The 144,179-nt window shown below is 35.6% G+C and overlaps 3 protein-coding genes across 5 annotated transcripts; 2 read left to right on the top strand and 1 right to left on the bottom strand.

Annotated features, from left to right (window-relative positions):
- Positions 1 to 9,546: 9,546 nt before the first annotated feature.
- LOC142350809 (caspase A-like) lies at positions 9,547 to 17,718 on the top strand. The gene is made up of 2 exons (XM_075402764.1): positions 9,547 to 10,421; positions 17,064 to 17,718. The coding sequence occupies exons 1-2, from the start codon at positions 9,618 to 9,620 to the stop codon at positions 17,628 to 17,630; spliced, it is 1,371 nt and encodes a 456-aa protein (XP_075258879.1). The 5' UTR covers positions 9,547 to 9,617; the 3' UTR covers positions 17,631 to 17,718.
- Positions 17,719 to 18,703: 985 nt separating this feature from the next.
- On the top strand, positions 18,704 to 20,498 carry LOC142350335 (reticulon-3-like). The gene has a single exon (XM_075402168.1). It carries the CDS (start codon positions 18,708 to 18,710, stop codon positions 19,587 to 19,589), a length of 882 nt encoding a protein of 293 aa, XP_075258283.1. The 5' UTR covers positions 18,704 to 18,707; the 3' UTR covers positions 19,590 to 20,498.
- A 24,752-nt stretch (positions 20,499 to 45,250) lies between these two features.
- On the bottom strand, positions 45,251 to 132,940 carry LOC142350334 (uncharacterized). Of its 3 annotated transcripts, XM_075402166.1 has the most exons (17): positions 132,621 to 132,940; positions 126,379 to 126,455; positions 125,686 to 125,845; positions 123,615 to 123,670; positions 109,818 to 110,030; positions 94,772 to 95,431; positions 90,898 to 91,105; positions 90,429 to 90,584; positions 84,257 to 84,334; positions 81,470 to 81,559; positions 79,746 to 80,005; positions 79,183 to 79,284; positions 77,604 to 77,740; positions 76,982 to 77,132; positions 76,258 to 76,401; positions 67,144 to 67,513; positions 46,618 to 46,690 (listed from the first exon to the last, which is right to left on the bottom strand). In XM_075402166.1, the coding sequence occupies exons 1-16, from the start codon at positions 132,898 to 132,900 to the stop codon at positions 67,430 to 67,432; spliced, it is 2,856 nt and encodes a 951-aa protein (XP_075258281.1). In that variant the 5' UTR covers positions 132,901 to 132,940; the 3' UTR covers positions 46,618 to 46,690; positions 67,144 to 67,429. The 3 variants fall into 3 exon arrangements, with proteins under 3 accessions (XP_075258280.1, XP_075258282.1, XP_075258281.1); XM_075402165.1 differs by lacking the exon at positions 67,144 to 67,513 and having other exon boundaries at positions 45,251 to 46,690; positions 109,818 to 110,027; positions 132,621 to 132,937; XM_075402167.1 differs by lacking the exon at positions 67,144 to 67,513 and having other exon boundaries at positions 45,251 to 46,690; positions 132,621 to 132,936.
- Between the last annotated feature and the right edge of the window lie 11,239 nt (positions 132,941 to 144,179).

Here is a 144,179-nt window from a genome sequence, read left to right as displayed (position 1 = left end):
GAACAAATCTCAATAACAGCGTTGATGGACAAGGGAAATCTCAATAACAGCGTTGATGGACAAGGGAGGCTCAAATGGATAATTTTTGTTTTGAATTCTTTAACTCCATTTGTGTTTTCTTCCACTTTCCACTGTCACTCACGAACTTCGACAACCGTATTCTAATCCCTGCAGATGTTCTCCGATCATTATCTCGTTCCCGTCTCTTCAACCTGTTCGGGACAACTGTATCCTAATCCCACTTCGACAACTGTATCCTAATCCCTGCAGTTATTGTGTTCGATCATTATCTTGTTTGTTCCCGTCTCTTCAACCCTTCGATAATAGTGGTTTTCCTTAATGATAGGGACAAAAGTGAAAATAGCAACCCATTGCCTCGAACACTTGCAATAAGCGTAGAAGCTATTAACAAAATAACTTCGAATTTTTTTGAGTTTGTGACTGAACTGCGACTGGATTTTACATTGTGGACGCGTGCTTTGCAAGTAACCCTTTACCTGCTGTGCAAAAAACTTCTCATTTCTTTTTGGATGAGGTTTTGCAGTGTCCTCGTTGAACTCCCACTTCGTATGCAGTCCCTTTGGCATTTCCTTTGTCATTGAAAATGGATAAAATTGACTTTCACCAATGCCTACAATAGACTTGTACGCGTTTTCGGACCCTCTACTTTTCGTTTCCCCCAACTTTTGCATATCGCGTGAAGATAATCGAGGGTCCTGTCAAACATTTTCGAATGTAGATGTAGTCTTTATCTTTCGCAGAATTGAAAGAAAGCTGCAGCTGTTGACGAATGAAGAATGTTAATACATAGGTACATCCTTTTACACCCAACTCACTGCTGCTGACCTTGATACTTTGTGCATTTCCCACCTCAATCGATTCTCTTTTTCTTTTAAATGTAGACTTTGTGTCATCACATCACTAAACCCGGTAAATAATCTATGCGTGCGTCCCAGTTGTCTTAATTTAATCTAGCCATAAGAACTTCGGTCCGACTGCCAACTAAAGGACCTTCTTTATCAGTAGGAGGCGCCTTTAACTGTTCCAAAATCCTTAACATTTATTTGTTGAACTGATCTTTCAGAACTTGCTCTTGCTTTCGAAAGGTGCGTAGTGGTGATATTTTCCCTCAGAATTACATCGAAACACAGAATTCAATTTCATATCTTAAATTGATTTTCGGGAAATTTGTTTGTTACAGATCTGTTGTATATGTGACAGGTTGCGCTTCTGACCAACGATTACTTATGATTATCTTTCTTCTGTCTCGATTCGGGACTGTTTGTGGTCGAGCTTTCATACGCGGCTGTGGTAGAATCAACGATTATGCGTTCTCAATATCAAATGAATACAGATCAGTACTGATTTCAACATTACAAGATTGCAAATCTGTGCCAGTGAAAACTACAATTTACTCAACTTCTCTTTTAGGATTGTTTTATTTATACAAGAGTAACCCAAACTATAACACTTTTGTAACGCAATTACGAGCGGCTTCTTGTAATTTGTCAGAAGTCGGGGAACCAATCAGATCGCCGAAAAGCGAACGACATGTGAACAAACTTTGCGCTGATGAAAGGTTGAACAAATTACGTCATTTATCATTTGTGTTTTTCTCGATTCTTTGGCTCGATAACGTTTCATCAAAACTGAAAACATACGAAGCCAGCTGCAAATACTTGAAAGTTGGATGGTTTGATTTGGTGAATGAAAAGAGAATTATTGACTTTGGAATTGCAGGTCGTTGGAGGAATTTGGACATGTATATGGTAGACTATGACATTAATGAGAATGAATGGAGAGATTGTAATAGCTGACATAAATTAATTGGTTATAATTAATTTTGCCAAATTTATGCAAGACTTGATCAGTTTTGAGTGATATTTCTTCGTCCTGAGTTATGGTTTTGATCATCATTGCTTCAAAAGACGAATGCCCCTCCCCCCCCCCCTGTATACCCCTCTAGAAGGGGTCGAGGAAACAGCCCCTACGGCAAATAACCCCCAGTCTTATTCTTATAGGAAACAGCCCCCGCGGAAATAAACCCCAATTTTTTTGGGTTTGATAACTTGTTCCGTTGTGATAGTTTCATAACCAATCACACGAGCCGCTAAAGCATGACCGCGACCTAAATGCGCTATATAAACAGCTGTGTAGCAGTCAAGTGCTGTTTATTTTCGTGGGTTTTGTACAACCTAAAATTGTGTGGGTTTTCCGAAACCGCCATTAAAACCACTGATTAGAAATTTAACCTCCTGTCGTACAATTAATTAAAGTAATTGCAGAAGCGCTTAATTTCGTAGCCTGCTTTTGAAGGTATGATGGGAAATATCAACACTTCTAAATGTGCATATTCTAAAAAATGGTCTTAAGTGGTAGTGAAAGATCAAAAGAGGCAGCCTTTAGCTAACAATATAATACTGCCCAACAGTGCAATGAGAATGAAACTAACTGTCTCTAGAGTGCTGACTAATGTATTCTATATTACTCATTAGAAGCCGACGCAATGAGCTTGCAAAATCCTTATAGAGCATATCAAAATGCATGTCAAAGTATTTTGGAAGTGAAAATTGTAAGTTATTGGCTCCTTAAATTGCATCAAAGGTAATCAATTAATTAGGCAACTCTCAACGTCAGTTCATCATTAAGCAATGATTCTTTCTGCCAATTTGGTATTCTTCGGTTAGGGCTGGCAAAGCTTGCACTTGTAATCCCGCCATGATAATTTTTTTGTATAGAAAGGTTTTCTGAGGTTTTAACTTGCTGCTGGTGATAGTGTAGTTAAATTACGCCCCTAAGTTGAATATTCCTTTGAAAAAAAATGTGCTGTTGACATTTAAGTCGTTTTGTGAAACTTGTAACGAAGCACTAAATTTTTGCAGTTAGGTGTTGAAAAGAAGCGTAAAAATTTGAATAGGAATTGCTGCTGAAATGGTTGTATGTCGAAAGTGGTTGAACTGGGTACAAAATGATTCGTGACGCATATCTTGCAATCGATTAAGCTAACAATTTTGTTCAACCTAACTGTTCTAAATTTTTAATAGACTCACAGTGATAGCTGGGGCTATTATTGGCCTTCTCTTGGTTTTTATTAGGACTCGAAGAGGAGTATTGGTTTTCTTAAGGTTTTTTTTTTACCGGAAGTGCTATTCTTTCAGACGATGCTATGACCTAAAAGTGAAAGTGAGTAAAATTGCCGTGTGAACTAATTTTTTCTGAGCGAGAGAAGTTTTTTGATCATGCGCTGCGTTTAGTGAATGACTTTTTGACTTTGAAAAGTAGTTGTTTTTGACTGAATGGCACATATGGATAAGTTTTTAGCCGTTTTTTCGTCTTAGTGGCCCAGTGTTTTTGCTTTTAATTTGTTTTTTTTTGTAGAAATAGTTTTTATTCGATGCTATATTGAAACCTCTGAAATTAATACCACAGTGTTTTGTAGAGCCTGAAAATGCATTCAAAGTTCAAAATTGGCACATATTCTTTTTTAGTTAATCTTGGGCTTTTTTTATAATTTCTTCATTTTTGGATCTTTCAACCGTCTTTTTTGTCAAAAATCAGTTGATATGGCAACTTCCCTTTGATAATTCATATACTCAACGCCTCTTTCTACCTCGATGTAATTTTGTTTTAAATTGTACATATGCTAATCCGATTTGTTTTTTTTTCAATTTTCTGTTTTTTTTTGTATTTTGGTTTTAATTACTAGAAATAGCATTTTTACATGAGGGACTTTAATTTGGTTTCAATGAAAATTCAATCATTTTTTGGCGTTAAGTTTTTGAAAATCAGTTTCATATAATTTCATAAATGCAGTCTCAAATTTCTTGACATTTTTTGCAAAATGTTTCATTGTTTCGTATGTTTGAATTCTGCCTTTTCTTTCTTTGTTCTCTTCAGGAGGATGGATCTCTGTCTCGGATGATTTGTTGTCTTTTCCATGTTTCGAATGCTGAACAATAAAATGTATTCGTTTTTCTTGATTTTTTGATTTTTAACCTCCAAAAATCAAGAATTGGTCCTTTTGTTACGGTGTTCCTTACATTGTGTCCATATTCTTCACATTCTAGTTTGTATCACTCTAGTTTTGTCCTGGCACCTAAACTTGTTTTTGTTATATTGATTTTTTCAGTTGTTAAAAAAATTGAATGATTTCAGCTTTTTCCTAGTTTTTCGTCATTTCTTTGGTTTGCAATTGATTTCATTCAACATAAGGCAGTACTGAGAGTTTGCTTGGATAACTTTTCCTTAACTTCCACTAATTAGTATCTATTGCATTTTTCTTCTGGCCCTAGTATTGTTTTTAAAAACTATTTTTTAGCTTTTGAATTTTATTCTGATGCTTATGTCTTTCCTATGGTTAATTTAATTTTTGAATTAGTTTGAAATCATGTCTCGAATGTATACAACAAGGAAGAAGTATGAGTTGTTTTTGTCTTAATTGCAGAGATTAGAAATCTAACTGGAGGGGTTTTCATGATTCTTTAATTTGAGCATTCGTTTTTTAAAATTATAACTTAGCATCTAACTGGAGCGGTTTTCATGATTCTTTAATTTGAGCATTCTTTTTTAAAAATTATAACTTAGCTCTAAGATTTTTATCTGCCGTTTGCTTTCGTGATTTTGAGATTTTTTCAGCCTATCAGTATTTTGACCATCCTAATTAATTAGGACTTTCTAAACGTTACCAAACGTTTTCCATAATCTAAATTTTTGCATCATTTTGTTTCTCTTGATGACGGTGGTTTAAATTTCACCAATGTTTAGATCAGACCTGAGGAGGCAGTGAGTTATTGGTTTATTTCAAAAGGTAATGGCTTCAGCTGCATTTACAGTTTTTCGTAAAGTTTTGACGCTTCGAGTCGCTTCCGGAATTCTTCCGGCTATGTTTTTTTTTCGGCGTTGCGATTTCTTTTTACGACCATATGACGTTACAACCACTTCAAATCTGCTTTTTCATTCGTTCATTCAATATCAATTGAATTGCGTGCGTGAGGTCATTTTTCACTCTTAGTGGAGGGAGTTGTTTTTGTTCATTCGCGTGATTAATTTTTTGGTCACACTTGACTTACCTCACTCACAAAAATGACTTCCTCACTTTGAAATTGACTTTTATTTACTTTAATTCAAAAAGATAAGGGCAAATGGGTGTGTGTCACTTTAAATGAAGGTTATTAGAGGACAGCTAATAGAGGCAGCAGAAATTTATAGAGGTTTTTAATCAAAATATAACATATCAGTCTTCAATGAAAAGACGAATTTTCTTGGTCTGTCTTTTTACTGTTTTTTTAGACTGAAGATCTACGAAGCTATTGCGGCTATTTTCTGGCAAGTGCCCGTTTCACCAAAACTGTTGAGGCGGTGTAAATTCGTTGCGCGAATGGCAGTCTGGGTCGTCTTGAGCAAACCCCTACCACTTTTTGACCCTCCCCCACAACACTACTTTCACTATTTGTCTCGCGCCTACCTCAGTCATTGATGCTAGTGGTCTTAAGCTTAATCTGGCTACTAATAATGCAAACCCCTCACTGTTGGTTTGAGAGCAATTCGTCCGACGCTAGTCGGTTATGTTCACTCATGCAATTTAATGATTGATGTTTAATTTGTATGCTTGTCCTTATCAAGCTTCAAGTGGAATTCGGCCGATTATCTCAGTTTGGCAGTTTTGGAATTTTTGAAAGTTTGATTTATGTCTGAGTTGTGATTTTTTTCTGAAAGGAAGCTCGTGTATCTTTCGCCCTCATTTTCTCAAGTAGCTCATTTTCTCAGCCATCTCAGATGCATCCGTGTGTTTATCTTAATTTATCGAGTTTAGTTTGTTTGAATTTGAAATATCACCAAATGTTTGTGCCAGCTTGTAATTTACTCTGTCGTAAGTTAAGATATTTTGTTTCAAAAACATTAACACCAAAATGTTTCAATTTTTTTGAAAAACAACTTCTGTTTTCTGAAATTTGGCCTTGTCTTTATATGGCTGCGAAAGCTAGAAAGTTAGATTCTGTCAGCTTGTAGTATTGCTGTTCAATAAAATGGCAGTTATTTGATGGTAATAAATAGTTCAGATTTTGTTTTTAGTTGTTGGGTTTTTACAAAACTGAGGTGTATAAAAAATGAAACTTAGGTGCTTTTGTTCGCAGATAAGGTGTTGTTTGGTTTTAGCCCTCAACGATTATCTCATAAACTAGAATATAACTATTTAAAAACATTATTTCGACTTAATAGTTTTCTTGAAAAGGTTAGAGATTTTAAGCAAAACTGAGTCTGTATTTTTGTTTTCACATCAACGTTCTTTTTGACAAATGCCACGATTTTCAAAAGAATTTTCAGCTTACGATACATTGAATAACAAAACAGAAGAATGCATAATTATTTTGTACTTCCTAAGGATTTCTCTAATAGTACGTTTACCTTGATCTACGCTCAAGGTATGTTAGGTGGGAGTCTTCATTGTTCCGTGAGGTTGATCACACAGAAGAAATCGTGAGCATTAAATTAGGGTTGGAGTGTTTTTAAGGTCGGCTGATGTCAGATTTTTTCTGTTTCTCTGAATGACTAGACATGACAAAAGAATAGAAATTTTATTTTTAAAAGGCAAAACTAAAAACGAAGCTCTGGCTTAACGTTTTTCCCTAGATTTTTTGAAGTTATATCAGTGATTTTGGTAAACTGTTTTGGAAATAGTTGCTTGTTCGGTCGTCATCCTTTTATCAAATGTCCAAATGCAGTCAGCAAGCTTAATTAACAGCTCTCAACGGCCGAATCCAACCGCTCGCCGGTAGTTTAGAGCCATTCGCCCGACGTTAGTCGTTAATGTTATGTTTCGTTTGTATATATATAGTGATAATTGAGCTCAATATGTTCTTCATTTCCAAATTTCTTTCGTTGAATCAACCTTGAGGTTTTTTGGAGATGTAACGAGCTCATTGTCAGAAGTTTAATTGAACAATTTTTTGAAGCTTTTTGTCAATTTGATCTCATATTCATTCGACACTTTCGAAAGACGTTTCCGAAAAAATCCAACTTGATTGTTAGTTGAACTTTTTTTCGGGAGCACTGTTTACGGATGCTTAAGAACTACAAACCGGATTTTGCATTGATATTGCGCAGGGCTAAATAATATTTTCGTGTCATATAATTTTTGTAAGAGGACAGAAGAAAACTTTTTACAGCCAGTTTTTAAATCTAAATTTGCTTCCCATATTTTAGAACAAGGATATTTGAAACAGCTGGGTACCATTTGTGTGCATTTGAACTTCGTATGCGACTGGAAAATACAAAAGTTTTTCTAAGATATTGTAGGTGAAACTCAGTCGAAGATCTTTTTAACTTGCTTTGAAAGCTGTTAAAATCCAACGCATATTTTGTTTTATTCAAATTTGATTTAGTTGATCTCATACAACGTTTTTATCAATTATTTTACTGTTGGTTTTTTATGCAATATATCAGCTACAATTTTTGTCTGACCAACAATTTTCATGACTTTTATTTTGAAAAATGGAATAAACTGGATAATACCGCGGCATTTAAGTCTGAACAGTTTTCTTAGAACCTCAATGGACTCTACTGAAACTGCTGATGAGACCTGGATTCTATAATGTAAACTACTCATTGTTAATAGCAATTAAAAAAACATTGTTAATTCCTTTGAGTATGAAGTATAAAATACAGAACTCAGTTTAAAGGCAATGTAGTGTTAAGAAGTATAAATGAAGCAAACGTCACATATTGTGAAAGTTTAAAATTGTATTAAATTTACAATGTGTTAAAATATCGATAAATTAAGAGATGAATTATAATTGAGAAAATTTTTAAAAAATGCTAATTCTAGAATTAATATTTTCGAGAAAAGAGAAAATTTTAAAAAATGCTAATCCTCCAATTAACATTTCATAAAAGACTAAACGACGCCCTAAAACTATGTCAAATTAAGATTGAACGTGAAAGATTTGAGATTAGAATTCAATTCAGAAACCGTTGGGTCTTTTAGAAACTCATTCCAGAAATGATTTTTTATTGTAGTTTTGAGAGCCTGCTTTTTAGGGATATTCCGCCTCAAGGTGAGAGGCAAATCGTAATACCAGTCAATTGCCTTTTTTGAAAAACGGTTTTGCATTATATTAGTTTTTTGGTTTGCTCTAAATGACAGCTTGTTTGTACGGTCATTCATTTTAGCACTTAGGGTGGCTAACTTGAGTTCATCGAAGGCTGGTAGATCTGCTTTTAGAAGCTTCATAAAATATATAATAACCCGATACTTTATGAGGTATTCTACTGGTAAGATTTTGTGTTTGATCTTGAGATCAGTGGTCCCGTCAGATTTGGTTCTATTGAAACTTGCCTTTAATCCCCAGTTCAGTTATTTATTTAGAGTAACTCGAAGTGATTTTTTAAGACCTGAGAACAACAACAATTGGGTAATACCAGATGACTTAAAACAAGAGCGTTCAGTAAAGCAGATCTAGTTTTTTCTGGAAATATATTTTTGATGGCGTAAATGTCCTTAATGCCAACAGCCATTTTTCTTAGTAGATTTTTTATTTCTTCATCGAAAGAAAGATTACAGTCAATATGAACTCCAAAATATTTCACAACTTTTTTCTTGAGAACTGTACATCCGTTAACAACTATTTCTTCGATTTTGTTCCTTTTAGGGGCTCCAAAAATAATGAATTCGGTTTCGCTTTCATTTACATTTAACTCATTTTTCCTGAAAAAGAGAATGAGTTTAGCAATACTTTTTTCAAGATGTAACTTTGATTCAGAAATTGTTTTTCCACCTCAAAAGATAAAAGTATCATCAGCGTACTGGATTATATTAGAATTCACATCAGTATCATTCATATCATTTACATAAATGTTGAAAAGCTGTGGGCCTAGCACAGTACCTTGTGGTACTCCACGGTTAAGTGCTATCCAATTTGATTCATACTTCAAGAATTTGACTTTTTGAACTTGGTTTTCTAGATAAGGTTTTAGAATTGTATTTGCATGTTCACTAAAACCTAAAAGTCTAAGTAGGATGTGATATCGAATCAAAAGCTTTTGATAGGTCTAAAAAAAGCTCCTCTTTCAGTGCAATATAAAAGAGCATCTGTAATTGACACTTTTTTGCTGTATCCAAACTGTGTTGTTGCAAGTAACTTATTCTTCTCTAAATAAGCTAATATTTGATCTCGAAGAAGGATTTCGAAAATTTTAGCTAGAGCTCCAGTAAGCGAATTTGGTCGATAATTTATCGGATCTTCAGGATCATCTTTCTTGAAAAGAGGCAACACGTGGGCACGCTTAAGGTCGTTAGGAAAGCGTTGTTCAGTTAAGAATTGGTTAAACAAAGAAACAGAGAGGTTCAGCTATGTGTTCTCTTGCATCTTTTAAAGCCCAAGCTGGAATGAGTGATGGACCCAACGGTTTTTTAACATTTAAATTGTTGAGTATATCAAATATCTCCTTGTTTGTCGTATACCTGAATATAAATTTGTTACTGTGGCGTGCCGCATTATTACAGAACTGATACTGTTCTTTTTTACCTGTTGTTTCAGTTTTTTCATGTGGAAGCTGTTGTTTCAGTTTTTCTGTTGTTTCAGTTTTTTCATGTGGAAGCCGAGTTCTATCGTGCCAATATGACTGAAAAATTACCCACAGACGTGATCAGAGTTTACATAAACTCGCTACTATTCCTAGATTCTAAAATCCTGATGATCAATTTATACAGTAAAGAAATTATCACTTTAGCCGAGAAAAATATCGTAAGTGGTGTATCGAATAGCAGTGTTGAACAAATGGACAAATTATTAACCCTTTTGCTTCAAAAGTTCGATGCTTTCCAGAAAATTAACGACAGAAAAAGTTACATGAACATGTTCGCAGCTTTACTGAAATGCATAGCCGAAAATTTGCTAATGCCTCAATTGGCCGAACGGATGTTAAATTTCCAACAAACGGGTAAAGGCGAAGGAATTAAAACCCTAGCCGAAGCTCGTGCAAGTTTGGGCTCATTTGATTTGAGCTCTCTCGATTTCTTCGTAAGCAGTGACGAAACGGATGCTATTGATTTTAATTTTATTGATTCTGAACATTTGAAATTGTTCCACTATTATCCCATTAATTTATCACGGACTGAGAATAAAAGTGGTTACGTGTTGATTATTGACATCCGCGATTATTCCGGCTTTTTGAAAATAACAAGAACTTCTAAAGACGCCGAGTTGATTAAATCGACGTTTGAAAGTTTAAACTACAAAGTTGAGGTGGAAACGGACCTTTCGGCTTCAGCATTTGCGGGCGTAATTGAACGACATTTGAAGAGTTGCGAGTTAGCAAAATACAGCAGTTTTACTTTATTTGTAATGGCGTTTGGTGATGAAAATGATTTGGTTTGCGGAGTAGACGGCCATTCTGTCAGTTTGTCGTTTATCAAAAGAAAGGTACGATTTTTGGGTTTGATTTTTGTCGGAAAACTTGTTTTTGGAGTAGTGATTGATCTATGAAATAAAATGTTCATAATATTAACATGACAATTCAAGAACTCAAATTGGGACTCGAATTTTAACAGGTTGCCTAATAAGAGCAAATATGAGTACTTCAAGACTATTTTTTAATAAATGAGAATAGACAAAAATTACGAGAATTCTTGAAACCTTCAGAACGTGATTGGTTAAGCGTCGGCTGAAAAACTTTGCTCAGTTCCAGTACATTATCTCCATTTTTGGCAGGTTTAACAAAATTTACAAGTAATACAGCATTTAGCAAATGAAGAACAAAAGTTCTAACAAATAAATTAGCAAGAAAATATCTAGATTTCTAAGATTTGTTTTGATTTTTTGTTCCAGCCTTCAAATTGGAGGTTTTGATCTTCATGCTACCCTGGTTCTTTTATGAAGTCAATTTTGGCCGAGCGGTATCTTTTACAGAGCAAAAGGGCTACCATTGAAAAGATCTTTCAAAACAGAATCCATTCCCGAAGAGATTTTTTAAAAAATTTTCAATATCTCAAGGAAAAAAGATATAGGGCAATTAACATTATTTACCTTTTCACGTCGCCTGATTGTTGACTAGCGTTCTGATTTTGAAGAAAATTGTTGTTTAGTCTACAAGACAACTTGTGCTTTATCTCTATAAGTGTGCTTGAATATTTTTTTTGTTATCGAAAAAAGATTAGATTAATTATATAAAAAAATATATTTCTTGATGGTGAAGTTAATCTAATGTATTTGATAGATTCGCACCGAATTTGTTTTAATTACGAGGTATGTTTTAGAATTTCATCCGTGGTCAACATGGACTGCATCCATTCATAACGCGATAGAAAATTGCAACCTCAAAACAGCGTTTTTTTTAGAAAAGAAGGGAAAGTGTGTTGAATTAATGTAAAACCCTCTAATGTAAAGAGGTGAAAATTTTGTCTAACCTTTAATACGACACGTTGTGCTTTTTCATAAAAAGTTTAACTAGGCAAAGCATCTGAATGAATGACATTTGTGTGACTGAGTTTGCTCGCCTGTAAATTTTCGCAGAACTGATCGATAAATGGAATACAAATTTCAGTATCTTATGTCCAAGAGAGTGCTATGAGATATCCATAAGTTGCACGTCCTCAAAAATAATATTCTCTGATAGTACTGAGGAACAGTGTACAATTAATATGCCAGTTTAGGTTTTGACATTAGATGATAAAAAAACTCAAATTGTTTATATGGCAAAGTGATTGCGGTAGTTTTCTTTCGATCAAGATACAACTATTAATCGTTTTCTGTGTAGATATGAAGAAACGTAATCTGACCTGTGATTGATAGGAAGACAGAAAACACGATCATTTTCTCAGTTTGATATTTCAATATATTTTCAAGAATACCCGGAAATTAGGTGTTGGCTTGTTTTTACTGTAAAATTTGGAAGTAAGTGATTTACAAGAATTTTTCCTCCATGTTTCTTAGCTTTCGTTTTATTTGACGTTACTTTTAGAAATTGAACCCTGTGATTACAAATGTATTGTTCAGTTACTTTAAAAAAGCTAAACACTTCTATTGTAAGACCTTTCTATTGGATTACCTAAAATACAGCAGAAATCATCTTACAATCAATAGCTTGACAATAAACTGCATAGTACCGGGTAAAATTTTATCATCTCAATGATGTAGTGTTTAAAGCTAAGTATTACAAGGAGGCTCGGTAATGTGCGTACGCACCTAAGGTTCCGACCCCGCTCATCCACTTTCTTGACTTAATTGGCTACCAAATGATGAAGAGATAGAAAACTTTCAAAAACATACATATCGTTCAGTAAGCAACCAATGGAATACAAAAATGCCCCGCTAGAGGGCCGATGAACGTGATTGATAGTATGGCTACTAGAAAGGACCATGATAAATATCAAACAACAAACATTATTTACGACCAAAACTCTATGTCTATAATAAAAAAATAACTAAATCAAATTCGCATCAGATAAAACCTAAACGAAGCAATTTAACTTCAGTAGATAAGATATGGAACCTGTCCTCAATGCGACTGGTTAAAAAGTCGTCAAAAAAGAGCAAAGGTGCGAAATTCAAAAATAGGATTCTTTCTGAAAACAATTATCTTCACCGTTATTAATGTCGTTAGATATCAACTGAAATCCCTGAATTGTTCATTTATAACTCCATAGAAAGCAATTGAGACATGTGATGATCCAATGTTGAATTGTGCAAAATTTCAAGGCCAATGGTACCTACGATTATTGTTATAAATTAAAAAGAAAACAAAAATCCCATAAGATGTTCATATATTAAAAAAAAATCTCAAATATTTTCTTAGATCTCGTAGTAACAGTGGTAAGAAAGCCAAGAAACAATTGGTTTGAAGCTAAAACCGTTTTGGAGATTAAATTATAGCTCAATGGAAACGGGTTATGACCTGTGTTTACAGAGACAGAGCTACAAGTCGACCGAAAAACTATTTAAAAAAAATGAAGCTCAAAAATTAAGTGTTTTTGAAAACAAATATTTTCAATAGTCATAACAGACCTAAGGTTTCAACAAACAGCGATGCATTGGGTTGCAATACATCGGGAGGCGAATTGGGCCTGTTATTAATGAGACTAAGTCCCGACCTCACAAAATAATAAATATATAAAAAAACCAAAACATCAAACAATTTTACGAGATCACACTGTTCAAGGCACTATGATTATAAGAGGTTACCTGCAAGAACTGTAAACCGTCACTTTCTCTTCATGTAAACATCAGAAAGTCCTCCTTATAAAAGGACTACGTAGACATGACAACAGAAAGAAACCCAAAACGTATAGAACCCAGAACAGTATAGAAATATCAAAAACTTTTTTATGAAATTAACTGTCGAAGCAGTCAGTCACAACGTATAACCAAGCGTAAAGAAAATGTTTGAATCAACAAAAATAGTTGAGACTCCTAATTAGCGAGATGGAGTTACATGGTTACGAAAATGAATGCAAAAAGGGATATATTTTGAAAAATTCTTTTTTAAAAAATTTAATTCGAAAGTCATTACAACGAACAGCTATAAACTGATATCTTCAACAAGGTTCAGTTATACGCCATGGGGAAGTAAATGAGACATATCGTTCTCAGTTATATGGCGTACAACAGCAAAAAGAAAGAAACAGAGGCAAAAACAAAAAACCATGAAATTTTGCGACATAACTGTCTCAGCTCAAAAAGCAAAAACTAAATAACCTAAACAATTAAAATATCCAGATACCCCCTTTTCCAACAATTTGCACTTTCTATTCTATGTTTTTCTTCAACTGGACCTGTCAGTAATGTGATAATTCGAAAGGAACCAAAATGATTTAAAATAGGCAATTATGCTCAAAAAGGAAAAAAATGAAAACGCCTAGTATCAAAACAAAGAGATCATTAGTTGGACATAAAACCGTTACGGATTTTAATTTATAACTCACAGGAAATTGGTTTCTGCCTGTTTTTACTTTGACTGCGCACGATTTTGAGAGATAAGATAAAATAGTGTTCAAAAATTTGCCCGTATTTTCTTGAAACAATTATATTCAAAGTCATAACACATTAGATAACAACCGAAATTTTCTCGGTTCATATATACCTCCTAAAATATAACTGGTGTTTTACTGGTGATAATAAGTCATTGGGCTACAAAAAATTTAACAAATGAAAGCAAAACTGGAGAAGTTCATGAAATTTTTACGAAAAAAATTGATCAGAGCCATAAAACCATGAGCTCAACTTTGAAACCGTAATATAACCTTGTTTGGCCTCGTTTTTTGTAATTTTGAACTGTCATTAATTGAGCACTGATTTAAAATTCTTGTTATTAATTTGCATAAAAAACATTTTTATAGCTGAAATATTTTGAAGAAAAGTCGCCCCATTAAAATCTAAAAAAAATTTTTATCTTAGGGAACCATGGTGAGATCAAGATCAGCCCAGATATTGCTGCGCGTCTAACAAAATACTCATTTGTTCAAATCGTTGTGAATTAGATACATTTGCTCAAAAAATTTTTCATTTTGTCAAAAATAAAATTGAATTTTATAAAATTATCGAGTTTAAATTTGCAAAAACTGGCAAAATTATAATTCCAGCGGTCTCTCAAAGTCAGCAGGAGTACAACTAGCTTGTTTGTCAGCTCAAAAAGAGTATGGCCGCAGTTTTAAGGCATCTACTTCCAGAAAATTTAAAGCAACTGGGCTAAAAAAAACAAATCTGTTCCCGTTTTTGACGAAAAGTCAGAATTTTGAAAAATTTAGCATAAATTCTAGCCAAAAAACTCGGATCGAAAAATTCAGCAAACCTTCATTATCTTTAGAGATAAAATATATAACACTACAGTTAACAATTTAAACATATTTTAACATACGAAAATTTGGTCAAAATTGACGAAAATTGGTCATAAATGTGAATAAAAACAGCTGAAATCCGTTTAATATTCACAAAACTTCAAAACCTCGATAACTCCTTATAAAAAGCATAAATTGAAAAAATCGTTTGAATTCATATTCTAAGCTGGACGGGCTTTCTAGTGATACCACTCACAACTCTCTACGATTAATTTATCGATCGGCCAAAATTGTCTGAACAAAAAAAACCAGCTCAGTATAGTCCCTCCCCCACTAAAGTGGGTCGGAACAAAAAATTGAAACATTAGATTGAATACTCCGTTTCACAACATACGGCTATGTGAAATTTCTTCCGAGTCATTTTTTGTGGATAAGTTGTTAGTACTGGGCTAAAAAAAAACAAATCTGGTCCCGTTTTTGACGAAAAAAAGTCAGAATTTTGAAAAATTTAGCATAAATTCTAGCCAAAAAACTCGGATCGAAAAATTCAGCAAACCTTCATTATCTTTAGAGATAAAATATATAACACTACAGTTAACAATTTTAACATATTTTAACATACGAAAATTTGGTCAAAATTGACGAAAATTGGTCATAAATGTGAATAAAAACAGCTGAAATTCGTTTAATATTCACAAAACTTCAAAACCTGTCTGAACAAAAAAAATTGTCTGAACAAAAAAAAACCAGCTGAGTATAGTCCCTCCCCCACTAAAGTGGGTCGGAACAAAAAATTGAAACATTACATTGAATACTCCGTTTCACAACATACGGCTATGTGAAATTACTTCCGAGTCATTTTTTGTGGATAAGTTGTTAACCTTCTTTTTAAGGAACTTTGTTCTTTTTCAAACAGTATGCGTAATTAAATTAACTTTATTGAATGAAAAATTTAAGTGAGTTGAAATGTCTCAACTGGGAAGAGCTCAAACGTATTCAATAATCCAAAAGTTTTCCGGTTGGTATAAACATTTGGTTTTTCTTTCAAGGTTCAGCTATTATAATATTCTTTGATGCAGATGCAACAATTTTTTAATTCATTTTTTCTGTTTTAATTCAAATTGTGATAGCTATTTGCTTAAATCGTTGAGTTTTCATCAAGTGGAGTCTCAAATTTTTACTAACACTAATGACTTATATTTTCTCGTTGTTAATTTTATTTTTTTTTATGTGGAATGCGAAATTAAAATCAGCAACAAAGTGATCAGACTAAGTACGTTACATAAATATGTAAGTGAATGTGTTAATTGTTTGAATGAAAGCTTTCAGCCTCAGTTTTTAAATATAACATGAAATCAGTTGGAATTTCACGCGCAGAAACGCATTACGAATCATCCTTTTTTGATTTATATTTGAAAAAAGAAGTAGCAAAAATAATGCGTCCACAAAATTGTGATAAAGTTGATAAAAAGTCAACTGAAGCTACTCAAAAACGAAATAATTCTTATTAAGGGCTCTCCTGCAGCTTTTAAATTTTAATTTTGAAATTAGGGGTCTTTTTTGAGCTCTGTTTCTTTTTTGTTGGGATATATCAGTAAATGAGAAACTTCACAAATTTATTATTATTGTTGGTCAATATGCAGCTAATTGTTTTACTGAATGACAAAATTAAAATGAAAAAAGTTGATAAAGGTTCAAGACAAAATTTGTGCTGATTGTTCTGACAAGTCTTGGAAAATTTGTTTAAATCTTAGACTGCTTGTTTGGGATGTGTACCTGATATTCTACTGAAACAATCATTTTAGGAAGTCTTTTTCTTAATTTCCAAACGTTGAAAAAAAGTTGTCTCAATGGTTGTAGATAAAAGTGGCGGGAACACAGCTTTATCCGATCAACAAAGTCTAGTCGAAAACGAAGTAATTTGTAAATAGTGTCACAACAGCATTGTGTGTCTTATTATTGGACTGCACGCAGGTTCAGTTTAACTTCCGGCCACTTCTTGAGCTCAATTTATTGTTTGTTAGAATATACCACCAGTAAATGAGAAGCTTTGCAAATTGTAAGTCATCGTGGCAGAAATTTGACCAAAATATTGAGTTCTAGCCCCCGGCAATGTACTTAAATAGTTTGTTTTAAATAATACTTCTTTTAATTAACATAAATTACTGAATAATACGTTAAAAATAAGCGACATAGTGATTGTACATATTAGCAGCCACTCAACATCACACTGTTCTCTGCCAGACCCTAAGTTAAGATAGATAAGTTGAAGTCGAAATTTGTGCTGTTTCAGGTGCAAGATTTCACGTATCTGAACGGCTGTCCAAAACTATTTTTCTTCCTGTCTGCTCGAGGTGTTCGACCAGAACTGAAATTGGACATCAACGAATCAGCCATTTTATCCGCAAATGATGATTCAGTTTTCACTGACGATCGACGAAATTCGAGCAAAGCGGAAATTTCGGAACCTAAAAACTCAGAAAATGTTAATTCAAAAGGGGATTGTGTTTCGCAGTCTCAAAATTTACAAGGCATTTCAATGCAGGGTTCGACACTTGACCGCTCCGACTCCGTTCCAAAAAGCTCAGATTGCTTTGTATGCTATGCATGTCAACGAAATTGCACAGTGTTTGGCCTGAAAGAAAAAGGGTCCTGGTTCGCTAATATATTCTGTGGCTTGCTTTTGGAACATTCTAGAAGAATGCATTTGTTGGACTTGATAACCGAAGTGTCCTTTTACATGTCTTCAATGAAGTTGACATCTGGCAATGAAAGTGATGATGTGAACAGATTTGGGCAATTGCCTGAAGTTATTAGCACATTGAGGAAAAGGTTCTATTTTGTACATCCAGATTTGTAATTTTGTATTATAAATGATGCTTCTCTATCTGGCTGAGATTAAACATTTCAAGCTTAAATTTAATAAATAATTTTGTAGGTTTTTGAAATCTTTGTCAGACCAGATTCCTGATTTATGACACTCGCTTTCGCTATTAAAAAGGTTTTGCAGTTCGAAATTTGACCATTAAATAGATTTTAAAGTTTTGCTGGGATTGAGGTCAAGTGCTCTTTGTCTCATTTGATCTCAAGTCAAATTTAAGGCGATTTCTTATTGATCCTAACAGAATTTTTGCGGACTGTTGCAGATTGAAGATCATATTTTTCGTGTCACGCAAATAGTTTTTCATCAAAATAGTCTGTGAAGTTCAAATTGGATTTCAAATTTCACCACGCAATAACACGAAAAGCGCAAGTAGTACATGACAGCGTTATGTAGCCGATACAGGGGGTTGGGGGCACACAGTTGAAAATGATTTTTAAAAAATTTGAAAATGATCGCAAGTAACTCTAGGCACCTAATAACTTTGGGGATCTTTTCCGTAATTTTCGAAGAGATGATGTCATATACTGCTAGAGCAGCCTGATGCAAACTTTTATTTGCGTATGAGCACAGCACATAGTTAAAGTGGTCTAGTACTTCAGTTTTCAGCTATCCATTTTTATGTCCAATTTGGCATTCATTGCGGGATGCGTTGCTGAAGTAACATGATTAAGCTAATCGAGCTAACGAAGACGCTAAGTTACATTCAATTTTCAAATAATTCTGTACGCTAAGCAATTTTCGTAACCATTCTTGTCAAGAAGCGATTGTTGCCTATTATAGTGCACAGATTCACATGACTAATAAGTTTGGTAACAATTTGGATTATTTTTAAATCCACGGACAAGATGAAAGATGCAGCTTCGATAATCTTTCTCTCCTTAATCCTGATCTGCTCTGTCAGATTTTATTGATCCCCGATTACGGTTTAATTTTAATTAGCCAGTCCTACAGGCGTTTTTTAAAATCAAATATTGATGAAAGATTCAATTCAAAGGGTAAGGAAACAAGTAGCTGTTCCACAAAATGAATAGGACCATTTTTTCAGATTTCAAAATGGCTGACTTCATGGAAGGACCTCCGGAAATAGTGGGAGGATGCAGTGAGGATGAAAGCTTAGACACTGTGGGACAATTTGGAGACACCTTCGAAGACAAATTCAATCGTCGAGAGGAAACCAATCATGTGCCGAATGGTGACGTAACTCCTGTTAAGGAATCAACTGAGGAGGAAAAAGTGGAAACTGACGTTCAGCCGATCAAAGTGAGAGATATGCTGGCACAGTACAAAATTCCAGAATCAGTCTTATCCTTGATTTTCTGGGAAGATGTAAAAATGTCTCTGATGGTGTTTCTGATCACGACCACCTTGCTCATATCTTTGAACACAATGTCATTTATATCAGTGTTTGCTTATTTCAACTTGCTCCTTTTGGTTTCGGTGTGGAGTCTTAAAATCTACACTTCAGTTCAGGCCACGTTGAACAGCAAACCAATTGAGCATCCGTTGCAAAAATGGTTGGACTATGACATCAGTATAACCCAGGACAAGGTATCACAATTTTCGGAGAAAGCTGGACCAGTTTTGGAATCCGGTTTGAGATACGCGCGAAGAATCATCATGTTCGAAAATTCGGTCCGAACTTTGAAAGTAGTTGTCATTATGTACATGCTCACTTATCTGGGAGCCATTATGAATTTCTTGACGCTCGTTTTTCTGGCATTTATTGGGGCGTTTACTGGACCTTTTATTTATGAAATGAAGCAGCAAGAGATTAACGCATTTTTGCGTATGACTGTTGCAAAAGTGTACCAGATTGCGAATGAAACGTGGGCAAAACTGCAGCCCAAAGTGAAGGACTTTTATGAGAAACTCCCGCCTGTTGTGAAAAACCCACTATCCAAGTTTCTGGGCTGTCAGTCGGCGAAAGTTGAGTGAAGCATTCCATGTTGAAGTGTTTTAATCTGAACAGGATATCAACTACATAATCGGGTTACAAGGCTTTCGGAAATCAGTAGATCAGAAGTACGAAAAAAGAACTATTTTTTGACAAACTTTTTGTAAACAGAGAAATTGGCCATTTAAATCAGTGGTGAAGCAGAACTGAAAACCTGTAATTTTGGTTAATATTTATTTGTTTTTTTAACTATTAGGATTTTTTGTCTCATTGGTTGCAATATTTGTGATGATTTTGATTCCCGGGGACCATTCGGGTTTCAAGGGCGTACAGAATTTTTTAAAAGCTAATGCGATTCGTATTTTTATGAAGTAAAATGGAAGCCGTGATTATAATGTCCGGATGAAAGTCGACGTTATAATGTTCGGGATTATTTCGGGACATATATTGCTCCAATTGCATTTATTTTCACTCAAATGTAAACATTCAATTTGTTTCATCCATGATGCATTAGCATTTGTGTGAAGTTTAAAGTCAGTCAGGTATTAAGGTATTAATCACTTTGACATTGCAGTGACTGTAGAGAGTGATATAATGGATCGTTTCCTTTTCCTCCTGTAGAATGCTATCTATAATTGATTTATAGAATATATATTGTGGCTAAGTTATGAGACTATTCAAATCATAAGTGGAGTCCGGTGCATTAGTTTGTTCACACTGTTTAATGAGAGCAAATATTTGGGGGAAGGGCCGGAAACAGTTCGGATAGAGCACTGGTGCAATGAATGCAAACTACAGTTGAAAAAAAAAATTTGAAATATTCTGTAATCTGCTAAGAGGCATAGAAATAAGACATCACAGATTTGGGTTCATTACTTTTAAAATATATTTCATTAATTTAACAAAAACGGCCAATCTTGAGGAGCAGAAGTTAGATAATTTTGTGTTGATTTCGTTTTCTTGAGGCTGATATTATTCTGCAATGTTTAAGAGTGCATTGATGGATCTCTTTTCCCCTGTTACTCTTGAAACAGGTTGATGTTTCTCCTTTGAAATGTGAGTCGGCTATGCAAAAAATGTATCCTGGGTTGCAAGAACATTATTATTTAAATCTGCACAATCTACAATCAATCTAGGTCATACCAAAATCGAACGATACTGGTGGGAAATATCACGTTTATTGCTTAATTTCAATTTAATTCTGTTAGGGCGGAGAACAGGCCTTTTAAGCTGCTCGGGGGGGGGGGGGGGTGTTAAGAGTCAAAGATTCAAAGTAAAAAGTTCAAGAAATATTAGAACATTGTTTCGCTAAATTAAATAGACTGAAAATTAGGAAGCGTAAACGAATCGTTGAACAAGAAATGGAAATAATATTTCTAAGGATTAATTATTTCAAGGATAAAAAGTGTATAATTTAATGTCAATTAGTGTTCTTCCGGGAAAAATAGCGCACTGCTAGGTTTATTCTGCTGCGCAATGAATTAATGAATAGTACCACACGCTTGTTATTATTGCCGTTGAGTAGTTATAATACTCTGATCGGAGTCGAGTTGTTGAATAACTTGGAGAGGACGATAAAAACTGTGTGGTAATGTTTTTAATCAACTCTCGTTGCGATTACAACAGTTGCATAACTTCTGCTAAACTGCAGTTGATTAGTCTTTTCCGCAGTTGATAAACTGCAGTAAATCAACTAATAAACTGCAGTTGATTAGTCTTTTCCGCTACTTTTTTCTCGCTATTCTTCTTATGGCCGATATGGCGAGAAAAGCATGCAGGAAAAAGATAGTCTACTAAAGGATAAGCAATCCCAAAGCGGAGTCTCAACACGGTTTTAGACGGGTAGTATTCATAAATGTTATTTTATCGGTAAGTTTTGCAACTGTTGTTATCGCAACGAGAGTTGATTAAAGCAAAGCCGCAAAAACTCAGCATTGAGAATGAGGGGGAGTGGGGTAAAGGAGACTCTGTTTAAAAACTGAACAATCTTTATACTCTTGTGTGCCTTCCCTCTTTCATCATGATTGACTGCCGATGAATATTTGATGTATTAAAGCCATAATAGAGATTAAAATGTGTGCTTATCTTCTCCATTGTGTTCATTGGCTGTTTCTTCCCCCTTTTTTAATATCAGAGTAATTGAATGTTGTGCCTGCGGCTTTTTACAAATCGAGCGACAAGGAAGTTTGAGATTGGGACGGGGGCAGTGATGTCATCAATGCAGATGACAATTCTCGTTTAATACAAATCAAATTCTCCAACAAAAGCAACAAAAAATCTATGGAAAGTTTTGCAGCCATACCATGTAACGAAATTTTCGGTTTCATGTGTGGAGCAGTACAGGGGTGCCAAGAAATGCAATGGGTACTTTGGTTTGGACACAATCGACTGTATGAGAAGTTGGCAGCAGTAAAACTGGGTGATTATGGGGGAAATCTTTTAAATAACTAGCTCTAAAAGTGTTTATTAATGAAAGCGTTCACCTTTCAGAGCAGCAAGCATTAAATGGTATGTCGTTTGCAAATAACATCTTGATTACATTGACCTTAGTTTTTCACTGAATTAACATTTCAAAAACGGGAAGTAGGCTTTCAAAAACGGGAAGCAGGCTTTTCAAAAACGTGAAGCAAACGTTTAAGACAAACTTTTACTTTTTAGCATCGTAGAGAAAAAGAAACGTCAGTCTAGCTCTCCGGGCATTCTTTTGGTTCCTTCACAATTAATCAAAAGTTTCAAAGAAAAAATCGATTGGCGAACAGTTTTGGGCAATTTTCAATGTAAATATTTAAACTTGCAAACCTGAATTGCAATTTCACTAATTGCAAACCAAAAAATAAGTTATCTGAGCACAAATGTCTTCAAAAAAAAAGAAACACTTATTGAAAACCTGCCTTACTTCTTTCTGTTTACCCCGCTTATTTAACGCCGCATAACTTAAGCAGATATCAGTTATCCCTCTATCATTTCATGCCGCAAATTAGCAGTCGACACAGCGTGTTTTCTCAAATTGGATAAATTAATCCCATGCTTAGTTGATGATTTCATATCAAGTCTCTCGGGCAGCTATGGCATGGCCATCGCCCGCGAGGCATGACCAAGTGGTTAGTTTTCTATGTTAATAGAACCAATTATATTAAGGCTGAAAAGCGGGGTTAAATGATGGAAGTTTGAAATGCTGTGGGGTTAGACAAATAGGAACGCAGCAGCGAGACGCCATTGAATGCACTCGTTTCTTTTGTTTTTCCTTTTACCAAAAAGTAACTTTAAATTGATGATGCGCAGTTCACAAGAGTTTGATTTAGTGAAACCAACGAACTCAAAATTCAACAGCTTCAGAGTTTGTATGAGAAATAAAAATTTGAGGGAAAATTTTTGAAAATATCTCATCTGTTTTAGATTTTTTTGAAAAATGACGTAAAATAAACTGAATTGTTTTGCAGAGCCTAAAATGAGACAGCTGTGTTCCACTTTTCCATTTCTGAACTAATTATAAGTTAAAATTGATGACATTTTTACTGTTACGTTGAACAGCTCAACAAAAAACATTGGGTGCTCTTGTTTCTTAGGGTTGAAATGTGTCCAATTTGATTGCGTAGATTGGTTTTTATGTAAAATAGTGCACTAGCTGATGGTCTCAAGTTTCTAAGCTTTTTCAATTCATGTCCGATAAGTATTTCTGCTGCCAGTGCAATTTGTGATGTACACTATGCATTTACCTTTACTTTTCTGCAGACAACGAAATTTAAGTTTAGTTTAAGGAACTGATGTTTTGCATTTTGTGCTAATTGACCGTATTCACCTGGTTTTCAGACTTTCGAATGCTAGTATTCCCTGATTAATTCCAATTTTTAATCAAAAATGAGTAGTTTTTTAGTGAAAAGTGCGCATAAATCTGTTCCTCAATCTAGAATAATAACTTTGATATTTTCAACAAAATTTCACATGTACTGCAAGATTAGAGTGCTCAAATAATTTCTCTTGAGCTGCTTAAGATGGGATGGAAAAATCTATACTCAGGAATGGCAACGAATAAAAAAAAAATGCCATCTCTTCTTTCAAATCATTTCTGTCTTTAGATAAGATTCTTGTAATAAATGAAGGATCTCAATCAGGGGTCTGACAAGATTATTAAGCCAAATAGTATCTGCCTCAAAAGTTTATTTTGCAATGATATATAACGTAAGTAGTTTGCCGCAATTGTAAAATAGTCCTTAAAAGTCAACAGGAACAAGAAGCTTTTTCTATGTTTCACAGCCACGCTAATATTTTTGAGCTCAAAAACGAAATTGAAAACAAATCTCAAGCAAATAAACAGTTGTGTTTATAGGTTTTGCTCTACAATGCAGGTAGCGTCACAATCTCTTTTAAGATCTGCTTCAAAAAGCTAACTGCTATCTGTGATATGCGAGTGTGATGTAGGCATTTGAATAAACTGCGTCCATTTCAAAACTTTAAAGTTCTCAAATGTGTACCCTTAAGGTGAAACTATAGAACTGAAAAATGGTCCCAAATTTAAAATTTTGAGAGAACATTGATCTATTTCTGCTCCATTTGAAATACAGCTCTCTGAAAATATTAGGATAGCGTCTTCAAAAGACGCAATTTAGATTTTCAGTAATGTTGATACCTTATTCAAAGGATTTGACAACCTATAGCAAATTCTGTTGAAATTTGGTGGGCAATTGCTAGATCCTTAATAAATGATGATCCCCTTGTTGAATTTTTTATCAAACAAAAAATGACAAAGGACGCAAAACACTTCTTTGCACACAAAATTAACTTCTAAGCAGACGCTGACTCAATTTACTGTTTGCATAATAACAGTAAATCCTGAGGAATTCTGGCTGTAACCATAACTTTTAACAACCATATCCTGATGGATACGGTTATTAGGATTGCGTTTGTTAGAACAATTGGCATGAGATTATTCAATTGTCATTCTAAATAAGCGTTTCTAGAATGATGGCTTACTGGGAAAAGTTTCCGCTATTTAATATCATTTGTGGACGTATTATCTTAGCAATCCGATAAAAATGATGTTCTTTGAGCAGAGGAAATCAGAATTTCAAAAGTATAGCTCCTTCACTGGGGGTTTCAAGTTAAAGCAAATTTACTTTTTTGCATTTTCTGTAAAAAAATGAAGATTCCCAAGACTTATAGTCCGTATTTTAAAATGATATATTATGTTCAATTTTGGTAAGCAAATGCAAGTTTTTTTGCACTAATGTAAATTTTGAAGACGTTTCTTTCTTTTTTTTTTAAAAACACTATGATTAATGCAAATAGTGCTGCTTGTCTGTTTTGTCGTGCGAACTCAATAAAAAAAATAAGAAAGTAAATTTTCCGTGTATGCTTCTCAATGAAAACTTATTGTTGATAATAAAACCAAAATGCTTGTTCAGTTTTTCATTTTTTTTTTCTCGAAAAAACTACTCCTAAAATGACTTTAGAAAACAGTTATACAAAAATAGAGAATTTATTTTTGGAAGACGCTCCTCTTTTTTCACGAATTTTGTGCGATACAAAAACAACCAACAGGGTTCAAGAAGAGAACAGAAGAAAATATTCTTAAAACATGATTAAAACGCAAAAGTGCTGCTTGTCTATTTTGTCGTGCGATAGAAACAAATATAAAAAACTACAAAATGCTGCGCACATGGCCAATCTAAGCTTTTTTTAGTGATTTCGTAGTGACTTTTTTTATTGTTTTCTCCAACTTAATGAAAAAAGTACTTAAAAATGATTTCAATAAGCAATCCCTACATGCTAAAGTGAAATTTATGGACAAACAAAACTTTCGCTTTAAAAATGTGAAATCTAAATTTGGAAAAAGATAACTTTTTATGTTTTTTTCATCAATGTTACTTGTCTGTTTTAGCGACGTGGAATTAATTTTCAATTAGCTCTAAATCATTCAACTTGACTTACGTGAAATTTTTTAGCCAAGAGGAATATATCACGAGCCGTTTGATCACGATTGTGGACTTGGAAGTTAAATTTTTGCATCGCTATCCACGGAATATTTTAGCAATTAACTAGAGTAACGTCTGTTAACACGAACTTGTTGACGGTCACAAAAGCAAATCTTAAAATTATTTCAATTTGTTTTCATGTACGGTGAAATTTCTATGATCACACTAGGTGAAAAGGTTTTTTATTGCAATTTATTATATAAGAAAGGATTAAATCTGGAGAACAAATCACATTTTCTGGTCTTTGTTGTTAGTCGAATTGTCAAACTAGATTCCAAGTCAATTTTGTAGAACATTAATAATATTTCCAAAAGTAAACTATTGAGTTCGTTAACAGTTAGACGGAAACATTGGGTTGCCCCTCTTTTGGTCTTTTGGGAACCGGTGATTTATCTTAAATGGCAGTAAGTTCGATGATTTTTAATCTGAAAATCCAGCATCTAAAAGGAGCAAAGCATTTTTGTTCCGACCCCACTTGTGGGGGGAGGAACTATATACTCAAATGGGTTTTGTTCCGTGGATTTTGGCTGACCGATATATTCATCGTAGAGAAATGTGCATGGTATCATTAAAAAGCTCGTCCAGCGTAGAATTCGAAATTAAAAAGATTTTTTTGAATTTCGTTTTTTTCGAGGAGTTATCGAGGTTTAAAGTTTCATGTGAACACTGCATATTTGGTTCACTTTTGTTCACTTTTACCGTAATTTTCGTTCGAATTAACGTTTTTTCTACGAAAAATTTAATTCAAAACTAGATTTCACGCCAAAAAGTAAATCAATTTTAGGTTTTTAATAGACGAAAGGAGATAATAAATACTAGTTCTAGTCTTAGAGGGAAGTTTAATATATAAAAAAATCGAATTAGGTTTGGGAGCTCTTTTTTTTTAGAAAATTTTGCAATTTTTTTGTTTTTTCAGTCACCTAGAGACTACTAGACACTTTTAATATCGAAGTTCCGTTAATGACAAACCTTTTTTACGATCAAATGAAGCCCAATGAACAGAAAATCTGTTTCAAAGAGATCGCTCATGTTTTTTTTGGATTCGTACCTCAAATTTCGTAATTTCAAATGAAATTTTGATTTATTTTTTGAGGTTTTACTAAAGTTTTATAATCCTATGGCATAAACTTGTTGACTAAAGGTGCAATAGATTTGCTAATGAGCATTAAGTGAACCTATTTAGAGCTGTGAGTGGACAGCTAATGGCTGTTAAGACTTTGAAAATAAATTTTCGAATTTTTTTCTTAAAAATGGAAAATCATACTTATTTTTGTGAACTGTAAGTTCATCTCAGTAAAAACAGGATTGAACTCCTTCATACCACTGCAACATAAGTTAATCTCATTGGAGGCTTTATCAAATTTTTCAAATTTCAAAGATTTCAAATTTTTTAAAAAATTTTTTGGACATTTCGTTTTATTGGTTTATTTTGAAATCTTATCAGGTCATCCTAATATTGATGGCTACATCTTCCTTTAGTGAAGACGTCCAAAGGATCATAGATAAAACTTTCTGAGACAAAAATTTGGTTTAAATGGCTTCAACACTTTCTTCTCCCATTTTTCTAATGAAATTTTGGTTTTTGCCTGTATTTGTTGTTTTTTTTTCATAGTCATAAGACATATTTTGATGTCTTATTGATTACCTAGGCATGATGAACATCCTTGTATTCACATCGTGGCATTTTTTTCTACATCAGCAACAATTTATCTAGTTAGCGGTTTTGTCTTCTAACTATTGTTTCTTTGACTTCGGTGCACGAGTTTTCATAATTTTTATAATTTTTGGATTTTGTTTAGTAATTTTGGTTCCTTTTGAAATCGTATTACATTATCCTAATGTTTATAGCTCCCATTGGCTTAGTGAAGACGTTTAATGGATCGTTGAAAAAGTTTTCAGAGAAAAAAGCTTATGGTTTAAATAGCTTCGACACTTTCTTCTCTCAATTTTCTACCGAACTTTTGGATTTTGCCTGTTTTTGTTGTTTTCATAGTCAATGACTTGTTGTAACGTCTTATTGATAAATTTTGAATGACAAACATCCTAGTCGTCACATCATCTAGGCATAATTTAGCGTATTAAATGCCTTCAAACTTTTCAGTTTTTTTTGTTCTTTTCGTCAACTTATTCTCGTCATTGAGATGTCCACTCCAATTCCTTGAATTTCAAAAAACAACTTGTCTACTAATATTATGTCGTAACTGATGTTTTGTTTGGTGGACATTATTTGTTTTCATAAAAAAATATTGTGAGTGGAGTATTTGTGTTCCTTTTTTTCTCTTCTTTTAGCTTATTCAGGTAATAACAGATCCCAATGATTTTCAGATGTGGCCCAAATGAACGAACTTCTTTTCTCTTTCAGTTTAATTTTAGCTGAATGAGTTTAAATGTAAACTGAAATAAAAATAAATAAAATTCAGATAATAGCTAATGATTTTAATGGCTTCAATAATTTATGTTCTTGTTCGTAATTTTTTGAGATTTTCTGCGTCTTTGTGTAAATTGTTCATTTTTTTGAGATTTTCTGCGTATTTAGTTTATTCCTATGGTTTAGTCTCAGCAAAGACAGGTCCCAGGTTTCATATTGACTTTTTGGTAAATTTATCAAGAATTATTTTGTTAAAAAGCTAAAGATTTTTTTAGACTTTTGAAATTATTTGGTTTAAGAAATGTTGATTGATCTTTGACTTTAACCTCATTTTTTCTCTATGTCAATTTTTTACCTAATCTCATTATAAAAAACATACATCTGCTGTATAGTTAGCAAAAACTAAATTTGTGGAGTTAAGGTTTTATCTGATTGCATTTTGACGTTGTTACTAGGTGCTTTTAAAATTATATATTTGGTTTCTGCCGTGAAAATTTTGTTTTTGCATATTTTGTTGTTTGCTGTATTCTCTCGTAGTCTTTTTATTGGTAGATCTCGTGAGCGCTGTAATGAGAAATGGCATTATGTAATTCAATTTGTAGTTAGGTTTTGTAGCATTTTTTTTAAATTCAAACATCTTTTTTTGTTATCTCTTCATTTGGTTGACAATTAAGTCAAAAATGTAGATGAGCTCGGGTCGGAACATCATGTGCGAACGCACATTAACGAGCCGCCTTGTCTTACTCTGTTCCCACATTCTTCAGAAGTTCTAATGGATTGGAAGAAAACGCTGCTAAGTCTGAGCTTTTCCGAAATGGTTTAACTAATTAAGATCAGCGCCAAAAAGTGTGGAAATTTACCTGTTGGAAGTTTATATCACATTCACTACAGTTCAGTTTTCACTTCGTAATTCAAGCCACTTCTGACCAAGACGCTCACAAACAGACACATCAAAGTTTGCATATATATTTTTTATGTAGACAGTCGCTAAAAATTTTCGTAATTGAACTAACAAAGAAGTAAAATTGAGTTTGAAGCCATTCAATAACTGTAGCGTTTTCTTCGGAATCAGCAAAACCACTACCAAAAAAATAAGGCCGACTAGCGTTTTTTTGTCCAAATGTTTTTGAGAATTGCTGACTTCTAACACAAAGCAACATACCTCAAATGTGCAAGTTAAAAGAAATCTTTTGGGATACCTATGGGAAAACCAAACAGAAGAAGCATCGACTAAATTATTTTCATTTGTGCAATTTTTCGTTCAAAAACTAGAAAAAATAAACCCAAAAAAGAGGGTAAAATGACTTTTAAGCAAAGTTTATAAGTACATCCACAAAACTAATACAAATAAGCCAAATATTACAAAACATAAAAGAATTAAAAATCAACCCGAAAAAAAAACAATTTAAAGCTGAAATTGGCCGAAAACTCACTTCTGCGGTTTCCACCTCCCAGCAATGGCATGAAATTATTTCATTATTAGACCAGTCTAAAGACTGCACTGTAAACTAATGGTTTTGGTATTCACATGTTTATCTTTTTTTTTCAAAAATCTCATAACTTTCAACAAACAGCAAAAAATCATCACTTGAGTGTAAAAAAACGTTGGGGATATGATCAATAGCAGTCTCAATGTTTACTTCGCAAATAGAAATTGTTGGATTATCGTTGAGCCTGCCTTTGAGTAAAGGAACGCAAACGTAATTCAGCCCGCCGGTCGTTTTAAGACTGCTGAGCTCTATCTAGTTGATCACTTCGTTTATACTGAAATGAAAAAAGATATAAAAAGGTGAAAGATTCACATTTCATACCTTATTCAGAGCACTGTAAATTGGAGAGTTTAACACAACTTTTTCATAAAGAGATTGCCAAAAAAGAGCTCAAGAAAAATATTAGGATACGTTTGCTTATCAATGAGCTACGTTTGCTTTTTGAATTCAGATTCAAAGTAATTATGACCAATAGAGTAGTTGAACAACGGTGGTAAAACTTAGTTCCAGTTTTATATTTAACATTCAGGTGTTCAATTACTCAAAGAACGTTCCTATTACGGTATTTTTTCCACCTGCATGGAAAGGTATGAAATGACGCAATCCAACAGAGAGATTGCATTGAACTTCTTCATTGAACTGCGTATTAGACTGGCATGCAAATGAAGTGACGAAGAAACTATGATTCAATTGAAAGGTTAGAAAATCTAATAACGGCTGAAAACATGCGTTTGAGTTCACCTCCTGTTCCAAATTTTTGTTGTTGATCATAACGGGGAAGAATAGCAAAATTGATGCCAATTTATTTGATATCTTCCAATTATGATTGCGTCTACTTCTTGCTTGCACAATTTGTGAAAGAAGTGTTTTTGCTCATTTTTGAGTTGTATAGTGATATTTTGGCGTCACCGACTTTGCTGGTGTCCATATTTTGATGAGTAATTACTAAACTAAAGAGTAAACTAATCTTTTTAAAATTAGCTCATCGCCAATTTGACCACCTGTCAAATTATTTGCATTAGATTGTAAATGTTATTTAGTAAGTTATATTCCCTAATACCATAACCAAAAAAGAAGCCTATAAAAACAAATTAAAAAGAAATTTCGTTCCACTTAAAAAATAATTGTCGGAAAAAATTTCTGGGAACGATCGAAAGTGGTACGTTTGTTATTTCTGTAGAGACGCTAACACCCACCAAAGGAGAAACCGATTTTTTATATAGCTTTGAGAGGTCAATCGTTTAGTATTATTTTCTTTTAACTCTCGTTGGAATTATAGCTTTTGCATAACTTAAGCCACTGTAAAGCTTACTAGAGGCCTTTTCTCTCTTTTTCTTGCCAATCATATATTAAGTGCAACAGTGGCGAGAAGAGAGATGGAAGAAAAGCAGCTTTTGAGGTGTTTTTCTGCTGGTAACACACTCTGAAGAATGGATATTAACGAAGCTTGATAAAATTTTGTAAAATAAGCGTCGAGTCATCAAATTTCTATAAAGTTGCACATGAGATAAATGACCTACCACTTGCATAGTCTATTACTAATAATGCCCCTAATGTCCTTATTAAAACTCCTCTACCAAAATTTAGATGATGGCAATTGATGTCGAGATAGTAGGAAAACCTCGGGAGAAAATTTTGCCATACTCTATAATTTGTACGAAATTCTTACTGAAGTTTATTTCAGATTTTACTTTTCAGTTCCATGTAGGTTAGCCTTCTTGATTGCTTTATCTGTAAGAAGATTCATTGAAAGATTACAAATATTTTTTTTAAGAATAATTTTCAAAATTGAACATTTAAATTTTGAAATTACTAATAATTGCAAAATGATATTTTTTTTGCAACAACATACAAATTTTTAAACACAAAATTACAAATATTTGCAGAAGGATATTCTTTTGTATTAACATAAAAATTTTCAAATTTTGTAATTTTCCGCATTTTTTCTAAAATTTTGATGTTGCTTTTAAGAAACAGTATGCAGAATCCTTAAAATAACATATTCTTCAAACAAAAAAATATATAGTAAATTATTAATATAAATGAACCAATACTTTTATGAACATTTATGACAATGGTTTACTAAATATTTTTTTACTATTTAAAAAAAATGCGGAAAAATAAAAAATTCCCATAGTTTGTATGTTCTTACAAAAAAACATCCTGGTGCATATATTTGCAACTTTGTTATTAAATTCTGATAAATTTGAATTATAATTTTTCACCGTGTGTGGTTGCTCTTAGCCATAATACTGTGTTCACTTGTATCAATGTATCCAATTTTTTGCTAACTCTTTTTAAGCCGGTTGGCAATCTGCCCTGTTCTTTGTGACTAGACAACTTGACTTTTCACTCCAGAAAAGGATAAAAGGAACAAGTTCTTTAAACGTCGAATTTCATACTCACGAGATTCAATTTCCATTTTTTCCTGTTCATTGAATTTATATAATCTGAGTCAGAGTAAATAATGCTAACTTCTTTATTGATTTTTTTATCGGGGTTTTGGTACAAAATAAGACACCGTTGAAATCCTAATATCAACATTCTAGCGACTTTTGATTTTCATAACAGAAATTGTCCACAATGCCATTAGGGATCATGTTATGTTTCATAAGGAAGTTTGTTAGCAGGTGACATTTACTCACAGTTAACTTCATTGTTACGTAATTAAACCCATTCGTAGTTAGTTAGTTGTAAAAGAAAAAACTCTTAACTCCATTTTTCACAAACTCTTGCTTCACTCTGAATTTGAGTGATAAAACGCAAATTTAGTTTACCCTGTCCCTTATTTTAGAGCTGCCGAGCTCTATCTAGTTTTCCAACTTGTTTATACCGAAATAAAAAATAATAAAAAGTTCGCGTTTCATATAGTCAGGGCACTGAAATTGGAGCTCAACACAACGTTTTTATAATGTTAACAGAATACTACCAGAGCTCGCAAAATTAGAGTGTTTGATTGGATATTTTTTTGATGAAATTTGAATATTTGATCTAAAAACCTTTTGCTGTTCTTTGAACCTCAATATTATGTAAAAACCTTTTCCAATGACTTTTTCTCCTAAATTTTGAGACCAGGAGAGCGGTTGAAATAAACTTAGTATCAAATGTTTGGCATTTTTGTATTTACTGTAGGATATTTAGAAATTCATAAAGAGACTATTCCGATATTAATCAAGATTATCGGAAGAACATCTTTTTGATAGAAATGAATATATTGAAAAAATTAGAACTACTGCAAGCACGTTTCCAAATAACTTTTGCTACCTTTTTTGCCCTCAACGCGAAATTCAACGGATGAGGAATAAGTTCTCCAAAGATACTTCTTTCGACAAGTTGTGACCACTGGGACTTTTTCGTAGATGAAGAGTTTCTATCCCCGAGTGAGAAGATTACAAATAGTTTGCATTTCTGATACTGGATCATGCTGTGTCCTCCCTAAGTTATATAATAACGACTTTCGTGATACTCGTTAGAAATATTTAGAACTTTTTTGTTGGAGGTCAGAACAACAGCAGCGATGAACAAAAATAATCTAGATATAACTTACTGAGCTACCGTAACCATAAACTGACTAACTAATAGCTCTCAAAACACGGGAAATTTATATTAGAGGGAAGTAGCTCAGAAATTTAAATAGGCTGTGGCGGCTGAGCCTATTAACTCAATTACCAAATTGAATAGCGCTTCAAGGCCATTTCAAGCCTTAAAGCTAGAATAGCATAAGCGAAATTTAATGCTACATTCTATCGAAGCCATAGAGATTTGTTCACTTTGTTCAACATTTATATTCAGTGACTATTATTAGTACGTAATCATCATACATGAAGTGAAACTAAAACTCAAACTCGAACTACGCTATTATTGTCACGTATTCAAGTGTTCACAATCACACAAATTGAGCTAAACGGAGCAAGAGATACCCAACTTGACATGTACGGCAGTATAAATAGAGATTGAAAAACTACCAAAAATTAGTAGAAACTCGTTAATTTTGTCTTATTAAAGTGAGATACAGTGCGTATTGAAGCACACTTTCTTGAGCGGTAATTTACTTGTTATTGTGTCTTGTTTCTGTAGATCATATTAGTGATTGTACAATTTTAACTTTACTTTGAATTGTTAAAAGAGAATTAACTTTGATTTTCTCAATACTTTCCTTCTGAGGAACGAAGTTCCTAAGTAAGAAAAACTTTGTGCAAAGCACATAGTCAGTTGCTCTTACTGGTTTTACCGAAGCCTAGCATAGTTTTGAAATTGGTGTTATTGAGGCCAATTGAGAAACAAAAAACTTTCAATAAATTAACACAGAATATTCAGTTCTGAGCTGAAATTTGTTGTGTTATTTCTCAAAGATCATTTAACCAATCGAGTTCGTTTCTTTTTTGTTTGGTCACTTGTATGACAGTGTTGTGCACTGCCAAGTTTGCTCAAATTTGAATCTTTACTTACAGAGTTATTCAACATTGAAGCTTTCGCCCATATATTAAGATTGGGCATAAAATATAAAAGGTAGCCCCACCAACGCAGTTTACCCAACGTTGTTTATTTTTAAATCAGATAGTAGGCCTACCTAACGTTCATAACCCTGCAAAATTTTATCTCACTAGCATTTGTGGTTAAGGAGATATTATCGAAATACCTCCAATTCTAATTTGAGACTAATTGGTTATCCGAAATTTTGGATTTTTGCTTAATTGAAGCGAAGCCATTTGTTATTCGGCTTTGCTGAACAATTAGTTATTTGAAGTTATTGAGTATCAAGTAATGCAACGGCATTCTAGATTATAGCGGAGAATACAGTTCAAAAAAAATAACTGCAAAAACCCAATATCCGGACAGATTAGAAACCGCTGAAACGAACTGGGCGGTGTAAAGTTTTCCTTGACTTTGATAGGAGAGCAGCCGTTACATAAGCAACAATCATTATTTCAGTAAAAGAGGATATTAGATCTCCAAAAAATCAAGCAGAAAAATTCGCCAAAGAAGTTATTGAATGTCCCAGATCAAAAGCATAAAAACAGTCACGTTAAAATTTTGCATAAAAAGACTAGTTTAAAATAATTGCTACAAACTTCGTTCGAGAGCCAATAAAAAACCAAATAAGAAGTTTTCAGCAAATCCTCACAACCATAGAAATAGTTAAATGTCTGGAGGATTTTCCATGTAAAGCTTCGCTATTACTCAGAATAAAAATTCTACGTAAAAACATTTTTTAAGTAAAAAACATTGCGTAAAAATTTTTTTACAACGTTATGCTTTAATTTTCTAATGAAAGACGTACTATTGTTTTTACCTGTCTGTTCTTGGGATTAACAAGAACAATTAAATTTTGAATCACAAAAGAGTGCTCTTAGCGCTTTTGTTATTACACTCCTGGAACAAATCAAATCAGGGAAATTAGAAATGACAAATTTTAGCGTCCATCTTTTTGAAGCAAAAGTTTAAAGGCGAAGGTTCAAAAATTGTAGTTTTTTGCGGTTGAAAAATTTCAGAGACAAAAAAACCAGGCCTAATTTCAATTTTAATGCAATTTCGATACTGATTCGCTAATAGCGAACAAATTGAAGCCGCATTTTGTGAAACTGTTAGGTTAACGGTATTCTGATTGCCTTAGCACAAGGGAACCTTAATTAGCTGCCACTGATTGACACCTGTGAATCCATGTAAAATTCAACATTCGACAGTTAAAAGACTTTGCTTTTTCGTAGCTGTTTTTTGTTAATGAAAAGCCTGTATAATTGAATAGTTAAATTGAACCACAACCACTATTTCTTAAAGTAATTTTATACAATATGGTTTGCGAAAACAGATGATTTTTGAGCTCCTTGTGACTTTTAAATTAAATCCTGACTATTTTATATGATCAGGCATTAAGAGAAACTGATCAGCTCTATTGTTTGTAGATTGACGAAGTAGTTGTTTGTATTGTGTCTATTTTTCACCCTGATTATACCCAAAACGAAAAAAAACAAGAGATTCGCAATTCATATATTCAGGGCGCTGAAACTGAAGCTTAACACAATATTTTTATACTGTCAACAGGATCCTACCAGACCTCGCGAAAATAGAGTGTTTGATGTGATATTTTTCTCGACGAAATCTGAATACTTGATCTAAAAACGTCTTGTTCTTCTATGAATATCACTAGTATCTGAATATCTTTTCTAGGTTCAATGACCTTTTCTCTTAAACTTTGAGACCAGGAAAGCAGTTGAAAAAAAATTAGTATTAAATGCTTGGCTTTTTGTGCTTATTGTAGGATATTTAGAATTTCGTAAAGAAACTATTACGATATTAATTAAGATTATATTTTGATAGAAATGAATCTAAAAAACCAGAAATTTTGCAAGCACGTTTTCAAAATAAATTTTGCTAACTTTTTTTGCACTCATCGCGAAATTCAACAGATGACGATTATATTCTCAAAAGTTATACATCTTTCGACAAGTGGTAACCACTGGGACTTTTTCGTAGATTAAGAGTTTCTATCCCTGAGTGAGAAGATTACAAATAGTTTGCATTTTTGATACTGGATCATGCTGTGTCCTCCCTAAGTTATATAATAACGACTTTCGTGATACTCGTTAGAAATATTTAGAACTTTTTTGTTGGAGGTCAGAACAACAGCAGCGATGAACAAAAATAATCTAGATATAACTTACTGAGCTACCGTAATCAAAAACCGACTAACCAATATCTCTCAAAAAACAGACGGGCAGTTTAAATTAGAGGGATGTAGTTTAGAAATTTTTATTAGCAACAATCTCTATTTCAGAAAGAGCGTATTAGATCACTAAGAAATCATGCATTAAGAATTCGCCCAAGATGTCACTGAATGTTGTAGAACAAAATTATGAAAACAGTCAAGTTAAATTAAAGGTAAAGTTAAAACAGTCAAATTTGCTTAAAAAATGTTAAAAATAATTGCTACAATCTTGGTTCGAGATCAAATAAAAACCAAAAAACAACTCAGCAAAATCTCACAACCATAGAAAAAGTTAAGAGGTCTCGAGGAACTTCCATATTAAGCTTCGCTTTTACTCAGAAGAAATTGAGTACGTAAAAAATTTTGTACATGGGTCAATTTTTAAAAAGTTGTGTTTTTATTTTCTAATGAAAGACGTACTTTTGCTCTCACTTTGCTTCTCTTTGGATTAACAAGAACAATTAAATTGGTCTGTTTTTCGAATCACAAAATAGTGCTCTTAGCGCTTTTTTTGTTGCACTCCTGGAACAATTCAAATTAGAAAAATTCGAAATGACAAAAATTAGCGTTCATCTATTTGAAGCAAAATCTTAAGGGCGAAAGCTCAAAAATTGTGGTTTTTAGCGGTTAAAACTTTCAGAGGCGATAAAAACCTGTCTTGATTTCATTTTTGGATGGAGATTCGATTATGAATGGCTATCAGCGAACAAATTGAACCCCATTTTGTGAAGCTGTTAGGTTAACGGTTTTCCGATTGCCTTAGGACAATGAAAACTTGGTTAGATGCTATTTATTAACAATTGGGAATCGTTGTAAAATTTAACTTTCGACAGTTAAAAGACTTTGCCCTTTCGTAGCTGCTTTTTTTGTTAATGAAAACCATATTTAACTGAATAGTTAAATTGAACCACAAACACTATTTCTTAAAGCAGTCTTATACAGTATGATTTTAAAAAAACTAGAAGATTTTTGAGTTCCTTGAGACCTTTAGAATTAAATCCTCACTATTTTTTGTAATCAGGCGTTAGGAGAAACTGATCAGCTCTATTGTTTGTAGATTGATGAAATAATTGTTTGTGGTGTAACTAGTTTTTTACCTTGTTTATACACAAAATGAAAAAAAACAAAAGATTCGCTGTTCATACATTCAGGGCACTGAAATTGAAGTTTAACACAATATTTTTATACTGTCAAAAGGATACTACCAGAGCTCGCGGCAACAGAGTGATTTTCTCGACGAAATGTGAATACTTGATCTAAATACTTCTTTCTTGAATCTCATTTTTATCTGAAAATCTTTTCTTGGTTCAATAACTTTTTCTCTAACTTTGAGACCAGGAAAGCGGTTGAAAAAATATAAATAACAATTTTTGGCATTTTTATATTTACTGTATGCTGTTCAGAAATTCGTAGAGAGACTATTATGATATTTTTCAGGATTAACGGAAAAAAGATCTTTTTGATAGAAGTGAAAATATACAAAAATATAATTATTGCAATCACGTTTCCAAATATTTTTTGGCTAACTATTTTTGCACACAACACGAAATTCAACGGATGAGGAAAATATATCTCGAAGGAGTGATACATATTTTGAGAAACGGTTACCACTGGTACTATTTCGTAGACGAAGACGCATATTTATCCCTGAGTGAGAAGATGAAAATGGCTTGCATCTCTATCACTGGATCATGTTGTTCCCCCCTTAGTTATATATTAATGACTTTCGTGATACTCGTTAGAAATATTTAGAACAACTTTTTTGTTGGAGGTCAGAGCAACAGCAGCGACGAACAAAAATAATATAGATATTACTTACTGAGCTACCGTAACCAAAAACCGACTAACCAATATCTCTCAAAAGACAGACGGGCAATTTAAATTAGAGGGATGTAGCTTAGAAAATTATATTAGCAACAATCTCTATTTCAGAAAGAGCATATTAGATTACTACGAAATCATGCATGAAGAATTTGCCCAAGATGTCACTGAATGTTCTAGAGCAAAAGCATAAAAACAGTCACGTTAAAAATTTGCTTAAAAAACACGTTTAAAATAATTGCTACAAACTTGGTTCCTGAGCAAAAAAAAAACAAAAAAAAGAACTTCTCAGCAAATCCTCATAACCATAGAAAAAATTAAAAGGTCTCGAGGAGCTTCCATATTAAGCTCTGCTATTACTCAGAAGAAAATGAGTATGTATAAAAGTTTTGTACATTCGTCAATTTTTGAAACGTTATGCTTTTATTTTCTAATGAAAGACGTACTTTTGCTCTCACTTTGCTGTTCTTTGGATTAACAAGAGCAATTAAACTGTTCTGTTTTTTGAATCACAAAATAGTGCTCTGAGCGCTTTTATTGTTGCACTCCTGGAACAATTGAAATTAGAAAAATTCGAAATGACAAAATTTAGCGTCCATCTATTTGAAGCAAAATCTTAAGGGCGAAGGTTCACAAATTGTGGTTTTTAGCGGTTAAAACTTCCAAAGGCGAAAAAAACCTGTCTTCATTTCATTTTTTCTCGATTCCCTTAGCGCAAGGGAACCTTGGTTAGATGCTTTTGGTTGACCCTTGTGAATCCTTGTAAAATTGAACATCCGACAGTTAAGACTAGGGCTTTTTATAGCGGCTTTTTTCCTTACTGAAAAGCCTGTTCAATTGATTAGTTTAATTTCTTGAAGTAGTTCCATACTATATGGTTTGCAACAATAGAATCTTTTTGAGTTCCGTGTGACTTAAATACTGAAATCGTGACTATTTTTTGTAAGCAGGCCTTAAGTGGAACTGATCAGCTGTATTGTTTGTAGGTTGACGAAACGGTTGTTTGTGGTGTTTTCAAAATCGTTTGGTTCTTCAGCAATGACAACAAACAGCTCCATGAGAAAAAAATAATGAGAAAATCATCAATCGGCATAAGTCGCGAATTGCTCTCAAACGATTGGCGAGGCAAAGAACTTACAAGGTGGCATAGGCCAGATTAATGGTGCCTTTTATGGTGTTAAAACGTTTGACTAGGGAGGTGTTCGAGCCCGAGGCCTCCCATATAAGAGGCGGAGACATTAACCAATTTAGATCTTTTACAAAACTGGACATCAGCGTAACTGAAAATCTAATAACGCTAACTTTGAACTTTTTTTTCTTAACTTACATGTAACATACAAGGAAACCAGTTTCGTTCCATTTTTTTATAAAGAGACATGACTCGAGTTTTCGGCCTGTTTGAATGTCTCTCAAGCGCTGATTATACCAATGCATTGTGTCGTCTTCTGAATTTCTGCTGGGCTCAACAGTGAGGGGACTCTGTTGCCCAGAAGATCGATCAAATAAAATAAACCAAAGGTTTTGAATTAAAGCCAGCGTTACTTTGTTACTCTGCGATTTCCCCTCTTCCACTCTTGTAAGCTGTTTCAAATTAGATTGCCTTGAAATAAGTTAATTCACAATGGGGCTCGTAATATCAATTCTAGTTATATGGATAACGAATGTAAGACAATTACTTGCACATCAATGGAAAGGACAAACTCAAAGACAATTTATAATAGTAAATAAAATAATAATAACGATATCCGTGGTTCACTTCCCAAATGAACTAAATCAAAACCGCTCACAGTATCCCAACTGGTCTTGCAATTACAAACTTCCAAAGTTCAATCTAACTCTAAATCTGTTTAAAGTTTAGTCCCACTAAATCAAAGCTTTCTGTCGCTTATGCTGAAAACTCTGTGTTCAAACTTCAGAATTCTCACAGAATTCTCCAACATCTCTCTCTCTCTCTGCCAAAATTTCTTTGTGTCACTTCAATTTATACTCAACCAATACTCTCTTATCTTAAGCAAACAAACCTTAATCTCTTAAGTAAACATTGCAACTTACACTTGCAATCTGTCACATTCTGTAGGAGGGCTTTGTTTGCTATGCAAACAAACCAATATCAAATTACGCTCTGTCATTCAACTGCTACCAACCATTGTTCGACTTTCTCCTTATCTTAATTAAACGACTTTTGGACTCTTATGTAAACAAATCCACTCCACTTTATCTCATCTTAATTAAATACACTCTTGGAACTTAAGTAAACCCCGTAAGTCATTCTGACTGATTGATACATCCTCAGGAGGAGTTCCCTTCACTAAACAAACAGATTAACGTCAAAGTCCGCGGTCTTTATTGCTCTTATTTGCGCACACAAATTTGGCGCCAAGTCAATTTCGTCGCTTTTGTTATTCAAAGACTATTGGTCTCCATGAGTAAATATACCACTATTTCATGCTCGCTAAAGCTAAAATAATGGCTTGGTATGCTTTTCCCAGCTTTCCGTGCAATTCCCTATACAAAAAATAGTCAGAAACCAAAATTTCCCAAAAACCCAAAAATTTGATCTCTAGAGGTCAATTAGGGGTCAATAGTCAAGAATGAAGGGTCACTTTGGTAAAAATAACCATTGGCGCGGAAAATCCTACCATAGTTACACCTACCCACCAATTTTTATCATATAACTTCTAATAGAACACGAGCAATGACCGCGCACACTTTTCATCGACCTCCCGGATGATCCCAAGTTTCACAACCTAATAACTCGCGAAATAGTGGTCAAAACGTCTTCGGGTAAAGTTTTCTAGTAACTATAAGGTAACACCAACTTGCCTGCCAAGTTTCATGACCAACGGATTAGCCATTGCGAGTCGTTTGCAATTTGAAAATTTTTAACGAGTCCTGGGTGCCGAAACCCGAAAAATCCGAGTTCGTTAAAATTGACCGGGGTGGTTAATTTTTGTCACTAACTGTCTCAGGTTATCATATTAATACCATTTCAAAGTCATTTGGCCGCTCAAAAAGGCCAACTTCCGGTTTTCGGCACTCGGGTTGTCCCGAAGCACCGACTCCCGTCGGAATCTGGGAATGAAAATATCACCAATCAAAAGCCCTTGAAAAGTTACACTAACCCTCCAAAAAATCATAGGGCTACTACCAATATTCAACGAGTAATTCAAATTTTACGCTCCGCAGCACGGGCGTGCGCTAGTTCCATGCAGGTTGGTGTGGGGTCAAATCCGACCTCAAAATCGGATTCCCCGTACCCATATTAGTCTATCCCCCAAATTTCAGGTCAATCCGATTTCAACTTTTAGAGAAATTACTATTTCAATTTCAGTGTTAACTATTTTTAGTGAAAACTGCCTATTCTTATTTCAAAATGCTAATAAATTTCTCCCACAACTTCCTAAACCCTTCCCATGATCATGTGCTACATTACTCTGGACTTAATACCCATTGCAACCCTTAGTTACTCTTATATCATACTCGAACATTCATTTTTTTCGCTCAAAATATCGAAAACATTCAAATCACACCACTTCCGGTGCTAATAACTTGGAGTTGGGTGGTCGGATTGGCCCGAAAGGTATACCAGCCTGAGAGGACCATTGGGTGTACATGCCAATAAAATTTGGTAAACGTCCGCTTAATATAACCTCCATGGGGGGGGGGAAGAAAGATCCGCTTGGTGGTATTTCGAAAAACTGATAAATTGCCTTTTTATTAACTCTAAATCAACAAAACTCTACTTAAATAACTCAGATCAAAAAAGTGTAACCGGCCGCGCATCCCTATTATATATGGACAATCATCAGGGGAACATCCCCACAAATTTTCAGATTCCAATGAAGAATATAACTTAGATCTGAGGTGTACCAGGTTTTGGTGGGTGCCAATAATTTTGCAAATTCTAAATCGCACTTTCATTTAGTTCAAATTGAATTTCCAACTTTGATCAAAGTATCTAGTTCACTTTAAATGTTCGCTCTCTAACTTCTAAATTTAAATCCCTCATTTCGACTTTGGCCTGATGCAAATACAGCTTTGCTAATTAATCAAAATATATCGACAGCTCAATATGCTTTTGTTCATTAATTTGTTTGTTTAAGATAAATCACTCAACTCCCCTCTCTGGCGCCTTCGAAATAATAAGCCTTTAATAACAGAAAGCTAAAATCAAATACCTAACTTAACTGAATTAACTTGACCTAAATTCTCTAACTTACAATATCTGGCTACAACAACTTCTATTGAGTTTATTCTTATGCTTGCTACACATTGTACTTTTAATTCAGCATTTGGAAACTCATAAATTAATCTAATCTAACGACTCAAAAACACGCGCTATGTACGTACGGTCATTGCTCACAATCGGTTTAATCTCGGCAGTAGACATAATCTTCAAAAGTGTGCAACTTAAATCACTAAAAAATTTAAGCGTGAAAAAAATATTCAAGAAGTGAATCGAAAGAAAATTGTCAAACAAAAATTTTTCCTAAAAAAGACACGTTTACAATAATTGCTTGAAACACCGTTCGAGAGCAAATACCTTTGTTATGGGCAAAGTAAATGTACTGGCAATAGAAGTATAAATGATGACGTCCCTTAGATTCATATGTGTTATTAGGTACAATTTAAGTTTCGTAAATACCGCAGCGATATGTCAGAAGTTCATTGTGCGTTTTTGACCAAAATTCTGCAGTCACTCGATTCAGAGTCTACAGGTCTCGGGTACATAGGCGTATGGAGAAGAGACCAGGCATAATCATAGCAGTCAGGGTATAATTCTCATTTTTAGATTATCAGTTGTGCAATCCAATGAAGAATGGCAATTTTTGTTGATAAAAAACTCCAATGAAGTCCCATATAGCAGCAGAACAATATTTTCAATATTTGTTACCATTTAATGCTTCGTTAAAACGTACAGGTAGAGCCTAGTAAAGCTCTAAGAGAGATGCTCAACTAAATCCCTCATCTTTGTCCACTTTATCCTGTTTCGTTCAACAAAGAGTCAAATCACCAAAAAGCTGTATATTCTAGAAAAACGGTGGGGCAAAAATTTTTGCAGAACAGACTAACACTCGGCTACAATAATTGCTTCACTCGAGAACACTTAAATATTACCGATGTATCAGCTTCAGTGCTACAGCCGAGAGCGACCTAAAGATCCAAAACTCAAAATGAGCCTCTCTCCACTTTCAATAGCTATTTGAAACTCATCTTTTCAGATAAAAATCCGCTGTCTGCTTCCTTTTTCTTCAGTCGGAAGTGTGCCAGGGTGACAGCAATGCCCGAACTAGCTGAAAAATAACCTCACCCAATTAGAGGGCAGCCTTGAAAATTTAATCTATATGCAATATTCTTTAAAATGTATTGGCTACAGCCATAGTTTGTATTAAATATTTGGATAGCTGCGATAGCAACACGCTATTCAAACGCAAATTGCGGAGTCTCAATTTTCCCCAGTATAAGATTTCTCTTTTTTCGATTGCACTCAAAGTTTTTTCTCTAATGATGACAAATTATTGCGAACAAACTTTGCAGCTAAGAAACTTTGAAATAAAAAAGAATTAGCTAAAACTAAAAGTGAATTTGCTTTTCCTTCAATTAATAATAAACTACAAAATACAATTTGGACATCGCCATACATCAAATGCAAGAAACGCTCACTGGGTCATTTCGAACATAATTAGAAGAATAATCAGTAATGAGGCATTGAATAGCATAGAAAGAATCTTTCCGACATTACTTCAAACTTTCTCAATAGCCGTGTAAAAAGCATTGACATTTATGACATCGACAAACAGCGCCCGCCTTATTTGCACCTCAACGAAATGTTCTGTAAATTGCTCCACAATAAGAGGGTAATTAATAGGTTTCCAGTCAACATATAGATTAGCACAGCATAGATTAAGGTACTAAAGCTTACAGAACTTGACTTTGAAATTTTAGCCGCAACAGAATTTCGCGGAGCAAATTCACGGAAGATCATGGTTGTTAACAACCGTATTTATTGGGGAGGCATTCTAACTTAAAGTCATTTTAAGACCACGCCCAAAAGGGCGAATTAGAAAATTTCTGTACTCAGTGTACTTTTCTGTATTTTCTATCCAAAAAACGACCAAGATCTTCACTGTTTGTTGTCCACGAAAGCGTCAAAAACTGGATTCAATTTGGATTTCAACAGGTGGGAAAATTGCCGAATTGAGTGGATGATTGGCTGATTCTTGAGAGGAGGGAACGAATTGGGGCGGGGTTGCTTTTAGTGTTGATAAAATTGCACTGGGGGGTTATGATACAATTTGAAGAGATGAAAACACGAAACGAGATACGTTTTTGGACGTCAATAACAATGGAACAAAATGCCAGTGAACTGAATTTGATGAAATTAATAATGACGGCCATTCGCAACAATGATAACTAATATTTAAAATTAATTAGAATATAAATTTTGCTTTTGATTAACCTTTACACGATTTAAATAGTTAACAGATTATAACTTCTGGTGGTCACGTATTAGTTACCAGAACAGTACACCATAATGTGGACTAATTTCACGCGTTTGAGATCGCGATAGCAAACATTGACACTTTTGAAGATTGAAGGCAAAATAATAATGAGACGGAAGTACCAGTTATATAGCACTTGGTAATATATTAGGTAACATGTGATATCAGCAAAACGTTACCCTCGAACCCCCCCCCCCCCCTTTAATAGGCAACAACGCCAAATCACTCATTTGTTTGAAAAATATATGCTTCTGAGAACTGAAAGGTGAGCATCAACCCCCCTTCCCGCCCCATTATTGAGAATGGCAGCCGTGAATGCAAGATTAGTGAGAAATACTTTCAACCAAGAGTACTTATTTTTGTTGGGGAGGGCGCTTTCTTAAAGTCGGACTTGGGGTGGTCAAGGTCTTTTCACTTATAGGTGGGGAATTAGTGAATCATTTTTTCATTTTTGAACTTCATTACCGCGTAGAAAACATAGCAATAGTTAAATTGACAACTCTGTTGAAATAGACAAGTGTATAGATGAAATAACTGACACAGAGAGAAAAGAGAAATCATTCTAGAACTTTCTAGACAAGAAATGTAGTGAAAATCTTTTTATAAAAAGAAGCACCAATTCAGGATTCTTAAAATCAACAATTTATCGGTAAACATTTATTAGCCAGAAACCGTATCACGTAACTATGCGAGTGGCATTTTGAACAAATTCAATACAACCAACATCAAATGTCGCGAAAAACAACAAAAAATTGTCGAACCCTTTTTTTTCAAATATTTTAAGATCTTCTGAAACCAAAATTTTGCAATTTGCACCGTTCGAACCCGGAATTGGCTTCAAACAATGTCCCCGAATTTTGTAACATTACCCAATAATAGAAAATACCACTCGATTCGCAGTTCCCTGAATCTATCGCAAGAAAACTTTCAGAGAACAATAAATAGCTGATACTATGAAACAATATACAAGAACTTGCTTGTATTTTAACGGTTTAAAAAGAGCAGACTGTTTGATTTCATTCGGTTGGTTTGTAGAAAAATAGAATTTTGATCACTCACAATTTTAGGTATGAACAGATAGAGAACATGTGATTGAACAGCACGGGATGGATGGTTCATGATAGCGAGATAATAATTATTATACACGAATAAATAAAAGAATCAGATTTAGCAAAAATGTAATATGTCGTAACAAATACAGACGAATAATTAAGCAATGGATTTTGTATTTAAAGGCATTTATCATATAAGCGGTTCTGGGCTGAGAGATGATCCGATGATAACCATATCATTGACATCTGCGTTTTGATTTGAAACGAACAAAGAACTTTTCCGAGACATCCGAGGGTAATATTTTTGGGATGGAGAGGAGGTGAGGGGGTGGTTCTATGATCTGTTGATTATGATCAGGTTACAACCTGATGAACAATAAAGAGCCGTAATTTTAATAAACAATGGGATATCTACTAGTGAGAGCTCTTAGAATTTTAATCTTAAATTATCTCCTTAGCGTTGCAAATTTAACATTTGGAAGTTAATTTTTATTTCAATTTTCTACTCAAGTCCTCGGCTTTGGTTATCCAGGCCAGTCTCTTTTGCCTGAACTCTAATGAACATTTTCACAACTTGGAGTCAGTTCAAACTGTCAAACGTCTCACATAGCAGAAACAACATTTCTACTTATTTGTTTGGTTAAATTTCAGAAGACCGTGATAGGGTTAGTTAACACCACCAACACATGCACTCACGGTTAAACTCCATGCTCGATTTCGATTTGGTGTTAGAATGACCGCTTCGATATTCCTCTCCGGCATGTTAATCTATCGTTCTCAGGAGTTCAGTGATCCCAGACATCTGAATAAGTTTTGGTTAAATGTTACACTTGCTCATACATTCGTATCAACAAGTCTGTAAATGACCGAAGTTATCGAGGTAATTTTTTTTACCATAATCGACGACCATCCGCACTCTGTCTTCGATCCATGCATATACTACAGTAAGAATGAACGTTTCTGTGATCGGATTAAATATTCGGTTCCATCCCTTGGAGCTGAGATCCCTTCTTGAAATTTTCCTCAAAAAATGCGCTAATTGCTTTCTGTTGTGGTATGTAACACAAAATAATGATTTTTAAATTAAAATTGGCCGTTTTGTACAATGATCGATTCTCCACCAATCAGATCAAATCGCAGTTATCATCTTCTTGCGCCAATTGTCTCTTTAGCCGCCATGATTAAAGGAGTTAGACTTTTGAGTGATTTGCACTTGCGGAGAAATTCGTGCTAAAACACAAACCGTTCATTATTAGTAGTTCATATTCAAAACTGGTTAAACTTGAAGTGTTAGAAAATGCAAACTAAAATGAGAAACAACCGATAAACGTCGGATTAACTGCTTTCCAATGACCACCAAGGTCGCGTGAACTTATTTGAAAAATAGACGACTTAATCTTCAATCCGAACTCGTTACCAGACCCTAGAAAGCTATGGTTAGACTTCTCTTCGTTTAATTTCTTCGCTCGTAGCTCGTTCATTCAAACCGGTTAATTTTTGCCTCATTTGAAACAGTCATACGCCCCGTAGAAAATAAGTTTTTTGTAGTATTGAAAATTTTCTTTTAGTTTTGCAAAAGTTTTATGCGCAGAAAATTTCAATAGTTTGTCACAGAAAATATGAGTTTCACGCTGTAATAGTGTTAAACGACATTTGTGTGAAAGCTGCAACCAGGATTGCGTTCCAATCAACGCAAAATCATGTAGAAACGACAAAGTTGACCGTTCATTAGACAGTGCAAGATTTTCCATTAAACCATGAAAATATGCCCCCAAAAGCGTTTCCCAGTAGCTTCAGCAAACCATACATTAAAACCCACTAAAGCTCTCAGAGAACTGCTCAGAAACTCAACGCCCTCGGGCTTCACCAGTTAACGGAAAGAACTTAAATTGCCCAAGCGAGTGAAAGGATGTTAAAAAGCACAAATTTTACATTTATAAAATCGGCAGAAAAAACGTTTTCGACTCAAAGAGTCTTGCAATATATCTCAGAATATCAAAGAAATAACAAGAAATTAAGTACCTAATAAAACTATAGAAAGTGTTTTTTTTTAAAATGCCAACACAATTGGCATTCGTTGGAGTTGTCAGTGGCCGTGGGTTTGGGGGGCTGGTGGACCCTGGTTCAGTTTGAAGGGGTAGTTAGGTATCAGGGGGACGTAGATGGATTTGGGGCGAGGGGGTAGTTTGATAGGTGTGGGAGGGTACAAATTACTATATACTAGTACAAATTACTATATACTAGTAACTAGTGTATTCTAGTGTTTTAAAGTCCAACGCTCAAACACGGAAGTCAACGGTCTAAAACAGAACTGAATGACCCAAAACGAAGCTAAAAAGCCATAGAAACCCAATACTTCTCTTCGAGTCGTAAAAAATACGTAGTCACTGCTTCAAAAATTGTACGAGAGCAATTTAAAACCTTTTTTTTTTTGAAAACTTCTGACATTCAGAAAATTGTTCCCTACCATGGCTTACAAAAGCTCTAACAAGTCTGCAAAAAAAACAATCAGCGACTTTACCAGTTAATTCCATTTTTCAAAGTCAACTTTAATCGCTCAAGCGACTAAAAGAATGGTTCAGCTAAAAGGTCAAAACGATCAAGCATTAAAAAAAAAGATGCACATGTTTATATGCACATGTAACTGAGTCGAACTTATATCGAGAGCAATTTAAAAGCATTTGCAAACTGATGACTTTCAGAAAACTTCTCAATGATTGCATCTTGACATTTAAATTTTTCATTCGAGACCAACCTGGCAGTTTTGGATTAAATTGCTTAAAGATTGATATTGTTATCTCTTTGAGTAGCCGATGGTTGCTGCAAATTTTGTTGGAAAGCAATTAGTTAAACAAACCAACTAACGTCAGAAGAATTGCGCTCAAAAGAAAGGCGGGGCAAACTGATCTTGAGGAATTAGAGCTTAAATAATTTGCTGGGTGCAAACTAGATAACGATCTAAGAACTTTATCACTAAATTATACCGGATTTGGTTTTTCCTCGCTTACAATCGCCTTTATGTTAGTAACTTACTTAATTTTGGAATAAGAGGAACTTAAATTGTGCAAAAGGTTAAAGGTGAATCGTGAAAAAAATCACTCGAGAAGTTGAATTGCTCAAGCGAGCGAATGTCTTAAAATATTAAGGCTGAAACGGTCAAAAGAAAATTTTGCCGGCAAAATTCCGGAAAAAAGCCGCGATAGACGCTTGTGACCTTCCATGGAATTGAAACAACCAAAGAAATAGTATAAACAGATTTACCACCAGTCCTTTAATAGACCCTAGAGCTTTTGCAAAATTAATATTCGAAATCAAAAACTCAACTCTAATAATCAAGAATTACGGCATAAACGTTTGGCGCTTCTTAGATGCACTACTTAGATTGATCTTTAACTAGTAAATGTTCTTAAAATTTAAAGTTCATAAAGTGAGTTCAGAAGTCAATTTTTAGTGAGGCAAGTCACGCAATTGACCTAAAGGCAGAACAAATGACGTCACAAACACAAATTTTAACTGCAAAGCAGTAGAAGTCACTGAAATGGAAAAAGTCGATGGTCGCAAGAATAATCGATGGAGACGACAAAATTTAAAAAAAAAACGATGTCCCAAATAATAGCCGCAACGCTTTGCGGCTATTAATAAAGACATACGTTTACAATTATTGCTTTGAACTTCGTTTGAGAGCATTAATAAAAATAGAAGGCAACTTGCCTGAGATTAGGCGTACTGACTGATGTTGGGCTTGAAACAGCCACAATTTCATTAGATTCGATAAATATAGTGAATTCAGCCTTTAAATAGGAAGACAAAAGGTTTAGTATCAACACCAGTTAGCAGTAAAAACTAAGGAACTATAATTTGATGCACTAAGTCAAGTCTTCGAACATTAATTCTTAGTGCCTAGACTTTATTGTTTTTCAATTGTTTTGATTTCGCTTTCTAGCGCTGAACGTATTTAAGTAAATTGGCTGAAAAAAACTACATTTCATTCAATGGAAACAGTGGGTGACGTAAATCAGTAATCAAACGTAAAAGTCGTGACTTGTGTAAAATGAAAAACGGATCGAAGGGTAAAACGATATAAAACGGAGAAACCTAAATAATAGTCTTCGAATGAGAGGCTGGCGGCGGCGGTTAACCAAACAACGTTGAACAACAAGCTTGATAGCATAATTTAATCGAAAGGTTAAAACCTAATTTGCCCGATTAAGAACTTTTAAGGGCGGAAAACTTTCCAACTAGAACCCACGGTGTCCAAATGACACATATGTTGACCACTACACTTAACCATCTTCTAAGCACTCTGTGCGTACGTACAAGTAATACCCTCCCTTGAAATATTTCGAAAGAGCACGATTGAGATCATGCCAATTTCACGCAGTCGAGCGAAAAAATCACTAGAGAAGTCAAACCATTTCTGCGAGGGACAAAATGTGCACGCTAACATTTTTAACAAAGAACCCCATGTTCACTATAGTTTCTTCTCATTCCATTCGAGAGCAATTAATTTGTTTGTCAATACGTAATCAAACGTAAAAGTCGTGACTTGTGTAAAATGAAAAACGGATCGAAGGGTAAAACGATATAAAACGGAGAAAGCCTAAACAATAGTCTTCGAAAGAGAGGCTGGCGGCGGCGGTTAACCAACCAACGTTGAACAACAAGCTGCATAGCATAATTTAATCGAAAGGTTAAAACCTAATTTGCCCAATTAAGAACTTTTAAGGGCGGAAAACTTTCCAACTAGAACCCACGGTGTCCAAATGACACATATGTTGACCACTACACTTAACCATCTTTTAAGCACTCTGTGCGTACGTACCCTTCTTTGAAATATTTCGAAAGAGCACGACTGAGATCATGCAAATTCCACGCAGTCGAGAGAAAAAATCACGAGAAGTCCATTTATGCGAGGGACAAAATGTTCACGCTAACATTTTTAACAAAGAACCGCATGTTCACTATAGTTTCTTCTCGTTCCATTCGAGAGCTCTTGATTTGTTTGTCAATACATAAGAAGCTTGCGGACACAATTAAATAGCCGACAAAAATAATAATAAAATGACGTTTCCATATATATATTTTTTTTAATACCTATCTGTAAAGAATGGAGGAAGCTCTTGATCGTGCGAATGGAAGATCAACAACCTTTTTGTTCGTGATTGACGCCAACAATTTGCTCGATGAAACAAATCGAAGAGTCTCTATTCCAGGATTCAACCTCTGATGCAAATCTTATGCAAAAACAGATCACAATAAAAATTTCCAAAACCTCAAAAAATTGATTAATTCTACTAAGAAACAAACTCACTGGTTGACGATAATTTGAGATTATATATCCCAGAGCTGCAAAAGGAATACAGCAAATTCAAAGAAAAATTAAATCTTCATTAGCAGTAACTAGTTTTAATCGCGTTTACGAACTACATCATCAAGGATTCAGCGTTCTAATGCAGCCACAATCAGTGAGGATAGAACTTTAGATCGGAGTTGCCTATAAACAAGTACAATGACTTAAATTAAAAAAACTAGAAATACATTTTGACGTTTTTGCTTGTTAGCGGCAAACGGCTGCTAATTGAGCTCAACGGCTTAGATCTCATGCGAGCATCCTAGATCTGATACCCATCTAATGAGAGCAGTTTAGATCAAAGGTCGAGCCAACGGTGAAACGTCAATCGGAAAACCAAAATGCTCGAGATGAAAAATTATGTAAAACATACCCGGCAGATTGCCGGAAAATAGCCGCCGGTGATTCCCATAACTCTATTGTGATTGAAAGAAAAGAAAATATCAACAAAAATTGATATTTGTATAAAAACATTTTTAAGTGCGATTTATTTTGATGTCATTTCGTAATTGAACATACTCCTGTCTCTCAGTAAGAGGCTACAGGGTCTAGTATCAATACCGATAAGCATTATAGATAGTAACTAAAACTTATGAGAACAAAGTTCAAGTACCGAGCATCTAAAAATGGGCTTTATGGGTTTATCCCGTTTATATTTCTGACTTTGATTTTTTTATACTGACTCTCTTCATTTTGAAATGCTTTGCTGAGCAGCTGCTGTTTAAAAGGACTTTGAGCAGAATGACAGAAGAGTGAAACTAGCCTAGAGAAGTCAAAAAGACTTCACGCAAAGTGTCGAAAAAGCGGCAACATGGGTAAAGCGAAAAAACAGATCGACGAAGTTAAAAAACATAGCAGGACAGGTCCTGAAATACAATCTCAGTAATTGAATGAAAGACAGACCTAATGAACATGACCAGCAGATCAATTGCACAATCCCAGCCAACAAGACAAAATCTCAAAAGTTGAGCAACTAAAAGAATCAAACAAACTAACCAAAAAAACGATCATTGCTAAAACCCTTGAAGCTTTTAACTTGAAGGTCATATATGACTCATTTCAAAATACTCATGAACTTACGCATAAACCTTGAAAGAGATGAATCTGCCACTAAAATAGATAAACTGGACAAATATGACAAATGCATCAAGAAACTGAGAAGAGAACAGAAACTAAGAAAATTTCCAAAAATAGGGCTATAAAAAGGTCAAAACATTTTTTGACTCTGCAGTTGTGTTTTTTAAACCGTCTCCAACATTCAAAAAGTTTCGTTGGCCAGTAAAGATAGTAAACTAAGAGAATGACAAAAAAATCGAAAAATTTGAAAACCGAAAATTTTAAATTGGAAGCTTTATTTAAAAAATTCCCTACAATTGAGAAATTAAAAAATAGGAAACTATTTTTTGGCCCTAGAAACTATTTAGTATAACATACTAGCAAACCCTATATGAGGTTCCCTGGCCGCTGAATAAAAATTTCAGAAATTGAAAATTGCAACTTTATCAAAAAATTGGAAAAAGATATTGAAATGTTGAATACCATTCCATGGCAAAAAAATATTTTCAGTAAACTGTTAGCAAACCCTAGATGAGGTTTCTTGCCTCCTGAGGCTGGAGAACATGAATAATGAAAATAAATGTCAGAAAATTTGAATAAAAAACCAAGTTTGATTAAAAAATTGGTAAAATTCATGAAGTTAAAAGGTTTAAAACCACTTCATTACCACTAAAAACTATGCAATAACCTATTATTAAACCCCAGAGGAGCTTTTTTGACATCAAAGTCTGAAACAACTCAAAAAATGACAAAAATTTTCAATCAATTTGAAAAAATTAGTACAAATTACCGTACTTATGTTTGGAGTGGCAACAGATATAGCGCTTAAAGTCACCGTAAAAAGCAATTACGTCTTGCAAAGGACCTTTATCAGCTATAATAAACCTCAATTTCAGACTGGTCTAACAAAAAATCCACAAAAAACGACAAAGTGTGCTAAAAATTTCATTATTTTAGGCTCAAAAACTCCCAAAAATGACCTTTTAACCTTGAATTACGGCCTTCCCAGGAGCTTCACCACTCTGAGTACTTGAGGGACTACTAAACGCCGGCCTCTAATGAAACTTGATGCCCGCTGAGCTTTACCTGTTTATCACGTTTTGAAAGCTCAAAGTCATGAGAACAGGTGTGAAAACATCTTACAAAAATAAAAAAAGACAGAGCACCAATACAATCCAATTCTTGGATTGTAAAAAACATAGCAGGACAAGTCCGGACGTAGGACAAGTCCGGACGTACAATTCAAAGAATTTTCATTGACTAAACAGAAAACCAGACCTAGAACGGAGTATGAAGGGATTGGGAAAACCATTTAGAAAAATATCTGATCCAAAAAATCGAAGAAACAGTAAAAATCAAAGTGAAATTGCCGCATGTGAACAACAAACCACTAGCGAGAAAGCGAATTTTTGTTCAAACACCATTTTCTCACTACTTTAATTTTAGAGCGAAAAAAATTCACGCCGCAAAACCACTCGCTTTTTCGCTCCATTTCCTGTTTCGGCGTGACCAAAATCACCACTCCAATTTGACTTCAAAAATCATGAAAATGTGTGAACAGATCTTAAAAAAAAAAGACAGCGCCCCAATACAATTCAAATTCTTTGAATTGTAAAAAACCAAGAGCACCACAATATAGCTACGCTCAGCTTACAGCTTCGCAGCTATAAAAAGACCTAAAGAACTGAATTAATGGCCACACAACTTTGCCTCAGAGTAGCTATCTATACTTTGGTCACGTAGTTCTTGGTCGTGATTTGATGAGCTACATAGTTATTTACGTTCAACCTATTATGCGCGTAATAATGTCAAACTTCTGAAAAAATTCCTTCCACAGTCAGCTTCATTTCCCTTGGTTCATCAACATCAGTCATAAGTGAATTCAATGTATAGATTTTTTCTGTGTTGAGAAAAAAAATCAGTGCAAGTTTTTGAAACATAGAACGTTCTATTCAACCGACCATGGATTTTATTTTTGAAAAATAGAGTGTTAATCCTTAGTAAGGTTAAAAGGGTTTTCAAAATATCGTTATTAATAAACCTTGCAGCTCAATGCTTTCTCCAAAGCGAATTAACATCATCCTATTTGCTCAACAACATCAATCCCAGTTAGCAACTCTTATGCTGTTTCTACAACTCGAAATACGACTTTGTTTGCTCATAAAATTTGCTTTAGTATTTATATTGGAAACAAAGCATTTTGTAATTGCAAACAGAATGACACAAAACAATGACATTGTTGCCAAAGCCAGTTATCAATCATCACCTGACGTCACAATTTGTCAGTACAATAACTAATCTCTACGAACGTAGTTTCTTCCTTCTTTTGTTTAGCTGTCTGCTATAATAAAAACTGAGGCTGGATTGTTGAGTTAGATTCCAAAAGAAACTGAAAAGAAATTGTTTTTAGCGACCGAATTTGGCGCTAACCTAAATTTAAAATGATGCAACAAAATAACAAAAAATCACGAAGCTGACTACAATTGAAGAAGGGAGAGTCAAAAAAAGATTAAGTCGGTTGTCCAATATTCGCTTTGGAAAACAGCTCTGATAGAATTTTTGTTCCCATTCGAAATATGGAGACACTTATTCCAAACCTGAGCTGCAAAAAAAATAAAAGCAAACCTTTAAAAACCTAATAATGAACAAAAAAATTATCTTTCATCAAATGTGCAGATTTGGTCAACAAAGAGAGATGAAATAATTGAAATGTATCAAGACGCTAAATTTTCTGCTTCATGAGGCACCACATGACGAGACAACACTGCCTTTTGGTTTTCTCTCGGTTCAGTATATGTGTATACAAAAAGTGTAAAAATAAATACATTTTTTGTTTGTCTGTTCCGAAAACAATTTATTATTATTATTATTATTATTATGAGCCTAAGACAGATTACCATCTAAGCGGACTAATTTCGAGTTTTCCTCTCATTCAATTCAACTGCAATTGCTCGACATCTTCATCAAAAAGCATCACAACTCGCAAATACGAAGACACAGAGAACCTGGTCGAAAAATGTCATAGTTCAAATTTGATGACTGGCAACAAACAAAGAACGCATGTGTTTAATGTCATCATTAAAGATGTAAAATAGCAACGGTTGTTGGGGTTAACTTTCATGTTTTGTAAACTTAAGACTGCATTTGGAAGTTTGATGAACATTGTCAAATGTTCTTGCGTAAACAATGATCAAATCAAATAGCTTTTTATGACGTAATAAAGTCATAATTATAACTAATCATACAGTGATAAATTGAATACAAAATCCTACAACTTCTAGTTGAAACCTAAAAGCGACTAACGTCTGAGCAGTTGGTGCTCAAACAACTAATTAAATGATTTGAATTTCCGCACTCAAATCATACTGTGGTATAAATAGACAGAAACAGTCTAGACTAGCGACAAAAACCAGTTACGAGTGATTATCGCCGGTATTTTTGTCCCTTTAACAAATTTCTAAAATGATAAATAATTTCCGTCAATATATTAGAGATGTTGTTGTTCAAATAAGTGTTGGTATGAGCCCTTTTCAAGCCTAGTTGACTAGATCAGTAGAGAAATCGGCCTGTCTGCTTGAATAGTTTACATTTGGTCCATTCCGCCGCTGAGCTGCCCTTTTCAACACGAAATATAATTCTGCACTTGAATGTCGACACCTGCGATATCCGTTTCCGGTTGCCATTTACAAAAGCTTCTCATAAAACATCAATAGAGAAAAGTTTGCTAAATATAGATGTTAGGATAATTTTTTCATAAAAGTTTCAGAATGAAAAAAAAAAACACCTTATCGAGTTGAGTGAGGATTTTCGGCGCTCATCGAGTATTAGATGTTCCAGAGTAAGGATGTTTATCAAATAAATATTGAAAAAGTATTAACAGTACAAAATGATAATACATAAAACTTATTGGACTGAAGTCGAGCGAATAGCCCTTGACAGGCGCGTAAAAACTAGTTAAAAAGTCGAAGACTATATGAACATAGACTGACTGCGCTAATGTAATGTGACTAACCCTCAGAAAATCAGTGCTTGTAAAGAAGATTCAATCAGATTTGGAGTCAAAAATAGTCCTTAATGGATTAGAAACCAGGTGATCGTGAACCAAGCAGGTCTCATTCACCAGTTGCGAGATGAAAATTTGCAGCTAATTTTAAAATTTTGAATATTGAAATTAATTCATTCCTGTACATTATTGGTAGACCAAAACATAACCGCTAACGTCAGGCGAATTTTTCTCAAACGACCGGCGAGCGGTTGGCTTTGTGAGTAGTTAGCCACGGTATAGTGAGGCTAACTTCATTTTAATTGAAGGGGCGTGAGGTGAGCGCGGGGAAGGGGTTGATGAGCCACGGTATAGTGAGGCTAACTTCATTTTAATTGAAGGGGCGTGAGGTGAGCGCGGGGAAGGGGTTGATGGGGGGGCAACAGTATGTGAGGGCAACGGTGGGGGTCTTTGGCTGCACGGGCCCTTACGGCCTGAACGATAAGCAGGCGTGTGGAATAGGGTGGGGGGCTGATGTGGGGGAGGGGGTGTTGTGTCTGTGTGTATGTGTGTGTGTGGTGTGTGTGTGTGTGGGGGGGGGGGGGGGTCAACTTCTAAGAACCGCCCTTCACACCAAAAGTATAAATCTCCAAAACAGTTTCTGTGAATTGCATAATTGGAGACTGGTGAGCTGAAGGGCTCTATTAGCCTAAGAGAACTTAATACCCGCTGGAAGCTACCTGTTTATCTCGTTTTGAGGACGAGAAATCAAATGGGTCAGACGAAAAATCAGTCACGCGAAAAATTGCATGAAAAAGGACCAACAGGACTAAAATAATTGCTAAAAATTTCGTTCGCGAGCAATTAAACAGATCCTATACAAGTAATTTCCTTTTTAAATGATGTAAATAACTCGAAATAAATACCAAAGCTATTGCTTTAACCAATTTAAGTTTCAACTTAAAAGACTTTTCACGAGAACATGGAGGGAAGTAAAAAAAGGACAGTCTAGAAATCAAACTGTTTTTAACTTAATTCCAGTGAAAAAATTCACGAATTTGCAGATTAACTAGTGTCTGCATCAATCATTTGAAGCAATACACCAGAAATTATTTTCGAACATGTAAAATGAACACTTAAACTTTACCTTTTGGAAGAAACATGCAGAACAACAGTTATCATATTGATTTCATAGATAAGCATGAAAAATAAGTTTTTATTTTGCATACCTTTCAGTGCCAAGTATTTATAGTAAAGCGCAGTAAAGCTTAAGCTTCATTGGCTTCATCCTTTTACCTCCTTCTCCTCCTCGTCCTCGCTCTTTTTAATCCCGGAAGGTACGGAACGCACCCTGCGGCTACCCTTCCTGTCCCGCCTCCGGTTACTCAGAGTAAAATGGACAAAAACACAGCCATTACTCAATCATAGGGAAATGATAATAGCCAAAACAGATTTGTACGATTAGAATAGTTCACCTCTAGCAGTTTTCAATATTTTATGATGTTAGTAAAAGACGTAAACAGACTTCACGTAACGAAGATCACGGCAAATTATATATACACAAAAAATGCGTCAATAATTTGCATGATGAGGCATGCATCAGGAATTCATGCGCTCAATACAAATCGGACCAGAAAAGGTAAAGCAAGATGTGCAGAAAATTAGCGAATTCGTTGTAATACAACATTTCCTAATTTTAGATCGAATTTCAGAGACATCGTATGACATCGAATGAGCTATCACTACAATTCACAATTGGCTGAAAATTGATCAAGGAATTCAAAATTTCTCTTTGACTCGTATAAACCACTAAAATTTTCAAATTCTTTTCTTGGTTTTGATACTTCTTGGTCTTCAAAAGAAATTTTGTAATATTGGCGAAAAAAACAAAAGTTGCGAGTATCAATGTTATTTATTTGAAAAAATAGGGTCGGGGCAGGGGTTGAGCCACTCATCTGAGGATCAAAAATTGCACTACAAGCAAGATTGCACGACGCAGGGGTAATCTTGATGCAATTTGCAACGGAGCTGGATGCATGCTTTTTATGCAATGTTAAGCCGTTTCAGCTGCCAAAGGATTGGCATTCCTTTCAATTTTTAGAAGAAAACTCGCATTCAAACATTTCAGTAGTAAGAAGGTTGAAACAGAAGCCTGTTGCCTTAGACCTTAAAAGTTTTTCACACAGTTCAGAAAATTTACCTGTAAATTTGTCATTTGCTCCAATTACAATATTACAATACTATAAATTCAGTTTTTACTTGCTCCAAAATTTAGTGATCTCTGGCCAGAGCAAAACTTAGTTAAAAACATAAGTGACTCACGTCGGAAAAATTGCTCTCGAACAACTAGTAGGAGCTCAAATCTATTAATGTCTGCTTCAGTCGGTGTGGGAAGGGGTAGTAAATAAAGTCACTAAGGGGGGTTTCAAATGACGTCATTAAAGGTTATTAAATACCACTATACCTTCTATTTAAATTTTAGAAAATACACCATTTTTGGTGCATATTTATTTGACTTTTAGTAGTGAACTGCCACCACTTGAGTTTATAGCTGCTCACACTCGTGAATGAGAGAAAAATAGATCAGGCAGAACGAAAGAAATAAAGGGCGCAATTAATACTCGAAAAGTCTATACAGTAAAGCAAAAATTTTGCATTAACAGCCAGGTAGCTAGTTGGTGGGAGAGGCATGGTGGGTGGGTCCGGGTGTAAGCGGGAGGGGGATTGACAGGTAGTTGGTTGATCTGTAGATTGGATAGGTAGGAGGGACTTGAAGGAGATTAACAAAATTCTCAAATTGACCTTTTCACTTTGATTATCAGCAGTTCCTAATTACTACACGCTACAAACTAAGCTACTGTTAAAATCTTATCTTCGAAAACAGAAGTTGACGTTTAAACAGAGGTAAATGGTCGAAAAGCAAGAAATCAAAATTCAGGTTAAGAACATTTGCTTCGATTAAAGAACCCTGTATAAAACCTATACCCCTCTTCAAGTCGTAAAAAGACCAACACATTTACAATAATTGCTCGAAAATTCTTTCGAGATCAATTAAATAACAATTACATGGCATTGCTCCGGACCAAATTCTGCACACTTACAACTCATAATGTTCAATGCGATTGATAAAATTATTTTTTAAAAAGACGGAAAAGGCGAAATTTCAATCCTTATCAGCTGAAAAGTTGTTGTTCTTCTCAAAGCAATGCAAAATAAGTCATTAAGCAAGCTAGTATTGATAAACAGAGAAAAAATCTGAAACGCCATGGCAATTTTCAACAATACTTTTACCGATGCCGAAGCACCGCGACAATGGAGTCGGCCACAATAATCCTGTGGTATTTAAGCAAATTCAAAATTCCGTGAAAGCTGATTGCGTTTACTAAAGAAAAAACGTGAGAGTTCTCTTGTTCGGAAGATGAGATTTCAACTGAATACTATTAATATATGTATGGTAAATCAGGCAAATTTAAAGGCCGCAATTCTCAAAAAAACTATAGTCGATAAAAGTAAAAAAAAAAACAAGAAAGGTTTTTGCGAAATCGTCAAAAAATGCAAGAAGTTTGAAACTCCAATTTAACAAGGTAGCTTTTGTGCCAGCAAAAACTTATCATTGTCCATTTGTATTGCACTAATTTCTTTGTGATCTATTAAGTCAACAAGCACATGCGTTAACAGGTATCGTCAAGCGATCTATCACTGATGCTTATTCAAGTCTTGAAAAAAAAATTATGACAATACCTGAATCAAAATCTAATTAGTTGTGGAGGGCCGGCAGTTTTTGTTCAAACAGACAACTTTTCTAAAAATCCTCTAGTAAGAGCACCGAGAAACCAATATGGGTTTTTGTATGGTTAACAAAACTGAGCAATCTGCTGGTCAATTTATGGAAGTCATGAATTATTCAATCGACTAGCATCCAAATAAATTATTCGGATGAATGGAAGACATATTGTTTTTTGCGGCGCTCAGCGTACCCATGAACGTTTTGTGCTATTTTAGCAAACTCAAAGCTTCGTGAAAGCTGATAGTGTTTACTTGAGAAAAAAAATAGCTAGTGTTCTTTTGTTCAGATGAGAGATGTTAACTGATTATTATTAATATCTGGTACTCAAACTACTGCATTAACAACTTAAAACGACACCTTCAACTTTGAATCCTTGAAACTCAATTCTTTCATTTTGATGGTATAAAAAGTTATTTCGTTAAGTCCCAACAATCGGAATCAATGTTAACCGGCAATTTCTTTCAAAGACGGTATAAATTAGGATCACCAATGTTATAGGTTAACGATAGCTATTCCAGCAAATCATATGAACCTAGTGAACGAATACCACTACAATCCCATACACAAATTGACAGCCGTGGACCCATTGGCTTTTCGGTGAGCATTGGTGACTTTTGTTAGAAATAGCAGAACATATTTGCTCAAGATCACTAGTGATTAGTTAAGTTTTCAGTATTATAAAAATAGCATTTTAACAGTCACGCCCCAATGCGTAACGAAGAGAAACGATGGAATTGACAAACATTTCTGATGCAATAATACGAATGTGCAATAAAAAATAGACAGATATTCCATAAATGTCTGCATCACCACTTAAAGTTCTAAACTGTTACTAAATTGGAGCAATTCAGAATCACATTAGTGACAGGCTAAGAAAAATGTGCTCGTTAGATAAACTAAATCCATCTGACAAAGATTGCGTCAAGGGACCCTCCTAAGAGCAATCTCAACAATCTCCCCCTTTTAAAAAGGATATACTAAGAGCATTTTCTTGGCTTAATTATGTATAACAAAAACATAGAACTGTAATTAGACAATGAACTTAAAAACTGATCTTGTTTAGCTAAAAAAAACTTTGCATTTAGAAATTAAATCAGGCCCTTTATCAGACAAATTTAAGTAGAGCAATTGTCAAGAAAATTTATAGCTGCCAAAACGTAAAAAAAAGTCAAAGACGATTTTTTTGGAATTGTCAAAAAAAGAAAAAAGCATGAAAACTACAGTTCGCCAAGGCAGTTTTTCTGCCGGTAGAAACTTATCATTGTAAACTTAGAATCCATTGATTCCTTTGTGGTCTAACAAATCAAACATAACCGACTAACGTCGGGCGAATTGCTCTCAAACGACCGGCGAGCGGTTGGCTTCGTCAGTGGCTAGCCGCGGTTTAGTGAGGCTAGCTTTAGATTAATTGAAGGGGCGTAAGGTGAACGCAGCGGGATTGAACCGCAGCGCGGGTGCAAAAATGGATTGGGGGGATTGATGTGGGGGCGAAGGGTGGGCGGGGTGTGGGACAAATGTCGAAGAACCACCCTTCACACCATAAGTATGTCTCCAACACAGTTTCTGTTAATAGCATACTTGAAAACTAGTGGGCTGAACGGCTCTAGACAACTTATGCAAACTGGGATCTACCTCTTTATTCCGTTTCTGAAGGCGAAATTCAAATGGGTCACACAAAAAATCGGCCAAGACAAAAATTGCATAAAAGAGACAAACAGGATTAATATATTTGCTACAAATTGCTTTTGAGAGCAATTAACAATGATTTCACAAAAAGTGCCTGTTAAGTCATTCATGACGAAAAAACATTTCTACTAACATAGCCGGCAGACTGCCGGAATAACTGCGAAAGAATAGACCTGCGTGCCATATAATAGAGATAAACAGATACAGATCTGAACTGAAAAAAAAATTGACGCCACTAAAAAACGACGTAAACATTCAGCGATAAATTAATTAAGCTTGTTGAAATTCATTCCGCAGAAACCTTTTAACAGGGACCTTTACTGCACATATGAGTTCCTTTGACCTTAAACTAATTCAAATTAAACTTAAGTTTTAAAGTGCAAAAGTCAATTTATTGAGTGAGGTAAGTCACGTATGATCAAAACCTAATCACGCAAACAACTTCTGCTAGAGAGAGAGAGAGAGAGATTGAGTGAGAAATGACGTCACGCGCGCAAAAGCAGTTAGTGAGAGGAAGAAGTCATTCAGAAAATTTGACTTTTTCAGCTTTGCTATGTGAACAAATGTAAAACGGAAGAGCGTCAGACGACGAAACAAAAAAAAAACCAAGAGCACCGCAATATAGCTACGCTCAGCTTACAGCTTCGCAGCTATAATAACTCATTGTTAATGAGGATCAGAGATGATGACATTACGCCACATAACAGCAGCTGAAGTGCGGCATCAACAAAGAGAGAAAGAGTGAGCGAGAGAGATAAAAAAGTGAACGACAAAGAGAAGGAAAGAAACCCTAACCGATAGAGAGAGAACGAGAGAAAGGACTATTTTCCATGATGGGATTCGACTCCGCAACTTCTACTTTTTTAGCCTTGTTAGTAAATAAGTCATATAGAAAAAAACTGAAAAAGGCAAAATTAAAAAGTTTCCAACATCGCAATTAAAAAAAATTCAGAGCCATTTTTTTGTCGCAAAAGTTTGGCCAAGTGACCCATCTCCGAGACTTGAAAATTTTCCTAGGCCAGTAATGGTCATTAAACTCAGCAAAGAACAAAAAATATTGACAAATTTTGGAAACAATTACAAATTTTAATAAAACTTTGCTAAAATTCAAGTTATTATCCTCAGGACCATTTCGTTGTCTCAAGAGACTAACCAGTATGCCCGTTTTAAGCCCGAAATAGTTTCACTGGCTCATAAAGATCCATACACTTGGAACACAAAAAATTTCAAAACTTTGCAAAAAATTTTAAATTCTATTTAAAAATATTTAAAACTAGAGTCATAAAAAACATTGATCACCATCCCATTAATTCTGGAAAATATGCAGCAGCTTATTATCAAACCTTGGAGGAGGTCCCAGACCCCTTGGTGCCAGAAAAATTCGCAAACATGAAAAAATTGCAAATATTTAAAAAAAATTGCTGAAATTTGTAATATTAAAATCTTGAAAAACATTCCATTACATCAATAAACTATGCAGTAATATATTATCAACCCTGGAGGAAGTTCCAAGGCTTTTGAGTCTAAAGAAACCTAAAAAATGACAAAAAATTTTGAAAAACATAATAAAATTGCAAGTTTTATTTTTAAAAAAATCTAAAAATTGTGATATTAAAAAGTTGAAATTAATCCATGACCAAAAATAATCTTCCTGTAACTCATTATCAAACCCTACGGAGGTTTTTAGACCCTGAGGCTCAAAAAACCTGAATAATGACTATAAATGTCAAAAAATGGCAAAAATTGTCAAGAAAATTTGTGATGTTAAAATCTTGCAAGACATTCCATTACATCTAGAGATTATAGTTAACCTATTTTCAAACCCTAGAGGAAGCAACCTAGAAAACGGCGAAACTAAAAAAAAACTTGAAAAAAGGCAAGTTTTATCAAAAAATTGCTAAAATTTGTGACATTAAAAGTTTGAAAAACTGTTCCATGGCCACTAAAAATTTGTCAGCAACTTATTATCAAACCCCATAGGATATTTTCTGGCCCCTGGTTCTGGAGAGACGTGAATACGGAAAATGTAAACAATTAAAATTACAAGTTTTGTCAAAAAAATGCTAAAATTTGTGCTGTTAAAATCATTCCATTACCACTAGAAATTATGCAGTAACCTATTATTTAAAACCTAGGGGAGTTTCCTTGACACCTAGGGCTGCTAAAAATCAAAGAAATGTCAAAAATTTTCAAAAAACTTGAAAATTGCAAAATAATATAAATTTGCGTGTTTTAGCAGTTGTTCGTCAGTAGCTAGAAACGGGGGGGGGTGCACCGAAGGCAGATTGGGGGGGGGGGCAGCGCAGCAGTGGGGGGGGGGGGGTTGGGCAAGTGGCCGGGGGGGGGGGAGGGGGTGGGTCAACAGTGCAAGGGTCTTCAACCTCCCTTCACAACATAAGTATAAGTCTCCAAAACAGTATTTGAGCTGAAACAGAGCTGAAGGGCTTAGAGGGCGCTACCTGTTTATCCCGTTTTTGAGGACGAAAAGTCAAAAACGTCAGAGGAAAAATTAGTCAAGCGAAAAATCGCATAAATAAAGACCGACAGGACTAATATAATTGCTACAAAATTCGTTTGAGAGCAATTAAAAAGTACATGCGCTAACAGGTATCCACAAGCCATCTATCACTAATGTTTATTCATGTCTTGGAGAAAATTATGACAGAGCTGCAAAATATGATTGATCGTGGAGGACTCGCAGTTTCTGTTCAAACTGACAAGTTGTCTCTTTCATAAGCCAAACCATCATTCAGAAGCCCCCGAGAAACCAATATGCATTTTTGGTATAGTGAACAAAGTTATCAATCTGCTATCCGATTTATGGAAATTGCCATGCATGGTTCAATCGATTGCCATCGAAAAACATATACGACTAACGTCAAAAGAATTGCTCTCAAAGACTAGTGGGAGCTCGGGTCGCTTGTAGTATGCTTCAGTAGGGGGAGTTCTAAAATCACTAAGGAGAGCAACTGCTGTCTAAAAACATTTTTAACAGAATGAGAGAAGAGTGAAACTATCCTATAGAAGTCAAAAAACTTCACGCAAAATGTTGAACAAGCTGTGAACTAAGGTAAAGCGGAAAAATTTCATTCGACGAAGTAAAAAAAATAGGAGCGCTATAATAGCCGTCTGAGAAGCTGAGGCGGCTATTAATCACGCAAAACGAACAAGTTAAGGGCGTGAAAGTCTCTCGAAAAGTAAAAACGGTCAAGCAAAAACTTTGCATAAAAGAGACCAAAATCGTTTGGATGAACGGAAGACATTCTGTTCTCTGCAGCGCTCACGGTACCAACACAATACTGTTAACCGTTTGCTCAAGTTTAGGGAGCCAAACACGGCACATCATACAACTGGAACGTCAAGAAGGCTAAAAAAGAAGACGTGGATTGTCATCCAAATGCTCCACTAAGAACGACTTAAAACCTTCCTGGCGTTCTTCATTGAGGACAAAAAACCAAACGGTCAGACTAAAAATTTATAGTACAAAAAATCGCATAGAAAAGACCAGCAGGAATACTATAATTGCTACTAAAACTTTTTTGAGAGCAAAAAACGTAAAAATACGTCGGATGAATTGCTCTTAAACGACAGTAAATTTTATTTATGGGGGGCGTCATTTAGAATTGTTTCGAGGGTGCGAAAAAACTGGCCCCGCAGTTGCTCGAGGCTCAGACCTTCAGGACGACGGTCTACCATCGTAACCACTATCTTCAATAGCTTTGATTCCTTTTCGCTAACAATCGCTTTTGTATTAGCAACAAACTATTTCAGAAAGAGGGCAGCTTAGACAACTCTCAAGCGTAAAAAGTCTCGCAAGATGTCAAAGAAAGTTCTGGAACAAGCGCAAAAACGTTCAAGCAAAAACTTTGCATAAAAAAGACACACATTTACAATAATAACTTGAAACTGTTCGAGAGCAACTGTTCAATAACTGTTTAAAACATAAACTGACAAACGTTGGAAGAACTGCTCTTGAACGACAGGCGAGGCAATTTAATTCAGGGGCTGTAGCCTACATCAATTTTTCTATATGGGTGCAAAAAACCTCGCCCCCACCGGGATTCGAACCACTTACTTTACTTCGGAGCAATAGAGATCACTCAAAATGAAGAACGAAAGCGTGAAAAATTCACCTGAGAAGTCAAAGAATGTTCTAGAAAAAAAGCGCAAAATGGTCAAGCGAAAAATTTACATAAAAAAGACACGAACGTTTACAATAATTGCTATGAACTTCGTTAGAGCAGTTAATAATATCTATTTACAAAACACTCAATTCTACCCATTTGGCCATTATGCAAACTGATCGTTTTATTAAATGAAGGGGATTGTTAAAGATAAAACCACTAAATTCGGACGAAATGCTCTGGGATGACAAAGAGGGCAGCTTAGACAACTCTCAAGCGTAAAAAGTCTCGCAAGATGTCAAAGAAAGTTCTGGAACAAGCGCAAAAACGTTCAAGCAAAAACTTTGCATAAAAAAGACACACATTTACAATAATAACTTGAAACTGTTCGAGAGCAACTGTTCAATAACTGTTTAAAACATAAACTGACAAACGTTGGAAGAACTGCTCTTGAACGACAGGCGAGGCAATTTAATTCAGGGGCTGTAGCCTACATCAATTTTTCTATATGGGTGCAAAAAACCTCGCCCCCACCGGGATTCGAACCACTTACTTTACTTCGGAGCAATAGAGATCACTCAAAATGAAGAACGAAAGCGTGAAAAATTCACCTGAGAAGTCAAAGAATGTTCTAGAAAAAAAGCGCAAAATGGTCAAGCGAAAAATTTACATAAAAAAGACACGAACGTTTACAATAATTGCTATGAACTTCGTTAGAGCAGTTAATAATATCTATTTACAAAACACTCAATTCTACCCATTTGGCCATTATGCAAACTGATCGTTTTATTAAATGAAGGGGATTGTTAAAGATAAAACCACTAAATTCGGACGAAATGCTCTGGGATGACAAGCGGGCCAATTCAGAGAGGGGTGGGGGGTTAATCTCAAAAAATGAACAATTTTTTGCAATATCATTTATGGATGCAAAAAATTCCGACTTCAGAAATGGCGTTGGTCTTTTGACAAGAAACTGAGGAGCCCTTAACAATCACTAAGTCACCGGCTTTCGAACAGCTTGAGCGGAAGCACTATTTATATCCTTGTTTAAAATGAATGAGAGCAATTTAGATCACGAAAAAATCAAGCGTGAAAAGTCTATCGAGAAGTCAAATCGCTCAAGCGAGCCAAAGAATCAATATCGCAAAAACGGTCACGCAAAAAATGTGCATAAAAATACACCCACGTTTACAATAATAACGAATTTGTTCCGAGAGCAGTTTTAATTTATTACCCAGAACAGCATATCGCTCAATCTAAGTGGTTCTTTTTGAGCATGTTATTGTTTCTTTTATAGTGAAAATTATCCGACAGAATTTGAAATAAACTACGAAAGCCTGAAGCTGCTAACATCTGCTTGTTTAGATTGAACATCCTATCACATTATTAATGCATCACGTTACCTAGAAAACCGGTTAGGAAGTGGTTAATATGTTAGATGCAAAATTAATCTAGTGCAAACACGTTCCCATATCGAATGACAGGAATTACACGAAAATTGATCAAACCCTTACCTCGATTTACGGTGGGCAATGAACACACGCGATCACCAATTCATCAATATAACACTTCACATTATTTAACCTTGTCACCATGGGGCTGTTATACTTCAATTTAAAACACGGGTAATAATCTCAACTCAAACGCAGGTGTTAAAATACCCAGAACCGAACACTCAAAATGATCATTTCCAAGTACCTGGACATTTTGGGCGTGTCTTACACATTTAGAGGTCTTCACGTCTTCCAAATTTGACAAGGATTTTCATATTTTCATCAGCCTCGCTTTTAATATTCTGAAGAGGTAGTAAGATTTTAAAGTTTTGATGGTTAGAAACGAGATATTTGTGTCTTCGAATTTTGTCTAGGCGCCATATTTCTTCATAACAACAAAAGTTTAATGAAATACGGCAAGAACGTGACAGCGTGTACAGTTTGATTAGTTGATTGTCTGGGCGGATTGTTTGTTTGTTATTTTTGGTGTGCTATCTATGGGCTGCGATCTCCTTCGCAATGATGATGAGAGGTCGAAGACTCTTCAAGGGTTTAGACATTGTAATAAAGGGGTGCTGAAAGAGAACATGAGCGCATACAATATTGAACAAACTACAATTTAGTCGGACAATTTTTTTGAAAAACTTAGCCGGCAGATTGCCGGAATAGCTGCGAAAGAATAGACTTGCCTGCCGTATGATTGAGATAGAAACAGATACAGATATAAGTTGAAAAAGTTATCGACGCCGCTCAAACAGCTATGTAAAAAAATTAAACGATAAATTAACAAAACTTGTTAAAATTTATTGCGCAGAAGTCTTTTCATTAGGGACCCTTATTACACATAAGAGTTCCTTTGACCTTAAACCAATTCAAAAACAAACCCGTCAGATTGCCGGAAAATAACCACCGTTGATTCCAATAAGCATGATTGGAATTGAAAGAATAGAAATTATTGAAAAAAAAAAGATTTTTGTACAAAAACATTTTTTAAGTCCGATTTATTTTGATGGCATTTCGTCGTTGAACATACTTCTGTTTCTCAGAGAGAAGCTACAGGGGCTACTATCAATATCAATAAGCAATAGAGATAGTAACTAAGACTTATAGGAACGAAGTCCAAATAGCGAGCATCTAAAATTCGGCTTTATGGGTTTATCCCGTTTCTATTTCTGACTTAAATGTTTTATACTGACTCTGTTCATTGTGAATAGATTTGCTGAGCAACTGATGTTGAAAATCACTTTTAGCAGAATGAGAGAAGAGAGAAACTAGCCTAGAGAAGTCAAAAAGCTTTCACGCAAATTGATGAAAAAGCGGCAAAATGAGGTAAAGCGAAATATTTTTTTGTTCGACGAAGTAAAAAAAACATAGCAGGACAGATTCTGAAATACAATTCAAAGAATTGAATGAAAAATTTAGAAGTACTACCTGACCAGCAGATCACGTGAACAATGCCAGCGAAAACAAACAAAATCATCTCCAAAAAACTGAGAAATTAAAACAATCAAAAAAACTGAACAAAAATATATTCATTGCTAAACTCTAGAAGCTTTTACCCCTAAGGCAAAATTTGATCTCTTTAATTATACCTACTCCAAAAATATGTTCAAAACAAATGTTTGTTTCTGAAATCGGTCCAGTATTATATCCGCAATAACTGAAAGAAATTCATTGGCCCTTGAAGATCGATTAACTCGAAAATGACCGAAAAAACAAAAAAAAAGAAATCAATTGCAAATTTTAATGAAATGTTACGGAAAAACTTGATATTAAAATCTTCTGAATCGTTTCTGTGTATCTAGAGGCTATTATACGCCATCCCGTAACCCAATTCCAAGCCTTCAAAAATTCATGGGCTCAAAGACCGATAGGCAATGTAGAAATAAATGTAAAATGTAGAAAACCATTCACAATGTAAAATGTAGAAAACCATTCACTTGCCCCCTAGGAAATATTTGATAACATACTATCAAACCTATGATGAGGTTAGCTGGCTACTTAGGTGAGAAAAACTGACTAAAAGACATATTTTGGAAAAACTTAAAAAAATGCAAATTTTATCAAGAAATTTATAACATTCGAAAGGTTAAATTGTTGAAAACAAATCCATTGAAACTAAAAACCATACAGTAACTTTCATCAGACCGTGGAAAAGGTTCTTTGGTACTTGAGAATGGACAAATACGATAAACTGACAAAAACTTTAGAAAACCTTGAAAAAAATTGCAAATTTTATCAAAAATGTGCTAAATTTTGAGACAGTAAAATGTTGAAAACCAATCCGTTGGTACTAGAAACTATGCAGTGCCCTATTGTCAAACCTCAAAGGAGATTCCTTGCCCCCTGAATCTGGAGAAACTCAAAAAATTTTCAAAAAACTTGAAAATTGCAAAAATTAGTATCATTTTGCGTGTTTGTTGTAATACCAAAACATACAGCCCATAAAATAGTCATAAAAATAAATTTGTCTCGAAAAAGTCCTTCGTCAACTTTTAAAAACTTCAACCCAAGACTAATCAAACAAAAAACGAAAAAACTCATAAAAATCATGAAAAATTGCAGCATTTTGAGCCCAAAAACTACTAAAAACGACCTTTTAACCTTCAATTAAGGCCATCCCAGCAATTGTACCACTCTAAGCACTTGAATGACTAGTAAAGCCCTCTTTGGGCCTCTAATGAAACTTAATGCCAGCTGGGCTTTACCTGTTTATCCCGTTTTGAAAGATCAAAGTCATTGAAAAATGTGTGAACACATCTTAAAAAAAAAGGCCCAATACAATTCAAATTCCTTGAACTCTAAAAAAATAGAAGCGCTATAATAGCCGGCTGAGAAGATGAGGGCGGCTATTAATAAACTTAAATTTTGAAGTGCAAAAGTCATTTTATTGAGTGAGGTAAGTCACTTACCATCAAAATCTTCTCACGCAAAAAACTTTTGCTAGAGAGAGTGAGAACTGACGTCTCGAGCGCAAAAGCAGTTCAGGAGAGGAAGAAGTCATTCAGAAAAATTGAATTTAGCTTTGAGGTGAGAACAAAACGAAAAAAGAGGGTCAGACGGCGAAACAAAAAACATAGCCGGACACGTCCTGACGTACAATTCAAAGAATTTTCATTGACTAAACAAAAAACTAGACCTCGAACGAACTACGAGTAAATTGGGAAAACCAATTCTATAAAAATCAGATAAAATAAAAAAAATCAATGTCAAAATGCCGCATGTGAACAAAAAACCACTAGCAAGAAATTGAAAATTAGTTCAAACAAAAAACTACGCCTAGAATGAACCATGAATGAATTCGGAAAACCATTTTGAAAATCCGATCCAAAAAGTCGCTAAAAAAGTAAAAATCAAAGTGACATTGCCGCATGTGAACAAAAAAACCACTAGCGAAAAGGCGATTTTTCGTTGAAACACCGTTTTCTCACTCTGCTTTAAAATTAGATTGAAAATTCACGCCGCAAAATCACTCGCTTTTTCGCTCCACTTCCTATTTCGGCGTAACCAAAATCACTACTCCAATTTGATTCAAAAATCATGGAAATGTGTGAACAGATCATTAAAAAAAGACAGCGCCCCAATAAAAATCAAATTCTTTGAATTGTAAAAACAAAGCCGGCAGATTGCTGGAATAGCTGCGAAAGAATAGACCTGCGTGCCATATAATAGAGATAGAAACAGATACAGATCTAAATTGAAAAAATTGCCGCCGCTCAAAAAAATAGGTAAAAAACATTCAGCGATAAAAAAATAAAGCTTGTTAAAATTCTTTCCTCAAAAGCCTCTTATTAGGGACCTTTACTGCACATAAGAGTTCCTTTGACCTTAAACAAATTCAAATTAAACTTAAGTTTTAAAGTGCAAAAGTCATTTTATTGAGTGAGGTAAGTCACATATGATCAAAATCTAATAACGCAAATAAACTAGAAACTTTTGCTAAAGCGAGTGAGAAATAACGTCACGCGCGCAAATGCCGTTAGTGAGAGGAAGAAGTCATTCAGAAAATTTGACTTTTCCAGCTTTGCATTGTGAACAAATGTAAAACGAAGAAAGAGCGTCAGACGACGAAACAAAAAACATACGCAGCAGATTGCCGGAAAATAAAAACCGTTGATTCCAATAAGCGTGATTGGGATTGAGAGAATAGAAGATATTGGAAAAACGAAGATTTTTGTACAAAAACATTTTTTAAGGCCGATTTATTTTGATGGCATTTCGTAGTTGAACATAACGTACTTCTGTTTCCTAGAGAGAGGCTACAGGGGCTACTATTAATACCAATAAGCATTAGAGATGGTAACTAAGACTTATAGGAACGACGTTCAAATAGCGGGCATCTAAAATTGGGCTTTATGGGTTTATCCCGTTTCTACCTCTGACTTCAATTTTTTATACTGACTCTGTTCATTTTGAATTGCTTTGCTGAGCAACTGATGTTCAAAATCACTTTTAGCAGAATGAGAAAAGAGAGAAACTAGCCTAGAGAAGTCAAAAAGAGCGCAAAAGCAGTTCAGGAGATGAAGAAGTCATTCAGAAAAATTGACTTTAGCTTTGAGGTGAGAACAAAACGAAAAAAGAGGGTCAGACGGCGAAACAAAAAACATAGCCGGACACGTCCTGACGTACAATTCAAAGAATTTTCATTGACTAAACAAAAAACTAGACCTCGAACGAACTACGAGTAAATTGGGAAAACCATTTCTATAAAAATCAGATAAACTAAAAAAAATCAATGTCAAAATGCCGCATGTGAACAAAAAACCACTAGCAAGAAATTGAAAATTAGTTCAAACAAAAAAACTACGCCTAGAATGAACCATGAATGGATTCGGAAAACCATTTTAAAAATCCGATCCAAAAAGTCGCTAAAAAAGTAAAAATCAAAGTGACATTGCCGCATGTGAACAAAAAAACCACTAGCGAAAAAGCGATTTTTTGTTGAAACACCGTTTTCTCACTCTGCTTTAAAATTAGATTGAAAATTCACGCCGCAAAATCACTCGCTTTTTCGCTCCACTTCCTATTTCGGCGTAACCAAAATCACTACTCCAATTTGACTCAAAAATCATGGATTGAGAGAATAGAAGATATTGGAAAAACAAAGATTTTTGTTTAAAAACATTTTTTTAAGGCCGATTTATTTTGATGGCATTTCGTAGTTGAACATAACGTACTTCTGTTTCTTAGAGAGAGGCTACAGGGGCTACTATTAATACCAATAAGCATTAGAGATGGTAACTAAGACTTATAGGAACGACGTTCAAATAGCGGGCAACTAAAATTGGGCTTTATGGGTTTATCCCGTTTCCAGCTCTTACTTCAATTTCTTATACTGACTCTGTTCATTTTGAATTGCTTTGCTGAGCAACTGATGTTCAAAATCACTTTTAGCAGAATGAGAGAAGAGAGAAACTAGCCTAGAGAAGTCAAAAAGAGCGCAAAAGCAGTTCAGGAGAGGAAGAAGTCATTCAGAAAAATTGACTTTAGCTTTGAGGTGAGAACAAAACGAAAAAAGAGGGTCAGACGGCGAAACAAAAAACATAGCCGGACACGTCCTGACGTACAATTCAAAGAATTTTCATTGACTAAACAAAAAACTAGACCTCGAACGAACTACGAGTAAATTGGGAAAGCCATTTCTATAAAAATCAGATAAACTAAAAAAAATCAATGTCAAAATGCCGCATGTGAACAAAAAACCACTAGCAAGAAATTGAAAATTAGTTCAAACAAAAAACTACGCCTAGAATGAATCATGAATGGATTCGGAAAACCATTTTAAAAATCCGATCCAAAAAGTCGCTAAAAAAGTAAAAATCAAAGTGACATTGCCGCATGTGAACAAAAAAACCACTAGCGAAAAGGCGATTTTTTGTTGAAACAACGTTTTCTCAATCTGCTTTAAAATTAGATTGAAAATTCACGCCGCAAAATCACTCGCTTTTTCGCTCCACTTCCTATTTCGGCGTAACCAAAATCACTACTCCAATTTGACTCAAAAATCATGGAAATGTGTGAACAGATAATTAAAAAAAGACAGCGCCCCAATAAAATTCAAATTCTTTGAATTGTAAAAACATAGCCGGCAGATTGCTGGAATAGCTGCGAAAGAATAGACCTGCGTGCCATGTAATAGAGATAGAAACAGATACAGATCTAAATTGAAAAAATTGCCGCCGCTCAAAAAACTAGGCAAAAAAACATTCAGCGATAAAAAAATAAAGCTTGTTAAAATTCTTTCCTCAAAAGCCTCTTATTAGGGACCTTTACTGCACATAAGAGTTCCTTTGACCTTAAACAAATTCAAATTAAACTTAAGTTTTAAAGTGCAAAAGTCATTTTATTGAGTGAGGTAAGTCACATATGATCAAAATCTAATAACGCAAATAAACTAGAAACTTTTGCTAAAGCGAGTGAGAAATGACGTCACGCGCGCAAATGCCGTTAGTGAGAGGAAGAAGTCATTCAGAAAATTTGACTTTTCCAGCTTTGCATTGTGAACAAATGTAAAACGAAAAAAGAGCGTCAGACGACGAAACAAAAAACATACGCAGCAGATTGCCGGAAAATAACCACCGTTGATTCCAATAAGCATGATTGGGATTGAGAGAATAGAAGATATTGGAAAAACAAGGATTTTTGTACAAAAACATTTTTTAAGGCCGATTTATTTTGATGGCATTTCGTAGTTGAACATAACGTACTTCTGTTTCCTAGAGAGAGGCTACAGGGGCTACTATTAATACCAATAAGCATTAGAGATGGTAACTAAGACTTATAGGAACGACGTTCAAATAGCGGGCATCTAAAATTGGGCTTTATGGGTTTATCCCGTTTCTACCTCTGACTTCAATTTTTTATACTGACTCTGTTCATTTTGAATTGCTTTGCTGAGCAACTGAGGTTCAAAATCACTTTTAGCAGAATGAGAGAAGAGAGAAACTAGCCTAGAGAAGTCAAAAAGAGCGCAAAAGCAGTTCAGGAGAGGAAGAAGTCATTCAGAAAAATTGACTTTAGCTTTGAGGTGAGAACAAAACGAAAAAAGAGGGTCAGACGGCGAAACAAAAAACATAGCCGGACACGTCTTGACGTACAATTCAAAGAATTTTCATTGACTAAACAAAAAACTAGACCTCGAACGAACTACGAGTAAATTGGGAAAACCATTTCTATAAAAATCAGATAAACTAAAAAAAATCAATGTCAAAATGCCGCATGTGAACAAAAAACCACTAGCAAGAAATTGAAAATTAGTTCAAACAAAAAACTACGCCTAGAATGAACCATGAATGGATTCGGAAAACCATTTTAAAAATCCGATCCAAAAAGTCGCTTAAAAAGTAAAAATCAAAGTGACATTGCCGCATGTGAACAAAAAAAACCACTAGCGAAAAAGCGATTTTTTGTTGAAACACCGTTTTCTCACTCTGCTTTAAAATTAGATTGAAAATTCACGCCGCAAAATCACTCGCTTTTTCGCTCCACTTCCTATTTCGGCGTAACCAAAATCACTACTCCAATTTGACTCAAAAATCATGGATTGAGAGAATAGAAGATATTGGAAAAACAAAGATTTTTGTTTAAAAACATTTTTTAAGGCCGATTTATTTTGATGGCATTTCGTAGTTGAACATAACGTACTTCTGTTTCCTAGAGAGAGGCTACAGGGGCTACTATTAATACCAATAAGCATTAGAGATGGTAACTAAGACTTATAGGAACGACGTTCAAATAGCGGTCATCTAAAATTGGGCTTTATGGGTTTATCCCGTTTCTACTTCTGACTTCAATTTTTTACACTGACTCTGTTCATTTTGAATTGCTTTGCTGAGCAACTGATGTTGAAAATCACTTTTAGCAGAATGAGAGAAGAGAGAAACTAGCCTAGAGAAGTCAAAAAGAGCGCAAAAGCAGTTCAGGAGAGGAAGAAGTCATTCAGAAAAATTGACTTTAGCTTTGAGGTGAGAACAAAACGAAAAAAGAGGGTCAGACGGCGAAACAAAAAACATAGCCGGACACGTCCTGACGTACAATTCAAAGAATTTTCATTGACTAAACAAAAAACTAGACCTCGAACGAACTACGAGTAAATTGGGAAAACCATTTCTATAAAAATCAGATAAACTAAAAAAAATCAATGTCAAAATGCCGCATGTGAACAAAAAACCACTAGCAAGAAATTGAAAATTAGTTCAAACAAAAAACTACGCCTAGAATGAACCATGAATGGATTCGGAAAACCATTTTAAAAATCCGATCCAAAAAGTCGCTAAAAAAGTAAAAATCAAAGTGACATTGCCGCATGTGAACAAAAAAACCACTAGCGAAAAGGCGATTTTTTGTTGAAACACCGTTTTCTCACTCTGCTTTAAAATTAGATTGAAAATTCACGCCGCAAAATCACTCGCTTTTTCGCTCCACTTCCTATTTCGGCGTAACCAAAATCACTACTCCAATTTGACTCAAAAATCATGGATTGAGAGAATAGAAGATATTGGAAAAACAAAGATTTTTGTTTAAAAACATTTTTTAAGGCCGATTTATTTTGATGGCATTTCGTAGTTGATCATAACGTACTTCTGTTTCTTAGAGAGAGGCTACAGGGGCTACTATTAATACCAATAAGCATTAGAGATGGTAACTAAGACTTATAGGAACGACGTTCAAATAGCGGGCATCTAAAATTGGGCTTTATGGGTTTATCCCGTTTCTACCTCTTACTTCAATTTTTTATACTGACTCTGTTCATTTTGAATTGCTTTGCTGAGCAACTGATGTTCAAAATCACTTTTAGCAGAATGAGAGAAGAGAGAAACTAGCCTAGAGAAGTCAAAAAGATATCACGCAAAATGTTGAAAAAGCGGCAAAATGAGGTAAAGCGGAACATTTTTTTATTCGACGAAGTAATAATAGCCTGCTTTAATAGCCGGCTGAGAAGATGAGGGCGGCTATTAAAAAAAACCAAGAGTACCGCAATATAGCTTCGCTCAGCTTACAGCTATAAAAAACCAAGAGCACCGCAATATAGCTCCGCTCCGCTTACAGCTTCGCAGCTATAAACAACCAAGTGTGCCTTCCGTTTCAGAGGTCTTCAAGTTTCTTTTCTGTATATATTAGCATTGTATTGTTAGCGCGTTATAATCTTTCACTAGGAATATCAACGCTTATTGGAAAACTTATATCTAAGCACAGTCATATCCTAAAAGTTAAATCGATTACTTCTGTCTCGTTGAAGAAAAAATACTATGTCTATCAACAAACATCTATCGACGAAAGATCTATCGTTCTTTTCTGATCTTTTTTGGGTGTCTCTTACCTTGAGAAGCTCATCGGCGGTGGGCCTTTTGTCTACTTCAATTTCGAGACAACTTGAGAGGAAGGAGAGGAACTCTTTAGAGGCTCTCTTCTCACTCTCCTCAGACAGCCTGGGAGTGCCCTGGTTTATGATGAGGTACAGGGCCTAAAATAAAACATTTCATTGGCACAAGCCCACAACAATCAGTTACAATCGCTAATGTTGGTTTTGAAGATACTGTTACCAAACAATTATATATTTTTAACACACGATCCCATCTAAATGCTTGAAACTTTTAGGTGCCGACATTTTCTTAACATTCCACAATAAGCAAGAGGCGAGCGCTACCATAGACAACTAACTGTCATATTGCAACAAAAAGCAATTGAGCTCAATAGGAAGTAGCGATTGAGGTACGATAGAATTAAAACATCTGTCAGTCTGTTTGAATATATCCACAATTTTCAACTTGGTATTGAAACAGGCAAAAAAGAACCGGAGAAAAGTCACCATTTAAGCATCTCGCCGAGCTAAAATACGTCATCCTTCAATATTTAATTCTACAAAGTTTACCGTGAGAAATGTCCAAAAAGCGCTCTTCAAGAAAAAAATTTAATCAGCACTTCTAGTGAGATGCTGAGATTTCCTGCAGCATAATGCTTGGTTAAAACTATTTGGCTATAATCGTCCTACATGCTAACTGTTATCTTAAAAACAGCAACTGGTTAAAAAAAACTTTGAATACCTTGATTGGGGTCTCGTTGAGGTATGGGGGCTCACCCTCGAGCATCTCAATGGCCATAATACCAAGTGACCAGATGTCCACCTTGGGTCCATAGGGCTGCTTGTTGATCACCTCTGGTGCCATCCAGTAAGGAGTGCCAACCATCGTTGACCTGGACATATTTTTACCATTTTCACTAATAAAGTACCACTGTACCACTTTTACAACTGTATTTTTTGGGAGTCACTATTAGAAAGTAAACTCAAAGCGCATCAATTTCCGATATGGATCGTCAATTTTCAACACTTGCTTGAAGAACAATATTTCGGAAGTATGGAGGCAAATTATGGTTGTTCATTTTTGAATTTGCTTAATTGTTTGAACTAAGTATAGGCTCTATCTAGCACAACTAATATTAAATTGTACAATTTTTGAAGTTCTTTACCAATCTGTTCATGGATGTCTGCACTAAATAAGTTCTACAGAGGACGCTTGAAATCTTTCGAAGCTTAAAAACGTGCCATATGACCTTGTATGATAACTTTTGTATGATTCTCAACCCCAATTAATGGCAAATCCTTCTCAAAAGGCAGGGGCAGAAGTAAATTATTATTATTGTCAGAAGCCAACTGATAGCACATGCCTCTTTCCGTTCTCAGGACTGATTTGAGCACAGAATCCGAAGTCTGTTAGCTTCACTTGACCATCCATTCCAAGCAGAATGTTGTCACTCTTGATATCTCTGTGGATCACGTTGTTAGCATGTAAGAACTTCAGGGCCTATGAAAAAGAAATGACATGCATTAATACCTATTTTTCTATTCAGTCTGTCTTTTAAGCTAGCATTTTAACTATCTTAGATCAACGTCGTTGTTAAGACTTTGAAGCTGACTACAATTTCATTTAACTAGCGAAGTCGTTGAAGCTAAGCCCGTTGAGCACTTAAATTCTTTAAAATTTTCAGGGAAACCAAGTACAGACCCATAGAAAATCATGTTTTCATGACTTTGCAATTGAACAAAATTCAGACGTACAAAAATCCCTAAGATTAAGACGATTAAAAAACGACATCAAATCAGCTCCCCCCCCCCCCCCGATTAAGATGTCAATTTTCATGTGTGATAATGAGTATTTCGCACTTTTAATAGTTTGAATATCCTCCTGAGAGGTGCGACTATCCACTGCAATTTAATTAGGAGCTCTTATTTAATAAGGAGCGACTAACCATCTGTGATCAATATCTAAAACATAGCCGTCAGATTGCCGAAATAGCTGCGAAAGAATAGACCTGCGTGCCATATAATAGAGATAGAAACAGAGATAGATCGAAATTGAAAAAAAAAATCGACGCCGCTCAAAAAGCTAGGTAAAAACATTCAGCGATAATTTAATAAAGCTTGTTAAAATTCATCCCACAGAAGTCTCTTATTAGGGACCTTTACGGCACATATGAATTCATTTGACCTTAAAAAATTCAAATTAAACTTAAGTTTTAAAGTGCAAAAGTCATTTTATTGAGTGAGGTAAGTCACTTGTGATCAAAATCTAATCACGCAAAACACTTTTGCAAAAGCGAGTGAGAAATGACGTCACGCGCGTTAGTGAGAGGAAAAAGTCATTCAGAAAATTTGACTTTTTCAGCTTTGCTGTGTGCACAAATGTAAAACGAAAAAAGAGCGTCAGACGATGAAACAAAAAAAAACATAGCAGGACAATTCCTGACGTACATTTCAAAGAATTTTCATTGACTAAACAGAAAACTAGACCTGGAAGAGACTATGAATGATTTGGGAAAACCATTTAGAAAAATATACAAGATCGAAAAAACAGTCAAAATCAAAGTGAAATTGCCGCATGTGAACAACAAAAAACCACAGCGAATTTTTGTTCGAACACCGTTTTTTCACTCTACTTTAAATTTAGAGCGAAAAAATTTCACGCCGCAAAAACCACTCGAGTTTTCGCTCCACTTCCTGTTTCGACGTGACCAAAATCACTACTCCAATTTGACTTCAAAAATCATAAAAATATGTGAACAGATCTTAAAAAGACATCGCCCCAAATTCATTGAATTGTAAAAAAAACCAACAGCCCCGCAATATAGCTGCGCTCAGCTTAAAGCTTCGCAGCTATAAAAAATAATGATCACAGACGGTTATATACTACCCTGGGGTCGTAGCAGATCAAATCGCATTACGGATTAGCAAACAAGTGAGCCTCACCTGAAGGACTTCTCTGCACACAGCGGCTATTTGGCCTTCATCCATCATTGTTTCTGTCACCACATCTGTCAAACTTCCGCCAGGCAAGAACTCCATCACCACCTGCCCGCATAAAATGCCCAATTCTAACCGGACCATTTATAATGGATTTCGTGCAGGAGCAATCGTAAAAGCCACCCTTGTCAATATCTACATGGCATTACGTCTCCAAATGGCCAGAAATTATGGATCAAAAGGAAATTGAGTGGAGGTCAAAAATCCATCAATATATTACAACAAACACTTGGGATTTTCACATCAACCCCCCCCCCCCCCAAATATATATATATATATATATATATATATATATATTTTATATATATATATATATATATATATTTTATATATATATATATATATATATATATATATATATATATATAGCTGTAATGATGTAAGTAGGTTCCAGAAAATTTCAATGCAAGCTCAATTCAAAAACATTGGTGAGACGCTTGCGTTTAAACTATTAGATCAGGAATTCTGAGTCAGAAAAGCCTTCAAAAAATCGAAAATTTGCAACTCACCCATAATTCCTCTTGGTGTTCGCCGACTAAATAACTGTCCAAATAATTCACAATGTTGTTATCTTTGTTCTCCTTCATTACGATGATCTCATTGACGATCAACTCCTTCTTGGGTTGATTGGCCAGTGTCATCTGTTTGATGGCCACTGTCGCTTTGCTCTGTATGTCCATGGCTGTAAACACTACCCCACTGGCACCTTGTCCGATCTTCTTGAAACTGACATAGCGACGTTTCGGGTCTCCCGGGTTGCACACTTCCTCTGTTCAAATACAATATTGCTGTCATCAAAATCATTGCACAAGAAACACGAATTCGATGATTTGCGAAGATGGCAACAATTTACGGCATAACACAGTACCCAATGCCAGTATACCCTATGCGACAAAATACCCAAAATATACCCAATATTTTATCCTAATGTTGAAACTACCAGAACAATTATTTGGCATAATATTTAGCTAGTGCATTATTGGCCAAGCATCGCAGGCCATGCCATGTCTCAACGACCCGAGGGACTTGATATGAAACTATCACAACCGAACATGGGATTAAATTATCAGCCTAATTAAGGGAAAAACATGCTTGTAATACTGAGTGCTAATTTGTAACCGGCTTACTGAACAAAAGAACCAAAGGGAATAAATTGGGTAGAATAGCGTTTGGTATATTGTCATGTAATCACTTTGCGGCTCTAAAAAACATAACCGACTAAACGTCGGAAGAATTGCTCTTGAACGACTAGTGGGAGCTCTAATCAATTGCAGCCTGCTTCAGTCGGGGGGGGGGGGGGGAGGGGTAGCCTAAATGGGACTAAGAAGTTCAATATTGGGCTTCAATAACCACATTAGAGGTTAACATATACCACTATTAAGATTTAAAGTAAAAAAAATGACGCCAGTTTCGGCGCACTTTTTATTTGACTTTTAGTATTAAATTGCCGCCAACTGAGTTCAGCTGCTTGAAATTGTGATTGAGAGAGAATTTTAGATCACGCGAAATGCAAAAAGTCAAGGGCGTAAAAGTCACTCGAAAATTCAAAACCGTCAAGCGAAAAATTTTGCATAAAAAAAAGACACACACGTTTACAATAATTGCTATGAACTGCGTTCAAGAGCAATTAATCAGTTATGATGGCGGATCTGTTCTGTGTTGCATCGATACACCCTCACAAATGCTATTCTATATTCTTACACATGGCAACATGCTATATAACAACGCATAGTTTGCGACTGGGATCATAGATTGCGACTTGACGGTAAGGCAGGGGCGATGCTTAATGGTTAGTTAAGAACACTTGTACGACTTTGTTAACCGCTATCAGAGCAGAATTATGATAGCTTTTCACTCAACCTCATAAAAACAAATTCTGGTTCAAGGAAAAGGCAATAGGTGTCAACTTGATAAAAATTCTCAAGAGCAAATGAAGTTCAGATTTGCTTTGATAACTTTTTGCTAAATATCTTATGCGATATTACGATTCATGTTAATTCTAATTTTTAACACCTCCCCTCCCGGTACGCTATACATTTACCAGTTACAGAGCAAGTACACTTATATAGAATATAGTAAATCATCATGTAAAAATATGGCATGGGTTTGGGGGTGCAAATAATATGCAAATTGAAATAGAGTTTCTGAAGCGAAACCGACTAACGTCGGACAAATTGCTCGAACTTCAGGTGGACGTAGGTCTCCTTTGAGAGCAAAAAAATTCACGACTTACTCAATTTGCTCATGATTTGCTCGTCTGACATTTTCTGCCTTCTAGGCCTCCTAGTTAACTGTTGTTGCTGACCTCCAGATGAAGAACCTCCTGAAACACAATAGCAGAAATGTTCATTTTCACTTCAAAATTTAAAAAATCTTGTAATAAGAAATCATCATATCAGGAGTCTATAACTATGGCTCAATTGGTGGTCAAAAAATTGTCGATCATTTTTCATTGCAGTCTAATATGAAAATTATTGTTTCCATTTTTTTTGCCAAATGAGACAAAAATGGAGCGAGTATTCTCTGATGGGAGCCAAAGACACATGTATTGAGTTCTATAGCTGTCCATATCTAATGTGTGCATAGATATCATCCATGAAAAGCTAAAAACTATCGAAAAATTGCAACGAAAAAATTTGGACATTTTAAATGTATTTTCTCAACTATTCGTCATGGACAAAAGGAAACTCAACAAGGCCAAGCATTCCGCTGGCCATAAAGTCCCGGTAATTATTTCTACCAGAGACAATGTAATGTTCAATAAGCTTAGAGAAAAAATCTTACTTAGAAGCAACAAGTCACGGATAAAAATTCAACAAGGACACTCGGTAATTTACGTAATGATCCAACGTTCTTGGCTAAAATATCTGCCAAATCAAGAAGATATAGGAATAATTCATCAATTAAAAAGCAAATAACGCTTTGTAATTCAAAATTTGATGTATTTTCAGATTAGGAGAGACATATATACCAGTGAGGTTAATACCAATCTGCTTGTTTTGTCTTTAAGTAGAATGAACGAAAATTAAAATGAGCAGTATTTTTCACATTTAGTTGAAAAAAAATTATTAAAACAATTTGTTGAGCACAAAAAAGAATTGGTCATTAAAAAATAAACCTAATTTCGACAAACAAAAACGAGATTCTGAACTCATCTTCTATCCTATTTTCAAACCAACTTCAAACATTAAGGTCCTTCAAGAAAAATCTTAATGATTAAACAGCTTGGTTAAACCCTATTTATTTTAATTGAATTTCGTACACACAATTAAGACTTATTAAGTGCGCTCGAAAAATCTAACAACCGATTGATTAAAAAAACAATAAGCATCCGGCAAAAATGACATCAAAAACTCAAATTCCAAACTCACCAGCAGAGTGTTAAAATTCAACAAAAAATTCGCTTTATAACGTCTTGGAGCGTCAACCCATGGTGGTAACAAATCAATGGAACACAACCGACTAACGTCGGAGCAAATTGCTTTCAGCTAGCTTTAGCTTAATTGAAGGATGTGAGGTGCCCGCAGCGGGGGGGTATTGTGGGGGTGTCAACCTCTAAGAACCGCTCTTCACACCATAAGTATAAGTCACCAAAACAGTTTCTGTGAATCGCATACTTAGAGACTAGTGAGATGAAAAGATCTAAGAGCACTTAATGCCCGCTGGGCGCTACCTGTTATCCCGTTTCTAAGGACGAAAAGTCAAATGCGTCAGACGAAAAATCGGTCCAGCGAAAAATTCGAAAAAAGAAGACCACAGGACTATTATAATTGCTGAAAACTTCGTTTGAGAGCAATTAAAAACCCTAATGTCAAAATAACGAAAACAAATACACGGTTAAAGAAACCGCTATATAAATATAATATCACTATTATAAAGAAACTAATATATAATTATAATATCGCTACGCTTTCAAACTGTCAAAGGGATCATTCGTCAATAAAGCTAAGTGCCAAGACATCAAACAACAACTACGAGTGAAACTAAAAAACCAATCACAAATATTTTATGAAAACGCATGGAAACAAAGTTATAAAAAATTATTGACTGTCCATTAATACATTCAAGCAATAGCATGCACAATTAGAATACATACCTCAGCTTTCAGAGCAATTGTAGAAAATAAAAAAAACAGCGGAAACAGCAGCCAAATTCCAGCACGTGACAAAAATTCTTTATAATTCCAAAAATTTCTTCAAAAAAGCAATTTATTCAAAAGCAATTTACGCTGTAAAACAGCTCATTCATTTCCCATTCCTACTTTAGCGTTACCACAAATGGCTTCCTTAAGTTGACGTCTCATTGAAAAGTCAAAATGATGTGCAGACCCTAAAATGTAACAGACTAACGTTCAGCGAATTGCTTTCAACCAAGTGGCAAGCGGTTGGTCTCGACAGTAGCTATCTAATATTAGCAAAATTGGGCGAAAACATCCAAATTAGTCAAAAATTACGGTAAAACCACGAATGTTCACCAGGACTTTAAAACCTGGACTAATAATCGAAAAAGACGAAATTGAATTTACAATTCTACGCTCCGTGGGCTTTCTAATGATTCCACTCATGTCTTTCTACGTCAAATATGTCAACCGGCCACAATTGAAAGACCAAAAAAGACAGTTGATCATATAATTCCTCCCCTTCAGCTTTTCGGCGCATCGAGCTATTAATGGACTGAAACGAGTTATAGCTGACTGAAACCATTAATAGCGAGTATTGAACAAAGTATGCGCTTAATTTAAAAAGTGCATGATTTTTGCATGAGGCAATATAGGTATTCTACGAACAAAACTGAGCATTGATACTGAAAATTATATCACATGTCCTTCAATACAACCTATTATTTGAGTTTGCTTAATGGCCAGATAATGGACAGTTGAGGTAACTGGTAGCTGTATTATTGGATTTTTCTCATAATTTTGCGTATTATTGACGTTCTGCTCGTAGTATTGCTGCCAGCGGATCAAAAAAACTCAGCAATTAGGCTGTTTTCATTCAGATGCAATAAGTACTCAATTAACCTGTAGCTGAGTCCTGCTGGTGTTTGTGTTTGGAGCTAGATTGCGGTGACTTCAGTTGACTCGGAACCGATGACCCTCCTGTCAAACACAAATTGAATTGAAACGTTAGCCACTTTGGCCACAAAATCTGCAACTCTAACCAACTTAGAAACCATCATATAAACGTTCAATACGATTGGAATTTCGACCAAATTATGAACCGCTACCCGATTTCAAGTTCGGCGGACAACTTTTGTTACAAGCGCCTCAATTAATAAGATGGAATTATGGTTGCGCACTAAAGAGTGATAAACCGAACAACTGCGTCATCTTTCTTTTAAGAAATGTCGTCCAAATGATAACACTAAATCACTACGTAGATGCGCTAAGCTAAATTTTCTTCAGCTAAATTTTATTGTCTAATTGCACCCGAAATGAATCAAATTGAATTCTATTATAAATCAAGGGTACATTGCCGGTAGATTGTCCGAATAGCTGAGAAACAGACTTACGTGCAGTGGAATATATATTGGAACAGACACAGAATTGAGCTGATGCAAAATATAATACGCACTTAAGAAATTAAATGTTTTTCCAGAATTTTCTGAAAAAATCTTACATTTTGATAGCCATGCTTTATTATAACCAGTCTTCATTATTTAAGACGCCTTTATTGATCTTGAAAAGGTTTCGAGTAACCACAATGAACTTAAAAGAGTAACATTAATGAACTTAGAGTAACCTTAATGGATATAGAAGCTGAAAAGTCATTTGGAGTAAGACATTTATAATTTTTAAAAACTCACTGTTCAGTTCCAATTAGTTTCAGAAATGACGTCACGCACATAAAAGCAACAAAGAGTAGTGAAAGAGCTGCATGAACGTCTGAAAAAACTTTGATAATGGCGGTGTGAAAAAGGTAATACGAGTCAGAGCGTCAGATAGGAAAGCAAAAAACAAAGAGCAACAAAATAGCTTGGCTCAGCTAACAGCTATAGAGAACATTGCTTATTAGGCCACCATTGGTTAAAAAATTCAAAATGAAGTTTTTCTCGTAGGAAAGTTTTCCCTGAGCGGAAAACTTTGACCCTTGGTTTCAAAAAACAGTCGAAAAATGGCTTTTTATTAATTGCTGAGATGCAGGATGATGATTAAGAATCAATAACATATTACAGCTTCTATAAGCTACTCTCAAAGAACCTTCAATTAGAGTGAAACACACTCAGTTAAACACATTTCCTTGAATCAAAGTATGAGTCCACTTAATATTGATGAGTCCTTTCTTTTGGCTCCACTTCCGGTTTCGTCATGGCGAAAATCACATGTTCAATTTGACTTCAATTATCATGAATATGTAGCAGGTCTAAAAAAGACAGCGCAAAAATTGTAAAAAAGGAGAGCGGCTCAATAGTCATTATTAAACAACAGAAAACCAAAAAATCATTGGCTCGAAAAAAACCAATAGCAAACCAATACTCGGGTTTTTAGCCATCGGTTTGTAGAAACACATACATCTATGATAATTGGTTCAAACTTCGTCCGGGAGCAATTAACAACGACATGTCGACATCTTAAAGGCAAAAATTATCACCCATTCAAAATCTATTTATAAACATGAGACCAATGCTAGCCTTATAACTATGCCAAGCAATACAATTCGGAATGAGAGCCAGCGTTATCGCGAAAAACCAGGAATTTAGACATGCGTGCAAAGAGTCACCGAAAAAATTCCCCTTTATTGATTGCTGAGATGTAAGGTGATGATTAAGAATCGGTATAACATATTACAGCTTCTATTAGCTGCTCTCAAAGAACCTTCAATTAGAGTGACACACACTCAGTAAAACACATTTCCTTGAATCAAAGTATGAGTCCATTTATTAGTGATTAGTCCTTTCTTTTTGGCTCCACTTCCGGTTTCATCATGGCAAAAATCACTTGTTCAATTTGACTTCAATTATCATGAATACGTAGCAGGTCTAAAAAAAGACAGCGCAAAAATTGTAAAAAAGGAGAGCAGCTCAATATTCATTATTAAACAACAGAAAACCAAAAAAATCATTCGCTCGAAAAAAACCAATAGCAAACCAATACTCGGGTTTTTAGCCATCGGTTTGTAGAAACACATACATCTATGATAATTGGTTCAAACTTCGTCCGGGAGCAATTAACAACGACATGTCGACATCTTAAAGGCAAAAATTATCACCCATTCAAAATCTATTTATAAACATGAGACCAATGCTAGCCTTATAACTATGCCAAGCAATACAATTCGGAATGAGAGCCAGCGTTATCGCGAAAAACCAGGAATTTAGACATGCGTGCAAAGAGTCACCGAAAAAATTCCCCTTTATTGATTGCTGAGATGTAAGGTGATGATTAAGAATCGGTATAACATATTACAGCTTCTATTAGCTGCTCTCAAAGAACCTTCAATTAGAGTGACACACACAGTAAAACACATTTCCTTGAATCAAAGTATGAGTCCACTTATTAGTGATTAGTCCTTTCTTTTTGGCTCCACTTCCGGTTTCATCATGGCGAAAATCACTTGTTCAATTTGACTTCAATTATCATGAATATGTAGCAGGTCTAAAAAAGACAGCGCAAAAATTGTAAAAAAAGGAGAGCAGCTCAATATTCATTATTAAACAACAGAAAACCAAAAAAATCATTCGCTCGAAAAAAACCAATAGCAAACCAATACTCGGGTTTTTAGCCATCGGTTTGTAGAAACACATACATCTATGATAATTGGTTCAAACTTCGTCCGGGAGCAATTAACAACGACATGTCGACATCTTAAAGGCAAAAATTATCACCCATTCAAAATCTATTTATAAACATGAGACCAATGCTAGCCTTATAACTATGCCAAGCAATACAATTCGGAATGAGAGCCAGCGTTATCGCGAAAAACCAGGAATTTAGACATGCGTGCAAAGAGTCACCGAAAAAATTCCCCTTTATTGATTGCTGAGATGTAAGGTGATGATTAAGAATCGGTATAACATATTACAGCTTCTATTAGCTGCTCTCAAAGAACCTTCAATTAGAGTGACACACACTCAGTAAAACACATTTCCTTGAATCAAAGTATGAGTCCATTTATTAGTGATTAGTCCTTTCTTTTTGGCTCCACTTCCGGTTTCATCATGGCAAAAATCACTTGTTCAATTTGACTTCAATTATCATGAATACGTAGCAGGTCTAAAAAAAGACAGCGCAAAAATTGTAAAAAAGGAGAGCAGCTCAATATTCATTATTAAACAACAGAAAACCAAAAAAATCATTCGCTCGAAAAAAACCAATAGCAAACCAATACTCGGGTTTTTAGCCATCGGTTTGTAGAAACACATACATCTATGATAATTGGTTCAAACTTCGTCCGGGAGCAATTAACAACGACATGTCGACATCTTAAAGGCAAAAATTATCACCCATTCAAAATCTATTTATAAACATGAGACCAATGCTAGCCTTATAACTATGCCAAGCAATACAATTCGGAATGAGAGCCAGCGTTATCGCGAAAAACCAGGAATTTAGACATGCGTGCAAAGAGTCACCGAAAAAATTCCCCTTTATTGATTGCTGAGATGTAAGGTGATGATTAAGAATCGGTATAACATATTACAGCTTCTATTAGCTGCTCTCAAAGAACCTTCAATTAGAGTGACACACACAGTAAAACACATTTCCTTGAATCAAAGTATGAGTCCATTTATTAGTGATTAGTCCTTTCTTTTTGGCTCCACTTCCGGTTTCATCATGGTGAAAATCACTTGTTCAATTTGACTTCAATTATCATGAATATGTAGCAGGTCTAAAAAAGACAGCGCAAAAATTGTAAAAAAGGAGAGCAGCTCAATATTCATTATTAAACAACAGAAAACCAAAAAAATCATTCGCTCGAAAAAAACCAATAGCAAACCAATACTCGGGTTTTTAGCCATCGGTTTGTAGAAACACATACATCTATGATAATTGGTTCAAACTTCGTCCGGGAGCAATTAACAACGACATGTCGACATCTTAAAGGCAAAAATTATCACCCATTCAAAATCTATTTATAAACATGAGACCAATGCTAGCCTTATAACTATCCCAAGCAATACAATTCGGAATGAGAGCCAGCGTTATCGCGAAAAACCAGGAATTTAGACATGCGTGCAAAGAGTCACCGAAAAAATTCCCCTTTATTGATTGCTGAGATGTAAGGTGATGATTAAGAATCGGTATAACATATTACAGCTTCTATTAGCTGCTCTCAAAGAACCTTCAATTAGAGTGACACACACTCAGTAAAACACATTTCCTTGAATCAAAGTATGAGTCCATTTATTAGTGATTAGTCCTTTCTTTTTGGCTCCACTTCCGGTTTCATCATGGCGAAAATCACTTGTTCAATTTGACTTCAATTATCATGAATATGTAGCAGGTCTAAAAAAGACAGCGCAAAAATTGTAAAAAAAGAGAGCAGCTCAATATTCATTATTAAACAACAGAAAACCAAAAAAATCATTCGCTCGAAAAAAACCAATAGCAAACCAATACTCGGGTTTTTAGCCATCGGTTTGTAGAAACACATACATCTATGATACTTGGTTCAAACTCCGTCCGGGAGCAATTAACAACAACATGTCGACATCTTAAAGGCAAAAATTATCACGCAATCAAAATCTATTTATAAACATGAGACCAATGCTAGCCTTATAACTATGCCAAGCATTACAATTCGGAATGAGAGCCATTGTTATCGCAAAAAACCAGGAATTTAGACATGCATGCAAAGAGTCACCGAAAAAATTGCCTTTTATTGATTGCTGAGATGTAAGGTGATGATTAAGAATCTGTATAACATATTACAGCTTCTATTAGCTGCTCTCAAAGAACCTTCAATTAGAGTGACACACACACAGTAAAACACATTTCCTTGAATCAAAGTATGAGTCCATTTATTATTGATTAGTCCTTTCTTTTTGGCTCCACTTCCGGTTTCGTCATGGCGAAAATCACTTGTTCAATTTGATTTCAATTATCATGAACATGTAGCAGATGTAAAAAAAGACAGCGCGAAAATTGTAAAAAGGAGAGCAGCTCAATAGTCATTATTAAACAAGAGAAAACCAAAAAAATCATTGGCTTAAAAAAAGCCAACAGCAAACCAATACTCGGGTTTGTAACCATCGATTCGTAAATTATATACATCTATGATAATTGGTTCAAACTTCGTCCGGGAGCACTTAACAACAACATGTCGACATTTTAAAGGCAAACATTATCACGCATTCAAAATCTATTTATAAACTTAGCCGGCAGGTTGCCGGAATAGCTGCGAAAGAATAGACCTGCGTGCCATATAATAGAAATAGAAACGCGTGCCATATAATAGAGATAGATAAAGCGAGTGAGAAATGACGTCACGCGCGCAAATGCCGTTAGTGAGAGGAAGAAGTCATTCAGAAAATTTGACTTTTTCAGCTTTGCTATGTGAACAAGTAAAACGAAAAAAGAGCGTCAGACGACGAAACAAAAAAACATAGCAGGACAAGTCCTGACGTACAATTCAAAGAATTTTCATTGACTAAACAGAAAACTAGACCTAGAACGGAGTATGAATGGATTGGGAAAACCATTTAGAAAAAAATCAGATCAAAAAAATTGAAAAAACAGTAAAAATCTAAGTGAAATTGCCGCATGTGAACAAAAAAAACCACTAGCGAGAAAGCGAATTTTTGCTCAAACACCGTTTTCTCAGTCTACCTTAAATTTAGAGCGAAAAAAATTTACGCCGCAAAACCATTCGCTTTTTCGCTCCACTTCCTGTTTCGGCGTGACCAAAATCACTACTCAATTGGACTTCAAAAATCAGGAAAATGTGTGAACAGATCTTTAAAAAAGAGACAGCGCCCCAATACAATTCAAATTCTTTGAATTGTAAAAAACCAAGAGCACCGCAATATAGCTTCGCTCAGCTTACAGCTTCGCAGCTATAAACATGAGACCAATGCTAGCCTTATAACTATGCCAAGCATTAAAATTCGGAATGAGAGCCATTGTTATCGCGAAAAACCAGGATATTAGACATGCATGCAAAGTCACCGAAAAAAAAATTGGTTAGACAAATAATTAAGTTGAAAAAGGACTCAATTAATTTCTACATACATTATTTGAGTAATTAAAACACCTGTTTGATTTTGCAGTTGGTGATGTGATTTGGAAGCACTCTTGGGCGACAAAGGACTGGTGACTGAAGAGGCTGTTGTCGTTGTCGACGTCGTGTTAGACTGATGCTGTTGCTGCTTCTGTTGGGACGTTGCTGCTCTAGAGGATTTTGGTGTACCTGGAAGAAAAAGCTTTTTCTCTCTTTATGAATTCCCGCGTTGGTCATCCTCAATTCTTTGTTGGGTTAACTTTTTGAAATAAGACAATTTTATTTCAGACATCTTGACACAGGTTATTTTTATGCACAAAAACAACCAAAAAAAATTGCACAAAACGGATATTGAGAATTCGCGTGTCTTTGATATTAAAACAGGAAGCACAACTATTATCACATGCAAAAATCAATTGGACAGTTTTACAGTCAAAATTGACAAATACCTGTTATAAGGCATGCTATCAAAAATATGATTTGACTCCTCTGTTGTTCGTACCTGGTATCTGTTGCTGTGTGTGATGATGGAGAGATGTGGACACTAGAGGTGACTTGGGACTGTATGCACTGGCATTATTACTCGCTCCAACTTGATTGTTGCTGTTTTTGGGAGGTGGTCTCGTAGCACTGATCATGTCTGCAACCTTGCGCTGTTTCTCTGTCATTTCAGCGCGACTACCAGTAGCTGGACTGGCGTTTGCGAGTTGCTAAACACACAAAAGTTTCGTAACAACCTAACACAAAAACTTGAAAATTTGGATATTTCTCATTATAGCCCCCACCCATAAAATTTAAACCCCCGATTATGGTTTTAAGGAGAGCTATAAGGGAGGCCATCTAGCGAAATGGGCGTCTAGCAGAATGAGAAAAAGCGAAAAAAATTCCCGCTCTTTCATTGGTCACTTGCAAATTCAGTAGTTAAAACGCAATTTTTCAGCACTAACATTTTTTTAAATACCGTCAGATTGCCCAAATAGCCGCCTTTTATTCCCATAACTCCGATTAGGATTAAATGATCGCTGCACAAAGACCTCTTTCAAGAGCGAACTATTTTGATTTCATTTCATGACTAGATAGTACTGTTTCCTAAATAGAGGATTCAGGGGCTATAATCAATACCAATAAGCATTAGAGATGGTAACTAAGACTTATCAGAAAAAAGTTCAAGTAGCGGGCATCAAAAATTGGGCTTTAAAAAACTTGGATGTATCCCGCTTTTTTTATTTCCATTTTCGATAGTGACTCTGTTCATTCTAGTTTGTTTTGCTGAGCAACTGCTCATTAAAATCACTGAGCAGAATGAGAGAATAGTCAAGAAGTCAAAATATTTACGCAAACTAACGTTGGACGAATTGCTCTCAAACGAGTTTCAGAGGGCGTGGGGAGCGAGGCGTAGGGAAGACTGACTTGGGGGTAAGTGACATGGGGGCGAGGGGGTCAAAATCCAAGAACCTCCTTTCATACCAAGAAACTATGTCTCCAAAACAGTTTCGGTGATTCGCATCTTTAGAGTCTAGTAGGTCGAAAAGCTCAACAGAACTTATCGCCCTCCGGGCTTTACCTGCTTGTCCCATTTTGGATGACGAAAAGTCATATTAGCCAGACAGAAAAAATTGGTCACGCAAAATCGCATTTAAAAACACTAATAAAAAGATATCTAAAAGATTAATATAATTGCTACCAACTTCGTTTGAGAGCAATAAACAAGCTATGATCTGAGGTAAAGCGAAACAAATTTTTGTTCGACGAAGTAAAAAACTTAACAGGACAAGTATTGGCCTAAACTTGAAAGAGATTTCATTGAGTTAACAAAAACTCTAGGCCTAAAATGGACTATGAATGAATTGCAAAAACCATTTAGAAAAAAAAATGGACTATGAATGAATTGCAAAAACCATTTAGAAAAAATCAGAGGCAAAAACTGCCACATGAACAAAAAACTAGCAAGGCGAATTTTTGATCAAATACCGTTATATAACTCTTTTTTAAAATACGGCAAAACATTTTACCACGCAGTACAACTAGATTTTCCGCTCTACTTCCTGTTTCTGCGTGACCTATATCACTTCAACTTCCAAAATCATGAAAATGAGTAACCAGATCTTAGGAAAACATAGCCAGTAGACTCCAAAACATAACGACTCATATCAACTTATGCCTCAGTCACCTACTTACAAAACACAATGAATTCTCTACTTAATTATACAACCCATTTTAAAATAATAAAAACAGTAAAAAAATGCGAAAAGTCAAATCTGGTTACTAAAAATGATAAAATATGACATTTCCACACACGCTGCGACTCACAACTATTCGGATAAAAACTTTCAAACTAGTTCTCGTTCAAAGAACAACCTGCAACTTAAAGAAGCGGTACATAATAACGGATAATAACGGAAAATTTACTGAGAAAAGAAAATCAAAACAAAATTTTATGAAAAAAGTAAAATGGTATTTTACAATTTTTCTTAGAAAATTTTAAATCTTATTGATCAATTAGTGACTCGCCTAAAGCCTGTAAGAGACACAAAATATTTAACAATCGCAATCAAAAAACCTGCAAAAAATTTACACGTTATAATTTACTTCAGTGATAGCCTGTCTAACCTTCAAAAGTCACCTATTATTAACAAGTTCTACACAACAGCTCTTTTAAATAAAAGTGATTAAATTAAGATTGAAAAGTGAACACATGAAACTACTGCGAAAATCTTAAAATCAGATTTAATCAGACTTTACTTAGGAGTGAGAGCAATTGAAATCACTCAAAAACCAAAAAGAAGTGCGTGAAAGACTTCAAAAGTCGATTATTCTGAATAGTGCAGAAACGATCAAGCAGAAAATTTGCATAAAAAAAACACACACGTTTATAAAAAATGTTTTTCAATTAAGAGCAATTAATCAAAATTAAAATGGATCAAATTCTAAGATCATCCAATGTTATCCAAAAATACTCCAGAAAATTACAAAAACTGCAAAAATATTGTCCAGCACAAAAAATGGCAAAAATAGCTCAAAATTTTAACTTAAAGTCTAATGTTTGCTCCAGATAGATATAAATAATTAGAAACGTACAATTACTAGCTAAGAAATTGAGACAAACACCCTGAAAAACTTAGAGCTAAAACTAAAAACCCGCTTTGAAAAGCAGAACGCGATCGCAAAAGATATTACTGGCTTAGCGCAAGAATTTTTGAGGGTTTGCGGTCACGAACACGTCGACTTGAGAGCAACACAACTGCACATCATAGCTGAACATAACCGACTAACGTCGGGCGAATTGCTCTCAAACGACCGGCGAGCGGTTGGCTTCGTCAGTTGCTAGCCACGGGGGGGGGGGGGGTTGCACCGGGGGCTGATGAGGGGCAACACTGTGTCGGAGGGAACATCGCGGTGGGGGGTGGAGGCAATAGTGGGGGTGGGGGGTCAACAGGGGGAGGGGGTGTCTCAACCTCTAAGAACCGCCCTTCACACCATAAGTATAAGTCTCCAAAACAGTTTGAGCTGAAACAGAGCTGAAAGGCTCTAAGAGCACTTAATGCCCGCTGGGCGCTACCTGTTATCCCGTTTTTGAGGACGAAAAGTCAAAAGCTTCAGACGAAAAATTGGTCAAGCGAAAAACACCGACAGGACTAATATAATTGCTACAAACTTCGTTTGAGAGCAATTAAACATAAACCGACTAATGTCGGAAGAATTGCTCTCGAACGACAGGCAAGGCAATTTAATTCAGGGGTTGCAGCCTAGATAAATTTTTCTTTATGGGTGAAAAAATATTTGACCACGCCGGGATTCGAACCTTGGACCTGCAGCTCTCTCACTATTAGCACTGCCCCTTCGGCTATCAAGCCCTTCTTTTTCCTATTCTGTAACCGATTTTTTATTAGCAACAAGCTTTATTTCAGAGTGAGAACAATAGTGATCACTCAAAAATGAAGAACGAAAGCGAGAAAAAGTCACTTGAGAAGTCAAAGAATGTTGAAGAAAATCGCAAAAACGGTCAAGCAAAAAATTTGCATTAAGAAAAGACCAAAACGTCACAATAATTGCTACGAACTTCGTTCGAGAGCAATTAATAAAGCGACGATGACCGCTTTAATTCGCCAATTCTTACATTGGCTGATACTTAAATTTAAGTCAGATTGTTCGGCTTATGAATTCAAGGATCTGGCTGGGATTCACTCTTTTCTCATTCTGCTAGACACCCATTCGTCTAGAACGCTTACTTCTGTCTTTATGTTATATGACCACTAAGTTGCGGCTATAATGGGCAAGGCTCAAAAATTCAGCATTGGGTATCGATGATACTGTCCAAAAGTTGTAGTTATCTCATTAATCGAAAACATTAATAGGTGCATATGTTGAAAGGTCACCTTTGAAGAACTGTGATTGGGCGCAACAGCCGAAGTGATGCTAACTGGCAGCGCACTTTGCTGACTCTGTCCTAAACTGTTCTGATGATTGTTGTGGCTATAGCTATCACCCGCCATCGAATGAGTTGTTGTCGTTTGTTGCGCCTGCATATGATAAGGATACTGTTGCTGCTGTTGTTGTTTGGACCCCAATCCTATAGCACCATTCGATTTGCTATTAGCGCTACTCGCAATATTACTTGTCAGATTTATATTATTGTTGTTGTTATGAATACTGTTAGTTGTCGAGTTATTACTAGCAGCGGTTAGGAGAGTGTTGTTGTTAGCATTAGCGTTGGTCATGACTGTTGTTGCGACACCTTTTGAGGCCACTGAATTGCTCAACTGAGTTGGGAACCCAGGATCTGGTCCCGTCGGGGATGTCGGGGCATGACCAGAGCCCGTGGAGCTTTTATCTGAAACTCTTGACACGGGAGTGTTTTTAGCATTAGCTGTTTGCTGCAAGTGAATAGGAGGTGTATATTGAAATTGTAATCTGTTCGGTTTGTCGTAATTTGTTCCTGATGCGTTCAGGTGTTGATGTTGTTGTTGCTGAAGGTTATGGGGGTAGACTTGCCCCTGATTGTTTGGGGGTGACGATGAGGGTTCCTGTGAGAACACCTGAACAAAGAAATGATTAAGCATTGTGTTAAAGCTTTAACAATAAACATGAATAATTGAAACCGGTAATGACAAACAATGCCAATTGACGTCCAACATTTTGTTCAAAAACGACGAGTGGGCGTTTGGCTTCTAGCCCATTACACGCTGTTGGTATGAGAATTCAGGTCAGCAATTTTTATTCTGACAAAATTCATGCGGTCATGCGTAGAAGTTATCCGAGGACAAAATTGACAGAAAATGGCATGAAAATACCAATAGGACCACCTCCAATCTATGATAAAAAGCAAACACTAAGGTTTGAAAATCTGATATTCTCTTCCTTATTTCCACTGCAGCGCAAATATTGGAAGTTAATTATATATCAAAACAAATTTATAACCCAGCTACCGATCAATTCGCAGAAAAACAGTTGCTTAAAACAATTCGAAATATTAGTGAAAGGCATTGTTACCAATGTGTGGTTTATGATATGCAACGATCCATCTATGCCAACAGAGCCGAAAAATGACTAATGCCGCACCCTTTTTCACAAGGCCGAAAGTCGATACAGCGAAGCTAGTTCAAAAACAAATAAAATGTGGAAGACTGGCTTAAAAACTCGATTCTATATTATAAAACGCTTAAGCGAGAGTTTCAAGATACGCCATCAATATAAATTTCATCGTTGAAAAAAGTTTCGGACTAATACCCATACTTCAAAAGCTGAACGTTGAGCAAACAAAAATTACTGAATAACATTCGCAAGAACAAGAACTAATTCTTTTGGCAAAAAAATTCAGTTGGAAGAAAAAGTAAAAACCAACAATGTCTCAATCAAGTAATAAATATAACCACCTGACAAACGATCCCCTGACTTTTTCCCAGCAAAAAAGTTATTCTACACATTTGTTTAATGTTCAAATATCTTTACGGGTTCATGACTACTTTGATTGAAGTAGGTAACAGAGGCTCGGTAATGTGCGGTCGCTATGTTCCCACACCACTCATCTACATTTTTGATTCAATTGTCTTCCAAGAGAGGAAGACCGAAAACTTTCACAAATTTAAAATTTTCTCAAAAACAATTGTTGTATGAATAAAAAAATTACTTTAAACTGAAGCCATTAAACTAATTATACAATGTTGTTATATAGTGCCGGTAAGATACGCCATTAACAAGACTACAATGCAAGACAAACAGACAAAAATAAACAGCAAAACCAAACAGTATACCAAAAATAGACCAAAAATTAATATTTTTAAAAAACTTAAAGAGGTCAATTTAGCACAACATAAAAACAAAATTCGACACAAAATTTAATTCACTCAACAAAAGATAGGACCTGCCCATAAAATGTCTAGGTAACAATTAGACAAAAAAGATCGCAAAGTTAAAAAGAACGATTTTATTTTCTAAAAATAAAAAAAAATTGAAGAGATGGACACCACTAGCTATCAACTGAAATCATTGAACAGGTTCATTTAAAACTCCAGAAGACATTGAGACCTCTCATTAACCAGATTACGTCTTACGACTAATAAAAGAACGACAAATAATGAAAACAATGAAGACTCCAATAAAAATTTGCTAAAAATCAGTGTCCAAGCGATTGAAATACTAAGATATACATTAAAATAAAAATAAATTTACAAAATAGGTCCTACGTTCAACGCAAATGGGACTTGAATTTAATTATTGGCATGTTAGAACAAAAATTGAACAAATTTGGACACAAATTCCAAAATCATAAAAATTTTTATGAGAGCTCTATGAAACAAAGCCAAAAATCCATTATTTTGAGCATGAAACAACTATTTAAATCAACGTCAGCAAAACATAATGCAAACTTCGATTGAACAGCCTAAACAACATACTAACGGAAAGAAGAAAACAAAAGCAGGAAACGTTAAAAACAATATTTGTTAAAACAAATTCTAGTCATGAAAACCATTAGCTTTGGACTTAAACACTTAGATAGGTTCATTTATACCTCAATAGAAAGCCCCTGATACCTTTCCTTATCCAGAATATATGACATTAAAAAGAACGACAAACATGGGCAAAATTCATGAGGCAAATTTTGCGAGAAAAGTGTCGAAGTCGTCAAAAACCATAACCTATTCATTCAAAACTCTCAATAGTTCTAATTGCGTCATCTTTTAACGCTGTTTCTATGGCAACTGTTCTGCCATTAATGTAAGATGTCAAAAAACAAGATATACAAATGTACAGAAAAATTACCATTGTACAAAAAAATATGAGAACTCTTAGTCTCAAAACCAAAAAACCATTTCTGAAAACCTAAAAAGCAGTAAAAACAAAGTTCAATTCATTAGCAAACTGATGAGACCTCTTCGCTGGAAAAAAGCTATAAGTGGATAGAAGTAGGGAAATAATTTTAAAAAAGCAGAAAAGTTCAAAAAACAATGATAACTTTTTCAAACAAATAAAATCATAGTCAAAAGACCATTAACTTTAAGCTTAAACATTTATATAGATCAATTTCTCCTTCCAAAAAGGGCCATAGACGTGTCATTATCCAAAATATATCATGCAACTACAAAAAGAATGAAAAAAAGGTAAATTTAGAAAATCAAAAACTTTGCGAGAAAACGGTGTCGAAGCCGTAAGAAACAGAATCTATTTAGTAAAAACCCAAGTTAAATTCAATTGCGCATTTATTCGAAGCCTTTGTTTCGAAATGTGTCCTGTCATTAGCGTGAAAACGTGACAAGACAAAGATAAATGTACAAAAAACCGACAAAACAAAATGTATGAAAACTACAAAACCGAAAATGTATGAAAACTTCAAAACGCATGAACGTTTCAGAGCCAAAAACCAATCCATAAAACAAAAAACACAGTGAAGGCTAACTCATTAAAAAAATTATGCGACCGCTGCTGGAAATGAGCTGCAAGTTGACAGAAAAAAGATGAAAAAAAGTATGGAAAAAAGCTCAAAAATCTATTCTTTTTAAAAACAAAGTTGTGAAAGCCATAAAAATAACGTTTCAACTACGTAGCTCCATAGGACACTATTGGGACATGTCATTGACGAGACTAAGTCTGTACACTAAAAAATAACGCAAATTAAAAAGAACATTTTACAATGTTTATGAAGCCATAAACTTATCACTGAATATTTGATATACGTTCATTGAGCCTCATTTGCACGTACAAAAAAATCTGTCGGTAATTGGGCAACAAAATGAAGTAAATGCGGTGTAATATCAATCCGGTACTTCACTTAGAGAAAAAAAATCAAAAATATTTAAAAAAAAAACAGCGACCAATAGAATTCAAACCGACGAACAGACCAAAACTAGCCTTCATAATCTTGTCGTCCTTTAGAAAAAGGTAATTGATCCAAATAATAGCAAAACACAGTTTTACAAAAAAGGTCAATATATCAAAACTTTTGGCTTCATTGTATATTGTCATGTTATAATCAATGTTAAATTAGAAAATGAGCAAATATTAAATTCCGGCACATTCTCCTAGCAAACGACACTGGCGATTTATGGAGGTTGAGAAGATTGTTGTGTCCGCATGTTTTAGGTTTGTACTGCCCGCTAATTTGAACAAAATATTCTATAGAACTGCATTTTTGAAAGAAAAGGCTCAATTTTGAAAAATGTAGACAACATTTTAGCAAAACTTTGGATCAAAATGTTCAGCACTTTTACTGTCTTTAAAATCAAAACCATTAACACTTTTGTTAAGAATTTCAACATTTTTTACAGCAAGATTGCCGAAAAACTCAGTAAAATACCAAAAATGCGAACAAAAACAACTGAAATTGGTTATATGTTAACAAAACTTTGAACCTCGATAACGTTTTGAAGTAAAAAAAAAAACGTTTTAATTCTATTATTTGTTGAACGGGCTTTCTAATGACAGCAGTCGCAACTCTCTACGATCAATACATTGATCGGCCAAAATTGACTGAAAAACGCATGCGAGTATATAGTTCTCCACCAATTAGGGTCGGAACAAAAAATTAGTCTTTTTATTTCAAAAAAACTTTGAACCGAATACTTTAAATACAGGTGAAAAACTTTAAAAAAAGATTAAAAATACCATGCAAATAGGCTCAGAACTGATACGACCAAACTTTACAACCCTAACCGACTAACGTCGCGCGAATTGCTCTCAAACCACAGGCGAGCGGTTGGCTTCGTCAGTACCTAGCCACTGTTTAATGAGTCTAGCTTCAGCTTGATTGAAGGGGAGTGAGGTCAGGATAATAGGATGACATCACGCCACATAACATAAGTGCGGCATCAACAAAAGAGTTAAGGAGAGAGAGAGAGTGTGTGTGTGAGTACGAGATAAAACGAACGAGAAAGAGAAGGAAAGAAAACCCAACCAACAGAGAGTGTGTACGAGAGATAAAACGTGAACGAGAAAGAGAAGGAAAGAAAACCCAACCAACAGAGAGTGTGTACGAGAGATAAAACGTGAACGAGAAAGAGAAGGAAAGAAACCCTAACCAACAGAGAGAGAGAGAGAGAGCTAGGAATATTCTCCATGATGAGATTCGACTCTGCAAATTCTAGTTTTCTAGGCTTGTTAGTAATTAAATCCTATAAAAAAAAACTGAAAGTGCAAAATTCAAGATAAGTTTCCAAATTTTGCAGAAAATGTTCATAAATATTTTTGTCTCGCGATTTCTGTCATGTAACACATCTGCAACACTTAACAAGCTTCGTTGGCCAGCAATGACCGGTAAACACAGAAAAGGACAAAAATGTTCAAAAATTTTTAAAACAATCGCAAATTTTAAAATCTTGCTAGAATTCGTGATATTAATGTCTTCAGAACCTTTTCATTGCCTCAAGAAATTATCCAGTATCCCTATTTCAAGCCTTAAACAGTTTCACTGGCTCACAAAGATCCATAAACTTCGAACATAATAATTTTTCGAAAATTTAAATTTTTAAAATTAAATTTTATGAAAAAATTGCTAAAATTCGATTCATTAAAATATTGATAACCATTCCATTAAATCCAGAAACTTTGCATCAGCTTACTGTCAAACCTCGGAGGAGGTCAACAGTGGGGGGGAGGGGTCTTCAACCTCTAAAAACCGCTCTTCACACCATAAGTATAAGTCTCCAAAACAGTTTGAGCTGAAACAGAATTGAAAGTCTCTGAGCACTAATGCCCACTAGTTCCATCATACATGTTTTAGGCTAGCAAAAACTAGGGAAAAATACATTGCAGAAACAAAATCACCAAAAATATCAACCGCCTCGCGGATTTCATTGTGCTCAAAGACAAACACGTGGCTAAAAAGTAAGCGCTACAAGAACAATTAAGGTTAGACAAAAACCAACCACTCAGCTATGCAAATTTCCACGATTCTATTTCACATACAGAAAGTTCAGGATGCATTCAATCAGCCGGAGACAGCTACACGGTTAAGTTAGAAAGTTACGGATAGCTATACGTCGGACAAAAACTTTTCTAAGGCAGCTCATGATCACAGCAGTGGTAATAACTGACCACTACAATAACAATTCGAAAACATGGAACCTATTTTGGATCACGTATCAGTTGACTTTTTATAGTAACTGCCGCCGAATGTTTTCTGATGTTAACAATTGTGAATTAGAGAGCAATATATCAAATAAAACGCATAAAGTCAGGGGTTAAAAGTTACTTGAAAGGCCAAGATGCCAATGCTAGAAAATTTGAAAGCAAAAAATGAAAGAGCCGCTAACACTTTCTTTGTTAAATAAAAAGTCCTAATTGCTCAGCATATTCAGAGTTCGAGATCAAAACTTTTTGCTCCCTAAACTGAAATGGAAACTTCAGCCCATATAATTGATTTACTGCACAAAAAAGAAATGAAATAATACGCTCGCATACAAAGGAAACTGAGGTACTAATTTTTTTAAAGCAACAGACCAACAAAGGAAACGCCATCTATGTTTGCCTTCTCGTACACCTAGAACTTGACTAGAAAGCATGATCAAAAAGAAAAACTTATGTTCATTACTGAGGTCAACCAGTATTTAGGGGGATACTGAAAAGGCGTCCAAAAAGCCCAGGAGACCGCAAGATTCAAAAATACCTGGCAAGCTATTCAATTTTTAATAGCATCTCACAAACAAACGATGTATGTGTAAAAATTGTGTAAATCTTCAATCAACTTTTCTATTGCGACAATAACAGCTGCATAACACGGCACTGTGTTGCCGAGGTTACGTCATACTTTTTCCGCCGCTTTTACCACAGGCTGGGCTGAAAAATACAGGCGGAACTCTGTATTCTACTCATATACCCATTAAAAGGCCACTTCGAAATGAATTTTTAAATGTTCGTAGGCCGTTAACTTCTTGGTTTATCGATACAACAATTATCACAAAACAAGTTGATAGCCTAATTGTTGTGATAAACTTATTAAATAGTCTCCAATTGCACCCGGGAGGCTATTTAATTGAATTTTCAGCTTTGTCCTGAATAATTATTGCATGTTGATAGAGGCCGGATTTTTCATTGGGTAGCCCCGCTTATAGGGGATTTTAGATTCCGGCGGAAGATTTGAAAGTTATCTTTGTCCATCATCAATTTGTTTAAAATAGACGAATGTGAACTGCTCGCGTCCTTCATGGTATTTATTGTTGGCGCAAGCTGTCTATACAAAGCTATCGAACAATCTCCTAGCTGGTTGAAAAAGAAAATTCAGATATCAACTTTTGCTAGACCAGGTCTGAGTTTCAATCCAAATACTGTCTCACAGCACAAAAACTTACAGCATTTGATATTACGTGGAAATCTTCAGCGAAGAAAAGATTTAATTTTATGCCATGATGTGTTAAGCAACTCAATAAGTGGGCATCGAAGTAATAATTTCTCACCACAGAGTGTTGAACAATTATTGGAAACATTGACATTTTTTGGAGAACATTTTCGAGCCATTGTGTACAATAGACGAAATGGAAATCCAGATATTTTCGAAAAGCTGTGTAACGCTAAAGTTTGTTCAATAATTTCAGTAAAGAAACACCTATTATCCGAGCGCAAACAGAAATTAACATGGTTCAAAGACGAACTACGTAAAGTGCATCCAGACGTTAATATAGAATTGAATTTTCTGTCGATTGTTATTAATCACGAAAAGGACTTAAGGAAATTAACTTTGAAGAGATCAATATCACGAAAACGGAAATCAAAATCTAATAAGAAGTCGGAAAAGCAGAAAAAGACGGGTGAAGACGATTTGGAGGTACGTCAGTAATATAAAGGTGCGTCATCTCTTCAGCAAATTCTTTGTGAGTTTCTCCGATCGGTAGCATTTGAGATTTAATTATCTTGGTGCGATCCGAGAAGTGAAACTCGCGGGGAGTTGCCTTCTTTATCTTTCTCTACGTGCGTGATCTTAGATTCTCTGTTCTGCTGTTTTTTATCATTTAGTACGTGTTTAACCTCTATCAATCCGAAACATCAAGATTTTTTTTCTCAAAAAATGAACAACGAAGTACTTAATCATACTCAGCCCGATTCGTTCACTGTAGAAAAGGAATCTGAAAAAGATGAAATCCCTAATCTTAAATATCAAGGCCAAACTCCTTTGAATAAGCCAAATAACAAACGTGGCTGCAATGTTCTAAGCCCAGCTGAAAACGCTTTAAACGATGTAGACATCAGCCAAGCAATTGAGTCGGGGGTACAAAAAGCGTCAGCAAGTTTGATTCCAACCATATTCCAAAGTATACTATCAGAGGTTCGATCAACTATAAACGAAATTGTGGACGACAAGTTGAAGCAAATGAAAGAAGAGATGCAGCTGCGAAATGTTTTTGAAAATAGAAAGCTTGAATCGCGCTATCTGAAGCCGAAGATCTCGAAAATTACAACAGAAGAGAAAACATCTAAATTCTGGATTTGCCGGAAAACCATCACAGCGGACAAAGGGAATCTTACCAGCAAACAACAGCGGCTGTCATTAATTTAGCGAAAAGACTAAACGTATCGGTAACAGAAAACGACATTTCAATTGCACACCGGCTTCCTGCTTCAACTAGAACACAAAATACACCAGTTGCAGTCACATTTTCGCGACGTATGACAAAAATTGAAGTTCTTAAAAACAAGAAACACCAGTCTGATGTTCGTGTTTTTATATAAGATATTTTTAAGATATATATATATAATTTATATTATATATTTTATATATATTATATATTATATTATTATATATTATATATATATTATTATATATATTATATATTATATTATTATATTATTATATATATTATATATATTATATTTATATATTTATATTATATTATATATATTATAAGATATATAAGATTATTTTATATAAGATATAACGAAAGCAAGGCTTAATTTTCTGAGGATGCTAAAAAGTGATGTTCGAGTCAATTCAGCTTGGACAAGAGAGGGTACAATATTTTACGAATGGAGGCAAGACGGCTTAATCTATGAAATCAGTAATCTTTACCAGGGTGGTATAGATCTTAAATATGGCTTCATAGACGTGTCGAAATGCTTCGGAAAATTTTCGAATCAACTAAATTCATCTGAAGAGTCTGGACAAATTTCCGGGCCATTTCGGAATGACAACGATGGCTCCTAAAACAACTAACTTTCCTATTCAAGCTCAACAGCATAAAGATATCAACCAAAAACACACATGTTTACAGGTGCTTCATTTAAATGTGAGATCTTTAAAGAAACATTTCGGTGAACAATAATCTTTAATTCATGGACTCGAAAAAATGCCTGACGTTTTGTGTTTGAGTGAAACCTGGTTGAACAGCGGCGATGACAGCAATAGTTTACTTGTTACAGGCTATCATCAGTATGCGCTGACAAACAGAAGTTCGAAGGGTGGTGGTGTTATGATACACTTGAAAAGTGATTATGATTTGATAAGAATACACAAAAATCCTCTCAACGAAGCTGCTGTTATAGAATATAGTGCTAATAGTTTACGGTTCTTTGTGGCGGTCATATACAATAAACCTAGCATGCCCAAAATTGACTTCTTAAAGATTTTTGATGATTTCTTGGAGTCGTGGAGCAGCAATACAAAACCTTTTATTATCTGCGGTGACTTCAATATCAATATTTTTGAGCAGAATCATTATGTAAACGACTATATGAATATAATAGCTTCAAAGGGTTTTGTCTTAGGAGTAAACGAACCAACTAGAGTAACCCATAGTACTTCAACATGCTTAGATCACTTTATTTATCGAAATGTACCTAATTGTGAAACCGAGGTCCTGCTACATCAAAGCTTCTCAGATCATTACCCGATTCAACTCAGTTGGAGAGTTCGAACAAAAACAAATAAAGACTTGTTACTTTTTAGAAATACTAAGTTTGCAAAAGATCCAGAAAAATTTAAACGCTATTTATATGAACTAGATAAAGAGTTGGCATTAAGAAAAGAAAAAATAACAACGTGTACCAATCCTTCAAATGCGTTCAATGCCTTTAGTAGTGTGTTTTTAAATGTTACGGACAGAATTGCTCCCTTAATACAGCTTGGTGGAGAGAAACAAAAACAGCCTATATGGTTCAGCAACAAACCGAAAAATCTCAAAAGTAAGAACATTAATCATCTTTATTGGAAAGGAAGCGATGATAAAAGTTGGCTAGAGAAGTTCAAAAGATTAAGATCAAGCTTTGAAAAACAGTACTCTGCAGCCAAAAAAGACTTTTAATTAAACAAATTTAAATCTTGCCTCGGTAATAAAAGACATGTCTATAAATTAATAAATGATTTAAGTGGTAAAGTGATGAACAGTTCCAAGGTCCCTATTCTGGAAACTGGCGAACAGTATTAGTCAGCCGAATGACCAAGATAACGCAATAGCTTTTAATAATTACTTTGCCAATGTTGGGTTTGAAATCAGCAAGCATCTCGGTGCTGAAAATGAACCGGAAGTTCCAAGACGTCTACAATCGATGTTTCTTTTTTTAAGTTACAAATGAGGATGTCAAACTGGTAACATCAAATTTGGATAGTAAATCATCCTCTGGTGAGGATTTTGTTAATAATCTTTTGGTGAAAATGTCAGCCCCTGTAACTATTGAGTACATTACGTTTTTAATAATTCTTTCGTTCAACAGGGGCGAATTCCCACAAGAGCTTAAAAAAGCAAAAGTTTTTCCTTTGCACAAATCTGGTTCAAAATTAGATGAAAATAATTACAGGCCTATTTCACTACTTATTGTTTGGAGCAAGGTCTATAAAAAAGTTATGTTTAATCGGGTATACTCTTAGTTTGAAAAGCTTTCTTTGTTTTATCATAGACAATTCGGATTTCGAAACAAACACAGCACAATTGATGCACTTGTTGAATTTACGGAAAATTTAAGATCTGTTTCCAAAAGAGGAAACGTTTTTAGTTCTTTCTTGGATCTGAGGAAAGCTTTTGATACAATTGATCACAAAATGATGATTAGGAAGCTAGAATGTTACGGTAGCAGAGGAAAGGCATTAAAATGGTTTGAATCATATCTCGAGCATAGAGTGCAGCGTGTTCATTTGAGCGGAGTTATGTCAAGCTGGGAAGAACTTAAATGTGCTGTACCACAGGTATCTATTCTTGGTCCTCTTTTATTCACTATCTACATAAATGATTTACCTTTAGTTTGCAAAAAGCTTGATGTTAATCTATTTGCAGACGATACAAATCTAATTGCTGTAGGAATGCAGGCAAACAAAGTTGAACAAGAATTAAAGAATATTAGCAAGTGGCTCAGTTCAAATAAATTAGTGCTCAATTTAGATAAAACAGTACAGATGGGCGTCACTCTAGCAGCTAATGCGTCAGACAGTTTGTTTTAACTCGAGGGAAATAAAAAAGGAACCAGTTTGTAAGTATCTAGGAATACTTGTTGATTCCAAGCTTTCTTTTGGAAGTCATATCGAAGAAGTTAAAAAGAAGTTAAGTAAGCAATGCGGTATTATCGCAAAACTGAGACATTTTGTGCCCAGGGAACTGCTGTTACAGTATTACGAATCAAACGTTAGGCCTATTGTTCAATATGGAGTCTTAGTCTATTGCTGCTGTAGTTACTCTATGCTTCTGCTTATTTATCTTTTACAGAAAAAAAATTGTAAAGTTCATTTATTTCAAGAAAAGAACCGATTCATGTGAGGACATATTCCGGAAGCACTCCATATTGGCTGTTTATGATCTGCACGTGTATGAGTTGATTAAGTTTTCTCTGAAAGCAATCAGTGGCCTTCATTGTGAAAATTTTTGTAATGACTTGTTAGTACCTAATACCATAGAAAAAGAAACTAGGGGATCGGCAATTGAGTTACTTAAACAACCTTTATGCAAAAGAAAAATAGAACGCTGTTCAATCAAACTTCGTGCAACCCAGTTATACAATAAATTAAAAAGCTTTGAAATTATTCCTGCAGACTTTGAAGCGAAGACGTCAGGCGAAATTGCTAATTTTTGCCATATGTTGAAGTGTTCATTTTTAGTTTGCAATCACGAACTCGCAAGATTTGTATTTGATTTTTAATTTTTGTGTCACATTGACTATCTCTCAAACAGTGTTAATTTGTATATATTTTTTTTCTTTTGTAATTATATTAATTGTTGTATTTGTACTCAATTCTGGGGTAGACTGAAAAGTGGGCGTCTATAGCCCCGTTGTCTGTCCTCTCCAATGCAAAATTATTGTGCAGTAATTTATATATTATTCATTGGAGAAATTAATTCTTTCTTTTCTTATAGGTATTATTCGGGTACCAAACTATTTGGCTAGCTTCCTTTTGGAATATTTGTATTTAACTGCTCTTAAATACCACGATCAATTGAGTTAACTTCCTAGCGTCAAGAGAAATTCACAAAAGTTATAAGTGAAAAATAAACTGAAAGAAATTACATCGGTCAGCTGAAAACAAAGTATAAAAGCCGCCGCTGTTCCGAATAAATGCTAACCTTATTGCAATAAAAACTATCTTTTAGAAATCGACAATTAGCTTGAAAAAATTGATTTCTGTTCATTTTTGAGATATCGAGTACGAGTTCAGCAAACCGCTAAATTTTAACGTTATCACACAATTCACTTAAATTTCAAACAATGTGAAAACAACTAACGCCATCAGTTTAAAATGCAGATCACTTCATAAAAAATCCGATAATTTAAGGAGAACCAAGAAACTGAAACACTTTTAGGTCCAGTTGAAGGGGAAGACAAGCCAGATCGTTTAAAAATCTACAACTAAATGGCCCAAGAAGGAAAATATGTCAAGGCTATTTGAACGAAATGTCAGTTTTAACAGCTTAAATGTCGCACTATACACTTTGCACAAAATAGGTCTTTTGCCTTTTATTTGCATGTAGAAATACCAGCGTAGGATAAACAGAGTAAGCGTTACCTTTCGGACAAAAACGTCGTTTAGAAATTTAGAATTTTTTTCTGAAAAACCCGGTCGCAATTGGCTGATGAGGGAGTTATGGCCATGCCTCTTACAACATCGCGACACTAATTGAAAATCTTAAGCAAAACTGAACTACAACACATTAAATATTGAAAATGAAAAAAATATCATCGGACATAATTTGAGTTTAAGTTTCGCTTTTAGTGTCTTCTAGGCAGCTCCGCTGAACTTTACTTTTAGAGAACCCATAAATATCAGTCGCTAAAAGCTGAAGGCAAATTGCTGGAAATAAGATCAACTCAAAAATTGTGATATAAATTAGGAATTTTAAGTACGCAGATTGGGGACTGTAGAGCCATTTGCATAAAAACCACTTGTATACGATTTGAAGACCAAATAAAGGGGTATCAAAACTGCCTCCAATTTTCAAACACTGAGTGCAATTGGTATATTTTTACCCATTAGTTTTCTCTACGTGAGTTCGGACAAATCTTAGCCCCCTTGGGACTTGTACCCACCAATTGGGCCGAACCGTCCTCGTGCCAGGACAGTAAGTTTCTGCCGACTCATTTGAAATTGATATTCTCAGATATATTTAGTGACTAGTAAAGCTCTGGGAGCTGATTAGCGACTTAATTCCTCCGTGCTTTACCAATCTTTGCCATTGTTCCTGAGGACCAAAAGTGAAATCGGTCAGACAAAAAAGCGAAAAAAAACATAGCAGGACAAGTCTTGAAAAACAATCCAGAGAATTGAATGAAACACTTAGAAGTACTCTACCTGACCAGCAGATCAATTGAACAATGCCAGCCAAAACACAAACAAAATCATCTCAAAAAGTTGAGAAACAAAAAAATGAAACAAACTAAACAAAAATATACTCATAGCTACAACTCTAGAGGCTTTTACCCCACAGGCAAAATTCAATCCCTTTAAATATACTTATTTCAAAAATATGTTCAAAACCAATTTTTAGCTCTGAAATCGGTCCAGGATTATATCTGCAAGACCTGAAAAAATTCATTGGCCCTTGAAGATCGATAAACTCAGAAAACGACAATCAAGGAAATGTTGCTGAAAATCGTGATATTATTATCTTCTGAATCATTTCTATGTCTCTAGAGGCTATCCAGTACTCCAATTCCAAGCCTTAAAAAGTTCATTGGCTCAAAGATCGATAGGCGATAAATTTTAGAAAAAATATCAAAATTCAAAAAATAGAAATTCGTTCTATTAAAATGTTGAAAACCATTCTGTTGCCCCGCTAGCAGCTATATAATAACATACGAAGGAGGAGGTTACCTGGCTACTGAGGCAAGAAAAACTGAATAAAAGACACGTGTTTTCAAAAAACTTGAAAAAAAAGCAAATTTTATCAAAAAAAAAATTCTAAAATTCGAAATGTTAAATTGTTGAAAACAATTCCATTGACACCAACAACCAAGCAGTAACTTTTATCAGACCGGGAAATAGGTTTTCTATGATTTGACAAATATCAAAAATTGACAAAAATTTTAGAAAAACTTAAAATACAGATTTTATCAAAAAAATGCTAAAATTCAAGACATTAAAATGTTGAAACCATTCCATTGCCACTAGAAACTATGCAGTGCCCTATTATCAAACCTTAAAGGAGATTCTCTGGCCCCTGAGGCTGGAAAAACTAAAAAAAATGAGAATTTTCAAAAATTGAAAAAAATTGCAAAAATTAGTATCATTTTGCGTGTTTGTGATTGTAGTACCTAAACTGATAGCTCATAAAATGGTCATAACAAGTAATTTTGTCTCCAGCAGCTGCACCACTCTAAGCACTTGAAGGACTACTAAAGCCCATTTGGGCCTCTAATGAAACTCAAAGTCATTTAAAAATGTGTGAAAACATCTTAAAAAAAACACAGCGCCCCAACACAATTCTTTGAATTGTAATAAAAACGACTAACATGACCAAAATAAGAGTCATGCACAATTAGTCAGGCAGGCGGCTTGGACATAGATAATGAGTGTAATTTAACCTTAGACATGGTATGCTGTGGTCTGACTGGGATGATTGGCACCCCTCCCCCGGCATCTCCAGATACATGGGTGCCGCTTCCGCTGGAACTAACTGGCTCATTGTCTAAACTGTTGTCACTGCCTTCAGAAGACGAATGAAGACTGCGATCGTTGATGTTGTTTGTTGATTTTTGATTCTGTTGTTGGTCATCTGAGGATTCACGTTTATGCTGCTGAAACAAGTTACGTCACAACACTGAAAAAAGAAATCCCGTCATTTACCAAGACAGCATTCATTGTCAAAGAATTCACAACTGAATGCATTTTTATTTTTCTTTGTATGTGATTTTCTTTGTGTAAAATGGATTGTTACATTTTCGCGTGGTTCATTGAGTGTTCTCGGGGTTCATATGTTATTTCAATTTCTAAATTAGACAAGTAAATATGTATTTCAATTTAATGTAATCAATTCGTATCAAAAAACTATATGCGCTGCTTTTTTAAAATAATAATTGCGCAGTTCGAAATTTTGCATACACAGTTTTGAACAAAAAACGAGAAAGAACCAAAACTTGTTTTTAACGAACTTACAACGACCACCAACCGCAGTTATACGACCAGTTAACTTCTAACGACCACCAAACTGAAATAAAAGAATCAAAAAATTGTTTTCAGGACGTGACACAATATCTTAGGAAACTGAAGAATCAGACAAATGAGCATAATTCTGTTCGCCTCCATTCCAGATAAAATTTTAACTCGAGATTAATTTTTGCTATTATTGTTTTTGTCAGCTGCTGATCTGACACAGATTGACAAATGATTGGCAACACATAAACGAACACCTGGTGCGTTACGAGAGAGTTATAAGTACTAACTAACGTTATAACCACTCTAACTAAAACTACTTATAATTATATATTCAGCTCTACGTATTTCAGAACCAACTAATACTGGCAAATTCAAAAGTTTGTTTCAAAATATTTGACAGGTTCTTCAAAAGGTAGTCTTGATTAATTCGGTCACTCTTGAAACGTAAATTCGTTTCAAACGCTACAAGTTTCAAAATTATAACACCACTCTCTATTTTCTCTGAATTTCACTTTACCAACTTTATTCTAACTAGTTATAACGAAACAGGTTAACAACCAGATTACTTAACATGCATTTATAGCAAAAACATGAAGCTGACATTTGTTAATGTTCTGCAACCTTTACCAGAAAGTGATAATTTCTCAAGCAGTATTCTCAAAATCCAGTTAAGCTGAAACTAAACTTAGTTTTCAAAAGCGCCAGGGAAAATTTGAGAATTAGCAGTTATGTACAAATAAGCAACTTAAAGTTTACGCGGAAGGTAAAGTAGGCCTAAAGATCAGAAACTCGAAAGCTGAAACCTTGTTCAAACATTGACGATCAAATTTCTTGCTCAAGAATTAAAAAGTTGCTCAAGATTCTAATATTGCTTTAACAAACAAAACAAAAACAAGCAATGATGAAAACATCAATCCGTAACTTGGAATAACACCAATGTCTGAATTAACTAAGTCGCAAAAATTTGGTTTTAGATTTCATTCGCTTAAATACTCCTTCGGAATTTAATTGTAAACATTTGAAAATCAGAGTTTATATCTACATTCCCTCGGGCAAAAGGGAAATTTCGCCCAAGAATTCTTGGCAATTGTGGGCAGAAAACTCACGGGTCTTTACTAAAACCTAAATTCAGCTAAATGACGTCAGTGCAGTGCAAAATGAAATAATAATCGGCTGATTCGGCTTAAAAGCGATTGCTAGAGAACGGTGCTCGGAAACCTGCAATTGACAGATTCAAACATCGCCATTTATGCGGAAGATTGTACGAGTCCCGCCGTTAAAAGGTCTCAGACAAGAATCCTAACAAAATCCATTCACATAGTGAAGAGCATATTTCGTCAAATGGTAGTAATTTTATGACGAAAAAAAATTGAACACCGCACTGAGATTTGACGCCTTAGAAACAAAATCGTCCATAGAAAAACGGCTCCTTCAAGTTTGATTAAAAATAGAAAATACGCCTTTCGATTCTAAGTTCTATGTGCATTTAAATGGCATGGTCTATTTTGACCCTAAAACTATTCAAAACATTCAATACAAAACAACTTCAAAGTTTTGGTTTGCTTTGACTTCGGCTAGACAAATAACTTGATCGGTTTTGAACATTTAAGCAACCTAAATTACTGTTTCAGACAAAAGCACACCACAAACTGCCTCGACGTGACCAAATGCTTTGCATTTTCTGCAAAAGATGTTTTGTTTCAATATCAGCCAGCATTTCACCACCTCTTTTGAAGAATGGCATAAATTGGTAATTGATTAAATGCATAATTCTGTTACTGAAATCCCATTAAGTCTGTCAAACTCTAAGTTCGTTCGATAAAGTACAACAATTCTAACTTTCGTCTTTTTTCAACTGACTTTAAAAGCCCAGCGTGAACAAATCGCCATTTAGCACCTAAAGTAAACTGCTACCCTCTCAAAGAGACAAACAAACGCGTTTTAGATAAATAAACTCTCCTCAAGCAAAATGTCGACGTTAAATTGTCTACTATATTTCCACCGGATATGTTCCCTATTCTATTCTCCAAGCAAAACTTTGGAAAGCAATGACCTTTGCTGATTCTAATTGAAAAAATTAGCCGCTTCATATTACAGCTTCTAGGGTTTTTCTGGACATACACAAATTTTTACACAAGAAACGCATTAATTTGAGCCCTTCAATGTAAGCATAGCATGAGTCAGGATGTTCCAACATACCTCTCTCTAGTTAGGGAGACATTAAAACACTAAGCAGTTTCATGAAAAAAAGTCAAATTTGGCACCATCTAAGTAAAAATCAAAACAACCGACTAACGTCAACAGAATAGCTCTCATACGACCGGCGAGAGTTGACATCGGCACCACCCAGTTGGGGCTTAAGAATGCTTGCATTAGGGGGGGGGGGGTTCAGGCAGAAAATCGATAAAGACCACAGGACTCAGATAATTGCTACAAACGTCAGTAGAGAGCAATTAAAAACAATAGGGAAAATCAGAGTTTATATCTACAATCCCTAGGGAAAAAAGAAACGTCGTCCAACAAGTCTTGACAATTGTGGGCAGAAAACTCGCGGGTCTTTACTAAAACCGACATTCAGCAAAATGACATCAGTGCAGTGCAAAATAATCGACTTAAGCGGCTTAAATGAGCGATTGCTAGAAAACCGACGAATCGAAGGGCGGTCTCTTGCCCCTAAAACAAAGACTGGTAACAAAAACAGTAATGAATATATTAAATGAAAAGCACCCCACCCCACAGATCCACAGATTACAAATCTTGACCACATTGTGAAACACCCTCATTCAAATACACTAACCAATCACCCCTCCATCTAAGAACGAATAAACCCATATGCAATACGTAGATCGGCCATGAAGACACGGCAGCCACGGTTCCTCAGGATTAGATGCAAATGAGTGGACATGTATCCGCACGCCGTTCTAATCTGCGTCAAATGACATTTGCAAAACATTGGCAAAGTTGACTATTTTGCTTGGGAAACACGGGTATGCTTTCTTGATTCACATAATATATGTAGGTTGATACCACTCGATAAATGTCCTACTGAACGTCCCAAAGGTGTTGGTGAGGTTATGCGATGTATCATTGGAATGACCATAGTAAAGTTCATCAAAAATGAACTCAAAGTCGTCGGAGACAATCTCCAAATTCGCCTTGGTCAAAGATGTGGGAGTGTGCAAGCAATTCACTCTCTAAGCGAGGCCTTTGAGCAACCGGAGACACAGGCGATTCGCCTTATTGATGCGAAAAATGCCTTGAAGTTGGAACAGAGACTTAGCCTTAAAAATACCGAAGTCCTTCGTCCATTCTTTCATTTGGCTTTACCTTACTCACATAAGACCCCATCTAATCTCTATGTCTCTCGCAAAGTTCTCCAATCCCGAAACGGCACCACTCAAGGTAACCCACTTGCAATGGCAAGGTATGGACTAGCTATTTGCCCCCCTTGAAAATGTTTCTAACAACTTGATTCAAAAATGGTACACGGATGACGAAAACACAACCGGATCGGTTGAAGCGCTGAAGGTCGTTCTCTCAAAGTTGAAACTGAAAAGCAATTATCAAATAAAAAGCACCCCTTCCCACAGATTGCAAATCTTGACCACAATGTGAAATACTCCTATTCAAATACACTACCCTATCAAGGCTCCATCTACGAACGAATAAACCCATCTGCAATACGTAGATCAGTCATGAAGACACGTTAGCCACGGTTCCTCAGGATTAGATGCAAATGAGTGGACATGTATCCTCACGCCGTTCTAATCTGCGTCAAATGAAATTTGCAAAACATTGGCAAAGTTGACTATTTTGGTTGCGAAACACGGGTATGCTTTCTTGATTCACAAAATATATGTAGGTTGATACCACTCGATAAATGTCCTACTGAACTTCCCAAAGGTGTTGGTGATGTTATGCGATGTATCATTGGAATGACCATAGTAAAGTTCATCAAAAATGAACTCAAATTCCTCGGAGGCAATCTCCAAAATTGCTTTGGTCAAAGATGTGGGAGTGTGCAAGCAATTCACTCTTTAAGCGAGGCCTTTGAGCAACCGGAGACACAGGCGATTCGCCTTATTGATGCGAAAAATGCCTTGAAGTTGGAACAGAGACTTAGCCTTAAAAAAACAGAAGTCCTTTGTCCATTCTTTCATTTGGCTTTACCTTACATAAGACCCCATCTAATCTCTATGTCTCTCGCAAAGTTCTCCAATCCCGAAACGGCACCACTCAAGGTAACCCACTTGCAATGGCAAGGTATGGACTAGCTATTTGCCCCCCCCCCCCCTTGAAAATGTTTCTAACAACTTGATTCAAAAATGGTACACTGATGACGAAAACACAACCGGATCGGTTGAAGCGCTGAAGGTCGTTCTCTCAAAGTTGAAACTGAAAAGCAAATATCAAATAAAAAGCACCCCTTCCCACAGATTGCAAATCTTGACCACAATGTGAAATACTCCTATTCAAATACACTACCCTATCAAGGCTCCATCTACGAACGAATAAACCCATCTGCAATACGTAGATCGGTCATGAAGACACGTTAGCCACGGTTCCTCAAGATTAGATGCAAATGAGTGGACATGTATCCGCACGCCGTTCCAATCTGCGTAAATGACATTTGCAAAACATTGGCAAAGTTGACTATTTTGGTTGCGAAACACGGGTATGCTTTCTTGATTCACATAATATATGTAGGTTGATACCACTCGATAAATGTCCTACTGAACGTCCCAAAGGTGTTGGTGAGGTTATGCGATGTATCATTGGAATGACCATAGTAAAGTTCATCAAGAATGAACTCAAATTCGTCGGAGACAACCTCCAAATTTGCCTTGGTCAAAGATGTGGGAGTATGCAAGCAATTCACTCTCTAAGCGAGGCCTTTGAGCAACCAGAGACACAGTCGATTCGCCTTATTGATGTGAAAAATGCCTTAAAGTTGGAACAGAGACTTAGCCTTAAAAATACCGAAGTCCTTTGTCCATTCCTTCATTTGGCTTTACCTTACTCACAAAAGACCCCATCTAATCTCTATGTCTCTCACAAAGTTCTCCAATCCCAAAACGGCACCACTCAAAGTAACCCACTTGAAGTGACAATGTATGGACTAGCTTTTTTGCCCCCATGGAAAATGTTTAACAAATTGATTCAAAAATGGTACACGGATGACGGAAACAAAACCGGATCAGTTGAAGCGCTGACGGTCATTCTCTCAAAGTTGAAACTGCATGGTCCTTCAATTGGATATAATGTCATCAAATGCCATCTCCAAAAATCACAAAGCGAGTTTGTCAATGACACAAAAATTGTACTTAAAGACGAAGAAGTAGATATTGATGGATCTAGAGTCCTTGAATCTGTAATCAGATACGTAGACTCCTGCAGACATTATATAGAAGATCAAAGGCATAACTTTTTACATATAAGCAAAAATTAGCAAAACACGCAAAAGTTTCCACTCAAATTGTAAACAAATGCTTGACGAACTGTGCATCAAAAATTAACTTTCTTATCGCGGACAACCCCATACACATTCGACATGTCAAGGTTAGGTCAATGGTCACCTAACCCATAACGTTGTATGTAACACCAGTTATGACGAGAACTATCGCGACATATTTTCACTCCACGAACGCGAAGGCGGGCTCAGCATCTTTCGACCTAAGATCGAATTCAAAAAAATGAACGATCAAAAACCATTTCAGATTCTCTATCCTTCGGAGAAGTAGCAAAAATTTAGTCGGAAGAATTAAAAAAATAATTAAGATCAGAAGGAGAAATCAGTCCAGATGAAGAAGAAACAAAACCGTCATCAAAAACGGTTTGAATGGAAACAAATTGTATGCAGTCTATCTAGCCTCTGAAAAGGCGCTTGTTGTTGGCTTAATGCCTGCAATTAAAATTATATAACTTCAATTTTTCTAAATCTTGATTCCGAGACGGTATTGCCCTTTGCTACGTTAGAGAGCCCCACAGGCTTGCGTCCAACAGTGTTTGTGGTAAGACAATCACAGTTGCTCATGCACTTAACTGTCCCAGAGGCGGGTATACTCATTTAAGAAATAACCAAATCCGTGATTCTCTCGACAACTTGAAATTTGTTTTGATGTTGATATCGAAGCGAATCTTCTGCCTTTGCAAGGCGACTTCCAAACAAAACTACCAGCACTGAAGATGACGCACGATTGGATAAAGCCAAAGCCCTCTGGGATAGCAAGTTCATGAAAACTTTTTTTGATTAATAGTTTTCAACCCCTTTGCGAAAAGATGCCGGACAAAAATGAAGCGTGAAGCGTAGTTTCCATGAAATTTAAAAATTGAAACACGAGTCTTCAGTTATAATGGCTGAGAAGTGCATATTCTGTCTCTTGATATATTCATGCACAGAAGCAACACGGGTAATAAAGCATGTCAGCAAACAGCCTCAAGAACGACAACTCATACGCCAACATCATCACGTTTATCCATCACGTTAATTTTTGCGCTACTCCGGAGCTCCGTACTCTGCCTGCGCAGTTCCCGTTCACTCTGACGACCACTACCGGTTGAGGCTTCCATAAGGACTGTTGTTGAGGAACGGAGGCTTTATGTTGAATATGATTCTCATCTAATTGTTTTATGACTTGATAATTTTTTATCTCATATAAATTGATTGCTGGTTTGTAACCAAACCTTCACCTTATCCAATCATGTACAGTATTTTCCCCTATCTTTTTTTACATTTGCTCGAAACCTTGTTTTTAGCTCGTACTGATTATGAAATAGTTTTGGCCACCATCTCTGCAAATGCCATTTATGACCATCTTTTCGAAAAAGTTGACTTGTTGTTTGCTATCGTTGATCTTGAATTTAATTTTTTCTTATCTTAAAAAGTACTCAAACATGTCAAAACCCCGCGCCGACCAAAATAGGGAACAAAAACTTGATAATATTGAAGTTTTGACTACGTTTTTAGCAGAAACGATTTTTATTAAAGTTCTAAAAAAACAGCTTGCGAAAGACTTCCAGTCTTGAAGATAAATTGAACTGAATCCTGGATTAAGGAGCTGGGGAATCAGTTCTAGCGCTGGAAGTGTTCTCAGCTGTTCAAAAAATGTTCTTGAACCTTTATTTCAGGAAAAGAAAACAAGTGGTGGAGGTGGGAAGATAGCAACTTAGAACGCTCAGAAATGAAGCTGGTCACTGAGCAATGAGGCATCAAAAGTAGTTCACCAGTCTATCTATACACTCAGGAGCTCGCTTTGACAGCTTCTTTTTTCCCAGCTCCTGATCGAAATTGGCATAAAAAAATCAGATGGGTAATTTTTAGTGCCCTGTTTACCTCACTCTCACCATCTTATTTGACTTGGCGAGCACTTTGACAAAAGCAAATATACGAACGAAGGATTACAAAATCGAACACTATTATTTCTGAAATTCTTTAAAACTTGTTGAAATACATACGAATTTTGCAATCTTTGAGATTGGGACGTTACCACGTGATCAAGGCTTCGTGGACCAAGCTATTATTAGAGGCGACAGTGGGCTTGCAGAAAAGAAACGCAAAAAAGTGTTAGTGCGCCTGCTTTAACAACACAGTTCAACCTTCTCCCTCTAGGAATGAAACGGTATTAGAAGTTTAAAAACAAAAAAAATCGGCCAGGTTTTCCATCTACTTGTAGGGAATGTCTTCAATAGCTCTGTAAGCAACATTAAAAACCAAAAAATTATAATCAGTTTTTGCACACATCTGCCAGTACCCTTGGACCCAGTACCCTACTGAACGTCCCAAAGGTGTTGGTGATGTTATGCGATGTATCATTGGAATGACCATAGTAAAGTTCATCAAAAATGAACTCAAATTCCTCGGAGGCAATCTCCAAAATTGCTTTGGTCAAAGATGTGGGAGTGTGCAAGCATTTCACTCTTTAAGCGAGGACTTTGAGCAACCGGAGACACAGGCGATTCGCCTTATTGATGCGAAAAATGCCTTGAAGTTGGAACAGAGACTTAGCCTTAAAAATACCGAAGTCCTTTGTCCATTCCTTCATTTGGCTTTACCTTACTCACAAAAGACCCCATCTAATCTCTATGTCTCTCACAAAGTTCTCCAATCCCAAAACGGCACCACTCAAGGTAACCCACTTGCAATGGCAAGGTATGGACTATCTATTTGCCCCCCTCCCCTTGAAAATGTTTCTAACAACTTGATTCAAAAATGGTACACTGATGACGAAAACACAACCGGATCGGTTGAAGCGCTGAAGGTCGTTCTTTCAAAGTTGAAACTGAAACGCAAATATCAAATAAAAAGCACCCCTTCCCACAGATTGCAAATCTTGACCACAATGTGAAATACTCCTATTCAAATACACTACCCTATCAAGGCTCCATCTACGAACGAAAAAACCCATCTGCAATACGTAGATCGGTCATGAAGACACGTTAGCCACGGTTCCTCAGGATTAGATGCAAATGAGTGGACATGTATCCGCACGCCGTTCTAATCTGCGTCAAATGACATTTGAAAAACATTGGCAAAGTTGACTATTTTGGTTGCGAAACACGGGTATGCTTTCTTGATTCACATAATATATGTAGGTTGATACCACTCGATAAATGTCCTACTGAACGTCCCAAAGGTGTTGGTGAGGTTATGCGATGTATCATTGGAATCACCATAGTAAAGTTCATCAAGAATGAACTCAAATTCGTCGGAGACAACCTCCAAATTTGCCTTGGTCAAAGATGTGGGAGTATGCAAGCAATTCACTCTCTAAGCGAGGCCTTTGAGCAACCAGAGACACAGGCGATTCGCCTTATTGATGTGAAAAATGCCTTAAAGTTGGAACAGACTTAGCCTTAAAAATACCGAAGTCCTTTGTCCATTCCTTCATTTGGCTTTACCTTACTCACAAAAGACCCCATCTAATCTCTATGTCTCTCACAAAGTTCTCCAATCCCAAAACGGCACCACTCAAAGTAACCCACTTGCAGTGACAATGCATGGACTAGCTTTTTTGCCCCCCCCCCCCATGGAAAATGTTTAACAAATTGATTCAAAAATGGTACACGGATGACGGAAACAAAACCGGATCAGTTGAAGCGCTGACGGTCATTCTCTCAAAGTTGAAACTGCATGGTCCTTCAATTGGATATAATGTCATCAAATGCCATCTCCAAAAATCACAAAGCGAGTTTGTCAATGAAACAAAAATTGTACTTAAAGACGAAGAAGTAGATATTGATGGATCTAGAGTCCTTGAATCTGTAATCGGATACGTAGACTCCTGCAGACAATATATAGAAGATCAAAGGCATAACTTTTTACATATAAGCAAAAATTAGCAAAACACTCAAAAGTTTCCACTCAAATTGTAAACAAATGCTTGACGAACTGTGCATCAAAAATTAACTTTCTTATCGCGGACAACCCCATACACATTCGACATGTCAAGGTTAGGTCAATGGTCACCTAACCCATAACGTTGTATGTAACACCAGTTATGACGAGAACTATCGCGACATATTTTCACTCCACGAACGCGAAGGCGGGCTCAGCATCTTTCGACCTAAGATCGAATTCAAAAAAATGAACGATCAAAAACCATTTCAGATTCTCTATCCTTCGGAGAAGTAGCAAAAATTTAGTCGGAAGAATTAAAAAAATAATTAAGATCAGAAGGAGAAATCAGTCCAGATGAATAAAAAACAAAACCGTCATCAAAAACGGTTTGAATGGAAACAAATTGTATGCAGTCTATCTAGCCTCTGAAAAGGCGCTTGTTGTTGGCTTAATGCCTGCAATTAAAATTATATAACTTCAATTTTTCTAAATCTTGATTCCGAGACGGTATTGCCCTTTGCTACGTTAGAGAGCCCCACAGGCTTGCGTCCAACAGTGTTTGTGGTAAGACATTCACAGTTGCTCATGCACTTAACTGTCCCAGAGGCGGGTATACTCACTTAAGAAATAACCAAATCCGTGATTCTCTCGACAACTTGAAATTTGTTTTGATGTTGATATCGAAGCGAAACTTCTGCCTTTGCAAGGCGACTTCCAAACAAAACTACCAGCACTGAAGATGACGCACGATTGGATAAAGCCAAAGCCCTCTGGGATAGCAAGTTCACGAAAACTTTTTTTGATTAAAAGTTTTCAACCCCTTTGCGAAAAGATGCCCGACAAAAATGAAGCGTGAAGCGTAGTTTCCATGAAATTTAAAAATTGAAACACGAGTCTTCAGTTATAATGGCTGAGAAGTGCATATTCTGTCTCTTGATATATTCATGCACAGAAGCAACACGGGTAATAAAACATGTCAGCAAACAGCCTCAAGAACGACAACTCATACGCCAACATCATCACGTTTATCCATCACGTTAATTTTTGCGCTACTCCGGAGCTCCGTACTCTGCCTGCGCAGTTCCCGTTCACTCTGACGACCACTACTGGTTGAGGCTTCCATAAGGACTGTTGTTGAGGAACGGAGGCTTTATGTTGAATATGATTCTCCTCTAATTGTTTTATGACTTGATAATTTTTTATCTCATATAAATTGATTGCGGGTTCGTAACCAACCCTTCACCTTATCCAATCATGTACAGTATTTTCCCCTATCTTTTTTTACATTTGCTCGAAACCTTGTTTTTAGCTCGTACTGATTATGAAATAGTTTTGGCCACCATCTCTGCAAATGCCATTTATGACCATCTTTTCGAAAAAGTTGACTTGTTGTTTGCTATCGTTGATCTTGAATTTAATTTTTTCTTATCTTAAAAAGTACTCAAACATGTCAAAACCCCGCGCCGACCAAAATAGGGAACAAAAACTTGATAATATTGAAGTTTTGACTACGTTTTTAGCAGAAACGATTTTTATTAAAGTTCTAAAAAAACAGCTTGCGAAAGACTTCCAGTCTTGAAGATAAATTGAACTGAATCCTGGATTAAGGAGCTGGGGAATCAGTTCTAGCGCTGGAAGTGTTCTCAGCTGTTCAAAAAATGTTCTTGAACCTTTATTTCAGGAAAAGAAAACAAGTGGTGGAGGTGGGAAGATAGCAACTTAGAACGCTCAGAAATGAAGCTGGTCACTGAGCAATGAGGCATCAAAAGTAGTTCACCAGTCTATCTATACACTCAGGAGCTCGCTTTGACAGCTTCTTTTTTCCCAGCTCCTGATCGAAATTGGCATAAAAAAATCAGATGGGTAATTTTTAGTGCCCTGTTTACCTCACTCTCACCATCTTATTTGACTTGGCGAGCACTTTGACAAAAGCAAATATACGAACGAAGGATTACAAAATCGAACACTATTATTTCTGAAATTCTTTAAAACTTGTTGAAATACATACGAATTTTGCAATCTTTGAGATTGGGACGTTACCACGTGATCAAGGCTTCGTGGACCAAGCTATTATTAGAGGCGACAGTGGGCTTGCAGAAAAGAAACGCAAAAAAGTGTTAGTGCGCCTGCTTTAACAACACAGTTCAACCTTCTCCCTCTAGGAATGAAACGGTATTAGAAGTTTAAAAGCAAAAAAAATCGGCCAGGTTTTCCATCTACACGTAGGGAATGTCTTCAATAGCTCTGTAAGCAACATTATAAACCAAAAAATTATAATCAGTTTTTGCACACATCTGCCAGTACCCTTCATGGCCTTCAAATTTTAATGAACTTGAAAGTTTTTGTCGAAATTTTGATTTGTTGATGTAATTTCTTCAAAACATTACTGGCGAACAGAAAATATCAATATTTTGGAATACTTTTCGTAGAGAAGAAAAGAAGCTTCTTAGGAAGTTGCATTTGGGTGGTACATAGATTGGCAATCTCTTGTCATTAAACTATCCAAATCTTCACAGCAATTTGAAGCCTACTTAACAAGTTTAGAAGCTGAAGCTGTCCTAAATTGATCTCCGAATAACCTAACTATAAACAAAACTACCCAGGTCCATTAAACCCGTAAGGCTGCGTTAGGCAACAACTTACAACTCGAAAGATAAACAATTCCTTGAGTTTCGAAACGGGAACAAAAACAAGTTGTTAGAAATTTGTACAGAGCCGCGGGAATCTCGCAAAAGCAATAATTGACTTCTCGCATTTAAGGCAAACGTCAAACTTTGTCCTCTAACGTTTCATTTTTGTAACTACATGAAAAAGTATTTTGTTTCAGCATTGAACCTCTTTCACTGCCTGGTAATCGAGGTTTAATGGCATTCGCAATTTCCGCTTTGCTGGGGGGAGGGGGGACGGGGACACGGTACAAAATAGCATGAATTGAGGTGCCTCATTTGGCTCGATTCTCAGCACGTGTTAAACCCGGATTAGATTACAATCAATTCGGTCAGATTACGTAAGTGGAGGTGAGATAGTCGGAGCAATAAAAACAACACTAAATAACAGAATGTCAACATTCGATCTGTTTAAAATAGAAACAGTAAATATTAATTTTTCTTTTCACTTCCCCAGTACAATTTAGCTATTAATAATGATAATTTTACGCGCTTAGAATGAAACAAACTAATAGTAATACGGTTGATAACTTCCATTGCAAATGTTTGTGAAGAAGACACAACTTATCAAAAAAATTTCTGAAATGACTTATAGATGACCAACGCAACTTTGAAGACTAGGATACTCAAATAATGAAAGAAGTTTAACCCAAAACTTGCGAACACTCTAGACAGTTTCACATCATTAATAAAAGAAACAAATGCTATATCAATTACACGATATTTTTTACAATCTCCGGCGTAGTTAAACTGCTTTTTTTTGAACTGCTATCCTGTTTTCTTCAGCTCCTTTTCTATGAGCTTACTGAAGCTACAATATAACTTAGGCTAATGAGGATAAATATTTTTTTAAAGGGTAGGTGGTGGTGAGGAAGAATTTATTCTATATTTCTGTTCAAAAATAAAATTTCAAATACTGATTTTCCTTTTCATTTCCCCAGTACAATATAACTATTAACAATGATAATTTTACAAGTTTAGAATGAAACAAACTAATAGAAATACGGGTGAGTATAATTTAGCAGAGAGAGGACAGCAGACGGAGTCCAGTGATTCGCCTAACACCTAAAAGTGTCCCCAGGGTGAAGGTGAAAAATATTATTAGGAGAAACCTCTCTAGGTTACATACCTAGTTAAACTAAAGATAGGCGACAAAAAGTGTGCCTTCTGGAATGTAGAAAGGTTAGATCAATAAACAACCCCAGATTTGATCACAAACGAACCTGATCTGTTGGGTACTGAAGAGTTTCTTCTAGGTTCTCTTCGCTCGAGTCATGGGCTGAAACAACAGACACTACAAATTACCGCAAATACATTCAATTTCCGCAACCCCCAAAACAATCTCTTAATTTTCCATATTTCGGTATCTATTCTCACGCACTTGGACATGGTACATGTTCGAGCATAATCTTGACTAGTATTTCATTCCATTTGGTTTGTGGTCGAAAAGCGTAACGGATCAGTGAGTAGGCGAGACAAAGGAACTGTGTGAAGTGACGTATTTATTGTTGCAACATTTTGAACGAGACGCGACCAACTTAAGGCTAACTTGGTTTCTCGCTTGAGCGCAACTGAGAAAAGCCAACTGTGATTTTTCAAAATTGATAATTCTGCTATCCTTGAATCTAACGTTAGCTTTGTATAGTTTGGATCTTTCAACAGTCCCCGTTTATCAACATTAACAATATTGTTGTCTGGCTTTCGATTCAAAGCGTAATAAAATTTTTAGCACGCCCGACGAGAAAGATATCATATCTCAGCAGTTCTGCCTTACAAATGCATTCAGGCAGATATTCTTTTTTCCATTTTTTGCACGGTCTCTTTTTCCATTTTTTTTCCAAAATATTCTTTCTACGTCTCTCATTTTTGTACGGTCTCTCATTTTATAAAGCTTAAGATTTAAATTAAATCACTTAGTTACGAGTGAGTGGGTACTCAGTGACAATTAAAAATCAGTTATATTATTCGACGTTCTATTCTCCCAGATCTTTGGGTACGAAAGTTCATAAAACGGTTCTTCTCATTGTTATCATTTAAGAACAATTTTTGGTACACTGATGACTCATTGCAACCATTGGAATCACGGCACATGAAAAAAATTGAGTTTGAAGTTTTGATTCCTAATATAACACGCTTACCGATTTCTAACTCCTTAATCTCTTTATAAATTTGCTCAAACCTGCCTTGCAATTTGTATGATTTCCTAAGTAATTAACCCCAATATCATTTAAGTCAGGTCAAACAGAAGTACTGAAAACTTCCCAAACCTACTAATCGCCCCCTTTACCCCAGAATTTATGCATTGTTTGGTGAAATTTACACTTAGAGACTAGTAAAGCTCTGAGGTAACTGAAAAAAAACTTGTCGCCCAGACTTCACCAGTTTATCGCAAAAATATCATAAAACGAAACACATAATCCAAATAACTGATACACACTTTGTTTGAAAGCACCTGATCATGACGAAACATATAATTTTTGTTTCAAAATTTTCTTCTCACGATTTCTGTTGCGATCACAGTCCGACTTAACGAACTTTTTCTTGCTTGAAAGTCGTTCTCAAAAACTTGACGAGAGCATCTCAAAATACTATAACTCCGTCGCCATTCACTCCTGTAATTGAAGTATTCGGTTCAAAGTTTTTAAATTACAAAGACTGATTTTTACTAATCATTTCGGTAATTTCAAGGGGGGTTAACGAATAGAACAACAACATTATTACTGAAGCATTTATTCATCCAATCATGCATAACTAGCAGGCTATTCAGAGTCAGAGAAAAGACGTGTGTTGTAGACTACCCAGTATTTCTGACAGTACATCTGGCTTGAATCTACCGAAATTAATCGCACCACAACTTACAATCAATTAAGAAAACATAACCGACTAAACGTCGGAAGAATTGCTCTCGAACGACTAGTGGGATCTATAGTCAATTACAGCCTGCGTCAGTCGGGGGGGGGGGGGCTAAACGGGACTAAGAAGTTCAATATTGGGCTTCAAATAACCACATTAGGTTAAGATATACCACCATTAAGATTTAAAGTAAAAAATGGCACCAGTTTCAGCGCACTTTTCATTTGACTTTTAGTATTAAATTGCCGCCAATTGAGTCAAGCTGCTTGAAATTGTGATTGAGAGAGAATTTTAGATCACGCGAAACGCAAAAAGTCAAGGGCGTAAAAGTCACTCGAAATGTCAAAAAGGTCAAGCGAAAACTTTGCATAAAAAAGACACACACGTTTACAATAATTGCTTCTCTGCGAGAGCAATTAAAGACAATAATAAAAAACTTACGAAAAGCGTGACCTCCCATGAATTTGGGTTCGACCAGTTGGTGTTTGAAAGATGTCTGGAAGAAGTTGACAGCCTGGATAGCATTGGCATTGTTCTTCTCTCCTCCGACACCTGTTGGGAAGTTTGAGTCCAGAAGCGTCTTCCATGCATCCGGCAGCGTCTGAATGCAAAAGACGCGGAATCGGTTTTTGCGATTCATTTAGGAAAAACCCACCCAGTCAATTATGGATATCAATACCCAAAACTAGTTAAAAACAATCAAAGCTTGAGAAAATAGTCGCAAACAAATAAATGGTAAAAAACTAATCAACTAACAGTTAGCAATAAAAGTAATTTACAAAGTTAAAAAATTTTCATTGTCGTCGGCGTAAACTGAAAATCATTATAAACTAAAATTTTACTAAGATCTTAATTTCAGTATATTGCAAGCGCATCAACAATATTCTATATACGCTATGTATATCGATCACGAGTAATATATCGACGCAATATCGAACGTTTTCAGGAAAGTTCCAAAAACAACTGAATAAATGATCCAACGAACAACAATTAGGTTCTCTCAAGTTCAACTGACTAGGTTAACATTAAACATATTCAGGACACATCACAACAATTGACCAAATATCTCACTGTTGAAGAAAATGTACAATCGAGTTCACAAGTTTAAGACTTGTTGATTTGTTTGTTGTTTACCTCAAAGTTCAGATGGATGTTGTGTGTAAAGCTGTATGGAGTTCCAATACTCATCTCTTTCGATTGTTTCGGCCCTTCTGAACAAAAAAAATGTCACAGATACGATAGAATATTGCAAATGATCATATAAAACGTCAATTTAAAGGTAGAATTGGAACAGATTTCCAAAAACTCATTATAGGTACCGCTAGCATCAAAATAGAAGGAAGATCGGTAATGTTCGTTTGCACAAGATGTCCCGACGCAAATGCCAAAAATTTTGTCGAAAATTACAATTTTTATGTAAGTTTAAACCAGAAAATCAACATTTAAAAAAAATAGTTAACCTATCACTACATGATCATATTGAGATCATGTACTGATAGGTTCGCCTCAACTAACTGATTCGACAAATTACATATACATACGTTTATGAAGATTCAGCTAATAACTGATTCTTGCCCTCTTGTGGAAATCAAAACAATTAATGTTTCAGAGAATTATTTGCGCCTCCCGCTTCTACGGCGTAATTTTTGCGAGAGAGAGAAATTCATAGTTTTCATTTTTGTTCTATTTTGAAAAAAAAATTTAGCAAATCAAAGTTTCCGCCTTAAAATTCGAATTAGATTGACACCAGGCAAAAGATTTAGAAGGAACTCGAATTTTGCAAACCAAAAAGTGACTTGAAATCTAAATCTGTTTTTCGAATACGATAAACTTTTCTAAAGCAGTTTTTTTCTCGGTACGGCTCCTTCAATGCAGCTGAGTTCAAAAATCTTTCGACTGTCTTTTCATTGAGGCTACTTAAAAAAATGATACACAGTTGTCGTTGATGAGAATTCGCTTCCGCATGGCGAGTTTCCCAGTTGTCAGTCTTAAAATATTGTCCATTTATTTCTGCTCCAGAGCAATCAAAAAAAGAGTTGCGTTTCCAAAAATCTGTCAACAACAAAGTTTCACATCAGGTTGATTAATCTGCCTTTCAAGTTTTTGTAACTGGTCAGAGTGACGTATTTCTCCATTCGATTTATGATTCGACCTGTCTAGAACAAACTCTCAACCTGATTTTTTCAGCACGCCTCATTGGTAGGCTGATCAGTTGTTGTTGTTGTTGCTGTCGCACAGAGCAGCAATTCGCGGGTAATTTTGTCGGGATACGGGCGCTTAATGCCGTTTCTAACTGGCACCCTAGATTGCATTTGTATCAATAATAATAATAGGTATATTAGTAGTAGTGTGTGACTGCCTATCAAAAACTTGTTTGTGGTGCGGCGACCTTTCTGCATCTACACCGTGGTGAATGACATGCGGTCCCCAGATTAGGGGGGCCAGGAGGGGCATCGTCAACATCAGGGGAAAGGGGCAAGGAAAGTGGATTATTCTGTGCAGTGCGGTGGTGTAATTCTGATGAAATTAAGTCCAGCCATTTGGCTACCTCTACTGGTCTTTCCCACAGGTCAATTTATTTCAGGTCCGTTGTATTTTTTACTGCAGTTGAAAAATAGGTTTACGTCATGTGCTACATCACATTTGGGACGGCGGTTATCAACATTGTTACAGATCCTAATCAAGTAAGCAGTGGATCCAGTTCTCAGTTGCGCTAGTCGGATACGTGCAATTCGTGAAACCGTTTGTTCGTATTCTACTATCTTTGGGGGGAGTTGTACCTAGTTGCTTGCTGTCTTTGTTCAGCTAAGTATAAACCGTGTGTCGGTGGATACTTTTGAGCGCATTTTTGTATTTGCGATATAATTGCTCTTTATTGTTTGTGTTGCTTCACGCGGTCCCTATAAGTATCATTTAGTGTGGTTCTCATGGGACGAAGACTGGTTGAAGAGGTTGTTTCATGATCAGCACGGTGGCTCTGATAACTGCCAGCTAAGAATTGCTCTGCTAACATTTCAGTGCGAGCTTTGACAGGCAGCATTTCACCCTGATTCTGTAAGTCATTGATGTCAGACATTTTTACACAGCCAGTAATTGTGCGAAGAGCAATGTTTTGTTGCGTTTGCAGATGGTACCATTTTGTATTGCTAAATGTGGAAGTCCAAATGGGAGCACCGTAGTTCAGGCCGCTTCGACCAATAGCTTTTTATGTCAGTGAGAGTGTCTCTTTTGTGCATCCCCAGTCGCTACCAATCTTCGGTATGTTACTGCGCTTTTATAATTTCTCTTTGGTGCTTCTTACATGTTCTCCAAAATTGAGCATACTATCGAAGGTAACACCCAGTAATTTGCCTTTGGACTTTACTGGTTGATCAGTTCATAGCTCTTACCGGTTACCGGCACAGGACTACTGTAGCAGCATCATAGCAGAGAATTCGTTATCTGCTATGCTAATGAGAAGAGGAATATAATTTATTTACATATATAACATCGGCAAGTGATGAACTTTCAGTGACCTCAGTTGACTGATATACAAGCTGCCTTATTTCGCATTATTCATCTAACAACCTTTTTCTGGGACCGCTGAAAAGAAGAAGTTGACCAGAATTTGCAGTCACGCATGAAAACCCATATAACAAAACTCTGAAGATGAGGGGTTTGTAGAGAACCAGCTTGATGATTGTTTTGACTTTGGTGGCTATATTCTTCCTCAGAGGGTACAAGATTCTAATGGCTTTCATCAAAATCTATTCAACATGGATTTATATGAGAGGTCTTTGATCAATTTCGAGCTCCGAAGCCTACGTCTTCAAGATCTTAATGCAACTGTCCTTTCCTCGAACCGTTATCTGGGAACAACTTTCTGGAGCCATTTGAATCTGGTTCTCATCAACTCAAGTTTCAATTGCGTCTAGATCATCCTGGGTTATCCAAAACGCCTTCTTCAAAACCAAAACTTTCAGGTCAGCCGCAAAAATAAAGGGATCAGAAAATCTCAAAAATTTCGTTTTATGACAAAAGCATGCTGGAACTGCGCAAGGTGATTACAAAAGCGATCATGCAGGGATGAGGTGTAGATGCACTTCTCAAAGATTTTGTTGCCAATGTTCAGTAATGATTCAAATTATAAAATAACTACATAATTTTTTAAAATTTTAAGCTTAACATCCTGAAACTAAGTTTGTTAAAAAAATTTATATGCATCTTTTGTTTAGCATCAACACGTTGATAGAAAAATAGAAGTTTTGGACTGAATTTAATTCTCTAATAAATTTTCAATTTTAATATTTTCAAATGTTTAACTTACATGTAATACTTACTGAACTTTCTCTATCCTATTGGTGCTTTCTTTCAAACCAATTTTTCATGTTATAAAAATTTGATACTTGCTGTTGTTGTTATTGAGGATTTACAGCTGTGCTGAAGGTTCTAAAGTCCCAGTCTTTAAATTAAAATAATGTCCAGTTAATTCTACAGTTTTGACAATCGCCAAGTGCAAATATTTCGCTCAGAAAATTTCTTCTCGAAAAAATTCCTTATTGTACTAATATCCGGTTTTTCAGTTCAACTGGTTCTCTTAAGTTTATTCAATTTTCTAGGCGCTTTGCAATTCGAGAGCTTTTAAAGGTGAATTCGCTGCGCGCTTTCTCTGTTCGAGTTTCCGTCATTTTGAAAATTTCGTTGTTCTTTTTTCTTTCGTATGTACTTCTGGTAGTTCGATGCCGCTCTTCTCTTCATTCAATCTTTTGAAACTATTAGTAGGTCGTTAAGAGTGATAAACATTGGTAGTTGCAATATGTTTAATAGTCGAAGCTGGCTTTTGTATTCTGTATCTTTACTTCCCATTATCCATTTGACTACATTTTTTGTAATTTTTCCAGAATTTGAATTTCAGTCCTTCCTGTAGTCAAGCACGTGAAACCATACAGCAGTACCGTTAAAATTAAGGACTTATAGAAACCCAATTTACAAACGTGTTTACTTTAAATGCAACATTTCGCTCCAGCATGTAAAAAACTTTATTTGCTTTCTTCATTCTTCAATATGCTCTTTCCACGATACATCAGCCGCCACGTGAATTCCAAGACCTTTGACAGTTGTGGCGTTTGCCAAATCCTTCACAATCAATTTGTACTGTTCGTCTCTACCTCTGAATTTCAGATATGCACACTTGTTTATTGTTAGCTCTATGTTATTTTGGATTACCCAGTTCTCAATCCCATGTAGATCATCAAACTTCCCAGTAGCTTCTTTGCACAGCCAAAATTTTCAGATCGTCAGCGAAGATAAAGGGCTCATAAAACACCAGGGCATCTGGGAGATTGTTAATAAATATACAGAACAGTAATGGGCCTAGGAGAGACCCCTGTGGAACCCCGCTTGTTATATCGAGTATCTTCGAACTGGTATTGTCCACACGCACATATTGTCGTCGATTTTTCAAGAAGTCGATTAGTATTTCAAGCAAACATCCACCAACTCCAATGTCAATCAACTTTTGAATTAGTTCATAATGTGGTCCTTTGTCAAAAGCTTCTGAGAAGTCAGTATAGAAAGCAATTATCTCTGAGTAAGGGTCGTGATCAAGAGCTTCATATATTCTTTTGAGAAACAGCAGCATATTGGTTCGCACAGATCTTCTCCTGCCAAAACCACGTTGACTAATAGTTAGGAACTTTCGAAAAAGATTGTACAATGCACTACAATCTTGCTATCAATGTCCAATAATGAGACAGGCCGGTAGTTTTGAACTTTCCTTCGTTCTCCTTTTTTTAAAATTGGTGTTATGGCAGCAATTTTCCACCTGTCGGGAGTTTTCCACTGGCTTGTGCGGCAATTTTCTTACGAATGGACCAATTCCATGTTTTTATCTATGACAGTACTTCAGCGTATGTGGAAAGCCACTTATATTTCACGGGAAATAAAAACTGAAAAGTTCTTAATCGTCGGATTTATTTTTTCAAGGGCTTTTTCAAGGGCCACGTGAATTCCAAGACCTTTGACAGCTGTGGCGTTTGCCAAATCCTTCACCATCAATTTGTACTGTTCGTCTCTACCTCTGAATTTCAGATATGCACACTTGTTTATTGTTAGCTCCATGTTATTTTGGATTACCCAGTTCTCAATCCCATGTAGATCATCAAACTTCCCAGTAGCTTCTTTGCACAGCCAAAATTTTCAGATCGTCAGCGAAGATAAAGGGCTCATAAAACACCAGGGCATCTGGAAGATTGTTAATAAATATACAGAACAGTAATGGGCCTAGGAGAGACCCCTGTGGTACCCCGCTTGTTATATCGAGTATCTTCGAACTGGTATTGTCCACACGCACATATTGTCGTCGATTTTTCAAGAAGTCGATTAGTATTTCAAGCAAACATCCACCAACTCCAATGTCAATCAACTTTTGAATTATTTCATAATGTGGTCCTTTGTCAAAAGCTTCTGAGAAGTCAGTATAGAAAGCAATTATCTCTGAGTGAGGGTCGTGATCAAGAGCTTCATATATTCTTTTGAGAAACAGCAGCATATTGGTTCGCACAGATCTTCTCCTGCCAAAACCACGTTGACTAATAGTTAGGAACTTTCGAAAAAGATTGTACAATGCAATGTATATACATTTTTCTACAATCTTGCTATCAATGTCCAATAATGAGACAGGCCGGTAGTTTTGAACTTTCCTTCGTTCTCCTTTTTTAAAATTGGTGTTATGGCAGCAATTTTCCACCTGTCGGGAGTTTTCCACTGGCTTGTGCGGCAATTTTCTCACGAATAGACCAATTCCATGTTTTTATCTATGACAGTACTTCAGCGTATGTGGAAAGCCACTTATATTTCACGGGAAATAAAAACTGAAAAGTTCTTAATCGTCGGATTTATTTTTTCAAGGGCTTTTACGGATGCTACTTTAGTATCTACGCAAAAAATCGGCCGAAATTTTCCTACAAAAAAATTTGTAGGAATAACTATAAAGCCCCCCCCCCCCACCTAAAAATAAAAAATAGTTGAATTTTTGTTCAACCAAGCTTTACCCGAGTCATTATTAAAATTCAGAGAGCAGAGGCCCCGGGAACTAAACTCAGTGGAGCTCTCGGGGAATCTTTAGCTCGACCAAAATTTCCTGCCAAGGGTTCATAAGTCACTTTCTTGAAAATATTATTTTCTTCAGCAATTTAATGGCAGGGTATCAAGGATGTGAATTGGTTTGACATGAGGTGCATAATAAATTTGGGGTCTTTCCCAATATTACCATGATGTGGGGACTATACATTATATGGCCACTATACAAGGTGGGGTGGGGTACAATGGAAAAGATCCTAATTTTTGCATGCTATTTGGAAAGACAATGGAATACGCATCAACACAAGTTTACTAACTGTTCTTTTTGTTGCCGAAGACTTTAAAATGTTTTTTGCTTTTCTCTTTGGTAGGAGGTTCGGGAAGAGCCTTGTTCTGGCTCATTCCGTGAGAAAGATGATCCCCCGCATTCGGGTGACTAATAACTGAGGAATGTACACTGGCTTGTGTGGACTCTTGATTTGTGCCTTGGGCTGAGTTGGGGTCTGAAAGGCGGATGGTGTACTGTTGTGTACTGGCGTTACGAACAGGGGGAGGAGGTGGAAGCTCGTTAGAAAATTGATTCATTATTTCATTCATCCTGAAATTGTTTATAATGCAAAAATAGAAAACAAATTGAAGTCTTAGTTGAAGTCTTTCCGCACTTAGTTCTAAGTTAGTCGCCCTTTCGTAGTAACAGAATTTCACTTAAGGCAATAAAAAAATCAGCCGCATGTTTTCTGGCAACTGAGCTGTTAAGTTTATAATAATAATAATAATGATAAAGACTTGGGTCCCGGGACCCTCGGGTCCCGGGACCCTAAAATCTCATGGGTCCCGGGACCCTCAGTTTTAGCAGTTCTAAGCTCGCAGTTTAAGAGAAATTGAGTTTTTTCACTTCTTTGCATTTGGTATATCCGCAAACAATTCTCCATGTAATAATTGCTGTGATAAACTTATTATATAGATTTGTCCACACATATATGTTTTTCAAATTCGAAAAATTCTCAACCAACACCTGATCTGTAGCTGTCAATTTAGCTGAAACAGTATTATCTGGAGAAAAGAATTTAGCGAAGAACTCACATTTCTCCTCGTCTCAGATGAACTTATTAAATAGATTTGATATGTTTAAATCCTTGTAATCCCGACTCTCAATGGAGAGGTTTTAGAGGCAAGGTACGAATGGTTTGCTTTATCGGAGCTAGCTGTCAGGACAACATAAAGAATTCTCTATCCATCCTATCGCGACTCTATTGCATTAGAGGGCTCAGATTCATGTCAGCAAATTTGGAGCTGAGGAAAGAAGAATTCGAAGATCTCTATTACTTGCTGACAAAAGGAAAAGCGAACAAGACAGTGAAGACAGCGAACAACATTGTTTTGTGGCACGATATTGTAAGCAACTCTATTAACAGTCACAAGTCTAACAGAAATACTCCTAGTCACATCGACGAATTGAAAAGAATTTTGAACGGGTTTGGTGTCCGAATATCTGCTGTGGTTTACGCTAGAAGATACGGTGCCCCGAATTACTTCAAGCAGCTGAAGAACAAGAGGTATTGGTTTATTGACGTGAAAACTCTTCTCTCAAAGCGTGAGCAAAATTGTGCCGACACTGTAAGTGAGTTGCGAAAGGTTCACCTCGCGTGTAACTAGAGCTTCACCTTTTGGACATTCTCTGTCATCGAACATACTTCAAACAACTCATATTACAAATGAAAAAAACAAACGACACCGGTAGTCGTCAAAGAAAAGCAAAGAAGGAGAAAAGTCTGGGAATCAATCTGGAAGGCAAAAGAGGAAATTCTTTGAAAGGAAGCACCTCCTAGAAAACATCCAATTGGCAATCTCGACAATAAAGATTTGTTTAGTAATAGTTATTTCTGATAATCTAACAAAGGCGCGTTTGGTAGACTTAGTTGTCTCGCTGGTGCAACGTCGGGTTATCTTAAGTAGCTTTAGATAAACATAAAACTATGACTAGACCGAAACTTCAATCGACAAGTGACCCTGAGGTTTTTTCCACTTGTGAAAAAGCGTTCGACTCATGTGACGCTATTTTCAGTTGTTTCACCTGTGAAAAGATATTGCATTTAGCGACAAATTGCACGTTGTTATCACAAATAGCCATCGATGGTATAAGAGAATTAGGCAATCACGCGCTTCTACTCTGTAACAAATGTGTTCAAGCTAAAGAGGATGTCAAGCTTACGGAGTGTAGAAAGCAGCTCAAGGAATTGAAAGCAGAAAAAGGACAAAGTTTCAAATCACTGGAAAAACATTTTCAGAAATCAAAAAACCGGTAAATGATTTGAGAGAAAACGTTAAGTTAAGAGACAAAAGTCCTCCGCCGAAGGATCCTCTCAAATTAGAACCAATTGGGGAAGGGATTAGAATTTGAGGGATTCTCGAGTTTGATTCAGAAAATGCAAAAGATCGTCATGAGCAGGAAATGCAAGAAGTTTTGAAGGTTCTCAATCATCTTCAAGTCCAAGCACAAGTTGTCGACTTGAAAAGGATTGGGACGTGCAGAACCGAAAGAAGTCGAACTATAATAATAAAAGTGTCTAAAGTCTGGGAAAAAAATCATTCTGTCCTCGGTTGCCAAATTTTAACGACAAGTGTTTGTGAGCCGTGAATTGACTCCTTCTGAAGCTAGGCTCGATTTTGAATCCTTGAAACGCCGCAAGAAACTGATTGATGAGGGAATTGATAGAAGAAAGTTTCGAATAAAAAAAATCAAACTATACCAGAAAAAAATGATGATAGTTGGATAGAAATGAAGGCCCAGTCAACTGAGTCTACGAATTGAATAGCTCTGAAACAATTCAGATAAAACACATTCTGCTTTACAATATGAGAAGTATTCTAGACATTCAACGAAGGCTTAATTTTTCCAATGAGCTACAGATAAAAAGTCAATATGACATAGTCTGTTTGACTGAGACCTGTTTGACAAATGATATTCCCGACTCGTGTTTCTTCCTTGGCGATTACATCATCCACAGCCACAATAGACCCACTAAAAGCAGCTGAGTCACTAATCATGGTGGTATTTTGATTGCACAAAAAACTGAGATCAGTCATGAGAGATTAGAGCAGGAGATTTTAATTGAAGATGCTATTGTCCTGAAAATACAAAGTGGTTGCGAAAATTTGGCTTTGTGTTGTCTATATAGCTCTCCAGAACAAAGTGTTTAGCGTCATAATCCAGATCAGTTAAATCATTTGTTTATTCAATTCTTGCTGGTGGAATTTAAAGCAGTGTTCTTAGTGGGCGACAACAATTTTAGTAGTACAAAATGGACACAAAATTATTCCGCTGTTCTAGATGAGAAACAAGTTTTAGATTTTTTACTGCGGAACAACATCACCCAACTGATAAACGTTGGCTCAGGGCAACTCGATGTTGTGTTGACTAACTGTTCTGATTGTGTTTATAACGTAACGTTAGATAACAAGGTGAACCAGGCAATTAAGACAGATCATCTGCCATATTCAATCCAGCTTATAATGTCAGTTACAACGTCGGGCTACTACAAAAGCAGTGTAAAGAAATCAAACCGCGATTTTTTCTGTTTTTTCGCTTGACAAAAAGATTGGAAGGCGTTGGAATAAAGCATAATTTAATGTCCATTTCAATCGTACTGTTTTAGTGATGTCAATGTTGTACTAGAACTTTGGTATGAACGGTTGTATAAGCTGACGAGCTCAACTTTTCCAAAGAAAACAAAACATCGCATGAAATTTGCTCCTTGGGTTTCCAACCAAAGTTCTATCTTGATAAAAGTGAAGAACACTCTTGAGAAGACCTCCCGTCAATCAAGATCGAAAGCAAAGCTCGAAAATGTTCCAGAAGACCTGAAAGTCAGTCTTATCAGCTTCGAAAAAGATCTGTTTCACAGTGGCATCTTCTCTAATATCCAAAAATATCTAAGATCAGTGAAAAAACCACTTTACTTTCTCAAATGTATTTTCAGAGTACACAAGCTTCCGACGGCTAGGCTAAAGCACAACTGTTCAATAACTAATTCAAGTTTGTTTTCTCTAAGAGCACTTATAAGGTAAATATTAGAGAAAGGATCTTGCAACGAATGCACGAAGTTCACTTTTTTGAGCATGATATCAAAAATGTACTTGAACAAATAGACACCACCAAGACTAAAGGTGCAGATGAACTAGGCAAAGTGTTTCACAAGCGAATGGCAAATGTTCTTTGCAAGTCGCTGAAAATTGTTTTGTACACTGTTGCAAACAAACATGTGTTTCCAGATGTTTGGAAAACAGCAGAGGTTGAGCCTATCTACAAAAGTGGAGATAAACAAAATATTTACAACTATAGAGGAATTAGCCTTCCCTCCTGTACCTCTAAGGTCCTTGAAAAGCTATTGTTCTAAAAGCTTAATGTTGTTACAAAAGATGCCTTGTCTAAATATCAACACGGACTCTGTCAAAAGAGGTCTACAACAAGCCAGATGATAATGTTTCTGAATGAACTTCATTCCGGGTTGAACAGTAAAACTCTTTATATACTCTACATAGACTTCCAGAAGGCTTTCAAAGTAGTGTGCCATGAGAAACTCGTGGAAGTTCTTTAATACTACGGTTTCTCCGGGGATGTATACGCTCTACTTGAAAGCTATCTGGCTATTAGAAGACATAGTATTGGTATATGAATAATAGTGGAAGGCTTTTTATCTGAAGAAGTTACTGTTCATTGTGGTGTCCCCCAAGGGTCCCTACTCGGTCCTCTCTTTTTCATGCATTTTATAAATGATCTGTCAAATTGCATAATGTCCAAATGTTTTGGCAATGCTGTAGACCTTAAAATTGTATCTGATAGCTCAGTAACGCTTCAAATCGACGCGGCTAGGCTGTGGAAGTGGAGTAACGAGAATTTTATGCAACTCAATCTTCCCAAATGTAGCCTAATGGTCTTCAATGGAGACGCGTCAGTGCGCATTGGGGTTGTTGAAGTAGAAGAGCGTGCGCTTCAGCAAGATTTCGGCCTCATAGTTCACATTTTTTTAACATGGAATTCACAGGCCGAAATTCGTTGCGGTAAAGCATTCAAAGCTTTCCATTTGATCAGACATAATATCTGTTACTCAGCGGACAGTTATACACGCTAGAGTCTCTACAAGGGCTACGTACTGATTTTGTCCAATGGAGCACTTTTGTGGAAAGCTTCGAAAAACGACCAGAAAATGTTTTGAGAATGTACAAAAGAAAACCTCAAAATGGATATTAGGATACTGTCCCATTGGCTACAGAGAAAGACTCTAAAAACTGAAGCTAATCATTGTGTCGCTCTATCATAAGCTACATGTCCTACTAACCTTCATTTCAATTGTCAACAACAAATATCGGCTAGACTGGATATCCAAAGTGGAAATTGTAAGGATTGATATGAGAAGGTCTTCAGCACAATACAACTGCAAAGAAATGAAAATTAAGAGGAACAAGCAAGAAGGAGACTTTTGGCTGCCAGCCACGATTTTCGCTGACCTTTTTGGACAGTATTTCGGTGTGGATGTGGGCAAGCTTTGTAATTACACGACGAAATTTTCGACGGCGTATCTGAGCTATTTCAACCGCAGTTTCAAAGAGATGGATATGTGTTCCTCGCGATTGACATGCAACTGCGCTGTTTGTGGAAACATCGCGAAATTCGAACTGAATGACTGTTAAATTTGATTTGGGAACTTAAAAACTTCCCTTGGTTATTCCCTAAATCTTGTGTTATTAATATTTTTATTATTATTGTAAAAGTACAGAAAGTAAAGATCCAAAAGATTTTTTTGTGATTTATTGCGCAAATTTGTTGTTCGGGAATCAGTGCTCTGTAGCAAACGTCACAACCACAACTTGCAACTGATTGATATCCAGTTTATATTGATAGGAGCCAGAATTAATCAAACCTGGCCTCAGTATGCTACTGAAGAAACTCTTAACAAATTAACAACCAGATATCAAAAATTTTTGTGAAATTCGAAACGGTGGACGCCGAAGCGAGCACATTGAGAAAAAACAACATGGTAAAGATTGTGCGATCCAAATAGAGAGGGGGAGTAAAAAAGAAAACAAGTTTTTCTATAAAATTGTTTTAAAGAAATCGAATCTTTTCTGTTTTCCCCCCACGCTTAGTGGGTGCATATAATTTGCAGCCCAGACGCGCGCTTATTAAATATTTTACGATGCTGTAGTAGTTCTGGCTTCTCGGTAAAAATCCACGGGTTATTTGCCTAACAAGTTTAAATTTAGCACGAGTTTTGATGATTAGAGTTTGATTTTGGACATTGGGCTGAAATTTCCACAAAGGTATAAAATGCGTCATGAGCACAAATCAGTTTCATTGTACTGTAGAAACAATTGCAAACATATATTGATAAGAGTTTTCTAGTTTACATTGTCTGAGTTGAATAGTAGAGTACGCTGCAAGGTGATCAACAAGTGTATTGTACGGTTAAAGAAGCTGAAATTTGCTTTCTTAAGTCTTTGTTTTTTCACTACGAACTCGTTTTTGGTTTTTGGTGCTGTGTTTCGTCTTTGTTACAATCCCTCCTATTTGTTCCGAGCTGTCGTATTTGTACGCGAGTATATCGAGGAGAAAGATAATGTCATGTAACTCGAAGAAGCCTGACAACGGTAGTAGCTTGAGGCTCTACCGTTGTTCAAGTCTCTCTTTGAATGTCTTGTCTAATTGGTAGTTCATAATCGACAATGCAGCACTTTTGTAGCCTTTCTAGGACTTTCTTATCTGCCTTACTGGCGTACCAATCTTAGGATGCGTAGGCTACGACAGGTACAACGCAGCCAGTAGAGGCGTTGCTCGGTTCTCCAGCTTGAAAATTTTGAGATATAAATATGGAGAAATTACGTAGATAAAATGACATTCGCCCGTGCAAAATTTGTTAGGTTTTTAATTATTTGAGCGTGGTACTAGAGAAAAAACAAAGAACTAAAAATTAATAAGAAGATTATGCAGTTAAAATAAAGGAAATTCAATAATAGAGTTGTTAGCTCGTCTGATGGAGTTGGTGTTCAATGATTGGATAAAATTGTTACCGTGGTCAGTACCAATATCGGTTTCATCACTTTGGTAAATTAACCAAGTCAACAAGGATATTATAGCGTCATTGATTTTGCTCAAAATCTACCAAAAAAATTCAGCCAAAAATTTTCTAACCAAATGTCCATTTTGTACTTGACACCTCTCAACCTGGTGTCAGCCATAAATCGAGTAATAAGTTAACTTTTAAACAAAATCTTTGACCTCGAAGCCCAAGACTGTTACTAGACTTGTTCTATACGTGTGACACTTACACTGCAACCTCCTAATAATAAGAATATAGTGGACCACTCACTCAACAATAATCAACAAGTATTTTCATAAACAAAACTTGACACATGAACGTCTAACATAAATTTTGTAATGTTTAAATAAAATTTTTCAATGAAATATTTCGTCTATCAAAATTTTCTTGACTTTTTCAGGCCCAAAAACGCTATACGCTCCTTGCCGAACATCATTGGACAGAATTTGGTAGGCCCGATTGATGGTCTTCTGACGGACTCATCATCTCCCCCAGCGTCAGTGTGCGTCAATAGCTTGTAATGTTTCTTGATTTGTTCTTTGGACACATAACTCTTCACAACAAGATCTCAAACAGCGTAGCAGGCCGATTCATCATTTTTGTTTCGAATCTCGAAAAGACATTTCTCAATCACCTTTGTTTTAGCTCTTTGTTGTTTCAAAGAAATTTTTTGGAATCAAGGACACTATCATTTCTTCGACATATGCTGGCCAAGTACTGGTTGAAAACCTCTAGCTTCTGAGGCCCTGACTGCAAATGATCGTCATCTTTTTCCAGTTTTTTTGCGGCTGCGCTGTTCTCAGCGGCAATAACTTTGATTTCAACCAAATCCTGTTTCAATAAATTGACTGATTTCTCCTGTTCGGCATTTCTGGCTGCCACTGTTTTTATATTGTCCCTTACTGCCTCATCATCGGCGCTCAGTTTGCTGACTGCCTTTTTTGTTGCTTCTTTGGCCTCATCACAAAAATTGTCTAATTTTTGTCGAAGCTCGGAAAGGTCTTTTTGACGTAAAGAGTTAGTACTTTTCAATTTCTCAAATTGTACGCACTGGTTTTGTAGCTCAACTTCATTCTGTATATCGAGGTACCAAATACTGTTGGGTGTCTGAAATTCTAACGAAGACACTTTCCAAGTCCAGGATAGAAAGGGATCCAGTCGGTTTAAACCAGGAAAAAACTCGGACATAACTATCCACAACTATGGCATATAGTATACATATTAACCGAAAAGTGGGTTGCCACTGCCTGAATGCAAGACCTTTTTTGTTCGTTTTTCGGAAAAGGGTGACTCTTTTTCTTCAATCATTTTCTTTTGTTCTTGGTGTTCAATTTTCAACTTCAATAATTGATTTTACATAATTGTTCCCGTTTCAGGGTCAGTATTCCGCAACAGTTGTTGACAAAATTCTCCATTAACGGCTAATCCTAATTGGATGAACAATTTAGATAAATTCAACACAAACGGAAATAAGAGGAAGACTGTTAGGTCTGATAGAGCAATAACCTTAGCGTTTTAACCAAATGTGTAAGTTTTCAATTTTTAAGTTATGAAAAACTGTCATTTATTTTGTTTAAGAATATTTCTTTTCTGGTTGAAAATAGTTGTTCCATTGTATGAAATTTTTGTTCGTTCTGAATATTGGTTTTTCAACCCGAACCGCGAAATGTTTCTCAACTGATAATTCTTGTACCTTTATGACAAATTATTGGAACAATTGCAATTTTTTAAGTCTGATTTTGAGCAAAAGCTATGATGTAGATTTTAATAACTAAAGGAAGGTTTTGATCAATATCAGTCATGATTCATCGGCCAATGATAAATTTTACGTTTGAACATCTTCATTTGCTCGCCATATTTTGACGACATTTGGGTAAAGCGGGTTGCATGCAGCGACTGTATAATAATTGTACAAAATTACCCAAAAAGGGCTATATATCTGGCCCTCTTTTAACACAAGAATTTGTTCTACTCAAAAAAAGCATCTCAGATATTGTGGCTACCATCTTGGCACATTTATGAATATATAAAACCGATCCTGTTCTTTCAACGTGAGTTTCTTTCAAGAAGAGCGTTACTGAAGGACTCACGACGTTTTCGGTTACTTCAATCTTTGTCTGATTTTTTAATTGCTGAATCTTACATTGATATATTCTAATCTTCAAGAAAAAAACTTTCAATTCTGGTTGTTCGGAGTCAAAATTGTCAATAAAGCTTGAGACAACTTTTCCATTTTTACTTTGGGATTACCAGTTGCCAGTTCGGATTTTTTCGGAATACAAATACCTGGAATTCCTGTTATTTGTATTTATGGTCCACAGAGGAACGCTGGTTTCTATAAATATAGCAATGCAAAGTTTTCCATTTTGTTTTTTTCTGCTGATAAAATTTGTCTTGTTGTTATAAAAATTTTTTGCAGGATCAATGTTTACAAAGTTTTTATTCGTTTGCCTTGTCTGTTTGTTTTGATTTTCAAAAAATAATTCAGTAAATCGTCTTCAATATCCGTGTTTTTGACAAAAATAGTTCTAAGAAAACTAGGGGATCCATAAATCTTATTATATCCATTTGTATCAGCTTTCCACAAATTGTTCCGATGACAATTCTTGCATTATTAAACTTATTTCTATTAAGTTTTTCTCCTATTTGTGAAATCCACCAGAAAGGCTCAGCGTACATAGCGCCATGGCGCGCACACTTTTTCTTGAAGCTTTGACTATGCCCCTCGACACAAGTGATTGCGCTCGCTTGTCGTAAAGTTTTCTCCGTTACCAAACTGTTGATTCTAAAATTCTTCTCTCTAAAACCTGGTAAGGGCAAAGTTTGTGATTTTCCAAATATTTCTACAAATTCCCTCGCTTCAGGGTATATTGGTTTTAGTAGTCTTGCATTTTTCTCATCAAAAAGATAATGGTTATATACGTTGCTTTTTCAACGTGCAGACACTGTACCTGCCGCTTAATATATGCAGAATTTTATTTTCATATTTTTCTGAACCTCAGCATATACAAAACTGACCTTTTCTATTTTTTTTGATACCCGAAATCTTTTATCGCAATTTGTGCTGTGATCCAAAAAATATATTAGTGTTGAAACGTTATTGTTAAAATCATATCCGTATAATTTTATAAAAAGTGAAGGAGAGGTAAAAATGGCTGACATTGCCAGATGCAAACATAGCTATGCTCCATCAGTCGATGCTCCGAACATAGTTTCTTGTCTTTTTGAGCCTCTTATTTCTTTATAAATTTTACCGCAAACAAAAATATCTTCAGTCTTCTCACAACTGAAAAAACTCTTCATCTTGCTCAGTGGAATGATAGCAATATGGGCTTCAGTTTTCTCTTCTGACTTTATATTACTTTCACTGTCTGTGGGTAATTCTATCTCAATTCTATCATCACTGCCTGAACTGTAAAAAAAATTTTTCTCCTCCTTAACTGTTTCTTTTCGTTTTCAACGCGATTCAGCTGTGAATTGCTATTCTGTTTTCTATGTTTTTCAATCGGTCATAATGAACCTTAATAACTTTCTTTTTCTTTTTATCTTCCATCATGGAAATCAAATTGTCTATGACTTCAACCATTGCGTATAGTCCCTTATGGAAATAATTATTTTTCTTGTTTCCCATTTTTTTAATTTTTTTTCCTATTTTGTAGTTCGGTCCATACTTGCTGCGGTCATGATAGGTTTTCTGGCGTTCTTGTTCGACATCCATTAGCTCTCGCATCAACAGATGCGTTTCCTGCAGTTTTGTTTCATTGTGAAAGCATAGTAACTTGGTGTTGTACATATTGCGCTCTGTGGTGTGCTATTAATGCAGTCTTTAGGTAGTGACAGTGGAAAACACAATACTAAAAAACACTGGACTATATTTGGTTACACGATGTATAGATAATTGGTTCGCCATCATCGCTAGTAGTGAAAACTTTGTCCACTCATTTTGGTATTGACCTACGTATTTGGACAGGCAGTCTTCTAGTGTTCGACTTGTTCTTTCAATGTTTATGTTCCCTTGTGGGCAGTAAGATGTGTTTGAAGTGCCGTTTATTACTAGATTACTGCAAAGACTACGGAATATTTTCAACATAACTTTGACTCCTGCTAGCTGTGTAGTTTAGCTCGACATCCTAATCTCATTATTCAGTGCTCAACAAAAACTGGTGCCACGGTTTTTGCCTCTTGAAGGGGCAACTCAATGGTCTCACACTACTAACTAAATTGAACCTCTATAAGCGATAAAAATTTGTTTATCTGAGATTTGAGAAGTGGACCCATTATACAAAGAGATATTTGCCAAAACGGGCGACTGGGTTTTAATTTAGCGAGCGAATGTTGATGTTTCTGTTTGGTGCTTTTCCTTTACAGCCCTTTGACATGATTTTTCATCAATATGTGACCTGCGGTAGGAGAGTCATGCAACAATTCAAGCAAGTTGTACACTCCCTCCCTTGTTACTAGCAATTGGTAAAAAGTTTCAAGGTTAAGTTCGGTTTAGTGTTTTCTATACAAAATCTTTTCTACGAGACAAAGACTTGCATACCAAATCCAGTATTTCAATAACTCTTCGGAAGCTCCATTTCTCATGTGTATTGACTCTTTAATTTTTGTTTTTGAACCACTTGTTGATTTTCATGAGTAATTTGTTGATCTCCGCAAATTGTTCAATTGCCAACTTCGCCTTAGCAAAAGATGTTTGCTCCTCATTTTCTTTGTTTATGCGCGATAGACGGTGGGATTTTGTGGGATTTTTTTCCTGCTCTATGCTTGATGTCAAAA

The sequence above is a fragment of the Convolutriloba macropyga genome, chromosome 12, assembly GCF_964194025.1.
Source record: "Convolutriloba macropyga chromosome 12, txConMacr16.3, whole genome shotgun sequence".
Taxonomy (NCBI): Eukaryota; Metazoa; Xenacoelomorpha; order Acoela; family Convolutidae; genus Convolutriloba; species Convolutriloba macropyga.
Note: the sequence above shows the minus strand (reverse complement) of the source record. Positions and strands in the feature narration are given on the sequence as shown.

Coding starts and splice junctions, on each gene's coding strand:
- LOC142350334 (XM_075402167.1), bottom strand. CDS start 132,900: ATGAATGAAATAATGAATCAATTTTCTAACGAGCTTCCACCTCCTCCC. Junction 110,031..123,614: donor TTCAGTACCCAACAGATCAG/GTTCGTTTGTGA, acceptor AACTTGTTTCAG/CAGCATAAACGTGAATCCTC. Junction 95,432..109,817: donor CACAGCATACCATGTCTAAG/GTTAAATTACAC, acceptor TTCTTTGTTCAG/GTGTTCTCACAGGAACCCTC.
- LOC142350335 (XM_075402168.1), top strand. CDS start 18,708: ATGGCTGACTTCATGGAAGGACCTCCGGAAATAGTGGGAGGATGCAGT.
- LOC142350809 (XM_075402764.1), top strand. CDS start 9,618: ATGACTGAAAAATTACCCACAGACGTGATCAGAGTTTACATAAACTCG. Junction 10,422..17,063: donor TGTCGTTTATCAAAAGAAAG/GTACGATTTTTG, acceptor GTGCTGTTTCAG/GTGCAAGATTTCACGTATCT.